General features: G+C 32.2%; 3 protein-coding genes across 11 annotated transcripts; 2 read left to right on the top strand and 1 right to left on the bottom strand.

Moving 5' to 3' along the window:
* Nucleotides 1-49,597: 49,597 nt before the first annotated feature.
* LOC121122017 (uncharacterized) lies at nucleotides 49,598-109,247 on the top strand. Its single transcript, XM_040717027.2, has 10 exons — nucleotides 49,598-49,737; nucleotides 82,045-82,247; nucleotides 82,300-82,553; nucleotides 91,103-91,278; nucleotides 97,877-98,003; nucleotides 104,306-104,332; nucleotides 107,639-107,791; nucleotides 108,104-108,225; nucleotides 108,816-109,000; nucleotides 109,062-109,247. Exons 2-10 carry the CDS (start codon nucleotides 82,174-82,176, stop codon nucleotides 109,105-109,107), a joined length of 1,164 nt encoding a protein of 387 aa, XP_040572961.1. The 5' UTR covers nucleotides 49,598-49,737; nucleotides 82,045-82,173; the 3' UTR covers nucleotides 109,108-109,247.
* A 3,016-nt stretch (nucleotides 109,248-112,263) lies between these two features.
* Nucleotides 112,264-142,710, bottom strand: LOC121121926 (uncharacterized). 9 transcript variants are annotated; one of them, XM_071889912.1, is made up of 17 exons: nucleotides 142,230-142,710; nucleotides 141,941-142,028; nucleotides 132,165-132,387; nucleotides 131,824-131,920; nucleotides 131,706-131,756; nucleotides 131,532-131,641; nucleotides 131,358-131,477; nucleotides 131,230-131,301; nucleotides 130,992-131,174; nucleotides 130,756-130,931; nucleotides 130,342-130,415; nucleotides 130,132-130,267; nucleotides 128,368-128,592; nucleotides 126,840-128,309; nucleotides 125,548-125,640; nucleotides 117,906-118,042; nucleotides 112,264-114,886 (listed from the first exon to the last, which is right to left on the bottom strand). In XM_071889912.1, exons 3-15 carry the CDS (start codon nucleotides 132,228-132,230, stop codon nucleotides 125,616-125,618), a joined length of 2,805 nt encoding a protein of 934 aa, XP_071746013.1. In that variant the 5' UTR covers nucleotides 132,231-132,387; nucleotides 141,941-142,028; nucleotides 142,230-142,710; the 3' UTR covers nucleotides 112,264-114,886; nucleotides 117,906-118,042; nucleotides 125,548-125,615. The 9 variants fall into 9 exon arrangements, with proteins under 9 accessions (XP_071746013.1, XP_071746011.1, XP_071746014.1 ...); XM_071889910.1 differs by lacking the exon at nucleotides 125,548-125,640; XM_071889913.1 differs by lacking the exons at nucleotides 141,941-142,028; nucleotides 142,230-142,710 and adding an exon at nucleotides 141,053-141,525.
* On the top strand, nucleotides 128,592-130,126 carry LOC121121928 (glycerol-3-phosphate dehydrogenase [NAD(+)], cytoplasmic). The gene is made up of 4 exons (XM_040716920.2): nucleotides 128,592-128,923; nucleotides 128,997-129,161; nucleotides 129,221-129,390; nucleotides 129,459-130,126. Exons 1-4 carry the CDS (start codon nucleotides 128,719-128,721, stop codon nucleotides 130,005-130,007), a joined length of 1,089 nt encoding a protein of 362 aa, XP_040572854.1. The 5' UTR covers nucleotides 128,592-128,718; the 3' UTR covers nucleotides 130,008-130,126.
* Nucleotides 142,711-144,179: the final 1,469 nt, after the last annotated feature.

The following is a 144,179-nucleotide window of genomic DNA, read 5'->3' as shown; positions in this document are numbered from 1 at the left end:
TTTATGAATAGCTGTAGATTTTTGAAAAAAATTCCCAAAAAGTTAATATTTGAAATGTAATTTTTTTGTGAACAGCTATGGATTTTTGAAAAATTATAATGTTCTCTTTATTCTAACGTACCAACCAGTTTGTCTCCTCATTAAGAATTCTTCTGCTTAATAGAAACAAAAATAAGTCACGTAAAAGTTGAAGAACTTTTATCCATGCATGTTAGTATGTATCATTACAAACTTTTTAAAAAAGAGATGATAGGATTTAGAGAAAAAACAGAATAAGACAAAGGATTTTTGACAATATTATAAAAGATGAGCGAACGAAGGTTCAACTTGAATATTTTTTCTGATTAAACCCTATAATCTCCTTAACAAAAAACAGAAGAGTTAATAATCAATTTTAATTTCTTAATGTTCCAGGCAACGCCTGGCAAACTTACTCTATCTCCTTATAACAAAGTATACAAAGATATATACCATGAACAACATGCAGCTAGAATAATTCTTAAAATTTTACAGTCTTTATTTTTTATTTTTCTTAGGAAGAAGAATTCTTAATGAATTTTAATTTATTAATGTCCCCTATTGCAATACCATGCAAAACCCACTCTTCTTCTTTAAAAAAAAATAAGTGTACAAAGAGAGAATAATTATTAAAACTAGACTGTCTTTTTTGTTTTGTTTTATATGAAGTGGAAGAGCTCATAATAAATTTTATTGTCTTAATGCCTCGGGCAAAGCCGGGAAAATCTACTTTTCTTTTTTCAAATTATTTGTGAAGAGTGAAAATAATTATTAAAATTAGAAGGTACTAATTTTTTGCTTTAGATGAAGTCGAAGAGTTCATAATTAATTTTCTTTTCTTAATGTTCTGGGGTAACGCCGGATAAACCTACTCTAGTATCATTTAAAAAAAGAAAACTAAAATATATGTTTGAACTTTGTCCTGATCTTGGTAAAGAAGATAAAGTATGGGACTTTTGACTACTCTTTAAGAAAGTATGAAAGTACAAGTTTTTTTTTAATAAATCAGTTCCAAAGGTGAACAAAGACTCTGTTGTTGTTGTTTTTTTTGTCGAAATATCACTTCCTCCTGAAATAAAACTCCACTTGATTTAACCCTGTGAGTAAACATCCTTTTTATAACGCGGTTAGTGAACTGGCTTTAAAGAAAGCCAAAAAAAAAAAACAAAAACATAACGTCTTGAATTACATTATAAACAGTTGAACGATTATAAAAATATGTCATTTAATTTTGCATCAATTTTTGACTCTTTCATTCATTTTGCATTCGTAAAAAAATTCAATTAAAAGCCTAAAAAAAGTTGTATGACTATAAAACATCGCGAAAAAATAAATCCTTACTTTAAAATAATCGGAACAACATCAGTTTGGGGTTTTAACAAGGTACAATTTGTTGTTTTTATGGAAAAACATAGCATTTTTAATTATTATACAAATGACTATGAAATATTCATTAATTAATGCAAATTTTGGGAATTAAATTAGTATCCATGAATTTTTAATGAGGTTGAGTTTATTATATAATAACATAATTTTATAGCCACCGTTGAACGCATCAGTCCTCCGATTTATTTAAAAAATCCAACAAATCAAAAGAAAAAACAAAAAAAAATTAAATTCTAAATTGTTGCTGATCGGTTTCCCATTAAAATAATAATTACAGTGTATTTTAAGTTTTTATTTTTATATTTTAAGATGAAATAATTATAAAAATAAAACACTAATGGAGTGCAGGTTGTTTTTTAGAATGGGTCCATTATTTTGAACAACGTAACCCAACCTGACCTCCCACCCAAAAAAAAAAAAAAAAAAAAAAAAAAAAGAGATAAGCAAGCTAATTTTTTGTGTATTATATCTGATTAAGCGCGGTATTTTCAGGGTATTTCCTGCAGTTTTAATACTCCAAGAAATCACAAGAAACCGTAATCTCGACAGCCTAAACCTAATTTGTATATTTTTCAAATAAGTTGTCATATTTTATTGTTCTAACTAAAATTTTTACACACTTACAGGGTGGGTAGAAGTATCAAGATATATTTATAATAGTTTTTTAATCTAGTGCATTTATATTGCTGGCATCTAACTTCACCTGTCCATCGACAACAACTTTTGTCTGTATACTTAATCTGTTCAGTTTCAACATGAAGGCATTGCAGAATTGTTTTAGGCCGACAACGATGCTAAGGCAACCATAAATGTCACAATATATGGCAGTATCCCCGTCTATGACGTCTCCAAGCGACTAAAGGCAGGTAAGGTACTAGCACATTCCTCATATGGTTTACACAAAGCCAAAAAGTGAGCTGACCACTTCCTCGCTTGGCTCAGAGGTCCATAAAAGTATATCTTTGTATCTCAATGGTTCCTCAAGCACATATTGCCTAACAGAAGCCTATAAGATTTCTTTTTTTTTTATATACCGTTTTTATACTACTGTATACTCCCTTCTTTAAAAAAAAATATGATACACAGGCTCGATTGATTGTTGTTTTTTAGATCAAACATGTAATTAGTAATATGCAAAGAAAAACTATGGATAGAGATTAGAAAAAGAAAAACGGTTGATGCGTGTGCTCTTTCTTCTTTTTGGTTCATTATTATATCAGTCGTGCGTGTGTTAACAACTCTCTCTAATAAAAGAATTCTTGCCTATCTTTCGAGTAAAATGATGTAAAAATGTTTACTAAAATAAATCTTTTTGAATTTAAGAATAATTATAACATATTCCCTGCACTAACGCTAATTAAATGTAAAAGATTTTCCTCTTTATAGCAGTAATTCATTTTCTCTCTCTCAAAAATCATAAAAAAGGGAGTTGATACTAACAAAGGTCTCAATTCAGGAGTACCACATGCCGGGCGCTCTTACAAAAACAGATTTTTAATAATTACTGATGTAAATTGTGTGAATTTCTTAGCTGCCTTTTTTTTTTTTTTTTTTTTTTTTTTTTTAAATTGGTAATCCGAAGAATGAATTTTCATTTCCATAACAGTTGAAAGGATTATTTAATTCCAGAATAGTACTCTTCGTTTCCTAAATAGATACAATTATAATCAAAACCAGAGTGAACATTCGGGTCTGCTCGGAGAATAACCATATTTTAATGGTGTTTAGTTAATTACTTTTCTACCTATGAAGTCATAATAAATAAATAAAAAAAAGTTGACATAGAAATCTGACCATGACAGTTTAAAAATCTGTTCATACTTTTCTTACTTAACAATTACAAAAATCTAGGTCTTTTTTGGATAATTTATTAGTATATAATCGCCAAATGCATAAAATTGTACAGTTGTTTAACATAAAAAAATAATAATAATAAAGAACGGAGTTATTTACAAACGCATGAAAGTTTTAAAAGTTATGAAAAGATAGGGAAAAGTCATTCAAATATGAAACTTAATATAGTTTGAAAGTCCATTCAGTCCATATATCTCACGATTCTTTTGTTCAGACCTGCAGGAAGGGGAGTCCTTTTTGATTTGCATGCATAAATTATCGTGAGAGTCTTTGCTATTATCGTCTCTACTTGAACCTCATTTTCTCCTCTCATTGGCAATGAGCCAATCTGACGGCCGAGACTTATACCAAATCTATCTGTAATGATACTCTCCACCACATATATTAGAGGTCTCACTTAATCACAAAAATAAAATAAATGGAACAAAGATGATACAACTATTCTGTAGTATAATTAATTATAACTAGTGATGGATATATGTTAGAGAAGAACATTGTATATATATTGGTCATTTTATTATTTCTATGAATAAATGTTGGTTATCATATACCAATACAATCGTAAAACCACGCTTTTAAAAGAATATTACTAAGGAATATTCTAATGCAGTACCGAATGTAATACCTGTAGGATTTGTATATTATGAAATTTAGGTATATAACTTATTTTGAAAATTGTGGAGAAATAAAATGACAAGAAGAGTTTAAGAGTACTTGAGAGACAAATATCACTTGGTATGATTGACTCATTTGGCTAACTACCATAGGATTTCGTGATTTTTTTTGTTTCTTTCTGTATGAAAAGTTGCGTGATGCAATAAAGGTAACGACGTGTGCCCTACAAATTTCATCTTCTCACGTCCAACTTTGACCCTCTTTCAGAATGATGTATGTATATGTCATATTTTGGCCTTCTTTGTATCGCTTGCACCAGACTTCATTGAACAACTGACGTCTTAATGTAGCTTTTAGGTGCTCCAACCCAATTTTGGCTTTAGTTATTAATGCCTATTTTTGCTAGGTAATCCTCAAATTCATTTATGTTATTTAATTAGGACCTTTGCAGCAGTCGAGATATATATTTTTCTCATTCTTTCTTCTGTTGAATATAATTTTTGCACTTTTTGACTTCATTACTTGGAGTAGGCAGATTGATAATAACAACAATTGTTGATTGAGAATATGATGGAAATATAATCTTATACAGTACTAGAAATATGTAATAATGAATGCAGTTTGAGAAAATAAAAAATCAGGTTATAGTTACAATTACAAAAAGTATATCACACTTTTTGGTCCTATTTTGTACAAAACTAATTAAACAAAGTACAATTTATTGATGTTTTTCCTCCATTCCCCCTTTTGAAACATGTTCCAAACATTTGTATTTACCTTAATTAACTATGCCTTAATTTAAGGTTTAAGGAAACATGACACGTCTTCATTAATCCCTTTGGATTCATTAAGCGTTAATAGGGTAAATATTGAACATAAGAAATAAACAAATAGAGTTTGTAAGCTCAGAAAATATCTACAGCTCAGAATTGGGTGTCATGAGGGAGTGTACCAAGTTTTTTTTTTTAGGTAGGGAGGAAGGGAGATTGAATTTTTATACAATTTTCCGACTGACACCGTATTTTTCCGACACTAATATAAGGTGACATACATAAGTTCAAAATTGAAAAAGATATTTTTAATGGAACAGCATAGCTTATTGGACGACGCGCCTCGGAGAAATTATTCACTTTAACTCAATGTACCTATATTTCGCCCAGTCGTTTCTATAGTCTGAGAACCTGCCACGGAAGATTTCACCCCATAAAGGCTTTAATCCCTGAAATTACTTATGTAACATAAAACATTGAGCTCTTTTTTGTCAGCCTGACTGCCAACCCCTTCTGGCCTTCAGACCTCTTTTAAAATAGCCTCCCGACAGCTTATTTGAACCATAAGATAAATGAACAAAACTTGCACCAATCTATAGTATTAGAGAGGAAATCATAATAAATCAAGACTGACAAAAAAATTCGCTCGGAAACTTCAGGTCGAAAAGTTAAATGGCAGTTCTATACTTCTAAGTTGTAGATCAGTACTTTAAAAGGTATGTTGCATTCATTATGTTGCAAGGTGGTGGCTTACTGCAACTAGGTCCGCCTAAGCAGAATTATCTCCCAAGAGTATGGATGGATGGAAGGATGTAAACCGATCTCCCCCCCTAAATTAAAATAATATAAAATACATAATTCCTTCCATTATAATAGTTAATTTTATCTTCAACACAGAAGTACAAATGTATAATTAACGATGTCATAAGATTTTTAAAACATTTAATAGTATATAATATAACTAGCGAATAGAAGGATAGATTTTTGATACAGTCAGGTTCATGTCAAGATTCTCAAAAGTCTTTGTGTGTTACCCAAAATGAGATTAAGAAATCATCTAACGGCCAAACTAATTGGCTTTAATTTAATTAGAAAGTAAATTATGTAAGCTTGATAATTCATTGGCGTTTGAATATTTTTACATATTATAACGAATGAATTTAATTTGCTCGTGAATTCTGTGCTTTTTTTTTAAAGTTACCATCCCGACTGGTTGAGTCAATGCTCATTATCTCATCTAAGTGATCATGCATTTTATCTCAGAGAATACTAACTTGCAGAACCTTGTTGATACGAATATTCCTCAAACACAATGATCCAATTTCTTATTACAATGAACAAAATTCATAATATATTAGGTTTAACAATCACACTCTTAATGAAATTGACTAAAAAATGTATTAAAACAGTTTATATAGGATTAACTATATTAAATAATTATACCTCGAAAAAAAAACACAATGATCAAGTTTTACTCTTATTACAATGAACAAAATTCATACAACTATGAGGTTTAAAGTTTACTTTAATTTGACTAAAAAATTAAAACTAAACTTAAATAAAGTTTATCAAAAGAAACTGTTTTCATATCTTAGTTATTATAAAAACGATTCCTTTAATCAATGGATGATTTTATTTCTTCCTCCTTCACCATCGAGATGAAGAACCTTTTCTAAATAGTTGTGAATTGTTAAACAGATAGCAGTTGAATGGAAAAGTTTCTTATTGTATAGATATATTTCTCATTCAAAAGCTCTTGCTTTAATCATTTTATTTCTTCCTCCTTATGAATAGTTTGTTATTGACTAAACACACTAAACACATTTTTAACTCAATGGCATAAAAAAATCCACCATTACCACTTTCGCCATTGGCTAAAAATATATTATTTGATTCATCAATAACCCAGACTCTGGTGATGCATCCAGATAAATAAAGTCTTTTAAGCAAATCATAGAATGAATATTCCAAAAAATAATTATCTTTTCATTCTGGACTATGAGTATCCCACATTTAGACGTCTATATATTATGACTTGATTTCATGCATGATTATTTTTAGCTCCATGGAAGACCTGAGTACTCGTTTCAGACCTTTAGTGAGTGAGAAATCTCAAAAATCAGATATTCAGGGGCGTCCTTGTAGAAAATCCGGAAAATATAAAAGCAGTTCAGCAGGGATTTCGTTGCCTGAGGATTATTCTCCACAAACGCACTCTTCTCCATTGATAAACACTAACCCCTAATTCAGGATCCTCGTCTCAAGAGGGATTTATTTCCACACTTTTTTAAATCTCTTTCTGTCTTTTGTTTATCTCTCTTTCTTAACGTATGGCATGACAATATTTGGACTTTTCCTAAGGTGATCCGTTCAAAAATGAGCTATATCCTTGAAATAATGTCGTTGACCTAATCTCAAAATTACAATGATATAGAGCATTATTGGGGAGGCTCTTATTTTTTTTAAATTAAAGCTTAGACTTTTAGTTATCAAATGAGATACTTTTAAACTTTTTAAATATATTCATCTTGAAGATATGAACCTCTGAATAAAAAGCGAGTATTTTCAACTTTAAGCAACGATAACTCGAGTTATAAGCATGATACTGACCTTTTTAAAATGGTTTTAGAAATTTGTTACATAAGAGTTTAAAATATATTTATAAAATGTCTGCCTGTGTTCAACAGCAAAAAAAAACTTTGTTACTTAAAAATAGGCAAAAATAAGAAAAAAAAATATGGCCTTTTTCTAAAGGCAACGAGGTTAAGAGAGAAAAAATACCGCCATATCTGGAATTAATGGATTAAACTCTAATAAGTGGTGCATATTCTGTTCTTGATCCACTTTCGGTGATGAACAGTGTAATTTGTAACCTTTTTGGATTCCTTTTCCTTGGTTTGAAAATAAATATGTTTTTAAAAAGTTCCCTTTTCCTGAAAATAGAGCATTTTAACTGATATCATAAATTGAATCATAATTGAATAAAAAAATATTAAAAAAAGACTCAAAACTTGCATTGAATACTACTTGATGCCAATCATCAACACTATATTTGAATAAATTCAAACTAATATGTACTGAAAATCCCAAAAATGACTCCATTTGTACAATATTTTTTTTCCTCGATCGATTAAGAACTAGAAAAGTATCTTTTTTCCATCATAATAATGGTGGATTCTTGAGAAGAGAACATCTAATAAGGCTTGTAAGCGTTACACTATTTTGGCAGTTATCTTTTTTTTTTTTAGCCTTTATTTCCGTTCCGTTCCACATTCCAATCATAAAGTAGTACCGTATACACTGTACGACAGCAAATCGCGACTTCCAGTTTGATAGTGTCACTTGGGCCTAATTCTAGAACTAGGTTTCAATTTTTTTTCAGCATAATAATCCGGAGAATATTAGCGTTCAAATGAGTTACAATTGAATAAAATCGGTAATTTCATTGTCAAGATAGAGGCCAATAGGCAAAGGATCGACTATTTGATTTGCTCCCAGCACAGAAACAAGACTAGTCGAGAAACTCCAGGAACGACCGCTACCTCATGTACTTGGTCGATGAGGTTCCACAGGTAGACCAGACTAAGTTCCTAGCCTCAGCGATGACGTTAGGAATCGTGGCATGAGAATGGGAAGAGGATACCCTTGTATTGGTTCCCGAAAGGCCTAACAATCGAGAGCCAAGGTGTACTAGGACGTCCTCAAGGATGTGTTCTTACCCTAAGTGAAGTTCAACTATCCCGAGGGAAATTATGTGTTCCAGCAAGACTCCGGCCGGGGTACAATGCCCGGAAAACCTAGCAATGGCTAAAGGATAATTTTTCCGATTTTTGGAAACACGATTTGTGGCCTCCCTTCTCACCCGACACAAATCCTTATGTCTCTGGATCTGGGCATGTCGGCTATGCCTGCGCTGTCCCTCATCCCAGCGTCTTCGCACCAAAGACCTCCACGGAAGGACTGTAGGTGGTCATATCCGAGGGCTACGTAGTCAAGGTATCCCCCTCCAGCCCCCCTGAGCCACTGCTACAAAATAAGTTTCCCAAGCATTCGTCTTTTATTTTCAGCCCCTTTAAATCATATTTAAAAAGTAAAAAAAATATAAACTTTGATTTGATTAATTTTTTGTAACTACTATTAGAATGAAAAAATCTCATTTTTAGCGTTCAAAAAGCAATTATGTTCTGTTCATTGAACGCACGTTCCATGGAACGCCTTTCAATTTTACTTTCCGTTCATAAGTATAAAGTAATAACTCATTCGTGTGTTCATGAAAGACGCAGAGTGATATTGAGGGTTTGCTCCTCAGGAGTAATAAGTCTAACTTTGTGTTGTGCACGGACTATAATTGTTTGTTTATTAGGACTAAGTCATCCCCCCCCCCTCTCAATTTTTTTATTATTATAAGCCGTTGGTGATATTTATAATCTAAATAGTGTATTTTTATGTTTGTTAACTATAGCTATACTGTTAGGCGAGTCACAACCAGGTAGTATGATCATGTCAGTAAATTGTTTTACATATTCAAAGTCTCCTTCACGCTTTTCTCTCCCTGTTTGATTGAATTTCTAAAAATTAATGATGTGGCCCTCCGCCTTGTCACGTCACAACAGAATTGAAGATTGACATATGTAGTGACGAAAATCCGGTGTATTCTTTATCTGGCCCGTTAATTTGTAATTGGTAGTATAAAGAAGGAATTTTATTTTTCTTAGTACTTGTCATTATTACTTAATGCCTGAGTAGTCAACTTCCTCTCCTAAATAGATTCAATTATATTCAAAACCTGTTTGAATGTTCGTGTGTGTTCATAAAAGACTTAAGACTGAGGATTTGTTGCAGAAATATAATTGTAAGTCCTTGTTGGACTCAGAGTAGAATTCGAGATCGGCATCGGGGTTATTTTAGAAAATGTCCTTGTTTATATCCTTTTCTCCTTCCTCCCTTGTCAAAGATGATTATAGCAGATCTAATTAAATGTCATGAGCATTATTCTTTCTCTCCTACAAAACATTGGAGGACAGTGTCAAATTGTCGAGGTTATTATGTTGATTTTTGTTTTTGTTTTTTTAACAAGCCCATTCTACACTGGATTTTCATAACTGTACATCAACGTAATTCCAGCTTGGGGATTTGTGTGTATGCCCTTCCTCTCACGACTCGGCATTATGTTCTATTACATCCCAGACATTCTTCAAATGGTCATATTTACTGCGTTCATTTTCGGTTTATTTTATTTTTGCATACCGAAAGGATAGGTTTTATGCATCACTGGTGTCAATTCTCCTCCAAATGACAATCTTAATATTTTTCTGTTAAAGAAGTAGTACGTTTTAATGATTTAAAAAAAATCTATTCGTAATTTTCCTAAAGTCAACTCATTTTAATATAAAATGAAGTTCTAATGATTTTACTATGATAACAAAACATAATATCTTTTTGATACCACAAAATAACGTTGTTAAGGTTAACTTAAAAAATAAAATGCATTTTTCTCTTTGCCTTAACCTCATAAAAGTAATTTCATCATTTTAATTTATATTTAGTAGATAAATGTGGGTTTAATAGTTAGGAAAATGTTACATAGTGACTCGTAAATATTGAAATGATGAGTATATTTTTTTGACTATGCACCATCTAATAAGATTTGTAATTTTTGTTTTATTGGCATAACATTTTACTCGAGTTCCCTAACTGGTTTTTTAAAAGCAAAATGTTCATTAATTAGGGGTTCAATCATATACATCCGTTTTGATCCTTCGGATCAAAAATCCATGACTGGTATATAATAAAAAAAAAAATTATATTGGCTGAATTTAAAACAGCACCGGTAACGATCTCACTACTTCCCGCAGTACCTCGAAATACTGCAAAGTCTGTGCAAGAGTGGTGCCAAACCACTTTAGAGCACTTTTGGGCAAGGCTATGTGCCCCCTTCTTCCCTAGATCTCAAGGTAATCAAATCCATATAGTAAATTCTGGAGAGGAAGGTTAGTCTGACTTCTTACCTCAACGTCGACAACTTGAAGACCAGCATGGGACAAGATGACCATCCGTACTGCGTGTAAAGCAGTTTCAAAGCGTCTGAAAGCTGTAGTTGTCGCAAATGGTGGCCATTTGGAATGAACCATTTTTAAGGAAATTTTACGCTGATGGCAATGGTGTAAAAAGATGTTCCAAGAAATCAATATTAGTGTGCTTTTTTGGCTGTTGAAGTTGTTCTAAGACTTTTGGGACACTCTGTAGATCCGGACTAAGTGATTTGCCAAACAATTTTTGTTGATATATTTTTCCAATTAAATTAATTTAATATTGAGTTTTTTAACGAAAAAGTGTTGTTTTTGCTGAATGGAAAAATTTGCTTCTGCATCTTATTTGTAGTAGATATTATAGTCATTTGGAGAAAAGGCTTGAATAAACCATCAAATTATGTTTTTGGGGTTAATGGTTTTTAATTATAAACTACATACAAAATATATTTAAATCAACCAATACAAAAAATGAATCGAAAATGTCACATCATTTTGTATCCATTTATATTTCAAACTATTGACACAGTACGAAATTAATCATGTCGACAAACAGACAAAACTTGCTTTAATAATCTAGAAGATCTTACAAATCCTTAATGTTGCTCTCTGTTTTCTTGAGCGTACTCCAACAATGTTACTCCATACTAAGATGTTCTCTCCTCTACAATGAAAGAATTATGATAACAGGTTGAGAAAATATAAAACATCGTTCAAGTTGCCAACAACCATAACAAAAGACCAGTCCCATTAGTCTTTGAGACCCGTCCTTTGGACCGTTAATAAATTATTATTGGGATATAGAACTGTGAATGACGTCATACGTGTTTCAAAATTGTAAGTATCAGTACAATAAGTGTTGTGTCGGTCCTTCTTTAATTCATTAAAGTTCATTCCAGTCTTAGGTCTTATGAGGCTTTTAACCCAATTATTCTGAATGTCAGTACAAGAACTGACAATAAGAAGAAATAAAGTTGAATGACGTCTTAAAAGATTTAAGTTTTAGGACCAAACAGGACCGAATTGAGACTGAAGGGGAAGGGTTTTCATTCTTAAAAAAGAAACAAACACACAACACTGTACAATAACGTCATGTGAAGTTGAATGTGTTCAAAATCAGGAATGAGGAGAAAATCGAATAAATTGGCCCATAATTTCAAAACGATTAAATTTCGTTCTACCGGCTCAGATCACTGTGTGGGGAAAAATATATGTTCAATTATGTCCAGAAAAAATCCCTTAAGACTAAACGGAAATAAATAATTTGGTATTTGAACAAGTCTTGACACTAGTGATGGATAATATTACAATTTATCTTTTAATCAAGATATATTATATTTTAATACATTTACATAACAACACAAATAGCTAATATTAGAAATATCTGTCATACATAGTTACCTTGTTGCTTTAAATGGTTAACTAACATTCATTTTTTTTTTAAATCAAGGAATATGCATCATTAAGTTCGTATTAAGTATATTTTGCTATAAAAAAAAAACAATTTATATACAAGGTACATAATCCTTCGTTACAAAATGTCTGAGAGTCTTTTTTCTACTTTTGTGAGTCGTAATGGGTCCAACTATTCCTGTATATTAAGTTGAAGGGGTCTTTTTTTTCATTTACTATCTCCGCCAACGAAGTTGAAGGGTGGTTATGTTTCTGCTTCAGTCTGTTTGACTGTTAGTCACCAGGATTACCTTAAAAGTTAGTGATCGACTTTGATCAAACTTGGAACAAAGATCATAACTAGCCACAATAAGCAGCCATTATAAAAAATACATGATCGACTATAACTTATGAACATATTGAGATACATAACTCAATTTGATTTTAGGTGGAGGTTTTGCGCCCAATCTAGTGATAGTTGGATTGTTTTGTGAATGATGGCTGAACTGAAAGCAAAACGAAGAATAATCTTAGACCTTCTTTGCCGTCTGATGAGTATTGACAATTGTCAACAAGTTTGTAACAAATAACAATGTAGTCGTATAAATGAAATATTGCAGGCATGTGCATATAGCATCGAGCGTGTATACAGGATGCATTGTATATAGTGCTCCCTGATGTAAATCATACAAATATTTTTGATATAAGAAATAACAATGTATTCATATAAATGAAATATTGCCGGTGTGTGCATGTATAACAAGAGACCTAATTCTCTTTGTTTTGTTATTGGATTCTTATGCAATATTGGCCCATTTATTGGAAAAGTATTGGAAAATTGGGTTCAGTGATTAGAATTCTGTAAACGTGTTCGTGGTGGTCACACTAGAGAAATCGGTTTTCTTACATAAATGTAAATGCTTATAATTTGTATTGAAAAATAAATTTGGAAAAATCTTTAACCGTGTGTGTTTTATTTATCCAAAAAGTTAAAGTGCTCTTAATGAAGGACCCATAACATAATTAATGTATGTACATATATGTTAAGACTTGAATTAAATATAAGCTCTGGTCTTCTAAAATGAAAACAGAGAGTATGGCTGAGTAACAGATCGGTCAATTTCTTTATGTATGGCATTCGTTGAATAGAGAAATCGGCGAGAAAAATTATGGCGATTTTCTTTTGGATTGGCAAGGAATTCCTCATCGACTATTTGGAACAGGTTAAAAATATTACAGGTGCACATTATTCATCGTTATTGGACCGTTTGAGCTGCAAAAAAAACTAAAAAACGCCCACGATTGGCTCCCAAAAAAGTCATTTTCTATCACGACAATGTACATGCTCACACCTCAGCAGTTGTGTTTGCAAAATTAATGGAAAAAGGGTTCCAACACGAGATGCCCCCAGGACTAACAATCTCACGCTCCTTAATTATTCTCTCATCCATCACCATATCATAGATATTATCCATTATTTCTGGAGTAGTAACTTCAACAGGGCGTTCAAAACGTTCAACGTCACTTGTACCAATATGGCACCTCTCGAAATTTTAGAAACAACATTTAAACTGTTCTAATCGTAGGTACACAGTCTTCATAACGTATATCGAGCTTTTTTTAAGTTTCATGAGGCATTTTGTGTTTCATAAAGTAATGTTTAATCGACAGAAGAATTTATTTTTTTCATTTTTTAAAATCACTCCACTTCCACGATTCAAACGCGCCAGTAGTGCTATCTCTGGAAGTTCGCACGGACTAATTAAAAAACCCTCGTATATTTTATTTTCACAAAAATATACAAATGTAAATGTAAGTAACAGAAAACCCCGTTATAAAAGTAATCTTTCGTTAAAAGTGAGTATTTATATTCTAAAAATAAAACTGCTAATGATTTTATCTTCAAATGATGAAATACAAATGATTTTGTTTCTTCCTATTCTTAGCCTTGGAACAAATGTTGCAACACAGCCGCCCCAATGTCACAGAAACTCCAATTTAATGCAGCAACTCTTGCGTAACGTATATACCCCAGAAGTTGAGGTATATTTCATATCAAAAATGCCATCATAACATTCTTACAAATAAAATAAAATCCCAAAGTGAACACTTATATAAAAGACTTAAAATAAACAGCACTTCCAAACCAAAAAATCAACTGAAAATAAATTAAGCATAAATATTATAATGAAAATAAGACCCTTTCTTAAAGTAAGGGTCAACAATGTTGCGCAAATGAGTTATAAACCTCGAGAAATTTCTAATTCAAAAAAATTAAAATCAAATCGATAGTTCTATTGAACTTAACCTTTAGAACCAAATACTCTTTTATAAATGAATGTTAAATTATTTATGCTTTACTTTGCTGTAAAAACAATTGAAAACATAAGTTTTTTTTCTTCAAACAAACCCCCTAAAATAAGGAGGTTTTTAACCTTTAAATTGAATTTTCTCAGAATTGAGTGATTTTAATTGAAGGGAGTTTTCAAATAACAGATAAAAGGGATCTCGACCTACCTTGTCTTAAAATTACTACAAAGATCCCCTAAGAGTCTGCGTGAATTACGACCAACCAATTCACCTGTAAAATAATTAATTGAGCTATATATGAATAAATTATTAAAGTAAAACGAAATATGGAATAAATAAAAGTAGATAATTATTAGCTGCCGATTCTTTTCCTTGTATCATGCAGGTATATCCTTAACACCGCAAGCCAGTTTAAAGCAGTCGATTTAGACAATGTCGGTTTGATGTCCACTGTCCAGACTATAGATTCTGTCCTCCTTAAATAAGACTTTCAATGTGTCCGAAGGTATAGGAGCCAAGGATGATTCAATCGTCTTATTTTTGACCAAAACATAATTTGTGTTCTTAAGAGCTTCCAACTTGGCTCTTCCTCTCGCTGGAGGATAAGAAAAAACTATTCGTGGAGCATGTTTCATCTTATTGAAGCTCTCAAACAAGCTTTTGTCGTTGGGAGCACCAGCGTGTTCGATTAACGATAACAGTAGCCTCAGAACTGAATCCAAGACAGAGTACAGAACGACGGCCAAACATCACGAATGGAAGAGCGTCCTCCCAAGATTGACCTTCCTAGTTCATTCTTGAAGTGAGATAAGTCTTCAAGTCCTATGAAATCTCTTAATAATGCCGTTGGACTGAGGGTGATACGAGGTGGTGAATAGGCAACTCGAACCGAGGAGTTGTACGAAGTGTTTCCATAGGGAACCATTAAATTGAGGTCCCCGCCCTAAGTGTATAGAATGACGGACTCCGAATCTCGATATCCATCCTGCAAAAAAATCGCTCACTATAGTTTCTGCTTTAGTGTCTTGTAATGGAACTGATTATGTCCACCTCGTAGCCCTATCAAAAACTATTAGTAGGAATGGATATTTCTTTGATAGAGGCAGTGGCCCAACTACGTCGACGTGGATGGTACTTAGCCTACCGTCATTCCGATTAAATGGCGTTGTTCCATATGGTGTTTTGTGTACTGAGTGTTTTTTTTACAGTACAAACACTCACTGTTCCAAGACATGACGTCTACCCTCAGACATGCCTATGAAAATGACTTTGCTATTTCACGGGGAGTCAACTTAAATCCAGGATGTGGGAGCCCATGTTTTGTTTCAAAAATTATTTTCCTTAGCTCTCCAGATGACACTAGAGCTCTAAAGTTTTTTTGTAAACCAAAACCCAAATGTTTTATTTCCTATATCTCTCGTCGTAAATTGCTTTTTGGTTTTGGAACTCCAAGCATCAGAAAATAACTGATTTCCTACAAATTACTCGAGGAAAGGAAATTCCTCTTCCGTTAAAGGTTTTACAGCCGCAATAATGTGTCTGCAATAATTGGACTTTCCGTACTTATGAAGGATCTTGCAGCGAAACCCTTTTATGAATATTAAGTATCTGTGTTGCCTCGAAGTCCAGGATGGACTACGAGACTCCAGAGCAGGTACCAACCGTTTTTGACCAGTAATTATTGTGAAATTAACCCCTCTGTGGACGAAAGAAGTGCAGAAACGCTTCCTTATGAACCAGGAGTTCCTTGTCGAATGCAGAACAATTATGTTGTGCTGGGGTGAGGGATTTGGACCAAAAGGATAACAGAGCCTACACACCATACAAAAAAAAAAACCTATTGTTTTTTCGATACTTAGGAGGACAAAGATCCCTTATCACTTCTACTCAATCTTTTGTAAGGGAAATTTCCCTTGCTGCCCCTCTATGTCCATGGAAACACAATTTAGGTTTCTCCCATTCACACTTCTCCCCAAAGAGATGAATTCCGGCCTTTTGTAGTTTTGACAATACTTTGAACAGTAGCTGCTGATCTTCGTCGAGTTAGTCGGAAGCAACTAGAATATGATTGAGGAGACGAAAAATCCCGGAATGCCACGGAAGAGCATAAAATCCAAAAAGTGCTAAAATCCCTGGCTGCGTTTTTCAATCCGAATGGGATTAGAGCTTACTTAAAGAGTCCGACTGGATTTACAATGTCAGTCTTGTGCGCGTCCTTAGACTCCACAGGGAATTGTTGATATGCCTTACAAAGGCACAGCTCGGAGAATACATGTGAGCCTACCAAACATTGTGAGAAATGCTTCATGTTAGGGAACGGGTATCTGTCGAGTTGAGACATTCTGTTGTGATGGCGGTAGTCTCCAAACAACCGAAATCTTCCCTTAGTTGTTTGCACTACATGAAGAATGACAAGGAGAGACAAATTAATCAAGACTTGAACAATCCAGCTATGTCCCTCTTAAGAAAGGTGGGCTTAGGCTCCTTAAGTCTTCTAACCTTATCAAAACAGGATGATATTGTGCATCACAGAGTGTTTTGGAGGCACATGTGCTGTGACTTCAGAAAACAGGGAAGAAAAATTCTTATTAAAGCCTATCCAAAAGAGAGATGAAAGGTTGGGATATTGTTAAATTTTTAAAGTTCCTATATAAAATACTATTGTTTATTTTCAAATCAATGCAAAGATCTTTTTCTCTTAAGAAATGAGCAACCAAAATAAGTTTTATCTCATCAACAACGTACAAGGTCGAAATATATCTAGTTCCCTCCAAAAATATTTCCATTGAAGAAATATCCCATTAGAACCGTTTTCCTGCCCTTCGATCGCAGCTAGAGAGGGTAAATTTTGTTTTTTGTATATATGAGGGCTAACTTAATTGGTATAGTAGACACTTGTTTCCTGAAACGATTAGAAAGTTAATTTTCTTGTGGTGGTCCTTCATAAATGTAAATCGCTGTTTGATTTGAATACCTCAGCTATAAATAGCTTAGGACTTCTAGTTTTTTTAAACCAAAGAATGAAAAGGGCAATGGGATCTGGCACATGTTCTTGCGTTGAGTCCATACTTCATATGCAGGCTACAAATTATTTTCTGTATTTAGTCATCTATTTTTCTTATTAAAAACTGTTGATACCTCTGTGGCTTCTTCCTGATTTGAGTCCAGAGATGGAGGATGCATAGTAGGGTGTGTCAAAATGCCCACGGAATTTGAAGTTGATGAATCCTTGAGACTGTTGTAATCTTTTGCCAAATCTTCCAAATCTACCTTGACCGGAGTACGGGCCCTAGGCTGGTGGGAGGTTGGAACAGATCTAACCAAACCTCCTTAACCAGAGTCCCCAACTGGTTATGAATGAATGATGGGTCCCATAGGGGATTAAATTTTGCAAGAACTTTCTTGGACAAATTTAACCGATTCATCCGTGAGAAGATCTCACTTTCTCTTTAACAGTTCTTGAGGTGAGATACCCCTTTGTTTCTTGACTTTCAATTTTAATTTGCAAACGAAGAAGTCAAATCCAAGGGGTACATCTCTTAGGCTATGTGAAGGCAGCACATATACGACAATGTTTAGCATGTCAACACTCCCTTATCTTATGGGATTTGAAAATGAAAATGATCCACCTCGTCAAACCTTGGAAGTCGTACGTCGAAGCATCGTACAGTGTGTACTTCGCTGACAGGAGGACTGCGTTTGGAAATTTGGAGGTCATCACACTCAGAGGAAAGGTTTTATGAATGGGTAGAAGGTATTTTGCAGTTTAAATGAAGGAACACTCCACATAGAATTGCTAGCATTAATTAAATGTATTTCAGCAAAGTTCTCAAATAACGGTCTTGTCTTAAAATTCCTATGTATATATATAGGACTTTTAGGAAGTACAAGATATATATATCTAATACATGCACATATTTGAAATTGGACATACAAATATGCAAATAACTAAATCCTTTTTATGAAAACTAATGATTTTTTTCTTGCTCAAAAGTTTACTCAAACCTAAACAAATGGTTATAATATTGAAAAAATTCAAATCGAAATTATTACAATTTATACATTTACTAATGATTGTCATATTTTCATATATTAAAGAATATATATTACAATTAGTTACAAAACAAAACAACTTGAGCCTTCTAGCTATGTACAAGTAGAGAAAAAGACACTTGAACGTGCTAGACAAATTTCCATTAGCACACGCAAAGCAGTTGGGCGTCTCCAGAATCACTGTCTACGCTTTCAGCAAGTCCAAAACGTTTGAGAGGAAAAAGAGTTCTATCAAAAAGGCCAAACTGGATCCGGAGGAGTTAAGCAAAACAGCCCAGGGAAATCCTCCCAAGTCAATTGGAACATTACAGTCAATAAAGACAAAGAGTTCCCTTGTCTGAGATACAAAAACTCTTTTGAGGTTATTAGCCAGTGAGGTCCTTCTCTCCCTCTGCTGAGTCAGAGATCACAGTAATATCACTGGGAATGAGGTGGCTGATATGCTAGTCAAAGATGGAGCTTTGGATCGACGTTCTACTTGAATTGTTGGTATCCCTCGGTCATCTCTTAGGGAGAAGGTCTCGAACGATCACTTAGACACTTTCATCGAACCTTGACTATTGCCATTAAAACTGTGCGATGCTCCCAAGAGTTTGACTTGGGAGGTAAGCATCTCTTGCATTTTTCGAAAGGAAAATTGAATTCCTTGGTTCAGTTTTCCACTAAGCATAGTCTCCTAAGATGATGTTATCACCTTATACGCCATGAATTTTTTTTTTTTTCAATTCTAATAACGGGCGCTGGCTGAACAAAGTATCAGCCCTAGAATACGGTCAGGACGTACTACAGTAGGATACCAAATTCGACAAACTATTGCAAGGGCACGACAAGTTATAGATATTCTATTACATGGACTGATTATATGTTTTTATATGATTTGTATCAATAAATGTTTTGATAAATACCTTTGTTTCACATTTTTCCTTTGTTCCAAAGCACTCTAAGAATAAAATTTTCTGCAATTCCAAAAGATTAATTTCTCCATAGTTTAGTATTTGGAATTGGTATCAGTCATTAAGATTTCCTTTTCCAATTTAGTTTATAATGAGAATCCGTAAGAAAGATCGAATTTGGGCAATTTCAAATAAAAATATATATTATCCATATTCAAAGCCTTTTTTTATGTAGCATTGCTTTGATTTTTCAAAAAGCTTCATAAACATACATATTTAGTTTAAAGTTCCTAGATAGCCTCCAAATCATTCCACAAGTAATTATTAATTCTTAAAAACCCACATTCATTTTTTAAAATCTATATGTTTTGAGGAAAAAATAAAATGAATACTTTCAAAACAAAATTATAACATAGAATTTTTAAACTAAGTAGGCTTTGTAATAAAAGAACAATTGAAACACAAATAAATTCAGTTCAGTTTTTTAATTATAAGTATTTTATTTAATAATCCTAGATATAATGATATATAGATCTTATCTCCTACATGAATTTGTGAATGAAAATAAAGATGACTTTTTTTTTTTTTTTTTGTCAAATGTGAAAGATAAATGAATAAAAAGATAATGGGATCGCCGTAGCTCATGGACAACACGTTAGGGAGAAGTGTTTCTCTTGAGTTCAATGTGTGTAAGTTTTCGCCCAGGTGATTCCTAGAGAAAGAAATATATAGGTGTAGCAATCACATTAAATCAAGTTCGGATACTTTTTCTCAATATTGCGACAGTATGACAAACATATCCGTTGATATGAGTACAATAATTTATATTAATTCAAAAAAGTGATTAATCCTTAGTAGCCTCGGTTTTTAAGGTTAACTGAACCTGATAACAATCGGTTATTTGGTAACACTGATCATAAAAGATACTGAGACGTCATGACGTGAAAATTATTTATAAAGAAGAGTGTATAAGTATTCACGTTGCACGTTCCACACATATATGGGTTTCAGCAAACGATTCCTAGGTTAGATGGAGCAAATATAATACTATTCACAATTTTTAATGACTTCAGAGTTTAGTATAGGAACTCTAAAAGCTCGGATTTAATAATCAATGTAAAGGGAAATCCAAAAAAGATCCAGACAAGGAGAGAAAATCTTGTTCACAAAAGACTGTGTGAAAAAACCTGATAACGTTACTTCAATGTTACAGTTAATTGATAATAGGGCTCAAGAAAGTTACATTATTGATGATAATATGTAATTTTCGTCGATAAAAACAAGCGACGAAAACTCTATTATAAACGAAGCATCAGCCTACATTTCAAATGGTCAGGATAAGGAAGAATCAGACTGTGTTGATGGGAAGGTTACATCAAATGTGGATTGCCTTAAGTCATCTACGATCCTTCAAGACCCTATTAAGCTTAAAAAAACCTTCTCTTAAGGAGCATGTGGTTTCCTTGGCTCGAACCAGATATCAATCAATAAAAAAAAAGAAAGGAAAAGACTGGACGCCAAGAGCAATTCAATTTCAAACCTCGATACTTTGAACCAAAAGAAGAAGACGGGAAGCAATTCAGCTGATTGAATGACTGATAATCAAATGAAAGATAACGAACAAAATGTGTATAGAGATTTGATCGGAAGATTTCATTATAAAACTAAAATCGCCTTTTGAAAAATTATTTCTTTTAATACGAGAGGTGGAAGAGAGAGAATAAGTAGACATGCCTTGATGGGTTGAATCATTGGAGTTGGACATGACATCATATGTCTACAGGATATACGTTCCAAAGTATTTTCAACTTGCTCAGAATCATGTTCCTTATGTCTTCCCCCGAAATTAAATTTCTTCTTTACTGGATCTAGCCGCTCGAGAGGAGTCCTTACCCTTATTTACAAATCTATTGACAATGCAGTGTGCGTTAGGGAATACTCTCATAAAAGTGATTGGCACAAGATAAAATTAGCGACTGATACCTCTCAATTTTTCATTATCAATGTCTATGGGTCAAATGAGAAATCCTCTCTGTTTTTTCAATAGTTGTAAATTTAACTCACTCCTCCTGATTTTAATAGGTCATCTGAATATGATTTAGATAAAGTTAGAAAATCTCACCCAAACTAATAAATTCTCGTAAAGCTCATCAATGAATTGGAATTGGTAGATACATGCAGATTTTTAAACAGGGATGAGGAATTATTCTCTTGGAGAACGGGACTACGGTTTTCGAGATTTGACTATGCATTGATATAGAATAGTATGCTATTGGCTATTAAAAGTTCGTCGTATCGCTTCGAGCCTTTTTCATATCTTAAACGTGTTGAGTTAGAATTATTTTCTTGTCCTTCGAAGAAAATTTTTAAAATCTAGAAAGGGTTTTTGCTTTTGGATGATTTTAAGACTTCTCTTCCAAGTAAACAGGGTAACTATATATTCCAAAACTTTCCTGTGCAAAACTCTGTAATAAACTGTTGCATATCATTCGAGATACAAGTCTTTGTTATATCAATAAAAGAAGAAGAAAAGATCCAGGCATGGAAAAGGATATTGAAGGAATAATGATGGGAGGATTTTTATTCTTATGTACATTTGCTTGTGCTTCATGTAATGCTTTTAGCATCGCCGAAATTGCCAACGAAGAAGTGTCTAGAAAAATTACCTCATAGGGTTAAAACAATTACCGCAGGTCAGAAAGTGCTTACTTACTCGGAATCGATACTGCGTTTTTTCAAGGCAATCTACAGGAAATTTGTTGGAGGGACAAGGAATGGATTTCTTAGAGCTATGAAAACAAATAATTGCTCCTTTTTTTGTGAAATAAATATCTCTGCGTATATCAGAACCTTTTTCAACGACAATAACGCATGTGGGCTTGATGGTATTAGAAATGAAATGTATGCAACTTGTTTAAAATAAATGTTCCCCTATGTAGTAAGTTTTGATTAGCATATGGAGAAGAGTGGTCAATTTCCTGCATCTCACATGCGTGGTAAGATTTCTCTCTTATTCCAAAGAAAGGGAATGGAACTTTGCCTAGCTATTAGCGTCCTATAACTATCCTCACCGAATCTTACAGAATACTGGCTAGAGTTCTAGCAAAGCAAGTGGAGCCTTTCCTCAACAAAAGACTGGGAGTTCAAAAAAAAACCTGTTACCTAAACGTTTTTTTTAAGTTACATCCGAGCTCTATTATATAACGGATCATTGACATTAGAGAATTATGGACATAGGATCAATTTCATAACTCTTAGCAAGAGTTGTAGCAGGATGCCTTATATCTCTGTTATTATTTTTTGCACCTATGGAGATCGATCATAATTTTTTTTCTACTTAGATAATATAAAGGATTTGTTGTAAACTTTGGAAATGAAAAAAATTTATTTATACGCAGATGACCTTACAATAATGCTGGAAGGAATCTCTGAAAGTCAACTTATAAAAATAATCGAATGTACTTTAAATGTCTATAAAAAAATTAATAGTATATGATGCATAATTATGAACAATGAAAAGACAACCATACTCCCTATGGGCATGTGGAAACCGAGGATTTTAACCGTGGAGGGATGTTGTCAATATTTTAGAAATTAAATCGACAAATAAAGGTCCTCATTACTCAAATTTCTAAAACTCTCTTGCCAAGATTTGGTGTTGTGAATGGCGAAAATTCAATCTTCAAAAGAGGGTAGATCTTAATAATACAGAATTAGTGTCAAAAATTATGTATACTGCTACAGCTATTCGATCTGTGGTAGAAAGGGGGTTGAAGGAAGAAGACACTTGGCTGGTGCATCTTTTACAGCATAGTTACGTTCCAGCTCTAAAGAGACCACGTTTGCAATTTGGGGGTGGCTTAACTCTACTGGCTAACATTTTACCGAAAATATATGTGAAGATATTTATTGATGTCAGTATAATACCTAATTTGGAGTGGAGATTTCATTAAACTAATTCTACAATTAAGATTTTAATTTTGGGATCAAATCTATCTAATTGTACCATTGGGGATATCTCAAGCGAATGGGTGGCAGTTCAGCGAGTCATGTGGAATAAATCACATAGCTACGACTCAAACAGTACTGTAGATATTATTAGACAAACAAAAAAATAAAACAACTCCCCTCTACAAAAACCTTAGAACGAATTGCATTGAGGGATGAAGTCATGAAGCTACGTGACATGAGTCCACATAATATTTTTTTTCCAGGAAAATTTATTTTTCCTCTGCAAAAAAAGGCAGCCTTACATCCGCCCCTCGTTCCTTGGCAATTAAAATTTAATTTTAAGGTACTACGATCTGTTGATGGTACAACAAGTTGCGACTATTATACCTATCTTCCACTAGGTGTCCACAAAAATGGAAAAGAAGGATGTTAAGCTCATTACGTGGTCTCTATGATGGAAGAAAGTTTGCCTCACAATTCCGGATTTCAACGAACACAATCAAATTTTGTCATCCCTCTAGAGATTGCGGTATATTGTTAAAAGATGAGGTGCATGCTTTTGTAGAATGTCCTGCATTGGAAATTTTGAGGGAACTGATAAGGTTAAATATAAACATTATTGATAAAGGTCACGGCTTTGTTTGGTTTTTCCGTTCAGTCGTAACTGTTACTCCAATGGGGAGGAGGCTTCATAAGCGGCGTCCTGTAATTGCAAGCCTCTCATAGCCACAAACTAGCTGAGGGATCGAACATTTGAGGAAGATTATTTTATATGCTGCATCACGTTACACTACATTCTCATTGAAAATTCTGCGACTGCAGGACTCTGGGTGGGAATATACCGGTGATCTAATTAAATATTTGCCTTATACATCAAAAAGTCACTATAAAATCGTGGAATTTATTATACAAAAACATTGTAGCAAGTTATCACTTTTCTCGGGGTATTGTGGTAACTTTTTGGAATTACTGCATTAAGACTTGTAAATGGAAATGTTGTCAACATTCTTGACTCTTATGTTATTTATATATGTTTACTTTTAAATCATTTTTTACGATACTTTTGTTTAGTGCTCCTGTTTTGTTTTTGTATCTATATAATTATATGTACTCTATGTCTTCGATGTTAGTTCTTGTCTCAACTATATACTAACTTTTAACCGGATAATATTTCATTAGCTGGATTTTTGTCGTAATCAATGGGGGTTTTGATGTGTTCTTTTTTCCTATCAAGTCATATCGCTGATGAGCTGTTTGTATTAGAGGTCTGAAAAAGGGAAATTAACTTCTAAAGTATAATGCTTGCTTATATTGTATATCAATGCAAATTTCTTTTTTGTTTTATTTATTTATTTGTAGTATATTTACTTATTTTTGTGTGTATGTATACGTGTAATGGGGATAAATAAAGGCCTAGAAAAAAAAAGAAGATAAATATAAATTTTAACCAATCTCTTTTACTTTCAATCAAATGATGTTCATGAGGGATAAAAATAATGCAATTAGAAGCTGAATAATGTAAATTTAGCATTTCAGCTATTTAAGTAAATGAAGCAAATACTTTTCAAAAAACCAAACTGTCTTTAAGACACTTCAAGAGTTTAGTACGTTTAATTATAGGTAACTTCAGATATTCAAAGCTAACTAAAAATTAGCGTTTTTTTAGTAACAATAACCCACTTTGATAAGTTTTTATCCATTCAATTTTCTATAGAAAATAAAAAAAACACTGTTCTGGTTTCCAACAACAAAATCAAAATTCATGATTATTTATATTCCAAAAATAAAACGACGAATGAGTAAAGAATCACTGTCTAGGTATGTTAAGAACGTTAAGGGCGCCAACTACAAAAAATTTCACAATTAGATTACATAAATAGTTCTACCATGTGATTATTTTTCTAACTAGTTATTCAGGGATTTTTTTTATTATTTAAAACACAAATAATTGATTTGAATACCATTAGTTTATTCAATTTTCCTAAAGTTGCGATATATTCAGAGTTAAAGTATAATATATTTAACGTATTCTTAAAGATACTAATTACATCACTCTCCTACAAATTAATACACTTTATAACTACACTATTTTGTCAATTAATATTCTGTTTTCAAATTCTTGTCGTGTATATATTTGATATTTTTCGACTTCCAAGTCTCTCTGGTTGATTTGAGGAATATTTGAATATATTTGAGGTAAACTATAGTCTTTCATCTCTTAAATAGCCAAACTTTAAAATGCATTACTGAGTTGCAATAGTTATTATTTCAAGTGCAAGATAAATTATTTAGTATTTATGAATATGTGTTGTTATGAGGATGTTTTCAAATTTGATGCGCCATCAAATGTTAAAAAAAAATAAACGAACTAATACTTATGAAAAGTGTGACAATTACGTGTGATAAAATTTTTTAATTTTTTGCCGTGAAAAATTAAAAAATTATTTCGTCTATATCCAACCAAGGATGTTAGGTGATTTCAACCCAGTAAATTAATTCCCAGCCTTTTCATTCCTAGTAATTTCATTCGCTGGACATTTCATTCCCACGTTTAAGATAATTATTATGTGACGTCATACGGTTTTACTCCAGAGAGGAAATTAAAGTGGGTTAGTGTTAGTGATCCTGGAAAAAGGTGTGAAGGGTCGGAGATCTGAACTGCGAGAAGAGAAATAAGGGCGATGAAATTTATAAGAGAGAATGTTAGTAATGATTAACATTTGCAGGGAATATTAATGACGTCATTTACTTCTACTTCCTTAGGTCTGAACAATATCCACGGATTGGGATTCCATTCTTACTCACTATTAAAGACTTATGATGACATCATTTCTAATCCATAAATCCTTAAGATCCGTGTCCCATCAATCACAAGGCATCAGTCACCTCTAGTGCCGACTGCCTGCTCCTCCTTACATACATAAAAACTACTAGCTGGTTTGACAGTATGACGTTATTAAATGTTAATGTGGGAATGAAATGTCTGGGGCTGAATTTTACAGGGAATTAAATTACTAGGAATGAAAAGACATGGATTGAATTTGGTGGGAATGAAACTACCGGTCATGCCAACCATGTACGGTTGTTTTTCAAACTTTGGATTTTTCAGTTAAAATTATATATAAGTTAATATATAAAAATTGATGATTTTTTGTTACCTAAACTGTTTAGTTTTATGAATTTGATTAATGATTATCTTTTTTTTTAAATCACTTCAGTAATAACATAAAACAAGGATTGTCTATTGTATTACAGTAACAGGATTCATGTGTTTAAACTTTGATGTACTTCTTATTTTATTTTTTGACGTTTTGTCTTCCATGTAAGAGGGAAAGCCATCAAAATAGGGTTTATTCTTTAGGAGTGAATAAAAGAAACGAGTGAATGACTCATCAGAAATATGCTTTAAAAGCATCGGATATTACAATCTACATATTGTATGGTTATATAATCTTTTCTTTAGAATGTGGATTTAATAGGAATAAAGGATCGTTTTGTTAGAAACTCCATTTATCATGGTTAGCACATATGTGAAAGTGCATTATATATGGGGCTAGTAAACACAAATCATTAATACTATAATGTTGGTGAATTACTTAGAGTCAAATATATTTCATTAGAGATCTACAACTATAGTCACAATATGTATTTTTCACTCTGTTTTTACATCATGTCGCCATAAAATACTAGATCCGTTCGATACTATCAAAGAAATTGTCTCTTCACAGAGAGTAGTCCCTACTCTTTTCTTCCCTCCATTTATGTACTGTTTGCAAAGTAAAATTGTCAACTTGTAAATAGTAAACAAATAGTCTAAACTTTTACAAGAATGAAAAAGAGTTCAAGATTGAGGGTTTATCACAGACTTCTTTATTGGAATGCCCTTATATTTTTCATCTTGATTCCTTTGTCTAATACAATGGCCTTCAACCTGAGCCTAAAGACGCTGCAGGACTACAAGAAGAAGCTATAGAACAAGACCGCCCACTGCTGCTCGACGGAAGCATTGCCGGTATCCTAATTTGGTCAGGGTTAGCACAGGCTCTCTTCTCGATTAGGCACTGAATGACATAGTTGAAGGGAGAACAGTCTCTTAATAACCTCTGCCACACAGTATCCAGAAGATTTGGCAGGCCAGGGCGATCTCTTGGGTTCAAGCTTTACTATAATAGGGGAAGGTGAGGTAATTAACTACACCACTGAAAATTAAAATATCTATCAAATTTGCATATTTGATCTTCACCGGTTGGAATTGTTCATTAAACATTAGTGAATGATTTGAAAAATTAAGTTCGAGTATATTTTTTTCTTTTACTGATTTGCCGTCCATCTCTTCGGAAAATTCTTGTAGCTCAATACAAAATGGCAAATCCTCAACAATAAGTAAAGTTTCTTCTAAAGTGTTATGCCCACTACCTATAGCCCAACAAAGTGGAGGCAATCACATCTCATTAATTTAAGCGCTACGACTTTTTGTTGTATCTACCATAAACCATTACTGTATAATTAGAAGATGAACGTTATACCAGATGGTACATTGAAAAGTGAACACTTACTAATTCAATCATTAATGAAGGTTATGTAATTGAAATTAATTTATATTTCAATGTATTAAAGCATAAATAATTAATTAGTTACAAAACAAAACAAACTTCAGGTCTCTAGCTTACGTACAAGCCCATATGCGTACTCCAAGGAGTTGGGCGTCTCCAAGGCTACCGTCTAAGTCGTCAATAAGTCCAAAACGTTGGAAAGGAAGAAAAGGCTATACTGGATCTGGAGGAGTTAAAAAAACAGCCCAAGCCAATCCCCTCAATTCCTTGAGGGCCCATGCAAGAGATCTCAGGATTCCACACCAACCTGTCCAAAGGGGTGGAAAGAACCCTGTTAGGGTAGAACGGAACCCTTTTGACATCAACAATGGAAAAACCCCTTCTCTACCGTTGCAAGAGTCTTTCTCTTTTTTGACACTTTTGGCCCCTTAACATCCCTGAGGCCAACAACCTCAACACCACTGTCCCAAGACACTGGGACGCCACGACAGAGGGCTTCATTAATGATTAAGAATGCTCAGACGCATATCTATTTATAGTATTCATTTTTTTGAAATTCTATTGTTAATTAATAAATTATATCTTTTTGAAGTTTGAAAATTCAAACTGTTCAGATTTTAATGGAGCACTGGGTACTAGCGGAAGTACCTGTCAATGCCTGGAGTTATCAGGGGTCGACGAACAAGTAAACTTTGCTTCGCATAATAGTATAGAAGATAACTCCCCATGAATTCCTCATTATTACTCTCCGTTTTCGATGAGTACACTCATGTTTTCTCCTCAATCAATCAAAATTGATCGGATAAGTTTCCACGTAGGATTAGATAATTATTGGAGTTTATACTGCTTATTTCTACCTATGTATGGTCAATCATAGTAGTTTTCTGTTACAGAATTAATGGATTTGATGACAAAAGTTACTTTCTATGATACCTACCTATATTATAAAATCAATTAACTTTATTTTACAATCTTTGAATAGATATTTTCTAATCAGTTGTAATCTCTTGTGGCTTAATAATAATTTTTGTCTTCATAAGACAAGATTTCTACTTTATTTATTTGATTGAAAACTACCCGGAATATTTTTTACTTTAAACTCAAAAAAAAAAAAAAAAAAATGATAACCCTATAACTTAGAAGTTTTTTCTTATACTACATACTTGACTTATCACTTGTGTTGCAAATAATTATTATTGTTTTAAACTATGAAGCTTGCAATTTATAAAGGCGCCGTCATTAACAGTTGAATAATTAATTAAACTAAAATGTCAAACTTTTGCAAAATGTTTTACAAAAATAAATATGCCATTTGAGATGTTTCTTTTTTCTGCAAATGAATGTGAAATAATCTTTCAAAGGTTAAAAATAAGCGAAATTAGTAATGTTTTGAGCAGTTTAGAATTCATGTTTTCATCCTTTTAATATGTTCATAGGCTGTTTAATTTATATATTATTCAGCGCTGTATGATGGTGTTGCCATGTATCTTTGAACCCCTTTTTATAATGTGATAGAGTAGGTTTGGGCGGCGTTGCCGTTTTTCGTTTGTAAGTAAGTTTTTAAGAAAAATGCTATTTTAAGGCCACCCTTGTCTTAAAAGCCAAAAAAGTTCTTAGCTGAGCTATTTATTTGCCCTTAAAAGCATACATGAAAAATTTCAGAAAAATAGGGCGTTAATCCCGTACAAGTACACACAGACTAAAATATAGATTTAACTTCTTCAAATGCAACTTCAAGAGAATATTTTTGTTGATTCATAATTTTTTAAGAGAGTGGGGATCCAAAGCTTGTATTAGGATGATTAAATTACAAAAAACTAGAGTTAGATTCGAGTTAAAATTGTCGACTTGCAGATAGGGATGATTCAAATCGAGACAAGTTCGAGTAAAGGGGTGATATTCATATGTTCCATTGTGTTTCTAAAATCGGATTCGAGTTTGATATCAAGAAATAAGTCAAAGGACCACCAAATACTTATTATGTTCTTTAATAAACCTAACGTTTATAACGTAAAAATAATCCGGGGGATTTGGCCTGCGCAGTTAATAATGTTAGGTATAAACTGTGAGAGTGTAGCGGGCCTCAGAACTAGTTACTTATAATTAAAGAAGGGATTTTTGTAATGAAAAAACTAATTATAGCGATTAGAAAAGAAAAAAGACCGGTTGTGTTTCTTCTTGTGCTCTTTCTTGTCTTTCGTTTTTTTAGTTTTTTTCTTTTTTTTATCAATAAGGTGTGGGGTGTTAAGAACTCCCTCTAAAATAATAATTATCACCTATCTTGTCGTATATTGATGTACCAATGCATAATAAAATATAATTATAAAATTTTCCACGTACCAATCCTATTTAAAATGAAGAAAGTTCTCCTTTTTATTCCATTAATTCATTTTCCCTCTCAAAATCATAAAATAAGTAGCTGATATTAACGAAAGCCCTAATTCAGGAGTACCATATCTCTCGCTCCCACTTTCTCCTCGCAGTCTGACAAAAACCCATCTACTTATAACTTGTATAATTGATATAAATTATAATTTGTAGGTTATTGTCTAATTCCTATCCTTTGTTATAAATAGTTACATAAAAAATATTTATAAATTTGACGCCATTTGTATCTTTTTTTTAATAAATAGTTTATATAAACTTGTATTTCTTAGGAATAATTAGATATTCCTTGATATCAAAGATAAATAAAGAGATACTTGATATCACTAGATTCATATAAATATTTTGAGTTTCTATGGTTTGATTACAAACTATGTCGATTTTTTCAGAAAATTGTTTGTTGAGTATTTGTTGAGTTCGAGTGGTACTCACATCTAACTCTACAAAAACCTGATTTTTATGGAATCAAGAAAAAACAACCATGACTAATTTGTGATATGTTTCAGTACCATCATTTAGCTATATTTTATATTCAATATGTCCTAAAATAACAGCCTCGACACCCAAGCCAACAGATTGGCAGCTTTTGACGATGAATACCGTCCCCATGGCGTACTATGCTGTCATCATGACAGCTTGAATCAAATCCAAATTTGAATGAAAGGCACGGTAGGCATTCTTCTACTAGACAACCTAATTTGCAAAGTATAAGGGGTTGAGGTCAGGAATGAAAGCAGGCCACATGGAGGCTGCCAAGAAGTCAGTTGGTTACAAAAATGTAGCATAATTAGGTTCAGAATATAAATTGTATCACCATTCCCATCCTTGGTGAACTTTTTGATGTTGTAAGGAGTCATTCAGGAGATGCAACCTTCTCTGCACTGACACCAACGTGGAAGAGATCCCATATGCGCTGTCTTTTTTTAAATTTTACTCTAATACATATGGACTTAAAAAAACTTGCTTATTTTTGTTTCAGCTGTCGTTTGGTTGCAAAATGAAATGTATGAATTACAAATAACGGGGATAGAATTGTAATTATACGATACCACAAGTTTTGAATCCCACTTTTTAGTATTGAACATTTTCACAGGCTTCATCAATTGCATCATAATTTAAGATTTTTTTTAGCAGGTCATCTTAGACTACTGTCATAACTTAAATTTCAAGGGTGTCTATCCTTATTATAAATAGACGTACCTCATACTACACAGCTCTAAAAGTTCCATTTTGTCAATATTGACTTCATTCAAAGTATATTGAATATCTTTGTATCCCAATTTCCGACACATCGTTACCTTTATTGGGACACGCAACCTCTCTGTATGTTATGAGAACATGCTAAAATTCAATTCGGTTTTTTATATGTCAATGAAAGCTTTTTATAATATTTAAGGAAGATCACAACTCAAGGAAATTATGAATGCAGAAACATCCTTTCCTCAGCTGTTTGAATATACACTTATTATATGTTGAGAATTAAGGAATTGCTGTGCTCCTCATCCTCCAAAGAGCAATTTGTGGTTTAAATCTATTTGATATTCCTCAGCAACTATGTATATAGAAATGATAGCAGCATAGGAAAAGAGTATTCACTGCTTAGGTACCCAACTCTAAAAAATTGGTGAGCTAAAATTTTCAACCTATAAGCATCACTGCTTATAAATGTAAGTCCCTGTTGCCCTCAGAGTTGAATTGAGGATCAACAACGGAGTAATTCTTAGTGATCAAAATCGGATACCTTTTTGTTGCTCGGCCGTTTTTTTAAAGTGACAAACTGAAGAAGGAATTTTCTTTATGTACGATGTAGTCTTGATTATTTAACTTCTGAGGAGTGAGGTTCCTTGTGTACTACATACAATTATATGCAAAACCGGATTGAACATTTTTGTGTGCTCATAAAATACGAAGAGTAACATTGAAGGTTTGTTAGCGAGTTATAATTATAAATCCTTGTTGAACTCATAGTATAATTGAGGATTGACATCGGAGTAGTTCTTGCCAATATCCTTGTTTATTTCCTACTCTCCATCCTCCACTGGCATAGCTGATTGCAGCAGCTAATCTAATGAAAGGGCATAACAGCTAAGCCACTCTCCTTCCAAAAATTCTTTAAAATGTCAAGCTTACCATGTTGATTTTCAGTTTCTTTTTTATAACATGCCCAAATGCTCTTGATAAGCTTTACTCGAAATTCCTGTCTCTGGTGTTGCTGGCGTTCGCTTATTCCCTTTATCTTACAGCTGATAACAGCTAATTGAATTAAATGTCATGACAGCTAAGCTGCTGTCCTCTTAAATATTCTTTAAGTTGTGAGAATTACCAGGTGAATTTTTAATTTGGTTTCCTTAAATAATTCAACCAAAGTGTGTCTGTCAGTTTGTCGTCACCTAATAACTCCAAGTAACAGCAATACATACAATAATTAGTTACTTAAAGTTTTTCTGTTTGTTTTTTTTCCTTCATAGAAAAGATATTTCAAGAGCTTTTGACGTTTATTTTGAGGTAAAAGTATATACTATGTACAACAGGGTGGAGCTATTTTTTAAATATTTAAAATATTAAATTCTTATCTTCTTAAAATGTTCCTTTTAGTCGATATATATCATTGGCTAACTTTAAATCATTTTGAAAAATATTAAGAGGTAGCTCAAATTTTACACTTTTTTATACAAAAAAATGGTTTTTTTTGTTTTTATATGATCGTTAAGGTATATATTACAGCTTTTGCTAAAAAATAAGAAATTCAGATAAACACAATATATATCAAAAATATTTAATAAATTTTTATAAAAATTCGGTATCTACGTTTGCAAAGGAACGAGAAGTGTAGGTACATGTAGCTTTTCGGCCATCAGTCTGTTCTTCGGGGGTATCACAGCCAAGCAATTGAATTGATACATACCAAAATTTGCAGGTACTCATATTGTTTGGTTAATAAACAAAAAATTGCAAATTCGAATGACCTTGACCTGTGTGACCTTTTTATGACCTTTGTCTTAGAAAAAAACCCTATATAACTAAATTTTATAAAATAAGTCAAGAATAATTTAGTAGGAGTAACTTTTATATAAATATGACTTCTGCGGTCAGTTGAGGCCGAGGGCAAATAAGCTCCACCCTAATGTACATAGTATGTTTTTTTATATTGTAAAATAAGGAAAATGTTTTAGTTCGTTCCGCCCTTCCACTCTCATTTCCTTCTACATACAATAATACGAAAGAAGGTAAAATATCTTATACAATAAGGAATAATAGAGAAACTTATGTATACATATATATATATATATATTTTTAATATACATAACATATACTCATATTTTAGAAAAACAACAACATTGTTCATTGTTTTTACTTGAGTAAAAATAATTTATGTAAGATATGTCTTTAATAATTTTTACAAGAACTCACTCAGGGGTATGTATTTTCTAGATATAATTAATTTCCACATTTTAGGACTATTTACTGGTAATTTTTCCTCATACATTTTCGCTTCTGGTAATTTTGTCTCTAGGAGATTTTGCCACCACACCCTATTTATGCTTGTACCGGATGGTACATTAAAATCTGAACAATAATTCATGAAGGTTTAGTGATTGAAATTAATTCATAATTAGGTATATTAAAGCATAAGTAATTAGTTACTACACAAAATAAACTTGAGCTCTCTAACTTACGTACAAGTAGAGTAAATGACGCTTGGGTTTTCCGCAATAAATCCGATTCCAAATGCCTTATTTGGATAAATTAAACAAATTTAAAATTGTAGCATGACACTACATACATCTGTTAAAATTAAGTTACCTCTCCAGAACTGTTAATATTATCAATGGAGTTATTTGCACCCTTGTGTGTGCGCCTGGTACACACAATAATGGCCGTACGGTGTTCGTATATGGATAACATCTTAAGAATATTTTTTTATATAATACAATTTTGTCGGTTAAATCTAATGAGCAGACTTTCATCAACATAGATCTTAGGATTACCAAGATATTGAGGTCTTAACTTGTTCCAGATATAAAATGCCCTCCCTCTATCTTATTTAAACAAAATTTGTCTTCTAACCGATGCCTGATTACTTCAGGCAATGCAGTGTACTACTCATAGATCATATATAATTAATTTTTACTGAATTAGCTACATTTTTACTATTCTTAAAATGACAATATTGCATTATAATTGTATTCTAAGAATTCGACAATAATACATTTTAATTAATTCAATTATAAATTTTAAAATATATTTCTAAGATAAATATGAAGTTGTTTTCAAATTGCTTTCAAAAGTACATGAAATTATATTTTTTTGAGTAGATATCTAACAAAGAAACAATAATTTTCTTCAAGATTACACTATGAACAGAAAAATAGAATACAACATGACATAAGAAGGTCGTTTGAAAATTCCGTCTAATGTCCGAGATATGATTCTATTGGCGCATATCGAGATAATGTTAGTTAGTAGCATCACTTGGAAGAACACACACCAATTTTCAACCAGATGGATCTATTTGTTTGTGTTTGGCATTCGTTTGAATCGAGGAAGTGGAGTGATTTTCAAAAAATGGACAAAAAATAATTTCGTGTGTTGATTAGACATTACTTTGGTAAATGCAAAATACCTCAAGAGAATAAAAAGAAGCTTCATAAGCATTATGTGACTCTGCACCTTCGATTAGAACAGATTATAAGTGGTTTAAAATTTTTGAGAGTGTCCATATAGGCACAAGTGACACTGAACGTACTTGACAGGGCGTCCAGAACGTCAGGTTACTACTCCCAAAATCATTGATAATATTTATGATCCGGTGATGGATGACGGAAGAGTGACCGTGAATGAGATTACTAGTGCTATGGACATCTCGAGTTCGAACCCTATTTCCATTAATTTTGCAACTACAGCTGCTAAGGTGCGTTCTGTTTCATTGTTATGATAGAGTATGACTTTTTTTATGAGTCAATCGTGGACTGTTTAGTCCAATAACAATGAATTATATGGACTTGTAATAGTTTTACCCTTTTCCAGATAGTAGATGAGGATTATTCCTTACGAATCCAAAAGACAGTCGCCATAATCTTTACAATCAATTCTTCGATTCAAACGAGTGCCAAACAGAAAGAAATTTACTGACCCGACTGAAAGTTGGTGTGCGTTCTTCCAAGAGATGTTAATAACAAAAAATAACTTCGATTCCCGCTAGTAGTGCCATCTCTCAGACTTTGCACATACTTTTCAAACGACCCTCGAATGTTATTTTAACCTGGCTAAAAAATGTGTACATGTTCAAATATGATTACATCTTCTATATTAATAAAACAAAGTTTGTCTGTTTGTTTGATTGTCTGAAGAGCAAGGAATTCCGGCACCTAGTTTTAATTTCAACCTACTTCCGTTTTGGCAAGGGATTTTACCAGCTGATTACCAGCTAAACTCGGATTGACTAAGTGCAGGAATTCGTTCAGGCATACTGCTTCAATTAGCCGTCGGCAAACAAAAAGTAGAAAAGATTAAAAAAAAAAAAGTATGAAAATGGAAAAAATCAATGGAAAAATTAATGGCAAAATATTATTAAATTAATCAAAATATCACCATCATCATTCCTACTTACGAGTAGATCACCAGATAGTGAAAAAGAAAGCCATATTTTTGAATAGTGCTTCCGACGCCTACTATTTTTTAATATTAGGTGAACTAAAAAGTATCTTCGTTTTTTCGCTTTATTTTGGCAATAAATGAACAGAGTTAGGATTCTCAAATTTAGATGGTTCCAAACGGTTTTTGTCTAATCTTCAGTTCCTGAGCGATGGAATAAGTGCTGTCATACCGGACCAACTCGACAATTTCCATTATTTCATCGATAGTTTCGATGATTGGCCTACCAGAGTGTACCTCACCTTCGACGTCCATATTACCCAGAACGGAGTCATTGGAACCACCATTTTGCTGTTGCGTTTGATACAATATTAGATTCATAAACAGCACAATTTTTTTTTTTGCCCACTTTCTTATGTTTATCGTAGTGATACTAAAGTATGTTTCGAATTTTGCCCTTTTTTCCTTCCATTTTGGTATGCTGTAACACACGACTAGCTTCACCAAGGACAAAACTGTAAATGAACTTTTTTAAGTATACTCTTAACTACGTGTAGATGCAAAATACTGTTTGATGGCGGCGACCACCAGACTTGCCTTAGTTGTTTGGAGATGTATATTAGTTTGTAAAATGGGAAAATGTATATGTTCCCTCCAATTATTTTATGCCACATGTAGAGGTTAAATTTATTAAAGAAGGAAGAGGCCTGATCAATCCATTTTACGATCTCATTTTTGTTGTATAGGCATCGAAACTTTCTTTTGTGATTCGGAAGTTTGGCCATTCTTTTTCTATTTTATCCCCAAATGGGCTGAGTGTTTCTGTTTTTTCAGGGATCATCCTCAGACCAGATCTAGTAGAAAAATTACGAAGAAGGCTCATGCTCCTCCTAATTGATTTAATAATGACGTCAGGTCCCCCACAAAAGACCAATTTTAAGTCCTTAGTTTAACAGAGTCTTTTCGAGTTACTTTGAATAGTTTCCGTACTTGGAATTATATCATCCTTCTGAGTGTCGTGAAGAATTGTATTTATCCCAAGGTTAAATAAAAATTTTAATATAAGATCTCCTTGTTTGACTCCTATCTTTCGAAAGACGTCTCTTGATCCCCATACCTCGCAATCGTTCAGGATCTTGCTAAAATAATTCCAACCATTCTTATCATAACATCGCCAAATCCTTTCTGGTATAGCCTACGGATGATATATTCATGGGAAAGTGTTTCGAATGCTTTGGAAAAGTCTATGGCCATTACGGACGTGTTTATCTCTGATTCGAGTAAATTTTGCTCTGAAAAGGGTACGTTGTTCATAAGCTTATTCTTTAAGAATCCATATTGGGAAGGGTAAAGATATGGAGTCACACTGCCAGATTCAACTATTATGGAATTCAACTCATTTGCGATGTGTAGTGTTTTTCCTGATATTGGCGTGAAATGATCTCTATATATAGATTCGGTTACTGAAATAAAAGTAATAAGGTTTCTTTTTTGGTAATTTGGGAAGAACATTTTGTTCTATCCTTGCGTATATCACATTTGATAGAGATAAATAATTTTTTTCTTTGTGTTTGTGAAGTAACTGAAAACATTGTTTTTCTACTTGATAAAATACTTTTGTTTTGGAGAGTAAATTTTCTGAACAACAAAGTTTAAGATCTTTCAATACGGCATTGTCATACGCAGTTGTAGCTATGACGGACAAACCATATCTCAGGAGTACTGGAGTTGATTCTGTTAGATCTGCATGTTATTTTTAGTGAATTATGTTTCTCCTCATAAGAAGAATCATCACCAATTACCAATTCTATCGATGGTTTAATCATCAGAATTATCAAAGTTCTGATATTTTGAACGACCTCTCTTTTCTTTTTCCAAAAAGTAAATATTTAAAAAATTTATAGAATACAATTTGTTGAAATCAGAAAAAAGTAACAAAGTAGTTTAATTCTTGAAAAAATATAATAATATAAATTGCTGAATAAATGTAAAATCCATAATTATTTATTTATATTTGTATGCTGTCAATAGTTACTTCATGTGATTTAACTTACAAAACTGGATATATATTAAAGTAAAAACAAATTACTAACAAATTCAAAAAAAATATTTTTTCTTTACATATGCCATAATTATAATAAGATTTTTTTGATACAACAAATAATAAATTATTAAAATGTGCACAAGGTGAAGATTTAACTTTTACAAGTATTCCATGTCATCATTAAAACTTTGAAATTTAGCTTTAACAAGAAAGTAATCCTCTTAATACATATAATTAAGAGAAAAGACACAAAAAAGTAATTGTTACAAATCACTCAAGATCAAAATTGAATAAACACTTTCAAAAGTCTGATTTCATGAACAAATTAACAGAGTATTCAAAGATTTAAAAACTAAGTCTGTTCATACACATTTGTATCTTGTTCTTGCAAAAATTTATAATATATTTATAAATATAAATTGCTGAATAAATAGAATATGCATAATTATTAATTTTTATTTGTATGCCGTCAATAGTTACTTCATGTGATTTAACTTACAAAACCTGCTACATAATAAAGTCAAAAAAATTACCAACAAATTCAAAAAAATTATTAGATATTTTTTTCTTTTCTATGCCATAATTTTAATAACATTTTTTTACTTTGACTTCATTTTGAAGTCCTTCCGGTGCACTGGAGCTTTGACCGGATGGAGGATAACAGTTTTTGATGGCAAAGAAAAATAAATTTAGGAGGTCATTATCAACACCTAAACAATTCTCGTGAATCATGATAATTTTGAGTTTATTCAACTTTACAAAATAGCCAACATTCTAATAAAGGCTTATTCAGCATGATTGGACAGTCTATCATAAAAGTAGAAACTATTGAAAAAAAAGTTGTTGGCGGAAGTGCCACTCAAAAACATGGCTTTCGTTTTCACTTTCAAGATGGAAGTGTTCTAAGTAGTAGAGAGGATAGTGATAGTTTTGGGTAGTTTACTCAATTCTTCCCTTCAATTTTGTTGTATTTTTCATATTTTTAAAATCTTTTCTTCTTTTTGTTTGCGAGCAAAAAAACCCGCAAAGTTAGGATGCATACACATGACGACCAATTGAAGGAGTGTTTGGCACAAATTCTAGCATGGCAACGTGACGATTTCCTGCACATAGGTACTGGGTTCCGTCCGTAAATGCTGCAAGCGGAAGCTAAGTTGAAATTTAAAAGTGGGTGCCAGAATTCCTTGGTCATGCCATTATTTGTTGTCTGCAGAACGATGATTGTAAACGTTGTGGACCATAAAATAATCCCATTTTATCTTCCTCGGGAAACTATGTAAATTGTAATTGTATTCAGTAGGTGCTACCATCCTAAGTTTGTTTACATTTTTATTGGAATCGGGTTATCTCATATTTTCCCAGCAGTGTTTTCTATACGTTCATTTATTAGTGACAGCCCACAACATAATACCAAATCTTCATGTCTTCTCCACCACAGAAGCACAACCCAGTACTTTTTTTTTGGAATTCCAGCTGATTTATTCAAATAAAAGATAGGCTTCTACATCCAGTTTCCTGTGAGTATACGAGGAGTCTTCAGAAGTTAAGGTGACTTTTCAAATTTTGCAGACATTTGGTATGCTCAATTTTAATTTTTTTAGTTAGTACACTCCCTTCCAATATATATACACTGTTTCAGCTACATAATATGTTTAGTTTGTTTGTGAGAGTTATAACCGATAGAAGTATTTTACGTGTTCGGCGATTTTTTGCTATTGAGTAATATGGATCAAAGTAATTTGCATAAAGTTATGTATAAAAAATGAAATTAAGTCTCCAAAACACTTTAAATATTTACAGTGGTATACGGTGAAACTTTTCTGAGAAAAAAAAGAAGTTTACAAGTGGTACATACTCTTCCAAGATGGTCGGAAGATCCAATGTCGAGCCTTGTTCTGGACGTCCAAGCAGGTCAACAACAGATAAAAATCGTCGTAACTACTATATCAAAGAAGTTGCTGAAGATATTGACATATTGGTTGGCTCATGGCATAAAACTTTTTCAAACATTTGAGGCATGAGACGTGTATCAATGAAGTTTGTTCAAAAATTGCTTAATTTTGAACAAAATAATTATGGCATTTTTTGAACAAAAACAATACCACGATCATGCCCCATCCACCATATTTACCGGATTTGCTCCGTGTGACTTTTTCTTGTTCCCAAAAATCAAGAGATCCATAAAAGGCGGAGATTTGCAATGAATGACTAGATAAAAGCTGCATCTCTGGAATAGGTCAAGGCTATACTGAAAAGTGATTTGAGGATTGTAAAAAGCGATGGCACAAGTGTATTTTATCTGAAGGGAATTACTTTGAAGGTGACAACATAAATATTGATGAATGAATAAATATTTACCCTTAAAAATACGAAATCACCGTACTTTTTGAATACACCTCGTAGGAACACTAACAGAGGAATTTACTACAATACAAATTGCCCCAATTGGATTCGGCCGACCTTGTCCCATAAAATGCAAGTAAGCCAGTAACCTCACTCAGTGACAATTTCCCGGTAAATAAGAAACCATTGTAGCCACTGAATTCAAATTGTCTATTGATCATCACTAAATGTATATCCCTTCTACATGATAATATAGATCAATCTATTTTTATTAGACGACAAAAAATATTTTATTATGAATAATAAGGCTTTTTTCTACCTCATCTCATCTGTTCATCTTTTATTTACAGTCTTACCTCGGATTGTGAGTATTTTGAGAACACAAGTGTTCGTGTTATATGAATTGGGTAACCCATGATTTGAAATCTCGCTCTCTAATAAAAAAGAACAACCCTTTTCACCTCAGAGGATATTAATTCAAGAAACCAACCTGGTGGTTTTAGAGAGATAAAGGAATCATTTTCTCCGAACATCTCTTCATTAGGGGCTCTAACTAAATAGATATTGAAATAAGATATTATTTGATGAAGTATGTATTTTATGTGGCCCGTCAACACAAAAGCAAGATACAATGATTTTCCTAAAAATTGAATGTGGATTACATTTGTTGATAGGAATTATCGTCAGTTTCTATCAATAGTGTATATTTATTAAACCTTTTAGCATGTTGAAAATTTTACTATGTAAAGTAACCAAAATTGGTCACCAATATTTGGATGTACCATATGTTAGTTGAATTTAAAAAGTAAATGGAGATTTTTCTCTTTTCTTGATTTTTGTCCTATATTGTTTTTATGTTGACGTACAACATTTATAATAAATACTGTCTAAGAAATGAATTTAAATGTTTTCAAAAAATAAAATTTAAAGAAAGAAAAGTCCTAAATCATTGATCGTTCCATTAGGCCCGCTCACACGTAAATGGACCCTGCAAGAACCATTGATTTAAGAAGGAAGAAGCTCTTAGGTAATTTTGATCAACAAACAACTTTTCCGGAAATTTATTACTCGTAATCCAAGGCAATACTTTATATCCCCATGAGCTTTACCATGGAGATTCTTCAACCCCCCTCCCTCCTCTCCTAAGAAAATATAATTCATAATTAGATAAGGAACTTTTCAATACTCAATTATTCCTTTCTTATACATAAGTATTGATAATAACAACAGTATATTTTTATTGAAACTAATTTTTTGGCTTAACGCTGAGATTCATCATAATTCAAACTTAAGAACTCATCATATATGTAGTACCGGGTGTTCCATGAAATCTGAACACTTACTAATTCAATAATTAATGAAGGTTGAGTGATTGAAATTAATTCATATTCCGATTTATAAGAGCATAAACAATTAGTTAGAAAATAGAACAAGCTTGAGTTCTCTAGCTTACGTACATGTAGAGAAAATACCACTTTAACTTTATTCATGTTACAGAGATCCCGGAGTATCTTCTTTCTGTTAAACATTACATTCAAAACATTACAACATATTATCATGAGGCAAAAACAACAAAGGCAAAAGATTGTAACTTTGCTTGTCGCCGGAGTGTCCCCATAATCAGTTATTGGGGTGAAATATTGCTCAAAAGCAACCATCTACCGCGTCAAGTAGTACCTGGATATGATTAAGGATCTCGGAAAAGTGGTTGGAAGGTATTTAGCTCATTCTGGAAGTGTTGTTGGGCCCAGGAAATAAGACCTTCCTCCAGGATGGTGCTGATATACTCCTTGGTATTGATCATCACCCTGGCTGGCATAAATACCAAGAGGGACTTCCATATTAATAGGAGTAACCGGTATACCTCGGAGTTATTAAATGTCAACAACAGAAAGACTTTTATTACAATACCTTATGTATATTTCGGATGGTAGGAAATTTAACACACAATCTCAGATCTCTACCAATTGTATCAAATTTTATAAGCCATGCAAAGATTGTGGGAATTTAAAAAAAATATACTACATGCCTTTGTGGATTGCAGGGGCACCCGCTAAGATTAAACACCAAATCTTTTTTATGTACAAAGCAATTAAGTTGATAAATATACATAAACAAACATTATAGTTTAAAGGTATTACTTCATATAAGAACTTTCAAAAAATTATATTAATGAGGCCAGTTGAAAAATAAAACACAAAATAGCCTATTTCATGCAAACAGTGTATTCTACTTGGGGAAGTTAAGTGCCATTGATTTAAAATTTAAAAAAATGAAGCACATCAATAATAATAATATTAAAATATCATCATTAATAAAACACATCCATAGTTGTTACTGTATAAAAATAATAAAAACCAAACTAAACAATAGCAATCAAATGTCAGGATTAGAAATTCTAAAACTTCTGAGGATTGACATTAGTAGCTTCTTATTTTGGAGTGATACCGATGGATAGAGTTTCACTTCTTTTGCCGGAGGGACCCAGGACGTGTCATCAGTACCATAAAAACTGCTCTAAGTTTGTAAGGGTATATTGGCTCAAAGGATGTAAGCATTCCTCCAATTAATGCTTCAGAGTTTAATAAAGCAAAATCAATGGCTTTAGAATTCTGTAGAGACTGCTTCTTCCTTTGAGATAATCCGAAGCGTATAGAAACTTTGATTAAATTCAAAAGTCCTATTCCAAGACCCTTGATGTTGATACCAACGAATCTTTGCAGAGTTTTGACAGCCCTATAATCCAAAAGGCATGCAATATATTGCTAAACATTTTCCCACAATCTTTGCATGGTTTTTTAAAATTTGATACAATTGGCATAGATCTGAGATTGTGTGGTAAATTTCCTACCATACGAAATATACATAAGGTATTGTTATAAAAATCAACTTTTTATTTGAAGATTATTTTCCAAAAAGAACTTTTTTATTGACGGAGGTCCAAATTTTGTTCCAGTTATCCTCATGAATACTACTACTATTCATTTTATACCCAAGATTTCCACCATTCTTCTAACTTACCAATTTCCGACTTTAAAATCATCTTCAGACTTCCAGGAGCCTAATGGTAAAATAGAGGTCTTATTTTTATTCGCTGCCAATCCTGATTTATCTTGAAACTTCCGAAAATAATTCAGTAGGACTTTTATTCTTACAATTAGCTGAGACTCAGAATTCGCATCTACGGCTAAAGTTATACCATCTGCATACAAATCAATAATATGCTAAGATCCCTCATACACTTAAAACGAGTTCTTCGGTTGCAGCTATGAAAAGAAGTGGAGCGGGGGGAAGGGGGTATCCCTGACGACGAATTATCTTCAATTTTGTCTTCTATCAATGGACCTCCATATTCTCTTCAACTTTTACTTTTGATGGAAGACGTTCGTGCATGGTCTTTTTGACTGCCCTTTTATATTCAAATGGTTTAATTCGTTTTTCCATGCAATACTGTGTCATGTGTTAAAAATTAAATCATCTTTGACATAGAAGTTTCACTCCAGAAAACTTCAGCTTAATTAAACTTCCTTGAACTGGTAAAATTTGAGGTATACACGAAGGATCAGCTCCTATTTCCACAAAGTAGTCGCTGTTCCGCCAAAATTTAACTCTTATAAAAAATTCAAAGTTCTAAAGCTATTCACAAAATATAAACATTTTGTGGAATTTTTTTTTTTTTGGAAATTTGGAGATGGGAAGGAGGGGCTAAAGCCCCTTCAGACCACCCCGGTGGACGCCCCAGCAGACAGACGAACGTTGATCTATTTATAACATTTTTTATCTGTTGCATAATTTTGTAAAAAAATGATCATTTTTTTGGATCACCCAATGAAGAAATCCTTAAAAAAAATTTTTATCTTATTTTCTCGTAAAGATTTTTCATCTTAACGAAGCAAAATTCTGGTAGAATAACAAAAATTCTTTGATTTTTTTTATTGGGAAGCATGGGGCTCTAATCATCGGGAGTAACTCCAGCATTATATTTTGTATGTTTTAAATATTATTTAAAATATAAAATAATCGGCATCAGCATCGGGGTTTTTACTCGAATCGCATCGGAATGGCATTGGGTATTTTTTTTTTTTTTTTTTAATCGTCCCATCACTAATTCAACCGTCCTAAGGAATCCATTAGTTAGTCTTTCAGTCCAAGCTATCGTTATATTTTCTTCACTCTTAGCAAGGATTGAAGAAAATAATAAATGAGAGCTAGACCATATAATAATAAGTTATTGCTTTAACATTTAGGTATCTTGTATATTTGAAGGAAATTATATGAAACATCAAGAACAGAAATGATGTAGTTAATAACTACATCAAAGTAACTATATGTGTATTCTTTATAATATCCTAGATAAAGTAATACGTATTTATTTCTCTATGATAATATCTGCTTATAATAATTAAGAGTTATTAATAATAAAAGTGCAGAAGGTTTTTTTTTTACAAATTATTTATTTCCCCTATCAAGAGGATAGATAGAACAACACTTGGGAATACTGTTAGGGGGAAATGAGGGCGACAGTTGAAGGTAGAATCGCTCTTGCTTTCCCCCAATATTTTACTTTTTATTATTGTTTACATAGATGAATATGATATGATAATAAAAAAGGGAGGAACTTTTCTTAGTTAATATTAGAATATGTGTTTTTTTATTTATTTTCTAAAGGTGCTATCATTATTCTTGAGAGGAAAGAACATATTAGTATAAAGTATTTACAAGTATAGGAACGACGAAAATACTGATGCATTGTAGGGGAGTTATACAAGGTTCGTTTCAAAAGTCGCGCAAAGTCCAACAGATAGAACTACTGAGGCGTCTCGAGGTTATGTTTAATTAGAAGCATTTCTTGGAAGAACAAACGCCGACTTTCAGCCATATCAGTCTATTTCTTTCTGTTTGGCATTCAATTGAATCGAAGAATTGATCAGAAATATTTTAACGACTGTCTTTTGGATTTGAAGTAATAATCCTCATCGACTATCTGCAAAAGAGTAAAACTACTAGAGGAGCAGTTATTTATCGTTATTGGACAGTTTGAAAACCGAGTTGAAAGAAAATCGACTTCTTCGACTGGATAATAAAAAAGTCCTTTTCCGTCTGATCAATGCACCAGCTCACACCTCAGCAGTTGTGGTCGCAAAATTAATTGAAATAAAGTTCCAACTCGTGATGCACACAGCACTATCAATCTCAGACACCTTCACTATACTTTCATCCATCCCCGTATCATAGATTTTATAAATAATTTCTGGAGTAGTAGCCTTAACCTCCGAATCATTATTAAACCACTTATAAACTATTCTTATTGAAGGTGCAGAGTCCCCATAATGTTTATCAAGCTTCTTTGGTGTCTCTTGAGAAATTTTGCATTTACCAAAGTTATGTTAAATCAACATATAAAATTCTTTTTTTCTATTTTTTGAAAATCACTCCACTTCCTCGATTCAAACGAATGCCAAACAGAAAGAAAAGAAATAGACCGATCTCTCTGAAAGTTGCTGTGTGTTATTCCAAGAGATCCTAATAAATAAACAGAACCTCGATACGCCCCAGTAGAGACATTTCCTTGACTTTGCACGTACTTTTCAAACTACCTTTGTATCTATAAGTATATGTTAAACTTGGAGTAGAATTGTGGATCAAAATTGAATTAATTCCTGGCTAAATCATCACGGATACTATAGGCCTTCACCTCGACATGCATCAAAAAAGTGTAGTCGAGAGGATCGTTGTAAGGACTGCAGGGGGGCCAAAAGTGTGAAGAAAGAGTTCGCAATAACTCAAAAGACTCATTTAAAAGAGTCTTGTAACGGACGAGATGAGTTTCTTTCATTGCTGTTGTCAAAAGGGCCTCCCAACCCTCATGAGGCTCTTTCCCCCTACTTTTTTTATAGCTCTCTGGACAGTCTCGTGCGAAGCCTCGAGATCTCTTGCAAAGGCCCTCATGGACTTGAGAAAATTGGCCTGTACTGTTTTCTTTAGCTTTGTCGGGTCCAGTTTGGCCTATTTGAAAAAGCCCATCTTCTTCTCTAAAGTTTTAGACTTGCTGACAACGTCCAGAGTGGTCTGGGAGACGCCCTACTTCTTGGAGTGCGGGAATGGAAATTTGTCGATCCCGTTCAAGAGTCATTTTGTCGACTTGCACAGAGAGTAAGCTACAGAGCTAAGATTTTTTAAGGTTTGTAGCTAATTGTTTATGCTATAATATATATCGAATATGAATAAATTTCAATCACTCAAGCTTAATTAATTATTGAATTAGGAAGTGTTCATATTTCAATGGATCTCCTGGTACCATGTTTTTAATAAACAATCACTGCATAGTATCCTTCCATTTGGTAATTAGATTAAACTATTCTGTTTTGTCTTTCAAAACGAAAAAATACTTTCTTAATATAATTATCATAAAACATGTTATCCTCAACAAATCTGTAATATTTGAAATTTTTGATAGCGAAAAACTTTTTAAGTACTGGATAAGCTTTGTCTAAATTGTTGTTCCTTCCATTCTATTTTAGTATATATTTTTAACTATTTTAATAAAAGTATAAGCGAAATGTAATTTATGTTCAGTAAGGTCTATTTTTTTTATTCATCATTATCGATGAAATCATTTGAACTAGATATTGGTATTTGTTCTCACAATTTTTTTTCTCCTTAGTGTCATATATCATGTCAAATTTCCTAATATATCTTATTGCTTTGATAAATAGATTTCTCTTGCATATTGGATGAATAGGAATATTTATTTTGGCTTTAAAATAGTCAAAACCATATGATTTTTTTCTTTGTATGATTTCTAATAATGTAACATCCCGCTACTTTTTTTCAACTATCCAATTTCAATATTTGCTAGCATTAGTTTATCTAGATTTTAAATTTTGCAATACTTTGATGACCTTCGAGTAGCTTGAAATAAGAACATGATTACTCTAGCTATTGCAAAAATACAATTATTCACACAAAAACAGGCCTCCTTAAATGCATTTTTGCAACGTTGGCGATTAACTTTTTCCATGTGATTTTCATGATGAGATTATTTGATTAAATATTTTGAAACTAAAAAGTAATCTCTATTTAATCTTTGTAGATCTATTCTATAAAAAGACTAATCTATTATATAAAAAGTTTTTAGTTATCAAAATTGGGTACCCCGTACAAGTTTGCTTACACGTCATACTTTCTCTTTCTTTCTCGAAATTAGAGACAACGAAACTTTCTAATTTAATTATCCCAACCTTCAATAAATAAGAAATACCTTTGGTACCTCAAGTGAATAGACGCAAAGTGAAGTGAAATATATATTTTAGAAAAGAAGACTTTCTACTTTTTCGAGTTATTCGGTTAGGGCAGAGGCAGTATTGGTCAGACGATCTTCAATTTGCAACCTGGTTCAACCAGGTTTGTTCGTCATGTGGGTTGGATCCAGCCTACTTGTATGTTTGGTACCGCTTGGAAAATAAATCTGTATTATTAAAATAAATAACTTAATGAATTAAACTGTCTTATTCCTCTATTTTCTTCTGGGGATGGAGTACTCGTAGACAACATTAAAGCATCAATGGGGCAGAAATAACACAGGTAGGTGGTAGCTTTGATTCAGTGTAGCATCTACATATTGACGGCCATTGCGTTATTAATTTTTCTAATTAGCCACACACCCTAAACAGTAGTTTGTCTTTGTCAAACTAGATAAAATTCGACACAGAGGGTACAATTTTCAGGTAAAAAAGACAATTTTCTAATACATTCACAGAGATGAGTAGAAAATCCGTAGGCTTGATATGTCATGTGTAAGTTTTGATAATTCTACCATAAACAATCGGTGTCATTATTAAACTCAACATAATGAAAAATATAACATCTTGAAGGGATAATTGAGGGGAAAAAATTGATGTAGAAGGCATTCATTTGTTCAAAGTACTTTCCAGATGTTGAAAAAAAAAAAAAAAAAAACACAATATTTTAAAGCTGTGGGCAGATGTTTTGTAACATATTTACTACCAATGTAATCAGTTATACATGACAGACTTAAATAAATGTTTAACTGAGTAAAAGTGTTGTTAAAATTGTAGTTACATTTTTGAGTTTTTATGTTGTTCATAACGTCTTGAATAAAGAAGAACATTCTTATTAAATATATTCACAAATTATTTATTCTTCTTTGCAAAAAAGAGATACAGGATCTTTGAAATAAGAACATGATTACTGTAGCTATTGCAAAAATACAATTGTTCACACAAAAACAGGCCTCCCTAAATGCATTTTTGCAACGTTGGTGATTAACTTTTTTCATGTGATTTGATTTTAAGAAGCAGCAAATATGAAAAACCATATAGGTATAGTCTAGGAGAGGTTACGTTTGCACATGAGCCATCCTCCCTATATGAAAGTTGCCACCACTAAAAGAAATAGTTAGAATTATACTATTTTTAAATAATGTGATGTTATTCCTTGAGAATGGCCCCATTGTCAGGTTAAGTCCATTGGTCCATTGTTATATTTTCCTCAATTTGAAAGATACAAAAATCAGGCTATACTACTTCCTACGACCATGAGGCCATACGTTCATTTATTACTTATTTTATTAATTTACATAAGATTTTAATCAACTTCATCAAGAGCAACTTGTCATAGTATCTGGAGTATTTTTTTTCTTATTTCTCGAAATATCATCCTTCAGCCTCCAGTGTGGGGCAGAAGGCCTGGCACACCTTGATGACGTAGTCATTTAACATATCATCCCACTCCCTCCTAGCAGATAGCTTCAGGGAATCAACATTGCGGTGGGAGACATTGCAGGCCTTGCTCTGTACGAAGCCCCATATTCCATAGTCCAGTAGGGAGCAGACTGTTGAAGATAGGGTTGCAAGTTTGGAGAACAGAAAAAATCAACGAGGTTATCTTTCCTCCAAACTTGAATTGATGTTGTGGTCCCCCCAAGTCTACACAACTTTTTTCATCACCTCCTGGTACTCATTTGGTTCAATTTCAATGGCCACACCGGTCAAGAATTCTGCATTAATAACCTTTCTGGAGAGGCTCTTGCCGCTGTTAAGGAAAATATAGTTTCTGTTTAATAACCCAACATCGATTGCAAGTAATAAGGGATCTCAGAGCTCTTACTGGCGTAATACTTACACTGTATGCTTTCCAAAAACGATGAGAAGTTTATTTTGAGAGGAATATATGCGTATTAAGAGAATTTGAAATAAATTTGGAGAACACTTTCATCAAATGAATGTATTTCCAAAATTTTAAGCTCTCCAATTCGTTCTCTTGAATTTAAATTATGTCAAATGTTGGATAATATCCTATCGCTGATAGAGAGCTTCTCTTCAACGACGGAGGGAACTGTTTTTTTCTCCCTCACACATATTATATATTCTTCGATGATCAAAATATAGTTCTTATTTGAATGCCTTTCTAAAAGTAGAGACTTTTATTCTGTACCCTTCGTTCTCTTGCTCTTCCTATTTGGTAACTATTCCTTGAGGGAGACACAATTAATATTTTTGGATTCCTTCATTCTTATTAATTAAGGTAAGCCCCTTAATTAATTACTTATGAAATGAAAAAAATTTCACGTCTAATTAGAAGGTAAAATACTGCACAGGTAAATCATTATTCTAGTATAGGTATAAATGCTATTATTGGTAGAGTAATCAGTGTTAATCAAAGGTAAACTTATTATAAGAATTAATCATTCGTACATTATTTTATCATAAATTACAATAATCGCTGTAATTATATTTCAATTGATAGAATTAATAGGGATTTAATTTAGTATTGGGATTCCGTTTGTAAATTCTAGAGCGATTTTTTTACTGATCTAATTTAACCTTAGGATCCATCTGGATTCGTCCTATTAAGACCCTCAAGAAGACGGATATTTTAATGTACATATGACGTCAATCCAATTTCAAATGAGCCAACATCACTTTGATCATTCCATATTAAGTTTATAGGTGGCTTATTTCCATGAGAGCTGAGTAATTCAATTTTCAGGGCTCCACATTCTTAAACCAATTAAATAACAATTTGACAAATAAATTTTCAGTCCACGGTTAGATTGTTAAAGACCAAAATATTGCTATAAATCGGTCTAAATGGAATCACTCTACACTGACTCGGAAAAACAATAGTTTTTGAACCGTCTAACAAACATAATTTTACGATATATCTGCTATATATGTATAAGCATATTTTAAACCATATAGATGTGAAAATTACTTGAACCCCGTAGAATGTAAATACCACGCCTGAGCTCCAATAAAAAAACATGTCAGCTGACAAAGTTAAGTAAAGTGATCCTACTATACCTAAAACTAGAGGTGGAAATATTGTCAAAATTGAGTTGAGTTAAATAACAACGCATGTGAGAATGTCATAAAAAATAGTAACTCTCAGACAACATGTATTGATGACATAAATCACTCTTAATTAATGTTGTCCTTGCTCTCTGATAAGTTTGAATTTTCAAAATAGGGAGAAATAATTAATCAAAAGATTAATATTTTGTACTTACTAATATATAACTTTTTTTAATCTATAGTCAATCCCTATTTATCACATTTGAATATTCTATTTTCATACATGTTCATACAGCACGAATATTTAGCAGATTATTATCAACAAAGACTTTTTCCAACATATTCTCACCGGAATTCCAGAAATTTTTACATCTCTAAATTAATGCGTAATAGGTCTATAGATACTTTTCAACGTCCTCATTGTCTACATCTCAAATGAAAGGGGCCCCACGTAAGATGTTTATGTTGGAAATATGTATTAATTGAATAAGTTGACACATTTTCATAAAATCTCGATGAAAACCTTATCAAATGAGTTTAAAAATGGGGAACATTTATTTTGTAGAAATGAATTTAAGCCAAAAAAGGAAATTATCTTTGAGCGCGAAATCCAAAATTAATCTCCGTTTTTTTCTCAGTCATCTAAAGTTTGAAATGGATTATAGTAATTCGGGATTATTATTGTTCAGAGTCTTATTTTATCCTTATAACAATCCCCAAATTTCTAGTAGAATAGAAGAACCTATGTAATAGTGATGTTATTGATTCTGTATGTCGTTCTGAACTCGATATATTTCCAATTTTAGGCTGAAAAAATACACTCTTCTTTAGACCCTCATAACTTATTCATACCACATACGTAGTGATGAGGAATATCATAGCTCATACTATAGAAAAATATTGAATGTATAATTTTTGAAAAAATATTAAATAAATGCATTTAGAAGGATTTTTGTTCCCTTTTGTATTTTTGAAAGGAGTCCACTCTCCTCCCTTATGAGGTCTGGTTGTTTTACTCGTATAAATTCTCCTACCGTAGTCCCTCGTGGAATTTTGAATCCGAATTTGAACATCTCTTGAGATGGATGATCAATTAAGAAGAATCTTCCTTCGATTGCTTCAATCTTTCTTTTACGGGGATGACGGCATGAAATTGGCATTGAAATGGAAAAAATATGATGATGTTGTTGAGTATTTACTAGTACACCCCCCATAAAAATTGGGATCACTTAAATATCAAAAAGGGAGAAAAATCCTCGGAGGTGGATATTTTTTAAATATATCTTTTTTTGAAATTACACAGAGTCATAAACATAATCTCCATTCAACTTGGTAGTGGAGGTAAAAAAGGCTAAATATTTGTGTTGAACACTAAATTATCCTAAAGACAAGGAGGGATATTCGTATGAATTCAAATTAATCGATACCCAAAATCCATTTAGAATTGATTATTTCTACAACTAATTTCGTTTGTGATCGATTAGGGCGAGAAAAGTAGAGTAATTAGAGACAAATGTATTTTTCTTGCAAATGTTGTAATAATTAATTTATTATTGCACACTATGTATGTGCATAAACTAACCCACAAGATAGCCGACATTGAAAATGCTGACGTTACCTATAAAAACACTCTACGTAGACCTACTATAATGCAAGGCAAGGTTGTTCACAGGGGAATTATGAAGAGTTGAATCATTATTATTTAATGTCATAAAAATAACCCATGAGAATCCTGCTTCATTGGGATACTCGTATATCCATGGGAGAAAGCCTTTATATGTATAATATTTAGTATGTAAAAAAGCATAAAATAAAATTTAATATTTAGTATGTATAAAAGCATAAAATTTAATATTTATTAATTTTTTATCTCTTGTCATCAAAGGTAAATATGTAAAATGCCTCCAAAAAATATCGTAATTCGTTAATAAAAAATTCTTTGTTTTTTGGAGAAAATATCATGCATTAATTAATTATGAAGTTATTGATTATTGAAACCAAGAGCTAATGTTGCATATTGTACAAGCTTTTAATCACCTCCTATTAGTACAGTGTACACACTAGTACCTCTAATTTATCGGGGAAGAATTATTTAAATTGTGGGATCCGAGGAAATAAGGGAATACCATTAGTAAATAATACTATGCAATAAAAAAATTCAGGTCTTGGAAGCCCTGCAGGCTAAAACGTACTTTTTTAATTCTTATTTAAGCTATGGAAAACGAAAATACCATTGAAATTTTTGATCCCAAGAATATTTAAGAGGCAAAAAAAATACAGGAGCTTATCTTTATTAATAGAACAAATTTTGTGTGTTTGTATGCATATATGAAAGCAAGTCACTGGGTGCACCGTATATATTACTCCATGATGTAGTTTATAATTTTATTGTCAGCCTAGAAATAAATGTGCTGTCGTATTAATGAAATTTACAGACGATTGCAATGTGCATATAGCATCGAGCATGTATACAGGATACACTGTATATAGTGCTCCCTGATATATATCATATAAATATTTTGGTACAAGAAATAATAATGTAAGCGTAATAATGAAATATTGTGGGCCCGTAGATGTATAACAAGAGCACTGTGTCTGTATGTTTTTGTGATTGGTCCCTTATATATATCATAATTTATGTGCATTTTCAGTATAGTCTAAAATTTGAGTAAAACTTTAATGCTGGTATATTAAAATAAATTTTGTTTGTTTCTAAAAGTGAGTACTCTCTTTTTTTCTTCTTTTTTTTGAAAGTATAGAATAAAAATATTATGGTTGACAAGGGTTGAACACTAATTATCTTAATAATAAGTATTGTAATTATCATAATGATCATCGTAATTATTAGTTGTAATAGTAGTAGAAGTAGTAATCGTAGTTGTCCGTCAACATTTAATCATTGTTATCGTTATTGGGAATAGAGTCCACGTCCGGCTTTGCTGCTTTGAGTTTTGTATTTAAGCAGAGTTATACTGAGGCATTACATGATAAAGCATGCCAAAGAGCTGCTTTTCGTAATCCCTTACCTCCACCTTTCCATGGATCGTCGTTACAATCGAAAGCACTCTGGTTCCCATTTATAATTTAAACATTATAGTATAACAATAACTCCAACTAACCTAGGAAGTTTATGGTGAAATCCATATACATAAAGTATATTTATTTCTCTAGGAATCACTGGGGCGTCCACACATCAAGTTCAAGAGAATAACTCCCAAGCGTGCTGTCTATGAACTATGTGCATTTTGAATTTCACCATGAACTGAGCTCATGCTATAACTGTCACATTTCTGTTTTTTGGCTCTTTGTCTACATTGTCCGTGCCGTTATTGTTGTCGTTGACAGAAGAAGGCTTGGAGCTAATCGGATCATCTTCAATGAGGATGGGAGTCACACTTTTGGTTCTGTTGTAGGAGATCGTTTCGTCCCCTTTCTCCAAAATATTTTGTTTGCAACTTATATATTTTGATATTTGAGATGTTCAATGCTCGTAGAGGAGATTCCTCTGCCCTGACAGTCTAACTTCTTCACCACTTTCTCGTCCTCCAGATCCAAACTGTCTAAATTTGAAACTCGATTCTTGACATATCAAAGCTGAAACTTGAGATTTTTCAGTTTGATCCAACATTGTTCCAATGTTTTGTTAGCGCTCTCCGAGCAGAGCCGTTTCGCCATTTAGAAAAAGAAACTTGCTTATTCCGTTGCGCCAGGAGATTTTTCATCGTGTCATCCTCTTGCAGGATCTCCAGGAAGCGAAAAATTTCATGATCAGTCCAATTGGGACTGCAGCAAAACTTGTCAGACATGGTCAAGACTTCAGAGCCCAGGAATTAGGCAGCTAGTAAGTTGATCATACTCCAGTTAATTGCGGGAGGTGAAATCAATCCAGAGTCAGGAATCTCACTCCAAGTCCATGAGGAACCTATTCCAACGTTCCAATGTGTAATTACCAACTATAATCACAATAGTAGTGTCTTCGACTCAAAACCATTGTTTTTTTCTCTTTCCCCCCGACCAGGCGATGTGTTTCAACCTCCAGGATTAGAAAAGGATTAAATCGCATTTTCACGTGAGCGCTCTCAAAACTAAACTACTCATCAGTGATTACAACATATTTTAAAAAAATTATCAATGTCTTACTATAAGTCTTTCATTCTTGAGGAAAAAACACGTTAAAAGAAATAAAATGTAGGCCCATGAAAAATGAAGAGTAACAAAAAAGATTTCTTGAAAATTTCATGAAAATTATTGGGCAAAAGATTCAAAAAACAACCTCTAAGTACGCAATTTTGAAAACAAGAGTACAGTGCGAAGAATTCAAATATAGAGATCACTTATTTTATCTACATTAACACATATTTTGAAACTGACACCTTTTCGGATATTTTATACAAGAAGATTCACATAATATCTAATAATTTTTTATTGCCAGAAGGAAGAAGTAGAAGGATATCGGGACTCTAATTAATTTCCCCAAAAAGTTAGGCGGGCTAGGGTTATAATAATGGTTACTGCATTAGAGGGAGAGAAATGCAAGATACCATACAAAATTATACGGATAACTAATGATATAAGCCTCTTCTGGGGGGAAAAAAGAAGGAACTAGTTTTAGAGAATAGCAGATTCCCATATATATCAAATATGTCAATCAGAAGGTAGATATCTTGGCAGAGGTTTTTAATAAAAGTGGTGTATTTACGGCCAATGAAATTTTGGAAAGAGAAATAATTTTAAAGAGGGGGGTTTTTAAGAGAAGAAAAAGTGGCCCTAGGGATAGTCTTTTTAATTGGATGAAAATGATAGGAAACAATAGACTGTTAATGTTTTTAGTGGGCAAATCAAAACAAAATCAATTTTTAGATCAAATAAAAAAGAAAAAGATAGGGTTGTCTATATGATAAGAGGCCTTCATAGGATGACGGATTTTTCATTATTTTGCATGAAGATAGAGTAGTTACTAAGTTACTAACCTTGGGTAGTTTATATGTTAAAACATCGGAAGAGAGAACATATTTCTTTTGTCGTCAACAATCACTGGAGACATACAAACATTTTTTATTCGAGTGTACGCATATAATTAATATAATGTACAAAGTGATTGAGTGGGTTTTTTTTCAATTTTAAGTTTGCATCTTGTGCATAAAGATTTTTCTTACTTTTATACCGGCCTATATTAAGCGTAAATTAATTACATAACTGCAAAACTACAAGTTTTGTTATATCAATTTAGATGCACAAGAACACTATTGCCTAAGGATTTTACTGAAATATTGAAGAATATTGTATTTAATATCTTATAAATTAAAACTAATGTTTTTATAACATGATAAGTGAAAATATAGTTGTATCAAGGTATATATATATATAACAAAAAGATTTCTTCTATATTAGAAAAAAAAAAAAAAATAGACGAAACCTAATTTTTCCGAGCAATCCTGTGTAGTACTGCTATTCTGTAATAAATAATAGTCAAATACATTGGATATGAAACATATTTTAATGTGAGTTAACTTCTTGTTCTTAAAATATTAATTACTTATTAAAATTAGTCAAATAATTGACTTAATTATTTTTAAATTCGAATAAAAATTCCGCAGCCTTACATTGCGTATTTATTTAATATTCTATAAGATTAAACTGAAAAAAAAAACCATCAAGATCGAACTTTTTTTAGAGCAAATCTTTTGAAGTAGTAAAACAGGGACTATTCTTTAGTTTTAGCTATAGATTATATTTATAGCAATTACTAATGATAAATAATATATCTTTTTGCGATTCTCAGGAATGAATAATATCGATAATGCTTAAAAAATTATCGGGAAAATTATCGACACAAATAAAATGTATAATTCAGTTTTTTCTTTTTTCTATTTCAATCCTGGCAATTTCAAAAAGTGTTTTTTTTTACCTCCAGGAAACTCCTTATTATTATCACATATAAATTCCAATGAGTGTTTGGATCTAAAAGAAGGTTGATCTCCGTTCCATTACTCTCAAAAATATTTTTTTTTTTTTTTTAATTTTCCTCATTTTTTGATGTGCTCTTGTGGAAAAAGTTTGTACATTTGTATAACTTTATTCAAAATGGCCTTAACATCCGTTGAAATTCAGGAATCTTTTTGCTTTTAATTAGTTTTCTGTCTCAATACTCAACTGTTTACTGCCATACTCTTGTTCATTCTCTTGTTCATTCTATTCTTATTTTCATCATCCTTGGAAAAAATCATCCTCTCTTTCAGAATTTGATAGAAAAAGTTTGTATTTTTTTTTTCTTTGTTAAAAGACAAATGAGGTACATGATAAATACATTTTATACTAATGGGTTTAATTAGGTGTCTAAATTTATGCACAACACCGGCTCAATCCTTCGTTGCAACAATGATCCAAATCAATTCAAAACTTCATTTGATGCTCAGTCACACCAACAACTGCTTTAGCAGGGCGTCCGCAGGGGGTGGGCCAGAAGAGAAGTAGCCCCCCCCCCCTTAAGGAACTTTTAGTTTTTACTAGAAATTTTAATATTTCACTTTTTTTTCCAAAAAAATTAATATTTGAAATTTTATTTCATTTTTCAAAATGTTCAATTTTTGAATTTTTTTTTGAATACTTGTGGATTTTTGAATTTTTTGTTGAAAAAATTTATAATTTTAATTTTTTTTTCCAAAAAAAAAATTCAAAAACGAAGCCCAGTTTAGTAACTAGTGTGGAACAATAAACGTGCATAATTCCAAGATGAAAGTTTTTTCCTTCTTCCTTGTGAAGATTTGTATTCATGTAACGTCTGTAGGAGAAAAAAAAAATTATGGTTTCCATTTTTCTTAGCTTCATAAAACTGAATATCTAAGCCAATCAAAAATTAAACACATTCCATCTAACAAGACATTTTAAAATTAATCCAATTGAAGAAGAAGTGTTCAATACCCTTGGACGAATACACAATACACAAGTAATTGTTTAGTTACAACATTGAATTAAAATTAAAATCCCAATTTTGCATTAATTTTAGTTCAAAGTAGTGATTAACGGATTCCAGATACTTGTATATAACCAACTTTTTTGAGCCCAAATTGCAAAGTTTAACTAGAAGCAATATAGTCAAATGATCATAAGTACACATCCTAGCAATTTTTTCATAAAAATATTTTTTTTAGCGTTTGTTATTTGGTTGAAATACATTTCAAAAAATTTTCTTTTGTTCAGAGATGTTTCGTCTTCATCTTATTGATTTCGTGCTTTCTTTTTACATGTTCACGAAGTCCAGTTTTATTTGAGCCTTTAGCCATTAAAATTTTACACAATTATTGCATTTGCCATAATGTGTTCTTCTATTTTGATTGAAATGAACCAAAACTTTGCTACATTGAGTATTTTGTACATCCACAAAGTTCGACTTTTGTTTAGGACTGAGCGCCAATGTGATGAAAAATAATAAAAGCAAGATCAAATTGGTTGAGCTTGCATCTTACGACTTTGTGCATTACATTATAATCAACTTGTAGAAACTTATAAGTTATTTCAGATTCAGAATAACTAGAATACTAGAGATAAATACTACTGTCGATAAATTTACCTGGAATTGTCAAAAAAATATCGAAAATCGATAGAAGAAGTTTCACAAAATTCTCTCACTAATAGTTATTGAAAAAAATGTTAGTTTCCATCTATGATTCTTCATTTTACAGGATTTTTTTTGATAATTAGATAGATTTTGTAGAAACTGTATTCAAGATAATTTAATAAATAATACAGGGGAACAATTCGGGTGGAATTTTGTAGAAATGAATTGAAGACAATGGCAGAATTTGTCTATGAGTGCAGAATTCAAAGTTAATCTCTATTTTTCTCTCAGTCATCTGAAATATCTGGGAGTATAGTAAGTCGGGACTATTACGGTTCAGAGTCCTTTTTTTACCCTTAAAACAATCACCTAATTAAAAGTAATATATATAAAACTTATTTAAAAATGTTTTTATTATTAAAAAGTGTGTTTATTGATTCTGTATCTTGTTCTGAACTCGATATATTTCCAATTTTAGGCTGAAAAATGATAAATAATGACACTCTTCTTAAGGCTTTTATAACTTAATCATAATATGTAGTGATAAGGAATGCCATAGCTTATATTATAGAGTAATATACAATGTATAATTTAAAAAAAGATATATTAAAAAAATATGCATCTCCAGGGATTTTTGTTCAACTTTCTTTTCATACCATTTTTTATAGTAGTGTTCTAGCAAATAGTCAATATTATTATCATATTTTTTTTGTGGGGCAATTTGAATGCCAATTTCATGACGTCATACCCCGTAAAAGAAAGATAGAAGCAATCGAAGAAAGATTCTTCTAATTTGATCATCCATCCCAAGAGATGTTCGAATTTGGATTCTGAATTCCATGAGGAACGACTGTAGGCGAATTCATCCGTGTAAAACTACCATACCTCATAAGGGAGAAGAGTGGACTCCTTCATTGGAAATGATATACAAGGATCGTAACAATAAAGTGATCCATTCACGATGAGTAGATAATTTCAATATTGGATCACTTAAAAAATATAAAATTGAACAAAATCTTTGGAGATGCACATTTTTTAAATATTTGTTTTTAAATTATACATTGAATGTTTTTCTATAATATAAGCTATGTTATTCTTCATCAGTATGTGAGATCTTATTAATTCCAATTTTCTTACATCATTTAGTATCATGACGGATATGCAATCCATATTAAATATATTAGGTGGGGGGGAAAAAGTAATTTCGTATTGTCCGCTTTATTTCAATGCTTAATAAGAAGTGTTATAATCATCCAATTAAAGCCAAATATGCCCCTTTCTGCGTAATAACTTGTTGCCAACGAGAATCTAACATCCTAATGCCATTTTCGTAGAAGTCTTTGTTCCTATTCGCAAAAAAGCTTGGACAACCAATTTTCGCAGACCTCTATTAAGGCGAAATTTGTACCCCCTAGCGCGTTGGCCATAGACAGGAACATGTGGTAGTCATTTAGTAACTTCCCATACGAGCTGCCAAAGATGTGTGCGGCCTGACGTTGTTTTGAGGATGTCTTGCTGTCTCCTACTCACCAATTTTGACTGAATCTGTTTGATAGCCAGCTTCAAATGGACAAGTTGTTCACAATAGAGGGCAAAATTGAGCGGAGGAAAAATTCCTTATACCACTGTTGTGCAACAGGAACCGAATGAGTATCGGCCCCCTTTACAATGCATTTTTTTTTTTTTTTTTAAATATAGAGAAAAATACAAAACTACTTTTTCCCGACATGTTATATTTCTAAGAGATTTCCATAATAAAATCTTCAAACCTCAACAATTATCCCTGTCAAAATGAAGATGTTTTGTTATATAAAATGTGTCTTGTTTGTAAGAGTCAAAATTCCATGAGGAATTACATTTGTGGAGCACGAAATTGACTAACGTGTGCTTATTCTCTCCTCCAAACAAGAAACAGTTTTAATCACTGAATATCTATTTTTTGGCGGGGAGCTTTGTTGAGGCTTAAAGATTCCAATATACAAAGCTCTTAGAATAAATTGCATCTACACGCATGATAAATGTCGAAACCCACATTCAATTATCATTTTCTTTTATCATTATTGCGTTAGGTTGCGAATTAGTTATCTTTTAGAAAGCAACAGTGGTGTACGAACCGTAGGGACCGTTGGCCCTCCCCCACTTTTGAGGATTTAAAAAAAATTATTGCATTGTTTAGTTTTGTTGTTTTTTTTCTAAAAAATTTTAGTCTTTTGATTTTTTCAAAATTTTAAAAGTATTTTGTCAAATTTGGCATACATAAAAATTCTATTAAAATGGTTTAATAAATCCAAGCACTCCTCCTTCAAATAAATATGCTCATTAACCATCCCCTCCCCCCAAAAAAAAAAAAAATATATATATATATTTCGAACGCCCCTGACGACGTCGTATAATTTGCTCCTCGCTTACAAACACTTTCCGGTAGCATGCAGATGCCGTATTTGTAACTCTATAATCCTATCTGATCAGAAATAGAAACTGAAATAGCAAGTGATGAAACAGCTAATGAGCGTATGCATGAGTAAGCAGAATTGGAACTCAATAGAGGACAAAACCTCTTCCTCAATCAAATTAAGTTATGAATCTCAATTTAGTCGATTATTTATATTTTTACGTTCTATCTTACCTTGAACTCTGACCTTGACCTCTCAAAATTTAATGGCCTCTTACTTTGATCATGTATGGTATTTGTACTAAGTTTGATCAAAATCGATCTGTAACTTTTGCCGTAATCCTGGTGACTAAGAAACAAGCTAACTTACAAACACACAAACAAAGTCAGAAAGTTAACTTCTGTTCAATTTTGTTGAGGGAGTAATTGTAATAATTAAACACAGGATTTCCAGGATACAACAAGATCCTGAGAGTTAGAGAAAGCTTATACATTTATAGCTATCTACAGGGGCGTCCTCAGGATTATATATTGAATATTATATTTTAAAATTTTTTTTAGTATAAATTCAAAAGTTACAATTTTATAGGAAAAAATTGAAAACTTAAATTTTTTCGGAAAAATTTCAAAAATTATTTTTTATGAAAAAAAGGTTCAAAATATTAAATTAAAAAAAAAAAATGAATGATCCACATCTATTCACAAAAAATAAAATTTGTTGTAAAAAAATATCAAAAATCCTTAGATAATCATAAAATACAAATTTATAAATTTTTCCTTTTTTTCATTCAAATTTCAAAAATTAAATTTCAATTATAATGTTAAATTTTTTGGAGAAAAATTTAAAAATCCTTGGCTCATCACAGAAAATTACATTTTTTGGAAAAAAGTGAAAACTTAAATTTTTTAGTGAAAAATTTCAAAAATTAAATTTTTTGAAAAAAAGGTTCAAAAAATTTAATATCCACAGCTATTCACAAAAAATCAAATTTGTTGGAAGAAGATTTCAAAAATCCAAAGCTAATCATAAAAATTTTTTTTTTGGATACAAATTTCTAAAACTATTATTTTTGGATACAAATATCTAAAGTTATTTTTTTTGGATACAAATTTCTGAAATTATTTTTTTTTTGATACAAATTTCTAATTTTTTTTTTTCATACAAATTTCAAAAACTAAATTTCAATTATAATATTAAATTTTTTGAAGAAAAATATTTAAAAATCCTGAGCTCTTTACGGAAAGTCACATTTTCGGGAAAAAAAATTAGAAATTAAATTTTAAAAAAAAATCAAATAATATATTTTATAGTAAAAAATAAAAATTCCTTAATTTGGAGTGGCTACAGCATCTCCAGCCTACCCTCTGTGGATGCCCTGTACTTTGAAATCCTTTGAGAAGATAATTTGCATACTTTGATATTTTTTTTTTTTTTTTTTTTTTTTTTTTAACTTATCCAATCGTATATTATATACTATTCTAATACAAAGTTTATTTTCATTAATTGTTAAACTAAAACTTTTCTCTAAAATATAAGTAAATGAGTATATAATAATCAACTCGCAAGTAGATTCCCTTAAGTAAAATGAACAATACTCTTAGAGTTCAAAAAATATTTTTATCTACTAAAACTCATAAAAGAAAATAACCCAGTTGTTAGCTTGAGGAAATTTCTTGGCTACAAAAAAAAACTTTTTTCCCCTTGACGGTACAATTTGTTCTTCCTTTAGCAGAATTAAAACTGTTAATATTCCATTTTAAGGGTGAATTTATGGAGATTGAACCCAATTTTTTTCTTTTCGCAATCACATTCAATAAAAACATACAAGCGAGTCGTGTATTCATAGTACTTTGAGTTGACAATATAGTATACATATATGGTGCAACCATTATTTAATTTATTTTTTCCTAAACCATTCATCCAATTTTAATAAAAGGCAATGCCAAATAAATATTGTTCAAGATAACTGCCTTTTGACGTCAATAACGGCCTCGAAAACTGGAGCAGGTTTTGATGACAGTCTCCTTTGGCATATTTCGGAATCTTGCACATCATCTCGAATTTTGTGTTGCTGAAGGATTTGTTGGTGTGTTGGTCAACTGCAATCCACATAAAGAAGTCCATGGTTTTAAGTCTGATAAGTTTGAATCCCAAATACTGGATCCAACAAAGTAAAAAAAAATCTGACAAAAATCAAAGTTTGTCTCTTCTGTCAAAAGTTGAACTTTTTACATCTTATTTCATTTGTATCGCAAATCATCTCCTACACACTTCCTCATCAGCCTTTCAGAACAATTGATATCCCTGGCAATTGTGTTCATCGATTTGGATAGCTCATCATCACTTATACTTTTGCAAATTTGTAATGAAATCCTGATCCCTCTGGATGTACGATCTCATCTTGTGAACAATACGCTTTGCTGTTGATTCATAATAACACCTAGACTCTCTCAGATCCTTCCTCACATTAAAAGAAAAAAAAAGTATCTGTCCAGGTTTAAGAAGATTGCAACCTTTACATTGTTTTGTCCACCGCGGATTGCAACAAGGACACTCTGCCTTTTCCACGATTGAGGAATAAATACTTATTTGGTCAATGCCATTTATTTTAAACTGACACTTTCAGTTTGCTCCCAAAACAACAAACAATGTCCTACCCTAACATGCGCTCTAAATTTGTTGTAAAACAGCGGCTGCGTGCTTGTTTGGACAAAAATTTATTACCTGGTTATCGTTTCATCACTTGACTTATACATAGCTTTTGATAAATCCAATTTTTGTACACTCTTATCCGATTAAAAGTTAATATTACTCGGTTTATATACTTATTGAAGCATAGGCACTTGAAATATTCTAATTTATTTAAAGGTGGGGGGGTAATAGAATAACTTGATTTATGAGATTGCATTCCTATTTTTTTTAAATGAGGTCTATAGGTATAAACATTGTGCATTTACATTATAAAGGGTGCCACATGTTTATTGTCTCTTTTTTAAAGTTTTTAAATAAACGCATATTTTAGAAATTTTCTAAAGCTTTTGGCATCACTGAATATACGACAAGTGAGCAAAGATGTCAGTACAAACACATCCAAGAGAACGAATAGTTGATTTGATCATAGCGCAATGATCAAATTGGAAGATTGCTGACATCGTAAATGTATATATCTCGACCGTCGACCTGATCAAAAAGCCCATATATATCGGGAAAAGAGGGGCGTCATTAGGGGGTGGGATGGAGGGACTGTAACCCCTCTCCAAATTAAGGAATTTGTCGGCTAAATTAATGATTAAGAGGGGTTAGAACACACATCTATTTATATTATTAATTTTGTGTTAATTTTAATATTAATTAATAAATTATATCTTGTTGAAGTTTAAAATTCAAAGTGTTCAGATTTTAATGGACCACTGAGTATGTCTAATTATGTTTTCTAATTATTTTATTTTTGCATATAGGTAGGTCCTATTTTATGCAAATCTAGTGACCGTTCTGGTGGGTACATTTAGAAAAAAAAGTATTATTCAGTACAAAAATGGATAATTTAAGTTAAATTTTGCAGTTTCTGTCGAATAAAATTTTTGTAATATTTGTAATTCAGCTAGAGAAAGGAGAAACACACATAATTTTGGGGGCAGATACTCCGCCCCCCCCCCCTCATGCCTCTGTAGTTACCGTGCTCATTAATAGACATATGGTTTTATTTTTTTGACATTGTGTATATAATTTCTAAGTTGTAAATAAAGATTAGTATTAATTTGATAAGTATTGGGATTCAATACCCTAAGGAAACTCTATTAATAAACTAATATATTAATGGTGAAAGTTAGTCGTTCATATGTATTCAATATATGGCACATTACATAATTCAAAGGTACACACACCACTGTTCTTTCAGTTATAAATAATTAATTTCAATAACTAAGCATGAAAGGATAGCAGTTAAAATGCTTTATAAAGCATACAAATTGAAACTAGTAGGAGGTAGAAAATTCTAATTTAAACCCTATATGTAGTGTGTCAACAAAAAACAATTTTAAACAAAAATCAAGAATAGTTATATACTACAGAGTATACAAGCAAATATTTCAAGGTTTTATTTGAGTCAATTATAGGGTTATCAATCGTTTTTTTATCTTTTGTTACGTATCTTGTTTGTTTACAGCTCAATTTCCTTCAGCAGCACCTTTGAAGGATCTCATACTAGTCAATAACTTGATCAGTTATGAGAAGATCGATAAAACTTTTACAGATGCAGCAATCAATGCATTCTCGGGACAATTGTAGTACTCAAATGAAAAACTCATTAGAATTAGGATTATTTTTTGATCAAGTTAGAAATGACATAAAAATAAAAGATGGTTTCAAAATTACTGACTTTAGATATGAAAAACCGACGTTTCCACAAATTCCAAAAGATATTGTAGATGATCTGGATTTATCATAGTTTTTGTTTTGTTTTAGTTTTTTTTACATCATGAGGATATACAAAAACTTCTTACAGAGACCAAACGAAAAATGGACATCAGATCCATCCTGGCTTTGGGATATTCATAGAGAAAATCGATAACGTGTGAAGGTTAACGATTGAGCAGAAAGAAGGGTGAAGATAATGCAAGATTTTTGGGCCAAGATAGACAAAAGGAAAAGTTACAGAACTTTTATAAGTGTAAAGTAGTTATTAATTTAATTGTAATAATAAATTTATATCATTCTGCAAGTATGAAGATGATAATTGATAAAAAAAAAAAAACTAAACTATTGTTTATTTTTCTTCTTTTCTCAACTAAAGTTGAATAATGATTAATGTCTTCTTTATTTAACAAACGGCCTGGGGACGATTATTTATTGCTTGATACATTCCAGGAAAGTAGTATTATAAAAAAAAAGTGTAAAAGTGAATTAAAACACAAGAGAGTTATGAAAGAATAAAGAATTATGTTACTTTTATTCATATTGTTAAAACAACACATAAATTTTTTTTTGCTTCATACACGTTTAGAAATTATGTAATTTGTTCTACTTACCTAGTTGCAGTACCAAGGTTAGGGTCCTCTGATTTTGATAATGTTTGTCAACTACATCACCTTAATGTGCAAGCATGGAATAATCCATAATAATTAGGGGTGGTATAATTATCGGTATCAGAATCGGCATTTTTTGTCGACAAGGTGAAGAAGATGGTTGAAGATGACCTTACCAGGTCCATGAAGGCCATGGTGAGGGATTTGGGCTGCCAGACAGGCCCTGGGTGTAGCAACAGGACTCAGCACCCTGTCATGTGTCCAAAATCTCCATGCAGTGGTTAAACAAGAACTGTTATGACGTCGTAACCAAGGATTTGTGGCCTCCTAACTCTCCCGACCTTAATTCTTTGGGCTATTTTGTCTGGGGCTATGTCGAGAGACATACCAACAGACATCCCCATAGGACCAAGGCCAGCCTGATGGACTCCATCAAGGAGGTATTCGGCAACATGGACAATGAGATGGTCAGAAGAGCTTGCGGCCGGTTCAGAGGCCGTATTGAGGCCGTTATTGATGCCAACGATGATTATATCGAATGAGTGTCTACTCTATACCTATATGCTCGTCATAGTTTTGATTTTCAATAAAAAAGCTAAAAAATGTATAATTTGTGTTGTTTTTTGTAGAAAAATATTTTGGCGACAATTTGATCCCCGCTCCCTGTACTATACAATTTGCAGATTACTTGAATGTACCAATTTAGAAATAACCACATTTTAGTGCCTCATAAATTTGAATTATATCATGAGTCGATCAAAAATTATATAACGGTAGGAGTTGGGTTGAGCAGTTTACACTGAAACCATTAAGTAACTATTTTACTAAATATTTCTTTTTGTATGTTTGTTCATTAATATTGTTTATAACAATATTAATGAAGTCGTGTCCATATTTTCTGAGTCAAGTTGGAGTCATTGTTATCCTTCCCAGGTCCGTTAAAAAAGATACGACCCTAGACTGGAGCACTCGGCTGTACATATTTCAATTTCTAGGACAAGCAAAAAAAAACCACAGTTAGGAACTGGAGATCATTCAAGACTGTTTCATCTTATGTGGGCCAAACCAGTAAAATAATAGAAAAAAGCCTATTGTCAGTGTTGCAAGATTTTTTTAAATTAGTGAGGCAGTTGAAATTAGATCGAAGGCCGAGGGGCGGGGAGGTTTACTTTAAATATCTAACAAATTATTTAATATGAGCCAACATAAATTAATTGTCTCCTGGGAGAGTAATTAATAGACTTAGGATTTTGGAGCAATTTTTTTGGTCAAAATGAGCACTAAAAATTTGAAAAATGAGCACCCAAAATACCAAATTGAGCTTTTACAATTTTTACAAGAATAATTTAAAGTAATCGGTGTTTTATAATTTATTTGCAATATTATAACGACAAGTTAAGATTTTTGAAAGATTTCCTTCCGTAAATTTTTATCTTTGATCCATATTTTTAGTTTTGAAATACGAATAGGCCGTTCAACGTCCACATTATTAATTGGAGCAAGTTTGAACTTGGCAATATCTTCAAGATTCATGTTAGACGGAGGTATCTCATTATCACGACCACTAATTATTTGTTATAAATTGAAGATCAGGATTTCTGTGAATGACAGGGGTTATTTTTCTTCTAAGTTGAAGGCTGTTTTTGTTCCCTTAGGTGAACAAATGTCTTTGTAGGTTGTATTTTTTGTAAGCTTTGATTCTTTTTCTACAAGAAACACACCAAAGATCTTTTGAGTCCGGAGTGAGAACAAAAGGAATGTCTATATTTTCATTAAAATCACAAATACATTTCATTCGTAGAGATTTGGACATTTTGAAATTAGAAGTTTATGTAATTTGGATATTTATATCATTTTTTCAGGATTCAAATTAGAGAATATTTAGCGTAAAAAGTATTTTTCCTTCGTTACAAGATTCAAGACGGAGTACTCAATAATCACATTTTCCCTTCTTCTCATTGGCTGTAATCGGAATCTTGCTTCCTCAAATATTCATTAATGTATTCATAATCCTGATTGCTTCATATACATACAAAAAGATAGATAATTTTCAAGGTTAATAGAAATACTTTTCTATTAACCTTGGAGTGTTTTTCTATTGTTTTCCCTCCTAATGAAAGGACAGTTTTGCTCGTCCATTTTCTCTCCAAAAATACCATCAAAGCTGTTGTGTAATCTAACTAGAATACCATTTTTCTCTTTATATTTCATACCAATCTAGAAAAATAAGCAATTTTCAAACAAAAACCGCAAAATGAGCAAATTTTTGAGCAATTGAGCGATTGCTCACAAATCCAAAGTCTAGTAATTAACTTTATTAAATTTAGATTTATTAAAAAATCATTAGGATTGATAAATTTATGTTGTTTTTTTTTATCTGTAATTAATAAAAAAATTGAACATTAAAAAAAGTAAACAATTTCGTTATTTGCTTATGAAATTCTATATACATAGTAAGGAATCGAAATTGTCCATAAAGTTGGTATCGGAACTGAAATTGGCAGAAAATGTTCTATCAGTGCATCTCTAATAATAACTTCTTTTTGATCTAGTATGTAATTCGTAGTTTGATTGGTACAAACAATATCCCAAAAGATGGGGATTAAGACAGACCATATATTCATAAAGTAATAACTAGCTCATTAAGGAATAGAGAGTTTAAATGAGAGGTAGGTACGTGTTGATTGATTATGGAATATTAATGAGTAGTATTCATAAATATATAATGGTTTGAAGGTACAACATAAACTACTTCTTACTCACTTGGGGGAAAGTTTACATAAAGGTCCCTTCCTAACAGAATTTATTTATTTTTGACTTCACTTCTACAAAAACAAAGGCAACTTTAACTCCTGGACATGTTTTAAGCGGTGCTCCGTAATTTTCCCTCAGGGTATTTGATCTTAAACCAATTCGCCAAGGACACGTTGCCAGAAGGACATTTTGCCTTAATAAGAAGGGAAGTAAAAAGTAGTGAGTGTTTTCTTGCTTTATTTTGGAGAGCCTTTTAAACACATGAATGACCTCCACAACAATTTGTTTTCTCAGTTCTCCTTAGAAGCTGTTATTTTTTCAGAACGTTGACCCCAAAAATTCTTAGGGTGTACAAGGTGACCTATAAATCTTAGGACAGCAATTTCAACTTAATATTTCTCCTAGATGGAAGTCTATTTTTTAATCCTGCTTAACGCATATGATTTATGCAACCTCCATCTTTGTTTGTTGTGAAACATACTTTTAAAAAAAAAAACACGTTTTCTTGTCCCTCTAACGACAATGTCAAAGCGTGTCATCATTTCGCTTCATTTAGAAAAGAATAGCAAGTGGTATTTACCAAGTCATTGAAAGATCTAAATATGTCCAAGTCATAGGTCCAACACAGGATCAAGCAGTACAAGCAGACCGTGTGTGTTGAAGGCAGGTAAAGGGTTAGTCGCATCAAGACGCCCAGGTTGATCTAGGCAACGAGGTCGAAGATCAACCGGAAAAAAAGCGCTACCGGAGAAAGATGACTCATGAGGCTGGTGTGTCTCAGCGAGGCCATAATGACAAAGAGGATAAACTCGGGCGAAGGTGATTCTGAAATTCCTCCATTCTTGTACACAGGTTTCAATCATTTTGACTGACGAGAAGATCTTCACTGCGGTGCTACCACAACAACTGGGTACTGGTTTGGAGCATCTAAGACATTTCCCTGAACGAGCACAGCAAAAGCCATCCTCGGTGATGGTCTATCCGGGTGTCCCCTCATGCAGGATGAAGACACCCTTGATCTTCCTTCCCAAGTATGAGAAGATCAATCAACGTGTCTATCTGGGCATGTTACATTCCCATGTATTTCTCTGGATCCAGGAACAGCACTAGAAAGGGTCTTACTGCTTCCAACAGGACGGAGCACCTTCACATACTGCAAATTATGCCAGAGTGGTGCCAAACCCCTTTCGAACACTCTTGGATCAAGGACATATGGTCCCTTATTCTCCAGATCTCAACGATATAAACTTCTCCATATTGTCCATTCAGGAGAGGGAGGTAAGTGTGACTTCTTACCACAGCGTCGACGACTTGAAGGTCTTCATAGTGTATGCATGAGACAACTTATCGGGGAGATGATCGGTGCAATGTGTAAAGCACTTCCGAAGCGTCTGAGATCTTTAGTTGCACCAAATGGTGGCCATGTGGAATGAATTAGGACTCATTTTAAAGGAAATTTCATGTTGATTGAAATGTTGCAAAATATATATATCTCGAGAAATAAATGTTTTGTACTTTCTTGGCTGTTGAAGTTGTCCTTAGACTTATACGTCAGCCAGTACAACCCTAAATATGTATGACCAATAATTGTATTTTATTCTTTCCCAATAACTCATCATACTAATTGTATACCCTAACATACATTAATATTGTTTATTCAAATCATTTATTATCTTTCCATAATTATAGTGTATCTCTCTTTTAAGTTATACAAAAGATAATCATAATGCAAAACAAATATTCATGTATATTATTATCGACAATTCTACATCTTTCTATCAATAGGGCATGAGCAAACTAAAAAATACATATATTATCCTCAAGGTGGTGTGACAGTCTGTACATAGTTGTTTAAATAATGGTGCAGTCTCAGAAGAATTTTGATAGCATCCTCTACTGGGTGGAAACCTGAAACTGACACACTCTGAAAGAAAAAAGAAAATTATTTGAATATACGTTTAACAATAACTTTTATTAATTTTTATGTGATACATAGGCAATGTCAAATTGATTTATTCTATTCGGGCACCATTAGCCTTACAGAGGGCGACACGCCTCTTGTGAATAGAGTTGCAAGTAATGTGAATGATGTTTGGGTCCAAGGCAGCCGTCTCCTCGTCGACGGAGGCCTTTATGGCTTCAACGTTCGGGGGACAGATGCAACATGAAAAGTGGAAGGGATTGACATACGCACTGTATGGTGGTCACAATCTTTTGTGCCAAAAAGCGATATTGTTAGCCAAAAAGGTCTGAGTAATTTTTGCAATGTCAAGTGCCCTAACTTACTGGAAGACGACTTTGCTGTCGGAGAACTTTACCTGCACCCAGAGAACCTGGTTGGCCTGGAAAACATACGTGCATGACCATGGGGGCCCTGAGCCTGTATAACCATTGGGAACCAGATAAGGGGCGTCGTTGAGGGCATCTTCATTATTGATGGTTGTTTTGTGGAGCCCTCCTTCCTCTTTATAGTCTTGTTGTGTTCTAGCCTTTTTTAACATTGGAGATGGTCTTAAGAGCCATTCCTGTCAGCCTGACCATTTATGTTGGAGTGTAACCCAGACCAAAAAGCCTTGAATATCCCTGCGATGACATTTCTAGTCCAATTTAAACAAATCAAAAAGCAGCAGGTGCTTGAGATACATGGCTACATATACAATTAGAGACAATTCTAATTTCTTCTCACAGAACTTCTCAAATCAATATAATACAAGTGTGTAGGCTTCAAATTTCCCCCCAGTATAAAACTACTAATTATTTTTGCTTGTATACGTTTGTAAGGTCTTTTAACTCTATTCAAAAAGCAGTGACTCTATTGATGAGAAAGCCTTCTACTTTTACTGAATTAATATTCAGACTATACGTTCTACATTGTAGCTGTCATGAGGTCTCATCAAATTAGATGCTAACAGATGTGTTATGAGGAAAATAAACACAGATCCCATTTTGTATATAGCAAAGACATAGTGTTGTAATAAACTCTGATCTTCAATTTAACTCCAAGTACATAAAGGTCTTACACTTATAAATAGTGATGAAAATCGTGTTTATTTTGGGCATATTTTAAAAAAAGAAACCGAAAATCAAGACGGTGAGCTTTAAAATTTGAAGTGTGATTTGTAAGAGAGTAGTTTAGCTGTCATGAAGTTTCATTAGATTAGCTACAATCAACTGTGGCGAGGGAGGAAGGGGAGAAATATGCATATTAGCATGCACATAGGTAGGAATAACTCCGATATTGATCCTCTATTCTACTCTGTAAAAATTGTCCGAGGTTACTTTCCGTCATTTATCAGCACACACGACTGTGCAATAAGGTTTCGAATATATGTAATTGAAAATAGTATAAAAGGAAGTTTACTATTCAGGAGTTAAATAATAAGGACAATAGCTGAAGAAAAGAAAATGCATTCTTCATTTACTAATTCCAAAAAAACATACTTTTTTTTATTTATTCTATATACGTTAGTATATAATAATCTGGATAGTTTAAATGCTAAATGTTTGTAAAGTACTTAGTACATTTGGTAGCAATGGCAGCATTCTACCAAAAAAATATATTTTGCGCAGAAAAAGAGGAGCATATAGTCATTATTAAAGGTTCTCTAACATGAAATTGTTTTAATTTTTATTCGTATAAAATATAAAGGGGTGGGGAATTGTAACTTTCATGGTTTGAAACTAAAAATTTAAATGAACAAGAATAAACTTTCTTATTCTTTTTTGAAAATTAAAATTATATAAACAAATTAATGTTGGTCTTCCCCCCATTTAAGAAGCCCAACATGAATACATTGACCATATTTCACAAAGAAGTTGGAAAACGAAGGATCAAGCTAGAGAAATACTATCGGTTCAAGAAGATCATGAAAGCTTAGAATCCATAGTTGCTATCATATGTGATGGCTGCAACACAAATGTAGAAATGGGGTCTGGCACTGTAAGGAGACTTGAACTTTCCCTCCAAAGACCCCTTCAATGGCTGATGTGTCAACTTCACATGAACGAATTGACATTTAAGGAGGCATTCAAGAAAATTGATGGTGGTCAGGAAGGATCTAGTAATTATAGGGGCTCAATTGGAAAATCAATAAATAAAGATTTACAAAAAATGTCAGTCGTCAATTTCTGGAGTGTTGTAGGAAAAGTTAAATAAATTAATGAAGATATTTTGGCAGATTTAAGTAATGACCAGCGCTACCCTTACGACATTGTTTCGGCAATTCAGTCTGTTAAATTCCTCCTGGTTCCCACTTACCTCTTAAATCACCAGGAACCTTATACGAGGCTAGATGGCTTACCAAAGCTAATCGCATTTTGCGATATTATGTATCGAATAAAAAGGCTAGCAAAAACTTCTTAAAATTGGTAGCATTTATATTAAACTATTACCCTCCAATGTAGTTTGCAATTAAATGTCAACCGAATTGCAATGATGGTTCGAATCATTTTCAGCTTCCAATTTCACTATCAAGAGATGCTGATCAAGATCTGGCCCCTATTGTACAAAAAAATGTATCACGAAATTCTTTCTTTGCTCATCATGAAAATATATTGTTAGTAGCATTGGTAGATGAAGATTCAAAAGTTTGTAAATTTGCATTGAGCAAAGTCTTGAATGGAAAAAGTTTCATATGGCTCCCATAGCCAATTAGTAATTTTATATTTTTTGTCCATTATTGCATTAAATCCTGGGGCGTGCAACGTTTATTTCCCTGTAGCAGTAAGGGATTTAACTTTAGCAAATGTTACATATCGTGCAATATCATTTTTCAAAGTACATAAAGCTTTTTATAAATAAGATAAAAAAAGTTTTCTTTCATAATTTTTTTTTTATTTCATACGGAAACCTTTCTGTACACAAAAAGGGGGGGGATTTTTTTATAGTAAAACGGATTTATATTTAGTCAGAATGCATGATATCTCAATTTTGGGCTCCCGTGATACCCCCTACTTTACACACCTGATAAATAATTTTTTTGTCTTCTTAACTAAAGGCCTTGCAATGTATTTTCTATTTTTTTGAAAGGGGTGGGTCAAATTAGGTTCGTTGGTTCACATAAGGCATTACTTTATATTTAGATGTTCTCTCATAAAGAATTAAAAATAAAGATAACAGCTCAAGAAAATAAAACAATATCACATGCTTAATAGTCCCGGACTTAATAAAGAAAATACACTCTTTTACCTATTTTTGTTTTATTTACTTTATGGAACGGAGTCCCCATAACACTTTTCAAGCCATTGCTTAGTTTTAACTCTGTTTTTTTCCATCAAGAAGCAGTGAAAAATTAAAACGAGATTTTTTTTTTGATCCATCGTTTAAAAAAAAAAAAGTTGCGTCACACTTAGCACAATAACTCAGAAACTGAAGCACATAATGAAATTAAATTTTGACAGCTGTCAATTGAAGGTAAGTACAGACTGAAAAAGATATGAAGTTTTAAAAAAACACCATCTATATCTGAAGTCCAGGACTTTTCAGCAATTAAGTTACAAATGGGATATAATAACTAGACCAAGTAAATTGAACAATTATAATTCATTTTCTTTTCCCAAAATCATATAACTCGTAGCTGATATAAAAAATCCATCCCTAGTTATTAGTAATTTTCCTTAAAAACGTCAAGGATCTAATAGATTCAGTCAAAAGAGTTCAAATCAATATATTACGTATGGACTAATTGAAAATAATAACATTCTGTCATGTCGGTTTCCTCTGAATAACAAATCATCGATAAAAATCATTGATTGTGTCTATTAATTATGCATACATATTTTTAAAAAAAATACACACTCACAGTAATTATAATCGATAAGGAAAATATGTTCAGGCATACCTTGTGGAGTCATTTATTTAGAGGATAATTTAATTTTAATAAAATTGGGATCTATACATATGTGCAGTCCTGTTTCATAATAGGAAGATGAGTCTAATAAATAAAAAGTTGATGTCAATCTTCAGGGGGGTCCGCCCAGCGGAAGCTGGAGGGGCTATCGCCCATCCAAAGAAAATGGAGAAATTTATAAGAATTCCTTCTATGTAGAAAAAAAAAAATTAGACCTCCCCAAAAAAAAAAATCAATTTAAGGATTTCTGTTCTAAATAAAAGGTCATTAAGAAAATAAAATCTTGATTTTTTTTCTAAAAAAAAGTTAACCGAGGAAGGATTTTTTTTTCTAAAAAAAGTCCCCTAAAAAAAAAAATAATGCGGACGCCCCTGATCATTGATAATATTCTATCATGGAACCTCGATTATTTTATGACAGTCTAAGTCTCATTCAATATTGGGACTTTATGGCGATGAATCAATCAGAAAAGTTCAAAATAGAATCCTTGATAGCAAAAATACAGTCAGTCATGTACACGGCAACGACTAATAAAACGCAATATCTCAAGGGATGCACAAGATGGCGAAGAGATCAATATCAACGATTGAAAGTTTCCATGCGAATAGAATACTGATTAAATATGTATATGTAAAGAAGGGCAACTCCTCTGCCGAATGAAAAAAAGAAACAACAAAAAATGATGCAACAGTAAAGTGTTGAAATTTGTGTATTAAACGGGTTTTTTTTTTTATTTCGTTACAATTTGTTAAATACTGATCCCAAAAATATTTTCATTAGTAAAAGTGTTAATTTTGGTTTAATTATCTATGACATTATTGTTTGATGATTCAAATTAGTAATGTTTATTTTACATAAATAATTTTAGCGATATTAATTTACTAATCTGAATTCAATGACAGAGATTATGAACGTGAGAGGTAGATAATCGTATCTTTGTAAGAGAGTACAAGACCTATCTTCCAATAAAAGCACTCTTTATAAGATATACTACATTAAGGTCCTGTGAATGATGGTCATGGTGACTTTTTCTGCAACCACTCAGGTGGAAAATTGTCTAAGCCGATATTCCACTTAATGTATTTAGATCAGACATGATTAAAGCTTTACTAAGTAATCCTTCGGATCCAGAATTCAAGAGCTTATATTCAATTTGCATTTGGAAGGGGAAGATAGCTCCCTTTTGCCCATGTCAAGCCATACTTATCATCTCATTCGAGGGCAACAGCAGAGAAACAACATTAAAAGTACTAGGATAAACCTCTTATAAATTAGTGACTCAAGAGTTCGGTAAATCTGGGAGTGAGAAGGGCAAAGTTGGAGTGACCATGGAAGACTTAGCGTTGATAGGTGGATAAATACTATCTTTGAAATCAATATTGGGGACACAGACCCTTGTATATGTACATTTAGTTGGGTCGTTTTGAGGTGGGTTTGATCAACTTTTTCGTGTTTGGAAATTGGGGTTTTAGGAAAAGTAGTGTATATTATTTTTTGATTCCCCAATGAATAATATACACTTTTAAATTATCTATTTTTCATTTAATTGATTTCTTTTGTGAGAATGATTCACTTAACCCCATTCACTCCATTATACAGACAAGATTAATAAACTTATTTTTATAAAGACTTACTATATACTTTATTAGGTATTGGTGATGATTAATAGTTATTATGATAGAATAAATTGAAATATATTGTTTCCCGCTCTTGATGTATAATGATGAAAATAACTCAATATTTGATTGAAAATACAGCATTTTATTTTCCTTCAATAAATGTAAAATTGAACCGTTTGATTATATACATATATGTAGTTACCGTTATTGTATAACGCAATCTTGCAAAAAGAAACTGAAAAAAGACCAAAAATCCTCTGGTAGCTAGCCAAATAAACCAAAACCACCAACTGCTAATTATCTCTTAAGTGTTGATGATAAATTATTGATCTTTTAGTTATTCCTGGCAATGAATAATATCGATAATGCTTAAAAAATTATTGAGAATTACGGGGGAAATTTTTGATAAGCATAAGTTTTATATTTTAGTTTTAGATCCTTTAAATTAGTATTTGTGCCTAATAATAGCAAAGCATGAAGAATGTAATATCCTAGCTGATGCAAAGCATGGTCAAAGAAATTCAAAGACTTGAAAAAAACTGGATTCTGGTTTGGTAGAAGTTAGTGTAATAGTTCAAGAGTAGCTCTTTTAAATATAAAAGGACTTTAGCTCCATTCAAGTGTTCATTTTGGTCGTACAAAGACATAGCTTTTTTCACTATTTCATCAGTGCAAAATGAATTATCATTTCCTTTAGTAACAGTTTTCTTATTTAAAAATTCCTTAAGCTTTACGCAATAAGTTTGGCCTTTTGAAGTTGAGGTTTGTTCTGAAACAACTGAAGTTTTTATTAATTCTGGATTACGAGACTGGTTTAACTTTGAAAAAAAAGTTTTCTCACTAACTCGATTTCAAAATTGACAACTTTTGTTTTATTAATGATAATATCAATCATCCTTTTTTTAAGTCAAATATTCAGGATAACTACTAGACTACTGATAAATGCTAGAATCCATATATTTACGGGGAATTTCCAAAAAGTTATCGGGAATCGATGAAGAAGTTTCTCAAAATTTCCAGGAATTATCGATTTGATAATTGCATCTCTCTAGTCTTTTATCGCCTTTTTGGCTACCATTCCTTGAACTTTTGTAGAGGCTCTTCATTTGAGGCCTAGGTAATGTCTCACAATGCGACTTGCAGCTTATTGGTCAATGTTCAACTCCTTGGCAATTTGAAGGATGTTACTACGAGGAGCAGCTTCAATTCTGGCCTTAACTGCAAAGGATGTTGGCTTCTGTGGGGGCTGAACGTGGGCTCCCATTTCAAGGACAATTGGACAAGTTATTAGTGATATTGAAATTATTACTGGTGACTTTGTACACCAGGTATGGGAACACACATATTCTTGATCTTGTCACCAGTGGCAATCTGCGCAGCGTTTATCTTTCTTACCTCCCTCCATGATTGCTTAGTTGTTCTTGTTTTTCTCTACATTAAGATCTATATTTATTTATATATAACCGCGCACAAAAATATAAATATGAACATATCGAAGGAAAATTGCGTTAAAATAAATACAATAATTCCACATTATAGTAGAAAATTAGTTTCCTCAGAAAGACCTAAATAACAAATAAAACCAAACCACTAACCCAAAGCAATTAGGTGTTTAATGCATAAAAAAGGGGGTCATTACACATAAGATTGATAAAACAAAACAAAACAAAAAAAAAGCAAATAATCATACTAAAACAGCAACTACACAGTCTGGCTTAATTATCGATGATTTTTTTTAAATTGATTTCAAAACAAAAAGTTTTGAAATGTTTTGCTGAGACCGATGGATAAAATTTCACTAAATTGGCAGCAAAGTCCCAATTTGTTCCATGCATCTGTGGAACCTTGATGGAAAACATCGAATATCTTGCTGCTGCAGAGATCAATATTCCTCGAATATCCGATGGTTTAACCAGTTTGTCTTCCAATCAATCTCAGTGCCACAAAGTCTTTGACACTACTAATGGCCACATTCAAGGATTTTTCTACTTCACTGTTAGGTATTTAACTGAGTACAGCTTATGCCGAATACTGAAGAAGCTTTTAAGACATTCGACTGTTTTTCTTTCAAATTCTATTCCATCAAGTTCCTGACAATTAATAGAACCGGAGAGTCATAAAAAACGAACACATTTTACCATAGTCTTTGCATGGCTTGAAGAAATCAATGATGTCATTAGAGATCTGTAGCTGTTAAGTAAATTTCCTCCCGTCATGAATTCCCTTGAGTTAACAAAGTATTTTCTTCTCCCAAGTTACCGACAGGCTTAACAACGATATATACTTTTGACACAAGTTTTCTGGTTCGGATGACTTCACAGCCCCATAATAAAATTTCAGATTCCATGTAACCAGGGGCAGGTGAATTTTCACTGTTGTCTGAAGAGCAAAAAGGAATCTTCCACTATTAAAACAGGAACCGGATTTTAGGTCCTGAAATCTAAGGGTGTTTTCAACCAAGGCAATCCTCTCCAGCTTCTCGGACGGTTTTTGAAAGGAGCTTTAATTCTGGCCTTACCTCCAAAGGATGTTGGCTTCTGTGGGGGCTCCAATTCCAAGGACAATTGGACAAGTTATTGGGGAAATAGTTCTTGACTTTGTACGTACACTAGGCATGGGAAGACACAGAAACGCTCGGCAATGTCCTTGATCTTGTCACCAGTGTCAATCTCTGAGGGTTTTTTCTTTCTTAGCTCCTCCATGATTTCTCAATCTATTTGTTTATTAAGGTAGGAAGACACTAAGGGCTTCAAAAACAAGCTCTTACGTTCATGCAACTTATTTTTCTTTATGAAAAAGGAGCCATTTTAAACTTACATGACTTTATTGCTGCTTGAAATAATTGGGACGGATTTTAGGTACATACTGTAGCTTTTAATTAAATTCTAAGTTTTGGTGCAGCGCCCTGTAGAATAAAAATACCTAAATGAAAAAACTGCTCTACACATATATAAATCCTTTTACAACTTTTTCAAAGAAATTATGAAGATTATTTTTTATGATGCCATTAGATAGTTATTACTTCTCATATTCTCCGTAGAGTGAATAAAAAATTATGTTTTTTCGTAAAGTATATTTAAGTATGAAAATATATTCCTATATTTTTGAGTAAATTTTATTATGCTATAATAATCTTTTAAAAAAAAAAAGTTTGATATGTTTTTAATATTCATCAAAATATAAAAGACATAAATTTGTTTTAAGTCCAGCAAATGATAATGATCTTTCAGTTTTGTTTATCCCTTCAATTCGTAAATATTTTCATCAATAAACAGGCTTAGATATTATCACAGGAATTTCAAACATGTTGTGTTTTCATGAAAACTTGTGATTCTATGTTTTTTTGGGAGCTGATTCAGAATTTGTATTTAAAAAATTGATTGGTGTTGGTGGTGCTATTTTGCAGAATTCACTGTCTAGGAAAAACTCTACTTTTGAGTTTTAGTATACATGGGGAAGTTTTTTAAATTCAAATTTACCGCGCTGGTACTTCTTTGTTTTTTTACAATTGTTTTATTATTTTTTTTTACAAAGTTTATATAGTTTAAATAAGTGCATCCCAAAATCCTTACCTTTGTTTTTCCGCAAAAAACTTCTATAAACGCTTAGACTTTCAATTTTTTTCCATGTACAAAGTTAAGAGTTCAAATTTTGATGATATAAAAAAATTGCTGGAGAGACAATGGGCTCATGCTCAAAGATTCAAATAACTCCAATAACATTTCTTAAAACATGCTAAGAATTTGAAATTCCATAATTTCTATTCAATTTTCTGAATCAGCATCCCAAAAAACATATATCTTATGAATTTTATCAGTTTTCAGCTTCTTTTTCTTGAACCTGAAAATGCTCAGAAATGCATGTGTACTCCCGTGAGAATCCCTCAACATGCTACAATACTATATAGCAGAGTGTGTCTTACGAAACCAATTTTTACTAATCCAAAATCTGTTGCCACCATGAGTTGAGGTTTAGTATGGGTAAAAATGTCCTGCAATATTTAGTAGTATTAAGTAGTTATGTTCTTTGTTCTTTTAAGTACTCAGTAATTAATAATGGCACGTGTAGGACTAAACAACCCTACGGGCAATACTGTTACTTGCTTTAAAAGTAAAATTGCAATGATTTTATAGGCAATAAACATTTTACACCAATGTAATTTCGGGTGCCTAAGAAACGTAAATTCTGTTGTGTCTTGACCAATGTCAAGGTCTCAACTTGATATTTGTTAAAAAAGCCAATAGTTTCTAAATTTTCACAAATCAAACTCCCAAATACCAAACTTTGTATTATTTATATTCTTTTTTTTCGCTATATAAAAATAGTTTAATTTACTATGAAGAAGTATAAAATTTATATTACAAATCTTCAGATATGTGTATTGTACATAATTTAGTTTACTATTATTTGTTAAAAAAATTAAACGAAGGAAGAAAAATTGGGAAGTGCTTTATTTTACTCTACACTATATTTCTTTGATAAAGTTCACAAGTGTAGTAAAATACCTCGTTTTTTAATTAACAAAGCGATTTTTTCTATAAAATAAAAAATGTTTTTTACACTCGTATTACATAACAAAAAAAAATTATTGTGCATGTAACATCATTTTTGGAGAAGTTTTTGAACTAACCGGAAGTAGCCCTTTGAATTTTTGCTGCAGGAAAAAATATTGCAGGACATTTTTACCCATACTAAACCTCAACTCATGGTGGCAACAGATTTTGGATTAGTAAAAATTGGTTGCGTAAGCCACACTCTACTATATAGTGTTGAGTTTCGGTCTGCAAATCCTTGAACGGCTTAAGACCTTTATGGTTTTGAATGGAACGGTCCAATTTTTGTACTTTAACTCCTAAAGAGATTTTACAGGGTATATCTCGTTCAAAATTTTACTTTTATTTTTTTAGCGTCAGACGAGATATATCTTATTAAAGTTTAGATAGTATTAAATACTTCAACGAGCATGCACCTTTATCGGTTTAGCAGATCAAGTGTCTTCAGTTCTTGAACCGCTTGAATCAGAACCGACAAAGTTGAATCGAGACCGTATTATATTGCTTATCGGTCTCGCTTCTTGTGATTATCTTCGTTTGTTGTATTTTTTGTTATATTTATAACCTTTTAATATTCCATCTATATAATTTTATGTCGATGAAAGGTTTCGCGAATAGTTTGTTACATAATGTTCCTCCATCCCTCTACAAAATTATCTGAGTTCCAAATACCTAAACGCTTCTTATACATCTGGAAAAGTGGTTTTAGGCACCAGATAGTATAAAAAGACGAGGGAAGGGTACTAAGCTTGTCGGATCCCAATAATATGATAACTATAATATTCCTTAAGCCAGGGTTTCCCAAACTTTACTATGTATCTGTAAACAATCCTCAATTCTCAACCGTCCTCCCCTCTCATCCCTTAGGGTTTCCTCGCTGCCCCCTTTGAAAACCATTGTTTTTAGCAATTTTTGTTTTCAGGGGCACTGCTAGAACTTGGGGTATTACGTACTCTGCGGATAAGGTAGCTGCGTCACTGTTTATATTTAATATCATTCCATGGGGCCCAATTTTCTAGGGATACCCCTGGTTTTAAGTGTATGTTACCAAAACTGAGGCTGCATAAAAAAACCGACAAAGACTGTAACCGAGACTGGGACCGATGGAACAGCTGAACAGGCAGAACGATGTAACAAGTTGGAAGAATAATTATCTAAATTTGAGTTTACCCAATCTCATTTTTACATCCCGTTTTTAAACAACTCTATACCGGGTGTTCCATTGAAATCTGAACACTAATTAGTTCAATAATTAATTAAGTTTGATGATTGAAGTTAATTCCTACTTCGATATATTAAAGTATAAATAGTTAGTTACAAAACTGAGCTCTCCAGCTTAGGAACAAGTCCAGACCTTTACATTTGAACGTGATCGACAAATTTCCATTTGCGTATTTCAAGCCCGTTGGGCGTCTCTAGGACCCTGTCTACGACAGTCAGTTCACCACTTTGAAGCCATCATCGGCGCTAAGAATGGCTACATTAATGATTAAGAGAACTTAGACACACATCAATTTAGAGTATTATTTTTGTTGAAATTCCATTGTTAATTAATAAAATATATCTGGTCGAAGTTTTAAATTCAAAGTGTTCAGATTTTAATGGACACTCATGCTCGATTTAATAGTTATTTCTTAGATTAAATCTTAAGATAACTCAAATATGACCTCATAGAATCCGAATATATATATAGAAACACTTTGTTTAATTAATATAGATGAGTTGTAATGTATTGGCAAAAAGACTGCTTATGAAAATATAAATAATTAAATCTCTTTTGTTTCTAGGAATTTTTTGAATGGATCTGCGGAAATTATCAATTTTCTCTATGTAATCAACTTGAATATTCCACATCAAATACTTACAATTATTTTCAACAAACACATTTATTTGATATCAATGAACACCTGCGTAGTATGAATGATTGTGCCAAAATAGGAAAGAGCGTTCCAAATATATATCAAAAAAGCAGCTTAGAAGAAAAAATAGAGTAAGTTGTTCATTTAAATCATTTTAAGGTTGTAAGACTCCCTCATCCTTAGAACACCATTTGAAGAGAAAATAACCAAATCTAAAAACTTACTCTACAACTGGAAGCAAGCTACCTCAATGTCTAAACTAGGAAATCGGACCAAGAATCTACTCGAGAAGTGGAAGTACAGCTACTCTGTTGAATCCAATGAATCGAATACGTCATTTAATGGAAAGCCCAATAACAATAATAATAATGGAGGATTTGAAGTAAAGACGACCAAAGAGGATGAGGGCAAGGCTAATTGGACTGAACATATTTGGTGTAAGTTAATCATATATTTCATTAGAGTATGAAAGGCGAGTGGAAGGGGCATTTGCCCCTCTAATTTTGCTATTATTTTTAAAATTCAAAGTGTTTGAATATATATGACACAAACCAATAAAGTAATGGAGCAACGCAGCTCAGTAGACAACCTGCTCGTGAGAAATGAACTCACTCGATTTACTGTCACTCCTTGAGAAGGAAAAATATATTATTAAGATTTAAAATCGAAAGCATTTTTGGTATATAAACTAAAAGAAACTAAAAATAAACACTGAGAAGAATGTTTAAGAGGAAAACTGCTTAGATGGGATGACGTTTCATTAAACTAGATGCCATCAAGCATTAAGAGAGCAAATAAATCATCAAAAATCCCTATCTGTTGCTTACAAGGGAATAGACAGGAACTACTCCTTTTGTCGATCCTCAATTTTACACTGAGTCCAACAAAGGCTTACCTTTATCTTTAACTTCACAGTATTACTCAAACATATGGCTTAAAAAGTCCGGACTTTACACATAGATGGCGCTATTTTTTGTAAAATTATTATTCACTTCATTTTCAGTGTGTAGCAACCTTCAAAAAAGAGCTGTCAAAACTTCGTGACAATCTGTACATTAGTTTGTGAGTTATTGTGCTAAGTGTGATGACGGTACTTCTGTTTTTTCCAAAACAATGAATCAAAAACAATGTCGTCTTTTAATTTTACACTGCTTGTTGATGGGAAAAATACCCGTTCACGCTCAGTAATGGCTTGAAAAGTCTTATAGGGACTCTGCTCCAGAAAGTAAATAATAATAATTTTAAAAAATAACATTTTGAACGAAAAAAACGTATTTTCTTGATATATCCCATGCGTTATAACTCTCCAACAAATTCTTACAGTTAATTTATATCATTCGTGAGCAGAGACACTCGGGATTAGACTATTATAATTAGATACATATTCTCAGCTCAAGAAAAAAGCCATAACACTAAAAGGCTTTTTAAAAAAAAAAAAAAATAACCTTTAGACAAAAAATTCGTCCATTGATTCAATTTGTTTTTCCAACAAATACAAGTTTAAACAGACTATCTAACAAACAAAAATCAGCTACCTAAGGGACTGTGGTTTTCCTAGAGAGTGGACCCAATTGGGAGCATAGATAACATGTGCACCCTGTATATGGGTTATTCCACGAGAAAATCTTCACAAGGAAATGGGTTAGTCTCAAATTTGGTAAGTGGTATGACTAGCATTTTGATTAATTTTGGATTTGTGATATATTGCAAATCAAAGCAATGATACACAAGTACAATACCTCATTAAAAAGCTATCAAACAGTTTAAAAAAAAACTTGAGAAATTTATCTGAAACATGTGATCTATGATTTTTTTTTTTTTTTAATTTCAACCATCTAAAAATAGGAAACTTAAAAACCTAAATAAATAATTTCTAGAATTGATTTATTAATTTTCCACAAAAAAATTATAATATAATAATTAATTATAGATTTTTAAATTAATGTATACATATCGTAATATTTATTGTATCACGCAACCTTTGATACGAAATTAATTATAATTCAACCGATCAACATGCTGAACACGGAATAAGAGAAAACAAGCAAAAACATCGTCAGCTGACTACAAAATACTCTGTTTTTTTGTTTTTTTTTGTGTTACCGGGATTACGTCGTATTTATAGATTTAATATTTAATTCACCATTAACGAGTTAAATAGTTTGTGCAATAAATATGATGTAGGAGATTGTATAATTCTCCTACTTCCAAGAAATACTCAAAACTAAGAATGGGATTTTGTACAGAAAATACAATTTAGAGATTCAAAAATGAAACACGCTTTCTGTTTTTTTTTTTTTTTTTTTTTTGAAATTCTGAAATAGATATTTGTAGTGTTAAAATCTCTCTTGGAAGGAAAAATACCTTCTTATCTTTTGTGTGCTTTTTAAATTACATAATAAAAATATAATTTAGACATGTACATATATTTGAATATAACTATAAATTTTCCTTGTATTATTGCTATTGAAATTTAGAAGGTTTTCCCCTGCATAACAGTTATTTATTTCCTCCCCCCGCCCCCTCATGCGGCATATATCAGACAATTGGTGTTAACCACCCTCTTAATTTAGTCAAACCATGACTATTGTTGCCGCTTTCTCCTCACACTCATCAAAATCCCATCCCTAAACATAACATGAAGTGTAATACAGGAAGGCCTCACATAAACCGGTATCAAACACTGCGCAGATTTTGCATAACGCTGTGTTTGGAATTATTCTCACTCTCCGTATGGTTCGGTATATTTCCCTCATATCGCATTTTATTATACTATGATCAGTGCCGTCGATAGCCCCTTTTGGGATGAGCTTAAGCTCCCCCCTCAAAAAAAAAAAAAACTTAATCAAATCTTGTGTACAAGTTGCAATTTCTTCGTCTTAAAATGCATTATTTTAACTAAAACATTGATAATTCTAATTACCAATTATTAACTCAAAGTATTATTTAATTTTGATCCATCAAGTTTACATGATAATGACGTATTTATGAGAAGTATAACTGTAGGCATTTGTACTTTATAATGTGCTAAAGAGTACTTCTATTTTATTAAGTTATATTAAATTAATAAAAATTTCACCATTAATATATCGATCATCATTAGAATATATTCACTATTATTCTCATCACAATTCCTATATATCCTTCATTCTAAATAGTTCATCTCATTTTTTGGTTACAACTTGTACAACTTGTGCTAATACAAGTTGAAATGATTTCAAACACTGCAGATTTTGCATAACCCGGGGTTTGGCATTATTCTGTGGTCTATTCCTCACAAGTTGCATTTTTTATATATTATAATAATAAATTATAAGAAAGTTTTTTAAGGATGTTTCGCCCCAGATACGTTCGCTCTGGGAACGTTCGCCCTCATATATATATTATTACTAGGAGTAACACAAAAAGATGAAGTATACAGAGTCCGCGGAAATTTCTGTTAAATGTTTATTAAAGTAACAATGATATAACTAATTACATAATTTGCATATAATTATGGCATAGGTTGACACAAGTTTCAAAAACATACCAGATAACATTCATTGGAAATGGTGATAGTTAGCCTTGACCACAGCCTGAAATCTCTCTGGAAAGGAGTTGCATACTGCACGCACAATGTCCACGGGGATGGAGTACCAGGTAGCCATCAGCTTGGCCCTCAGGTCGTCCAAATTCCTTCTGGGGATCACAAGGCTCTGCTCTCAAGAATGGGCTACATGGAGTACTCTATTACGTTTATGCCAGGGCTGGATTGTCTTGTCCCAGAAGCCACTCAAATTGCGCTCACACCAATGCTGTGTCTCTCTGGATGTGTGTGAGGGAGCACCATCCTGTTGGAAGATCTATGGCTAATTATGAAAGTGCTGTTAGGCCCAGGGAACAAAACCATCCTGAAGGATGGTGCTGATGTACTCTATGATGTTGATCTTCACCCCGACGGCACAAACACCAAGGGGGACTTCCTTGTCTCAGTCACGGCCTCCCAAACAATCACAGACTGCGGCTTCTCCAATCTGTTGACTCTATGTTCGACCAGCCCATCCTTTTTGGCTAGAATCCCATCATTTTGGGGGTTAAAAGCCTGTTCCACAGTAAAAATCTTCTCATCCCTGAACTCAAAGTCGGAAGCCGTGCCAATCCTCAGCTTCTGATGAGTTATATTGGTTCTTCCAAGTCTTTTAGCCATGACCTTGTTTAACAGGGGGGTGGGGCCTCTTCAATTTGTAGGGATGCATCCCAAAGTCACCTCGGATAAGGTCTACCATTGTTGTTGCACCCATGTTGAAATCCTTGGCCATTTTAGTGAGGTTACTCCTGGTATTTCTTGCAATCTTTGCCTACCTTGACTCTGGGAGTCCTTTTTGATCTTGGTCTGCCTGATCTGGGCCTGTTCTTGATAGATTGAGTCTCCTCGTACGTCCCAATGGCTGTCTTGATGAGCATGGGGTTGACCTCCAAGTTCTTCAGGTTCCTCAAGATGGCTGGTCGAAATTTTCCCTTCAGGTACTCCTTGATTATAACCTCTGTCTTAGCTTCCATTGAGGTTAACAAAACTGTTTGTTTTGATCTAGTTTTGACCCACCTACTGTTTAAACCTAATATCTTGGAATTTAACATATAATTGCATTATATAAAGTTAATTTAACAGGACTTTCCGTGGACCCTATACATATTTGTCCTCCTACCGTACTTATTGTAAAAAGCTGACAATATATGATTAACCACTGTGAGAAAGTTCCATTGCAAGCCCAATTCATCTAATTAACGAGGCTGAGAATCCCACTTTCTGCTCTAAAAATTAATATACGATGCTCATAGAATTGACCACTGTCGAAAAGTAAGAAGTTCTCTCCATTTTGTAGCTATGTATATCCGAAAGGAATTATATATCAACTCCGTCCAGTAGGGAAGGAAGGTACTTAATCATTTTTTTGGCGCCACTATCGTATATTCCTCGACAAGCACGAAGTGCTCGGCAGTAAATCTAAATTTATTTTATCCAAATTCGAATTCCCTTTAATTTTTATCCATGAAAAAGTAATTATTCAGGAACTTAAGTGAAGGGAAGCCCATTTAAAAGCAAAACTTCCGCAAGGCAAATATTTCTTGGGCGAATATTCCGGTCACAAGAGAGAATACATATTGAGGTAAACAAGAATTTTTGTAGTTGTTGATGAGGCTTTAAACCCAAGTAATAGCAGTGTATAAATTTGTATTAGAAGGAATTGGGTGTGTACTGCAAGTATTTGATTTCATATCTAGACTAAAAATTATTTGTTATTACGTAATATACAAACTTGCAATTAAAAAGTGTTGTGTTTGAAGATTTTTTGAAGAGGAAGGAGCAGCTCAATGGAGAAGCTTACATCGAACTTCTGGATCAGATAGTGCTACATTGGGCTAAGGAAAAGTTCCGTAACAACTTTGTTTTCACCTCAAGACAGAGCTTCGTGTCAGTTCGCCGCTAAAACCCATGGCTTACTGAGCGACAACTTTCCGGATTTTTGGGGCCTCAAGATGTGGCCGTCCTTCTCTCCCGACACGAACCCCTTGGTTTACTCTATGTAAGCGTGTCTGGAGGAGAGGGTATGTGTCTACTACTCCCAGGAGTCTCTAAAGGCTTCCATCAAGAAAGAGTGGACCAAGGTCGAGTCTGACTACATAGTCAAGTCCTGGAAGCGTTTTAGCCTTCGTATTGAGGCAATTGTTAGAGTTGAGGGCTCATATTCCTATAGAATAAAAGTTTTGTGGAGCACTATTTCCAGATGATTTTGTTAAATAAATGTCCTCACTCAACCACTCGATTAAATTTTACTCTTGAAAAGTTGGAAGAAATAAAATGTGTAACACTAGCCTTGATTGCATGTATCAGATAAATTCGATATTTGTTTAAGTACATTTATATATATTTTATGTATACCAACATAATTATGTTCCTACCTATAAAAAGCAACATATATCTACTCAAAATTAAGATATATGGTACAAAGAAGTAAACTAATTACATGTGTTCATTAATTATTCCTATTACTCTGACACATAAAAAATAAATAAGTAAAGAACGGTTTTCAATCATCAACTAATAAATTATTAATTAACTTATCGCTACACAGAGACGATGTATTTCTAGGTATTTAATTATTATTTCCATATAATAAAATATTAATCAAAATTATATTCAAGCTTCAATTACTCGACATGTAATGTTTAGTTACAAAGTTCACTGATACAAATATACAAGGGTGGGCAGAAGTAGTCGGACAACAATTTTAAGTAAGTTTAAATAATAGTAGATAAAATTTATTACTTATGAAATTTAAATTGAAAAATTAGTTTTTGTATCATACAATATGATTACCCTCAGTATTGATCACCAACTGAAAACGGGACATACAGGGTGAGCAGGGCTTTATTACATCTTTCTTGTTCAAGCAGGACATGTTTCTCTTCACAATGAGCATCATGGATCTCAAGGAGCTATTGGGATGTTCGTTTACCTTACTTCTCAGCTGTGACCACAACTAAAAATCACACGGGTTAAGGTCAGGGCAGATGGAAGGGCACTTATTAGCTCTGATAACGACGTGGAACTGGCTGTTGAGGTAATGCCCTGACAGTTTTGGCAACATTCGAAGGCGCAGTGTCTTGAATCCACATGATTTTTTTTAAAAGACCCTCAAAAATCCATAGTTATTCCGAGAAAAAACCTGGCTTTTCCACCTCACAAGGCTCGTTCCATCCAATTTTTTTTATATCTCACTCTACAGTCTGGTGTGAAACCTCGAGATCTCTTGCATGGACCCTCACAGACTAAGGATATACTGATGCATCCGTATCAGAATAGGCAAACATGGGAATTTTTTAAAGAGTAGAAATAGGATATCGGTTCAATAATTCCGATCCCACAAATACATATGCATACTTATAAAATATAAATTTAGTATCAAGAAAAGAAAAATAGTTTACTAATTTTTAAAATTTATAATTTCAAATGGTCAACCAATATAAAAGAAGGCGATGTATGGTCCTGGAGAAAAACAAATTGTGTCTTCAACTTTTATTTTAACATATATTGTAGGAAGTGTAGTAATAATAGACCTTTATAACAAAATTCAAGTCACGACAATTTATTTGTCTAAAATAACATTTATTATTGTTATTGTAAGTAGTAAAAAACAAAAATTATATTTAAAACCTTCAACAGATCCAAGTTTGGCCTTCAGAGCCTTTTAAAAAAATCATGTTTGATTCAGAGCCATATTCAGCCGTGAAAGATCCTTATAGACAGAAATATTATCATGCCCACCTTTATCCATTGAAAGTGGAAATACTATTCAGTAATGCGAGTAATGCATAACGGATAGTTCATCGAAATCTGAACCCTTACTAATTCAATAGTTAATTAAGGTTGAGTGATTGAAATTAATTTATATTTCGATATATCAAGACAAAACACATCTGAGCTCTCTAGCTTACGTACAAGTTGAGAAAATAATACTTGAAAGTGATCCACGAATTTCCATTCGCACACTCCAAGCAGTTAAGCGTCTCTATGGCCACCGTTTACACCGTCAGCAAGTGCAAAGCATTGAAGAAGGGCTCTATGAAAAAGGCCAATCTCCTCAAGTCCATGAGGGTCTATGAAAGAGATATCGATGTTTCACATCAGACTTCCCAGACAGCTCTCAAAGCGAGGGCTGGAAAGAGCCTTGTGTGTGTGGAGACCCCACTTTTGACACCACCAATGAAAGAAACCCATTTCTTCTGTTGCAAGACTCTTTTGAACTCTTTTTTGACACTTTAAGCCCCTACAACCCTGATGCCAAACCCTACCACTACACATTTTGGGTGATTAGGCTAAGCTTTGCAGTATTCATCACCCAAAGACCGAGGCCCTCAAAGCTACAGTGAACCAGCACTGGGACGCAACCACAGATGACTATATCCACAGTAAGTGCCGTGTCTTCTGCCGCTACCGGGAAGACATCATTGCAACTAAGGGCGGCTACAGTAATCATTAAGAGAGCTCACATCCATTTAATGTATCAATTTTGTTGAAAGACTATTGTTCATTAATAAATTATATCTTGTTCAACTTTAAAATTGAATGTGTTCATATTTAAAAGGATCACTCAGTTTTAGCAAGCCAAGAATAACTTGACTCCTAAGCCCGGAGAGGAATTAACTTTTTTAAATTTCAATTCAAAATTATTTACAAATACATAATTGTAATCATTATTATGATTGATGTATTTATATATTTGTTAATGTAATTATTTTATAGATAATAAAGAATCGGAATTGTCCATAAAAATGGAGATATACTTGGGTAAAAATGTTTTATATATTTATGAATATTCTTTTGAAGGTCTATACCAATTTAAATCATCGTACAATGATTATTATATCCTCAGAAAAACGTTGTAGTGGAAGGTAGAAATAATTAAAAAAACCTATAAATCAAAATTTGTAATTTATTTACATATTTTTAAACATTTTTTTTTATTTAAAAGTGTACCTTATCTTAATTAGTCATATGGTGTTGTATTCATTTTTTTTTTTTAATTAGACTCTACAATTATTATAAATACATGGTTTTTTATCGGGTTAAAAGATACCCTGCTTTTTACATTTCCAATATTGTTGTCCTTCATATACAAAGAATTCCACAAGCTATGATTTATTAATAAATTAATGAAACACAGGATTTCCTGAGAATTTTCCGTGTGTGAAAAACACTGAAAAATCTCAAGATGACCTCTTTTAAATATATATTATGTGTATAAATATTTCAAAGTCCTTGAATTAAAAGTCAATTCCAATGATTTCGATAATATTAAATTCATTTTATATCAATAAAAATATTTAATATGAAAAATCATATTATCTCTGTAGTCTTATTTAATAATAATATATACCTAGGTAAAATCAAACTATGACATTTATTTTTGATTAAAGTGACCTTTTTTCTCTCTCTCTTTTTTAGCTGCATGGGTTCATCGGGGATTTAGTGATGATTTGACAGAAGTAAATACGGTTCAACCTGGAGGGGACTTGCTATCAGATTTTCAAAAGGATAAATTTGTCTACTTTTTTCAACATGTATTAGATCTGAATGAGGATCACGTCATCTCTTCCGAGGATTTTGAGAAACTGAATGATGTAATGTAATATCTAAATATTTAAAGTAAAATAATGGGTGACACTTTGAAACTTTCCCCTCAAGTCAATGTAATTAGAAGCGATGGGACGATTCAAATAAAAATCCGAGCAATTCTAAAAAAAAAAAACGATTTCAATTCTTTGATATATTAAAATATTAGTTACAAAACACCGTTTTGCAATGAATTTTGGAATTATTTTGAAAAAAAAAATCCACATTTATTTGAATTAACGTACATTTGGTAATTATAACCAGTAAATATTACTACGAATGTACATGACTAAAATAAGGGGTGTTTAAATAAAAAGGTTTAATATGATTAATTAATTGTAAAACCATGCAAATATAATGTATAATATTTTATTCGATACTGTACTGTAATATTGCTTAGTAATACTCTATTAGAAAGCGTAGCTATAAATTTGTATTTTTATATGTTAGCCAAAATTTCTTCATAATAAATGGCCAACGTATATATTATATATAACAAGAGAGATCTACAAGAAATTATATTCCTGTCCTTTTGGAAACGGAGCATAGGTATTCATAACTTATTACTTAGTTTATTTATCAAAAGAGTACATTATGAAATAGCCATGACGTATCAAGCAAGAAGATTGTGAATTGACAACACAATACATAGGGTATTTTTGTGTTAGCGAGGTAACACGGTGCCCCACTCAAAAAATTCAAATTTCAACAGTTGATATCCTGTCTTTCAAGAATCAGGGCCTCCATATTTATTTTACATTATTTCAGAGTGTCGTTATTTAACAACAAATAAATTTTATTTTTCTATAATTTGTTTCCCTCTCAAATTGACATGCATTTGAAAAATGAATCAACCCATTAAGAGGTTTAAATTGGTTCTTAAAATGATTCATGAAAATATGAAATATCAGAAGGACATAGTAAAGAAAATGATTCTACTAGTAAAAAATGTTGAAAAAATATAAGGTTTGAGCCATATTGATCCATTTTTAGAAGTTATGCAGAGCCTTTAGAGTTATAAATTCTGAAATCTTATCAAAAAGATTTAATTCTTCGTAAAAAGTAGTCAATAAAATTCAAAATAGAGCTTTTTATAATAAATAACTATTTTAGATAAATTAGTTTGTTATACAATTATCCTCTAAAATGATTATTTTTATACAAACCGGACATAAAAAGTTGTGTTGTGCCACATACCGAGTTGTCCATTAAAATCTGAACACTTTGAATTTTCAGCTTCATCAGGATATAATTTATTAATTAACAATACAATTTATACAATATTAATTGTATAAATAGATGTATGTCTGAGCTCTCTAAATCATTAATGTGCCACCCCTCGCGACAATGATGTCTTTCAGAGTAAAGAGTAAGTGTTTATATTTCAATGGACAACCAGGTACAAAGCCAACTATTTTTGTCCTTAATGAACATAATTTCTTTTTTCATAAGGTAATAGAACATGTTTTATTTTCGTTTCATAATGTACACATTTAAAGTTTGACTTGACGCAGGTTTGAAAATAATATCGGGTGGTTGACGTCCCCTATTGGCAATACAATGAACTATGATATTTGAATACCGATGACTTTTTTTTTTCCTTTTGTTGTTTCTCTTTGAATAAATTTTCATTAAGACGTTTTTAGAGGAATAATTAATCTATAAAAAAAGGACAATTCATTAAACAACATATATTTATTTATAATTATAGACGATCAATTCATTAAATAATTCGTTATTGGCCATTCCGTTAAGATGTTAAAAATGTTGAAATTTCCGGAAATAACCCAGATTCAATTACCCAATTTGAAAAGAAGAGACCACAAATTTAAAATTATTCCCTAAAACCAAATCTCATCAACCCAATTTTATCTCTATAGCATCAATTTCTATGGAATTATTTGCGTTTAAAGCTTCTTGAAAATTTCATGTTATGATTTAATTAATAGAAAAAAAAATGGTTTTTTTTGTATATTATGTAGAAAATGGGAGATTAACTGACTCTTCGTACATTGCATCAACAAAAACTTTGAAGCTAAATTGCAATTAGTTTAATGCTATAAAATATTATGACAACCCATTTTTTGGGAATATTTAAACACACGTGTCTCACACTCCATCCCATGATAGCAACTAACTATATTTCCAACAAAAAAAAACACTTTAAAATCTTGTCTCTAGAATGAAACTACCCCCAGAGCCTTACTACTTCTATACTTTGATTGCTATCTATTATAAAAAAGGAAGTTATGTAATCAACCCCTGTATAACAAATCGAAATTTAACGTCATTCACCGAGGGTGTCTAAATTATATTATTCGGTGCTCTGTAATTTGGCCTTAAAATATTTTACCTTAGGACATTTTGCCTTAAGAATATTTCGCCTTAATATATAAATAGAGGAAGTTTATACGTCGTTATTGTATTTTTTTGGTTCAAATTAAGATATAAGATATTTACTACTGTTTGTTTTCTGTTGAAATAATGTTGTTCATAAATCATAATATAAGAAATGTATACTATTTGTATCTGTTTTTCTTATTATGCCTACACATTTTATCATCTAAATATTTCTGGTTCGAGTTCATTACCTAGTGAGATTTTGCTGGTGTATGCATTGAAATTATGGGGCAGGATTCGATCATTTTTCTAACAGAAAACTACCATTTCATTTATTTATATATTAAGGCTAAATACCTTGAGCCAAAATGTATTAAGGCAATATAGTTTAAGGCAAAATTACCTATGATTGTATTCTTCATCATGTAGGAGTACCGTCAAAAAAATATTAAGTGTTTTTAAACCTCAAACCTTTAATCGTTTCCTGTTTTGGCGTCATGAATAATTAAAATATGTTTTTCTCGGATTATGACAAGAATAAATGCTCCATTCACTTTTCTAAAAATATATCATTCGTAGAAAATATGAATTTTTTCTCTTTGAAAAACGCTTTCATGTTTAAGATCAAAGGTAAAAAAAAGTGTATTATCAGCAAATATGAATGTTTAAAACATACTATGTTTCCAATATTTTAAAACTGTGTATTCGAAGGACACAGCCAATTATTCTTCTAAGAATAGGGTTGTTTTTATTAATTGAAGCCAATGATTGAATTTATTTTTGAATTCTAAAATATCTGGGATTAGAGTAATATCGTTTATTTTTATTCCATTTTATATTTTGTAAGTGATCCCATTTTTATGGGGGTCTACGAGGAAATAGTCAACATTATCATCATATTTTTTCCGATTTCAATGCTATTTTTATGACGTCATATCCAGTAAAAGGAGGATCATGGTCATGGAAGTTCATCCGATGAATACAATATATATATATATATTATAAACTATGACATTCCTCATAACTATGTATTATGAATAAGTGATAAGGGGCAAAAGGAGAGTGTCGTTTTCATCATTTTCCTACCTAAAAATGAAAAAATATCGAGTTCAGAACAAGATACGGAATTAATAAAAACATTTTTTAATCATAATAACACTTTTACATAAGTTTTATTTATCCTGCTTTTAATTTGGGGATTGTTTTAAGGGTAAAAAATGACTCTACACGAGAATAGCCCGGAAGGGTCCATAAATTTCAAATGACTGAGAAAAAAAATTGAGATCCCTTTTGGATTCTGCGCTCAAAATTAAATTTCTATCTTGGCTTGAATTTATTGGTACAAAATGAATTCTCCTCTGTGTTATTATGGAAAATGAAGTTATACATCAAACATACTGTTCTTTTTTAAAAGGTCAAATTTATTATACATATATATTAGATAAGGATATGTGCTTGCTGATTAAGTGCATGCTAATACTTTAAATGATTTGAGTACATTATAATATAATTTAATACGTGAAAAAAGGAATTTATGGGGAAGGGCTATTATCTTGTAAGGTATATATTAATATAAATTATTTCACGTTGTTTTTTTAGAAATACATTCAATGGTCATATTAATAGTCTTCCTATATTTCCTAGTAATTATCTCACATATTATCTTCATTGATAAGCCTTCCCTTCAAAAATATATAGAAAAATACTCGAAATCAGTTGTCAGTAAGGCACCTGGGTATTTTTGCACAACCGTTTTGAACTATTTTGACTGAATTCGAATTTACTTTGTATTAACTGTGTTTTTCTCTCTTTCATTTTGGATGAAAAGTTGCAAGATACAATAAAGGTAAAGAAGTTGGAATATATTTGCTGTTTAATTATCCTAATATTAATTCGACCAATGAACGTTCAGAATATTAATAAGAGACAAAAGCAGTAAACAGTTGAAAGGTGACTAAAATCTCATTGTATTTGTTAATGTTGTGGAGGCAAAATGAAAATAATTTTTAACTACTCGTGTGTCTTATTAGTGTTCTAAAGGTTGATTGGTTGAACTCGAGTTATTTTCTACTAAAGAACATTTTCAAAGACGTCAAAAATTGCATCATAATTGAAGGAGATTCCACTTTGATATTTTTACTACAAAAATTGAACAAATTTCCAATACTTATTTTTGAAACTTCAGCAAATGGCTTAATGAATAAAAATAAACTTAACATCTGCATTGAATACTACTTGTTATGAATAACACTGATTCTTGAATATAATATAAGTAATATGTAGCAAAAATCCCTAAAAATGGCTAGACTTGCATCTTCTTCTGTTTTATCAATTAGGGACGTGAAAAGTTGGATAATTACAGGGTTGATCTTATCTAGTGGTGGTACACATTTTATTTTTTTCAAGAGTAAAGTTTAATAAAGAGATTTTGTGTGGACATTTATTTAACAAAATTATCTGAAAATAATGATTGACTCAACTTTTGTTCTATATGTGAGCGCTCAGCTCTAATAATTGTCTCAATAAGAGGCCTAAATCCTTTGCAGAGCTTGACTATGTAGTCAGACTCGAGCTTGATACACTCTTTCTTGATAAAAGTCTCTTCTAGAGACTGGACAATCCTTTGAGGAGTAGCACACATCCTCTCCTCCAGACAGTCCTAGATAGAGTAGTTCAAGTTGTCTCTCAGGACAGCCTGTGTTTTAACGGTGTGATGAAACGAAGGTCCATCTTGAGTGAAAACAAAGTTGTCTCCAAACTTTTTTTTGGGCCAAGATAGCATTTTTTTGCCAGAAGTGCGACGATAGCTTCTACATTGAGCTGCTCCTTCCTCTCCACAGTGCCCAATACCATGGTTCCGGCTGGATTTTTTGATCTGAAGACATTTCTTACTGAAGCTGCCTGTTATATGATTTTGGAAAGAGAAAATGTATTACTACTATAAAGTGGAGAACCTTTACATTTAAAATAGCCTTTGTGCAGGAAAAATATAATTATATCTAAAGTCAAATAATTTATTTTATTACACATTTTTAAATCAATTTACACCAAAGATTGGAGAGGATTCTTACTTTAAACGGAGATGTTAACACGCCCACGAATTATTAGATAATGAATAAAGAAGAAGAAAGAAATGCATTAACCGTTTTTCCTTTTCTAATCGTAAACTTAGTTTCTTTACAGAGATCCCTTCTCTACTTATAGTCATTGTATACATTTTGTTATGCTACTAAGCAATTTATCATCTTAGAAACTCATGCCCTTTTTAGTACAACCAACTAAATCCACTAGTAGAAGGCAATTAAAAAAATCTCTGGAAAAAAAAGGTAAAAATAATAAATTCATAACTTCTTCACATGAGTGGTACGATTAGCTTGAATGCAATATGGCTCAAGGATGATTACATTTACTGTCACATATCAAAACAAAGTAACTTTAGAAAGAATAGTAAATTGTATACGAGGGTGTCTCATATAACTCAGCGGCCCATATTATCCCAGTAACCCCAACTACAAGGATTGAATATGCAATACACCATTTTTTTAATTATTTTTTTTCTTAACAATGATTTTATATTTACCTACTACCAACGGATTACCTGGGGTTGCTCAGGCGAAGGAGGGAGCGGAAAATAATATTGACAATGGTCAATATTGTTTCTTCTAAGAGTCCATGGGGCAATGAGGCACAGTTCTACTTTGTCAATTACTCCATCAAAAATACCAACAAATAATCATCTAAAAAAAAAGAAGTCCATTTCTTACTTGCGTCAAAAAATTTACAAATCTAAATTTGTGAAGAAATTTGCAAAGAAAATTTCAAACAATAGTAATAAATAGCATTTATTGGCATTATAAATAGAAATACAACCCTCCCAATATTTTTGCAAAAACAAAAAGTTATGGAGAATAATGTCGTCGAAAAAATAAAGCTCGATAACTGGTTATATTTAAATTTTGAGTTTAAAAAAATTTCACTGGAAATTCATTTTTTTTATTGCACTTAAAAAAAACGAAATTGCATTTTTCATCGATTTTTTTTTTTTTTTGCCCATCAGTTTTTTGACTTTGAATAAATTTAGAAAACACCTTTATTAGTAATAATAGTTTTTTGAGAAGCTACTCACTAGCTATTAGAATTACATAGAACTTAAACCACTATTTAGTCTCTTTGAGTTTCAACAATGGTTTTTACAACCAAACATTTTTTTAACTCATTTTTAAGTTCATATTGTGTACTTTGGAATAATTTTGTCATTTTTTCTAGCGAATTCGACATTATATGGATTGGTCTATCAATACAGTCCAGTACTTGGTTCTCAAGGAAATACATGCAACGTTCCTTGAAAATTTTCTCAATATTGCTTCAAACTTCTCAAAAAAACCGGATGATGGTAATTTTAATTTTTTTTTTCTGGGCCCAGAAATTATATGTACATATGTGGCATGTCAACACGAAAATAGTCTTAAAAAAAAGAAGAACATTATGCAGGCTAATATTTCATATCCACAAATTTTAGCTATAGTTTAGAACCTTTATTTGATGAATGATTCTTTGGTGCATTTTCAAATTAAATCTGTCAATTTTTCATTTTTTTATTAGGACGATCAATTTTGAATACTTAAAGTGCAATTTGGGGCATACTCAAAGGGTTAATAAGAATAGTCGTTTAATTGACGAATTATCATATGAGGCAAAAACCGTCAAAAAATTTAAATACGGCAATACTGAGTGGTCCATTAAATTTGAACACATTGAATTTTAAACTTCAACAAGATATAATTTATTAGTTAACAATATAATTTCAACAAAATTAGTACTATAAAAATATACGTAAGCTAGAAAGCTCAAGCTTATTTGTTTCTGTAACTAATTGTTTATGATTTAATACCTATATCGAAATATGAATTAATTTCAATCACTCAACTTTAATTAATTATTGAATGAGTAAGTGTTTAAATATTAACGGACCACCCGGTATTTCTACAATCTTTGTATCTTCAAACATTTCCTTTTTAGGCATAGGAGGAACAATACCATGATAAATTTGTAAATACGGCAAGGATTTTTTTTATAATACATTTTGAGAACACAACTTTTACGTGCATTATCTCACTTGTATAAAAGAAACAATTTAAGTAACAGAACCTCATCATTTGGTAAGGAAATTTCTCGGTATTTGAAGATATGCTGCTTCTTGAAATAAACTCCTAACTCGTTCATGTTTGTGACTAGTCCCCTATCACCCTTGACTAACAGTTTGTTGCCAAATTTTTGAAAAGAAAACTTTTTTTTGGCAATTAAATTATTTTTTTGTCACAATTTTGAATTTCCTAGAGAGTGGGGCACAAAACTTGCAGTAACATGAATAAATTACGAAAAACATGATTTTGATTAACTCAAAGAAGGAAATATGGTGAATAAAATAAGGCTATGTTTAGAAAAGATTCAGGAGATAAAGTAGCCTGTTGAACTTGTCTCAATCCAAACTGATATGATAATAATTAGAACCACCGCAACTTTTGGACTGCTATCAGGATTAAAGTCACCCTGTCAATCACTGTGGCTCTAGTAGTGTAGGCCACTCTAATTTTATATTTGGATATTTTTGCAAATATGATGGAAAGAACTTGAAAACGTAAATGAGTTTAAAATACTGGGTTCAATTCGAGCCATGGACAACAAATATTTGGAACGAATTGAAGGAAATATTTTGAATAAAATTATATTATATTCAGGCTTGTTGATCAGAGTTTTTTTCTGATCGGTGAACAATTGCGATATGGTGATATTATATTGTTGATGGCAATATCACAATCGGTCCTTATCTTTATATCGCTATATCACAACATAATTAGCAAAAAAATTGCAATCCGATTAATTTGTAAAAAATTATATATTATGATATAGTGCCGTGATTCTGTAGAACGGGTTTTGTTTTGAGACTGCTCTAGATACTGCTTTTTATGATTTTGGTCTCGTCTCAGTCTCAAAACCTCAAAGTCTCGGTATTGGGTTTAATTCACTCGATTTTTGTCTCGGTCTAGATTTTCGTCTCTAACTGTATAATCTTGGCCTTGACTTGGTCTCGATCCTTATAGATGTCAAGGAACTGATTTCGGGTGATATTTATAAATATCAGTGCCAGCAGCGAGCGTTTGTTCTTCATGGCCAAATAGATCATGAGGAAGACTAGACAAAGGCTGAGAGACGACAACTTTGAGAACCAGCTTCTGTTAATGTCAAATAAAGAGCTATACGAGAAATGATATATGTAGATATTTTATTATTCGCCGGCAGACTATTTCTTAGTTATTTCTACATATATTTTATTATTCGTTGGTAGACTATATTTTAGCTTATTACTACATATATATTTATTTTTTTATTATAGTAAAATATTTATCAAAAAATACATTTGAAAAAGGTATATAAATCGTTTATTCAAGTTAATAAGGTATATATATACATATGTTACGGGCAATGCAGAAAATAGAAAGTTTTCTCAAATACCTGGGCAATGTGCAAAATGCCGTTAGAGCGGTCAATGTGCAGAATGCCCTAGCAATCTATAAAATTTCAAATCGAGTGGTCAATGGTCACTTTAACTTCATTTACATTTTCAGGTGAAATGATGTTGGGTAATTTGATTATTAAAAAAATGCATTCCAAGCAATTTGATCCTTAAAGATCAGATTAAGTTAAAATTTTATTAAAAGCAATTAGATAATATAGTGCAGAGATGTCCAACCTGTAAATCGCGAGCCCAATTGCGGCCCACTTAGTGTTAAGGTGTGGCCCACCACTCATGCTCACTTCTAGTATTATTTTTTAGCAAAATTGTTCCAATATCATAAAAACTCGTAGAAATACATAGAAACATTAAAAAATATTTGACGGTATCTCTTATTTTCTGAGACTCTAACAGGGTTACCATATTAGCTTCTTTTATGCAGTTTGGCATTGAAAAATTAGATTGGGCCTTTTGTTATACTTGGTCTAAAATTGAAATATATTTGTATATAACATTCTTGTTTAATATAGGCATTTTTCAAGAAATTTAACAAAATATCTTCTGCGGCCTTTTAAAATATGTATAGTGGTAATGTGGCCCATTATATTAAAAGGTTAGAGATCCCTGATCTAGTGCATTTTCATTGATATTGATATTGTATTCAGACAATCAAACTAAAGTATCATAAGAAATTGTAACAAAAGACTCCATATTATTTTGCAAAATATCTCTCGGCCAACAGGTTGAACAGGTGGACTATCTCCACCACTATCTTGAGTATCAAGGATCCCTCAAATATATTATAATATACCCCGGCCTACAGGTTACACTAATGAACCGCTTGTCTAAAAAGGGGATCAAAATCTATCGCCATCACTATCCTAAGTATCAAGTACCCCTTCTAATATCCTATGATATATCCCAGACCACAGGTTGTGCAAGTGAACCACTGGTCAAGAAGGTGGATTATTACCCATCACCACAGCTTCCCTAAGCAACAAAGACCCATTTTAATACCCCACGGATTGTACAAAAGAACTGCAGGTTCAAGAGAGGTGAGTTATTACCTACCAGTACAGCTCCCCTGAGCATCAATGGCACCTTTTAATATCCTATAATATACGTTTTATAATACTATGGGTTATGCAAGTGAACAGCTGGTCGAAAAAGTGAGTCATTAGTCACAGCCACCGCTTCATTGAGCATTAAGAGCCTTTCTAATCGTCCTTAATAGACCTCGTCCCATGCGTTGAACAAGTGAAGTTGTCCATGGAAATCCTCATCACTCACAATCTCAGGAATCATATGAGAGAGCAAATTGAGACATTCAAGACATTCTTAAGATGTTGTAACTTGACAACAAGACAAATAAGTTGGCTGATGGACAGTGGTTGGTTCAGTATGCCAAGAATTACCGCTTTTAATCTGGTATTGGGCGAACTTCATACTGAGTAACGTATGGCCAAGTCATGAGGCCTTACATTTATCCAAAGAGTGTGATATAACCATGGAGTAGCATCTATTAGAGATGTTTGGAAATATAGACCAGGAAAGACCCAAAGTGGAGGGCATAGAGAGTACACCAGTTGATGAGAAAAAATGGGTATTCTGTCAACAATCTGTATCCTGAGAATAAAATTGCTCAATCTGTAGCCTTAAATTTCACATTTCAGAACCTTCCAGCGTTATCATAGGCAAAATGAAGATGATTGGAAATATCTTAAGTGCTCACATTGACAATCTGCACAGGCAAGAGCAAGAAGAAATGAGCTAATCAGAAGTAAGAGGAATATTTAAGGAGTTTAAGGTAGGATACTGCGTCAAAGTCAAAGTTCCAAGTATCGACCGTGGAAAAACTGAGCTAATCACCAGTAAGAAGAACATTTAAGGAGTCTAAGGTAGGATACTGCGTCAAAGTCAAAGTTCCAAGTATCGACCGTGGAAAAACTGATCCCTACTAAATCTTGGCTGTTGTGATCCATGTTGAAGAGAACGGAAATTATAGATTAAGGACAAAAATGGATGTCTTAAAACAATTCAATATAAGAAAGCAGTTTGGGCCTTGCAAGGATTTATTCATCAGTGTTGATGAAGTTTCTAGAAGTTACATTGCGACTTTTGTCCACCTGCACAGCCTGTTGGCCGAGGAATATTTAGTAAAATAGAATTGCATTTATCGTGACGATTTCTTATCATACAATAGTTTGATTGTGTGAATACTATATAAATGACAATGAAAATAAATTAGAGTATCAAATTGCTTGCAATGAAATTGTATATCAATCAAATCCTTAATGATCAAATTGCTTGCGATAAATTTTTTAATAATCAAATTACCCACTATCACTTCACCTGACAATATAAATGAAGTTAAAATGACCATTGACCACTCTATTTGAAATTTTAAAAATGACCGGCATTTTGTACATTGCCTGCTCTAAGAGGCATTTTTCCAAATGCCCTATTTTCCACATTGGCCGTAACACATATATAGGTTTAAAGAAATTGTATATTTGAATATGATAGCGATTAAATTTATCGGATCGCTGATTACAAATGGCCCTGATCGTTATATCGCAGTGAATATCTGTTCACACTTTTTTCCTGATATCTCACAAGCTCCTGATCTTCTGCTGTATTTTAATGATTATCATATCATTATACTCTGCGATGATATGGTCGTCTAGTCGTTTTGGAATAATACATTTTAGCAAGGAAACCTACAATCAATAACTTAGTTATCAAAATTAATATTACTGTATACCAAAATTTGGCCTAACAATAACTTGCCAAGAGGAATCCACCTATTCGTCTCCTTGCTTAAGTCTTCTTATTTCTTTGGAAAGAGTTCCTAGATGAGTTTTGGACTGGTTCTCATCCTCAACTTACTCAAACAACTGTGCGTCCAAAATGACTGAAAGCTTTGGTGAGTAACTGTCAACAGATGCTAGATTGATGTAACTAACTTTTATTCACAAGTGCTGCCATTTTCACGTTGAGATTGGAAACTTTACAAACCACCCTCGTAACTCCCCAACAAATCATTTATGTTACTCTTTTTCCTTCATGAGCACACACACTCGTGGTTACAATTTATACTTAGATGTACTCTCCACTAGATATAAAAAACTGCGACTTTTGAGCCATTAAATTTTAAATGAGGAGTATCAACGCCTTATTTTGTAAAGCCCAGAACAACATATACAGTTTTCCTGATATAAGAGTGCTTATAATCGTTTGTATTTTTTAGCTGGAATTGATATTCTGCAGAGTGAATTTTCTTTTTCTATGCTTTTGTCATCTCATAACCAATACGTGATATTTTAAATACAATATTTTGTATTCAATATGTCCCCCTTCACAAGCAAAAACAGCCTTGACGCGCCAGCAAATCGATTGACAGTGTACATGGTGTACCACACTATCATGATGCCAGCTCCGTGCGAATCCAAATTTGGATGAGAGGTGTGGCTGATCTTTTTCTTCAAGACACCCTAAACTGTGAAGTTCAAGGAGTTGAGGTCAGGGATCGAAGAGGGCAACATAAAGGCGGGCCAGAAGTCAGCCATATTGTTGCTGGATAAGCTTTGGATCTTCTTTGCTGTAATGGGTTTCAAAATGTTGTAAGTGGTACGAATGGAGATGCCAACAGTCTCTCCAACCTTCTTAATACAGACACCGGCGCCAAGGAAATCACACACGTGTTGCCTCTTTTGATGTTTCTCCGACATTTTTACACTTAGAGACATGGTATAAAACAAAACTTTTTATTTGAGCTGTCGTTTGGTTAATTTATAAGACCTTGTAAATAAAGATAAATGTGATAAATTCGTAATTAAATGCTACAGCAAGTTTTTGGTCCACAGTCTGTATATTCAAAATTGAGTCTTTCTTTAAAAAATAATCTTCTCAAATTATTCGGTAAAATCTTGTCACTTTAAAAGAAAATTTAACCTTGTATTTTTCAAAAAAAAGGTTTTGTCTTGTTTGTCAATTTTCTAAAAATCCTAGCAACTGTCCGGATTTGGTTCATTGCAAAATTAATATGTTCAGACGTGTGAGCCCCGTTTTATGTGAAAGTTCATCCTAAGAAATATTCATGTTTTAAACTACAAATGTATTCATGTATTTAAATGCAATTTATGTTAATATTAAATAATGAATTCCATGTTTTCTTATAGGTTTTGACTACTGGGATCCATTTAAAAGTAAGTTGTAGCTGAAGAACACCAATAAAACAATCCATCTTTATCTCTTTAAAAAACTAAGAGAGATAAATTACTTTTTAAGAAAACTGCATCGTTCATGATTCGTATTGGGTGATCATCTTCCTCTTTCTCAATAAATGTTTATCTGTATATTTAATTTTGACTACTTACATTCATAAGTACATAATGTACATTAGGCTGGGTCATGTTGAGGGGAATTAATCATCTTTTTTTATTTGGAAATCGGAGTTTGGGGAAAAGTTGTGGTTTAATATATAAACAATTGAGGTAAACTCCAGAGAAGGTATTTGAGAGGCTCCCCAAAAAAAATCCCGTTGTTCAAAAAGTCTTGGAATGTTATTAAAATGAATATTTAAGAGATTTTGTAGCCATTTTTATGTAAACAACCTTTTTTCGCAATAAAAAAAATCCGGAATCTATTTCAATCTGGAAATCTAAGGATCATCTAATTATCAACAGACAACATGATAGGTATAAAACCCGTGATAAATCTCGGGAATGCAGGATCAAAATAGAGAAATCTGTTTTCTAACCCTCTAGACCGTTTGGTTGCTGACTGAGAGCCTTCTAGTATGGCCGACACGGATTAGAACGGTAAACTCCTTTCTTTTGTTTTCCATTTCCCGCTTAAGAGTATTTAATCTGACCTAAGTAGCTGGGGTCACATCTAAAACTATTTCGCCAAAAAGTTCGAACCGGATGTATATAAGAAAAAACTACGTTATCTCTTAAATTTTTCTTTTGATATCATTCCAAGACTATTCGAGCACCCAGTAATGTACACTTTTAAATTGTTTATATGTCATATAATTTATTTATTTTGTGAGGAGATCTTTAAGACAAGATTACTCTACATACTTATTTATATGAAGATTGACTATTTATTAAGTATTGGTAATGATTAATAATTATGATAAACAAAATTGTAACATGATTGTTTCCCACCCTTGATGCATTAAGATGAAAATATCACAATGTTTGACTAAAAATACAAAATCTAATTTGTTGGACTGATTTTTTTATTTATTAATCAGAACAAATATTGAACTTTTTGATTATTATTATAGGTTAAAAATACGAATTCGTTTCATGTACAGGAATTAAATTTCTACCTATAATTCCTATTGAGATAAAAATATTAAGAAAATAAATATATATAAATAAAGTTTTCACTGAATTGAGGAACCTTCAAAGTACGTTCAATCGTTTTGAAATGTCACATGGAATAGTCTTTCAATGTATGTATTACAAATTTCCCAATATCCATCATTATTAATTTCTCAAATTCTGATTTTAGACCCACCCTATTAAATGAAGGAAAAATAATCCCAATGTGCATGCTTATGTATGTATGTAATGATAAATTAAATTACGTTTCCTCATTATTAATGAAGTCCTTTGAGATCTTTCTAAATAGATCATAATTGAGAACGTAGAAAGTATTTACTTATTCGTCAATGTTTTATCATAAATGTTTTTTAGATTACATGGAGCAAAGTACCTACATATATCTAGAAGTAACGGCTCTATCACTTGGTCTTTGAAGTGAACGGTGAGAACCGGCTCCCCAACAATCAGGAGCCATCTCAGAACACTCCCAGATTTAAAAAAAAAAAAAAAAAAAAAATTTTGAGTTTTATTATTTAAAAAAATTCATCAGAATGACAAAATTTGAAACCAAAATAGGATGAATTTTTTTTAAGGAATTCTATTCTGAAACAAAGGTCATTCGGGCAAACTATAAGGAAGAGGATTTCAATTATCGATTCGGCTCCCTCCCTTTATTTACAAAATACGAGTAATCCATCAGCTTCAGGCATACATACATTAAATTGCCAGGTGCTCTGTAATTATCAGAATTACAATGATTAATTGTTCATTTATTATTTATAATAGTCTCTGACATTATCATTCTCAAAAAGGGTTTGCCAATGGACAATAAAATTACAAGCCATAAGGATTACATGTCCCTGGAAAAAACAATACAAAAATTATACAATTAAAATGTTGATCATTCTTGGAATATTACATTATTGCATTGTCTCATCCCAAGTACTGTAAATCCTTCATTTTGGTTACAACTTGTACAAAACATATATATATATAAATTAATAACTATTCTCTTAATAATAATTGGCAGTTGGTACCAATAAAATTGCTGAAGACTAGCTACTGTATGGTTTTTCAAATTTATTTTTTTTCCTTTTGACAATAGAGCCTCAGAGTGGATAAAAAAGCTAGTTGAGAGTAAAAGCAATCAGAAACACACCATGTCAATCCAAGAACTTTTTTTTTACTATTGTTATATTTAAATTTATATATTACCTTTTCACAAAAGATCCTTCCGGAAAAATGGGGTTTGTCCTACAGCTGACCCAGACATTGACCTTCTAGATGAAAATTTACCTACTCTAAATGAACACACGCTTCATTCATTTTTAATTACGAGAATTAATGTAGATTTTGAGGAACATTGTAGTTTTTTTTTCTTGGTCTGGAACAACGGAACAAGTATAAAATATTTACATATCTAAAATTAGTTTATCATTTAAAACTTCCATTCAGAGCTTTTGGTTTCTTGTCAATCGAGACAAGTCTATAAATGTTAGACACAAATTTCAGTGTACTAATATTAGCTATCGTTCATTCCCACGACAAATAAATATTGTTTAATTCTTATTCTTCCATTCTGTGAATAAGAACATTTCATGAATAAATTAATATCATTCTCTTCTTTCTCCTCACACAGTATACAAATACTTGTACCGTTCTTTTTCACCCATTTATTTGTAGGCAGTAAATTTGTAGTCAGCCTATAATTTACCCACTATATGTAATGAGAAACCAGAGAATTTTGCATGCAGTTTAAAATCCCCATGACACTTCTATTATCCCCCGTATCTTCCTGAATTTTTCTACAAGTCTTAAACCAGATGAGGTAGGTGGAGTTACACGTGGTTCTTGATCCTTTCATTCGATATACTTTTTATTGAGTGGAAATATACACTTGCATGTATTTCAGGACACCCCAAGACACATTCTTTTAAATACGTATATATATATATATCAAAATGAAACCCATTTTGTAACTCCTCCAATCTTATACTGTGCTCCCCAAGGATCCTTAATTATCTTGGTTTTCGAACCAGAAGTTCATTTCATACTCAATAAAATGTTTACAATTCCAGTAGTTTTTTTGGGAGTAAAAAGATAAAATATATATTGCAGAATCGTTCCACCATTAATCTAGTAGGTAATGTCCTTGTACTTTTTTTATGACATTAGAAATTGAGGAGCCCGAGACAAAGACCTGTGTGTCTATTGATGAATGGATAGATGTTTGGGGTATTTTGGTGGGAAAGGCGAAAAACCTGGCAGACTTTCCAATGTGGCTTCAATGCTATCCCAAAGTTCTTTTTGAAATTATAAACCGATCAGGTAAGTACTTTGATATATATCTATATCAGGGGTGTCTGCAGGGGGAAGGGGTCCCCTCCCCCCCAAAAAAAAAAAGATTTTTAATAGAAAATTTAATATTTCAATTTTTTTTTTCAAGAAATTAAAATTTTCAATTTTTCTTTCCAAAAAATTTAACTTCAAGTGAATAGCAATTGATTTTTGAAATTTTTCTCCAAAAAATTTTAATTTTTCAATTAAAAAAATATATAAAAAACCAAAGCCCTCCCAAAATATAATCCTGTGGACGCCCCTATATATAGGTTGATTATCCATAGCATGTTCTGCTCTTAGGGACTGGAACTATTTCCAAGAGTGAGCTACAGTATTTCTACACAGCGTTCATGGATGTGGGAAAGTTGGGAGAGGAACATTTGGATGAAATTACGAATAATGCTTTTACTGCTTTGACCTCTGTAAGTAAAGTTATTTAAGACTTGTATCCACTTGTTGTAAGATTCGGGCTCTAAGGTAAGAAGAGATAATAACAGAGTTGAAATAATAATAAAACAATAGACAAAAAAAAATATGTATGTCAATTAATTTATCTCCTTCACACACTCTCGATCACAAAATGAATAGGATTGCACAAGGAGCCCTAGGGAATAAAACTCTGTAATTTATCTCTACATAAATCTCATTTCTCACAATAACTGAGTCAAAAGAGGAACATTGTGCACACAGTCAACGTTAAGCCTGTAAGAATTCAAGGTGATCTTTTTACCCTCATTAATGTGTTTATCGCCTTCTTCCTTTGAGTCTATTTATCCCAAACTATCTGTAAGACATAATTTTAAGGACTCATTTTTGATCTAGAAAATTAGACATTCCAGCATTTGAACTTGGGACAAGATCATAATATGCATTTAAGTAGAGTCTCGCCTAAATTATGTCCCTAGGGGGAATTCAAAATTATGACATTCATAACGTCACACTATAAAACAGCAGTATTAAGGATTTCACTAAACTTTTTTTCTTTTTTTTTTTCAAATGTTTTCACAATTAGAATGGGGAACAAGCTCTTACGTTTCACGTCTATAAACTCTCCTTCCTTAATTTCCTACTCGGGAAACAACCTAATGGTCCAGGACAGTACGTTTTTGGAACCGTTGTTCCCCAAAAGCCAGTTGTTAACTTCCCAATCGACTATTCTGCTATGAATTCCACAGAAGAAGACATGGAAAATTTTGGGTAACGGGTTTAATTATATATAAACATCTTTAACTATGGATTTTTTTTTCTTTCATTCAAGGCATGAAAAACTTCAAAAGGGAACTCGTCGTTCCATCATTGTCTGAGGATCCAAAGAGATTATTTAAAATCGAAGGAAACCCCCACAATTATTTTTAAACCATCTACCAATCCATTCCTACTTTGTAATTTATTAAATAAAAGTTTTAGTCTATTGATTTTTTCTAATAAAAAACAGAATACTCAATCAATAGTGTAAGCCAATAAATTTGATCTTCATTTAATAGGGAGGGATTAATCCATTCAACTTATTCATAGACAGTTGTCTAAGACTAGGAAATTGTAGAAAGCGGGAACGGTTTTTTTATAGTTGACAATATCAATATTAATAAAATACAAGGTTGACTGATGTTTGATTTCCACCACACTTTTAATGTTGACGTCATAGTAGATGAGTGGTTGCGTGTTTTGTCTGTTTTTCTTCCCCAGCAATCGATACTATATATCAAATTGAAAATTCTAGTAATAGTGACGTCATAGACTATGAGTGGGCACGTGTTTTGTCAAAATCAGCTTATCCTGCTCAGCAGTCTGTACAATACATGAGATTGAAAATAATAGCAAGCCCGATTACATGATGGCAATAACCTTGTATTTCTATTAACCTTGGACAATCTGAACAGGATTTTTTTTTAATGAGTGAAAAGATAGTATTCAGCTAGAATTAAATCTGAGGATTCGATGAAGGACTTGGACATGACTTGATATTTTACTTGGACTTGCAGCCTAAGGACTTTGTCCCAACTCTGATTAATGGTGTGGCGTAAGCTGCAGAAGTGGAAACGACATTCAGAAATCTTTGGAAGCTATGGGTTAAAGATATATGTAGAACTGATTAGACACCTACTAGAATTCAAGTGTGAGCTCATAAAATTTTTGAATAGGGACTTTTCAAAAAAAACTATTCTAAAAGAACTCATATCGTTTTACTTTTCATGAACTAATGAAAAGACCCAAAGATAAATGTAGTTCAAAAAATACTTGTACCCGAAATACACTCCTTAAACTTGCTAAAGGTGAAATATGAATTGGGTATCTTCAGAAGCAAGACACAGGAAATCATTGGAATTATTCAATGAACAAATAGACGCGTTTCATTCATTCAAACATCTCAATAATTTATCAGATATCCAATTAAGATTGTTTTTAGAGCAAGAGCTACTTTTTATCCATATCTAAATCATAAGAAGGCTCCAGTTTCAACGCTTATGTATGTATATTGTGAGGTTAAATAATGTTCAGATTGTTGATGGATTTCATAACGTCATAGCATAAATGAAAGGTAAAAAGACTATGTGGAACCAAAAAAAGAGGGTTACCAAAATTGAGGAATTGATTTCTTCTAATATCTAGTATACCAATAAGTTAAAATTTTCAAATTTTAGTCTTCACCATGAATAAGGGAGGAGACAATGGACCTTGTTTTTAGGTGCTATAGGCGTAGTAAAACTATTTGATGATTTTTAAATTGATTGAATTAATAGTTTAGAAAACGTCTAACTTCATAATTAAAAAGTCCCTCTGTTAATGTGTAAGAAAATCGAAAACGCAAGAGACATAGTGATCCTCGAGCAAATATAAGAGTGAAAAACTGTCAAATGTATCTTGATTAAATTGTATGTGTTTAAATCCAAAAACTATTGTTTTTAATATTATAATTGTATCTATAATATTGTAGCAAGTAAATGTGCATTTTATTTTTCAAATTATTGAATTAATTATTTAAACTGATGAATTTGTCCTTCAAAAATAAAGTATCAACTTCAGTTTGGGTTTGTACAAGATCATTATGTAGTAAGTTTCATTCAAATAACTAATTAATAAGAAATATTATTCTTCGATTGATCTTTCAATACTAATATGATTAATTCATAAAGTCAGTGTATATGCACAATTAGTCAAATGGATTTAAAGTTGCATAATTTAAATTTAGGGATTATAAACCAAGATCACAAAATATTATTACAAACTATACATTAAGAATAATTTATAATAAGATGTGTGTATTTTTAATAAACTTGTTTAAATTGATTTATTATTTTAATTAATATTCAAAATTAAAGAGAATTAAATTTTTATTTGTAGCTAAAAGGTTACACCTTTTAGCTACAAATAAAACTCTAGGTAGAAGGATTTTCAACATATTCTTATTAGTCAATCATACCGATGAAGAAGGTAAATTACATCTATGTGATGTTAACAATAATAGCAAAATTTGAATATCCTAGCTTTAATATTGGCAAAGATATCGTTCCTTCAAATATTGTTAGTTATATATACCAGTTCTAGTTTTTGTCCAGATGGTGTGGTCAACGATATATTACATGGATTTAAAGGAAATATGTTGTCCACTTCAAAGTAATCTCACTCAGACACAATATGCTTTTTCCAATCCTCGAAGCACTTTACGAAATAGCCTTGAACTCTTTCAGCGATGTAGTCTTTATTTCCTCAATCGTTGCAACTATCAGTCCTTTGGAGAAGAAGAACAATTTACCTGGGGCCAAATCTGGTGGCTAGGACATGATTGTGGTGAAGTTTTACGCCAAAAAATTGGACAATTTGTTTTGAAATCTCATATTCTAAACGTTCGAAAAAAATTATGGCATGAGCAAACGGATATGTCAATATCCTCAGCAAATTCTCTGATAGTTATTCGACGGTTTTGAATAACAGTTTTCTTCACTGCTTAAACGTTTTCATCTGTTGTTGACGTGCTTAGGCGTCCAGAGCGAGACTTGCCATTGGCATCTTCCAGGACATCTTGGAAGAGTTTGTAGCACTTAATTAATTTTTTTATACAAAATTTGATGCCATATCTTTATTCAGTTTCTTTCAATAGCACAAAATACTTCTATTATCCCTCTCACTAACAAAATAAACATATTATATAGCTTAAACAGTAAATATATGTTCGTGGCGAGTGTGCAAACATAAAAAAAATTGAGCATACCAAATGTACCTTGCCCGCGAAATATGATAAGTCATCTTACTTTTTAAACAGACCTAATAAAAGTTAACCCGGTAGATCTTCTTTTTGATGATCTACAAGAGAATAAAGGTTAAAAATATAATCAATTCTTTAACAATTCACTTAAACACAACAATAATACTTACTCTCACCCTATGCTCTCAATAATGAGCCTATAAAATGGTCTCGCCTTCAACGAAAACGCTCAATTAATAAATACACAAACAAATCGTTAATGGTGGAATTTTTTTTTAATTTAAAAAAGCATTTAAATATGAATACATTTAATTCGTTTAAATATATTTTTTATTATATACAACATACATTAATTTTTTTTTTTTTTTTTTGGGAGAAGGGAATTTTTAAGATGCAAATTCGACAAAATGACTTGACCAAAATTATTTAAAATTTCTTCGTATAGAAGCATTTGTTTTCTTACAAAAAGATGACGGCAGAATATTAATAATAAAAATTAATCATGTTGAAAGAACATACAGAAATCTTTAGTCATATACTTAAAAAGAGTTAATCAAAGAAAACTGACGCTATACTACAGTGAAACACAGCTGAACACAACATTTAAAGATAAATATTTGCACAAAATTGTGTTCTATTTTGTTTTTTGTTACTAAATTGACTATGGGCGTTATTATTGATAAAGAATATTGCCTTAATTGCTAATATTTAATATTGTCCTTACAAACTAAACATTTATGTAATTTTAAATCATGCTATACATTAAAACATCTTATACACGCTTCGGAAAAACCATTCTGAAATGCTAAAGGATCAACACATTGGGGACATATTTAATTTTAGCATTCCATGAATTGAAATAAACTTGTCCTTAATGACTAATATAATATTAATAGTATATAAATGACACTGGACATGCAAAAAGATTAAATTTATAAAAGTCTATGAATTCAGAAGAGATGGATCTACTAAATCCAATTGCTTTTGTTTAATGTTTTAGTAGATAATCCGTCTTGAAAGTTAATGATCACTTTTTTCTATTTTTTCTTCTGATGATGGTAAAATTATGGCAGTACAATTAAAATGAATGTATTCAATTAATTATTGAGAGAGAGAGGTAACAATAATTGAATTTATATATATGTATGTAAAAAGTATATCATTCATTTTTCCAATTCAGTCTTTTTTTCCACTTTTAAATACGTGTGCTAAATATATATCGGAACCAAATCACTACTGAAAGCGAAATAGACTAAGTAAGACATGTTGATGGTAAAGTTTATGATTGGGATATTGTATCATACAGAAATCCCCCAAAAAATATACATTTCAAGGTCTTTAAGTACGGACATTACTTAAAACATTTCCGAGTTCAGTCCCTTTCATTGGAGTAGTTTTTTTTTACCCAATATAATTGCACAAGTAAATAATTTTGACGGGAAAAAAAGATTGAATTCATAAATGAAAAATAAAAATTAGTTAATGAATCCTCAATTAACGTATAATTATAGTATTTGATACAGTATGATCATTCCATATGAATAACAAGGCCCATATAAATTATTTGCATTTACAATATGTATTAAAAATAAGTGTTCACAAAGTACGTGAGCCGTCTCGTTTGAGAGTGTCTCTTTTTATAGATGATAAATCTTTCATAAAATGGCGTTCAACAAAAAAAAAAAGGTTTTTTAAAGATTTTTTTGTATGTATAGAGAATAAAAAAAGAGGGGTTGGTTAATCTATTTGGTTGTGCCCAGGAGCTTGTTGAATAAAATATATTTGTAATAGAGATAGTAAGTATATCATCATAAAATAATTATTAAAGTAAATTTTGAAGAAAAAATATCGAATTGCATTTTTTTTTTGCAAAAGGAAAAAAAATACATTTCTGCAGTTTTTTTAAAAAGAAGTAGAAAATGCTCAGAACATGTTTTGTAAGTGTATAATATATATATATATATTGGTTTTTTAATAACTTTTTGTGATTTTTTTTTTTACTTTGTCAATATTTAAGAGTAGAGTAATTAATGTATTTGTGTTAATAATACAAAAAAAAAGTAAGTAAGGGAAATGGAAACTGTGTTATTGTTCTTGTAGTTTTGTAATTTTTTTTTTTTTTTTTTTGTAATTTTGGACCACAAACATAAGGAAAAGGAGTTATATTTTGTGCTTCTACATTGTGCCATATGTACGTACCTTCGGAAAGGAACTAAAAATGAAGAATGACTATAAGAGGGACGATGACGATTTTTAATATATTTTTAAAAAAATACCGAATAGGTTTTGCCAAAAAAATAACTTTTTAAAATTCTACACATAATTTTCTTTTATGAAGAGATGGGGGAGGAGATAGAAAGATATAAGGAGAGGAGGTTTCTTCGTTTCTAAAAAACGTACAATGAAAAAAAAAAGACAAAATAATTTGATCGTTATAGTATAATAACAATAACATTTAAAGTAATAATAGTAATAATTAATAGTAATTATAATCATAATAATCATTTTATCATATATTTAAAACACACACACAAAAAAATAACGATTTCTTTTTTTTATGTAATAGATATCTGTTAAATTCCACCGAAAATTGGTTGTTGTTCCAGCTAACAAATTCCTTGTTATTCCTTCTAAGTAAAATTTGTTTCTTTGTTCGTTTGAGTAAGTATCTATGATTGATAGTAGTAGTAGAATACATATTATCTATAAATAGGAGTAGACTCAAATTCGGCGGCGAATAATTGAAAGTTAGAGACGTTAAAACACTGTATAGTAGTCTATTATTTCCTTTGAATAATTAAAGAAAATTATCTTCAGCTGTTTCTCCATGTACACGCCGCTTCCACAAGGACTGGCTTACTTCTTCTTTTCTTCTAGATCTGAAAGATGAAGCGTGTAAATAGGTTTTTATGGTATTATATATAACTAATTAATGGCATTTCGTGAAAGAGTATTAAAATTAAAGAGGGATTGCGATCCTAATTACAATTTAAAGTATACTAAAATAAAGTCTTGTAATATTAGGTTTGGGGAAAAGTTATTTCGTATTGTTCGCTTTTTTTCAATGCTTTATAATAGTGGTCGGTCGGGGAACAGGGGGGATTTAGAAAATTTTAGGGTAATGGGAGTACTTCTTCCTATAGTTGCATGAAATAAACAAATAAACATCATGCTACTACTTTGAGATAAATTGATTTTACTTTAAGTTCTTTTGTGGTAACGCTACAAAAAGTTACGCAACCACTGCTTTATAGGGAAATGTTATAATCATCCGACTTAAGCCGAGAGTGTCCGTCCTGTTGGATAACTTGTTGTCAACGAGAATTCAACTTCATAATGCCCTTCTCATTGAAGCCCTTGCCCCTATTGGCAAATAAATCAGGACAACCATTTTTCAGAAAAATTTCCAAATTTGTACCCCCAAGCCGCTGGCCATATACTGTAGAGTGCATAAAAACTTCCCATTCGAGCAATCGGAGCTTCTAGCGCGTTATCAAATTTGTGTGCGGCCTAGCATTATCCTGATGAAACCCGATTCCTCTCCTATTCAATTTTTTTCTTGTATCCAGCCATTTAGTTAATAAGTTTTATGTTCGATGTTCAGCTCCTGGATGATCCTACGACTGCTAACATGATCTCCATATTGTTCATGATTTGATCAACATTTTCGACGACAGGGCTGCCAGTGCGTAGCGCATTATTCAAATCCACTACATAAATCGCTTGAATCACTGTTGTGTAATACGGATCAAAAGGGCTTAGGTCTCCTTATAATTTGCAAATTTTCGTGGTCGCTTTCGACGCGTTTTTACCTCCCATGTAGTAAAAATATAAAATATGGTGAATTTCTTCCTTTGAGACCTACATACTCGACACACAATAATTTACGACTGAACCGCCCAAGCGCAATACAATCCAAAAAGCGTTTGTAGTTTATACTCACACCTTTACAACGTCTTATCTAATGATCCGATGTGAACAATAATGAATAAAAAAAGGGCTGGAAATACGAAATTACTTTTTCCCCCCAACATATTTTATGTAAGTATGCAGAGATGTCTACTCGAGTCGTAACTCATTTATTCATACACGTCAATAAACTCGAGTGTATAATAGAGCGTTTTCACTGATGTCATAAATTGTATCATAACTAGTTTTGAGTCGGTCCTAGGTCTAGTGTTGTGTCGGTTCTTATTTATTCGGTACAGTCCAGTCTTAGGACCGGTCCTTGGAATTTTTCAACAAAATATCGATGATTTATTAAGCCTAATAAGATATATGAGATATATATTAAGAATATTGGACATATCTTGCAAAAAAATTCATTTTTTCATTATAGTGTAATATAAAATGAAGATATTATATTACATATTTATATAATTTGTTCAATTATATAACAGGATACTAAGGAGGGAAATGACGTCACTAGAGATCGATTTTACCTTCTTAAGGCCCCGACGAGTGGAATTGGACTGGATCTGACCGCAGTCCTGAATAACGACCAACACAACACTATCTAGGACTGATTTCTTAATCAGTCAACCCCCCACTCTTTTATTTATCGATCCTATCTTTCCCCCTAAAAATATCGATGATTTATTAAGCCAAATAAAATATATATTAAGAACATTGCACATATCTCGCAAAAAATATCGCTTTTTTTCATTATAACACGAACATACATTATTTTTTCTTAGATATATGATAAATTATATTATATAATGTAATAATTTAAAAAGGAAACCCCCTAATTTTGAACCCAATCCCCTTCCACTTCCAGCAATTTTTTTATCGGTCCGACCTTGTTTACTACTCAACGGTCCTTAGAACCGATTAATCGATTTTTTAGACCTACAGTCCCAGCTATCTTTTTATTTTCTTCACTCCTAGCTTGGATTGAAGAAAATAATGAATAATAGATAAAACCATGATAATATTTGAGTATTTTACGTTCTAGCCACTCACCTCTTACTTTAAACATCAGTTATCTTGTCTTTTTCAAAGAGGTTATGCTAAACAGCTGAAATGACGCAGTAAGGAACTATGTCGTTTAATCTGTTAGAGTAACCATAAAAGACCGATAAGGACCCGTCCTAGTACTGACAAAATTTTAATAAAAGCCAGACTGATACCTGGGACTGCAGTCTTTCTTGTTGTTTTTTTAGGACGATCCAACACTAATCAACTGAAGGAGACACCATCGGAGGGGATCATAGTTGATATTTTTATCACATAAAATTTCCAATAAATATATAATAAACTTCATTAAATTACTTTTTTTTTAAATACTTATTATGTATTGAAAATCCCTAAGAAATTGCTAGATCTCTACTATTGATTTTTGTAGTATATAATAAAACTAGGCCATAGAGGATACAACTTTTAAGTCCTTTTATTTATTGATCTCATTTTGACACTCATTAGTTCACTACTTTCTAATGAGTATAATGAGTTTTTATTATTATAAAGCTTGGTTGTTCTGGCCCCATAATGCCCGACATCAATAATGCTGACGTCACATGAAAACGCTCTATAAAGCAAGTACCATTTTCTTGTCTCTTTTATTATGTATGTGACTCTAAGAGGACTGAAGTCACATTTTTAACTTGCAAGTCTGATTCGAGTACATATCCCTGTATGAAGTTATACATGCAAATTAAATAAAGACTCTAATTTATTAGAGGGGTCGTCTATATATAATTATATATCTTAATGTAAAAATGAAATTAAAAAAACCAAAATAGGATAGAATAATTGATTAAAATTAATTAATTATATATATGTAGTATGTACAAGAAGAAGAAGAAGAATCAGCACCCTCTCCTCCCTGGAAAGATGGTTGCTATGAAATATGACATTATTGTTAACAACTAACTAATATTAATTTTAAGTAGGTACCTCAAGCACGATTAATGGTGGTCATCAAAATACACATTAAAATTCGATTAACTTGTGTTCTTTCTTTATTTTCTCAAAGATATCCTAGAGTCGCGTATGTTTTAACAAAGGGAGCGTGGCTATCTTTGCAATTTTTCCTATAAAAGAAAAAACAGAAAGTTAATTCGAATCAATATATGTATGTAATGATGTTTTTATAGGATCAGGTTGCAGTTCATTGCAAATTTACTAATAGAGAGGGGAGTGGGCGAATATAATCTATGTGTATAATTATGTAAAGGGGCGTGTACTACATTAGGAATAAACTTTGACCTACTACAATTGGAACAAACTTTGACCTCATCTAGATCCAGTATCAGGGGGGAGGGTTGAATTTTAGAACTATGAAGAAAAAAAAATTGAACAATATTTCTTTTCTGTAAAAGAAAATTTAAAAATAAAATTCTTTGGAAAAATTTCTTAAAATAAATTTCAAATATTTGAAATTTAAATTTTTGGAAAAAACTTACAGCTGTCCGCAGAAAATTAAAAAAGATTTTAAATATTAAATTTTTAAGAAAAAAAATCAAAAAATCCTCCGCTACTCACAAAAAATTTTAAATATTATATTTAGTAATAAAAGAAAAATCAAATATAAAATTTCTATTAAAAAAATCCTTAACTTGTAGTGTGGCTGCAGCCCTGCCCCCTGCCTACAAACGCCCCTGCGTATGAGTGCATCACGACCGAGTCCCCCCTGCTCATACAAGTGATTTATAAAATTAATTTCAATTTGTTTTCATTTTTAGTCGGTTGACGAGATGGAGAAACAATATAACTCATTAAGTAGAGTTAAGCTATTTTGAAATTTCTTTGAAGCCATTAAATCCAGAATTAACTATGCTAGAGCGCTATAAATTTTATCATCTGGTCCCCCCAGTCATTCAAAAATTCAAAATAGGTACGGTTGGTCCAGATCGGATAATTGGAAGCAACTACGGGGCCGTTTATGGAATATAATTTTTTTTTTATATTGTAAAATGGTAACGATCGTTTTTTACTTCATAAATTCATATAAATGCAAATATTGACATGTTAGAGTTCAAATAGCATGAAATGTCAGTAATACTAAGGGTTTCAAATGTTACCACACGTCATAAAAGATTTTTAATTTACTTGGAATAAGCCCCTATTCTTTGAGAAGGTGCTACACAGAGAAAAATGGAAAGCTAGGCCAGACAAAGCAAACTTTTTTATATACAAAAGATCAACTAATCCTGAAACCATAATTTAGCTGTAAAAACGATATTATCAACTCTGGCACCGTTTATCAAAGATTAATATTTTTCTTCATGAAGTAAAATGATTAGTCAGTGGGAGAATTGAGGCCCAAGGGGGTCATATTGAAAATTAAAATGTAATTAAATAAAAAAAAATAAAAAATTGTCACTATACACTTTTTCAGGATCTAGATGAGTTCAAAGTTTGTTCCCATTGCAGTGCACGAGGCTGTACATATATATATATATATATATAATTATTATTAGATATAATAAATTACGAAGGCTGGGTGAAAGCTTTAAAATTAAGTAGCAAAATGCGCCTGTTAGGAGATACATGATCGCAGGGATATCTTTTTCTCCGCGGAAGTTGTCGCTTTTAAGATACCATTATCATTTTCTCTCATGCAACTTTTTCAGGGGTGTCCACAAAAAAAAAACCAAATACCAAAATTTTCGAAAAAAAGTTAAAAATATAAAAAAATTTCGAAAAAAATTTCAAAATCCATAGTTATTCACAAAAAGTTAAATTTTTTTTGGAAACAAAATTCTTAAATAAATTATAAATATTAAATTTTTTGAAAAAAAAAAAATCAATAATCCTTATATTCACAGAAAGTGATTTTTTTTAGAAAAAATTGTAAGAAATATTTTTTTTTTTTAAATTTGTACATTTGGAGGGTGCTACAACCCTTACAGCCCACCCCCTGTGGACGAGCCTGTTTTTCTTCCCTTCGCTGAAAGTGTGAACTCACGGAGGTTGCAGTGTTCTTTATGGAGTAATATTCAATGCTCTTAGCAATAGACCAAAAAACATTGTCGCTACGACAACTACCTTGTCCAAATATTGATTACGTGGTCGTCGTTTCGTCACTTGCTTTATAGCTTTGGGTTGGGTGGGAAGAGAAGAGTGTCAAACATGCTTATAATTAGCTTCTAATAGAGTTCTATCGAGTCCTATTAATCTGATTAATTTTGTCCTTTGATAATTATTTTATAAGGTGAAAATTAGAAAGAAAGAGAGAGAAAGGTATCTTTTGTTACTGGAATATGGTAGTGATTGATGATATAATATGTGCTACTACAACATACAACTGACCTCGGGAGATGAAAATGGAGATGTATAAAACATGGGAAAAAATTATCTACATATTATACAGGGTGGTCCAGATACTTAGGGAAACCTTTTTAAGACTTATAATGAACGAACTAGATGGGGTAAAACCATAATTTTTGTATTATTATTTGAAAGCTACATTTAATGAGATTCAAATATTCATAATGAAATCCGTCTTTCCTGATAATCTCAGGTACTGGAAGATTTGGCAGGCCCAGCTGACCTTGTGCGGATCTAACTTTGCCATTTATTCCTTGGGCCTCTAGAGATAGAAATCCATCCATCTAAGGAATGTGAATTAAATGTACAAAACCAGTACAACGGCAAAGTTGGATCCTCACGAGGCCCCCTGGACCTGCCAAACCTTCCAGCGCGTTGTGGCCGAAGTTATCAAAAGAGAGGCGGATCTCATTATGAATAATGAAAAAGGCAACCAAAAATTATACCATTGATCCCTCAAGCAAATACTTGTCTGCTATGTACATTTAGTGTTGAGTCGGTCCACTTCATTCCAGTCTTAGGACCGGCCCTTAGGACTACCAGTACTAGAACTGATTAAACAACGAATAAATAAAGTGGAGTGACGTCATCAAGGACTAAACTTAATAAGTTTTTACGACTGATATGCGGGACTTAACTCTACCCAGACTCTAGTCTTCAGTCCTAAATAAGGACGGACACAACACTATGTCCATTAAATAAATGAACACCTTCAAATTTTAACACAAATTCGCAGGAATAAAATGAATTAAACATAGTGAAAATTAACTCCAATTAATGATTATAAAGAAGACATATATAGGTTCAGGACCACCGATGCTAGGAGGTGGTGGTTTATTATTATTTATTTATTTTTTCAAATTTTCCGACTGAAATCTTATTTTTACAGCCCTAATATGAAGACTTTTTCTTGGAAATTTGGGTCTAAAAATTCCAATCATTCAACTAATATTCAAAATTTTATGACTGACATCGCATTTTTTCTTACTCTAATCAAGCATGAGTGGTGTCATATACACCCTGTATAGCATCGTAAATAGACCCTTGTTTTCTAGTATTTTAAGTCAGTGTGCCGATTATACATATATATCAAAATAAGTCTTGTGTACTTATTTGTCCATATGTCAGTTTTCAGTGATCAATAATATAAATATATATTAAAAAAAAATTTTTTTTTTTTTTTTTTTGGGGGGCTGTTTGGAGTGGCTGGGGAGGACTCGCCATTAATATGTCAATATTTAACAAATGGGCTGAAACGTCCCGGGCTTTACAAAGAAAACACGGTTTATTTTCTCGTTCAAAATTGTTTTTTTTTAATTATTATTTTTATTCGTTTGATGGATTGGAGTCCCCATAATACTTATCAATCCTTTATTTAGCTTGAACAATATTTTTTCCTATCGAGAAGTATTGTAAAATTAAAAAACGAAATTGTTATTGATCTATTGTTTTGGAAATATCAAAAGTAGGGTATCATTTAGCACAACAGAATGTCAGGAAATTTTTACAACTGTCTTTTGAGGGTTAGTCTACACTCAAAATCATGGGAATTAAAAAGAGCCCCATAAAAGTGTAAAGCCCGATACTTTTAAAACAAAGAGTTACTACAGCTGGAAAAAAAGTCCCCCTTTTGAATACGGGCCTGCTTTTATGTTGTAGTATCACAAACCTATTAACTATTATATACACATATCATTGAGTGGCTGATCAAAAATAGTAAAAAATCTTTAAATAAAGAAGAGTCATGGTAAATATGATGCAATGGATATTTAAAGAGAGTTACTACGTTAAGGAAAAAGACGACAAAACAATTCAAAAAATAATGAAACCAACAATATTTGAACATTCAATGTAAATTATGCTCACTCTTTCACGCACCCTCGATCTAAAAATGACTATGGATTAGTGTTAGATCGGTTCTAGGACTGATTTCCCCTCGCCCCTTTCGGTCTTTTTTTTTATCAGTCCGATCTTTTATACAATAAAGCTGGGTCGTAGTATTGTATCGGTCATTATTTAGAGCTACGGCCCAGTTCCACTTGTCGGTCCTTATAAAAGGTAAAATCTATATCTGTTGACGTCATTGAGGATGGTGTTTTTCCTTCTGGATTTTTAATTATTTTGGTGTATAAAAGAATAAATTATATAAATAAGTAAAAATATAATAACTTTGTTTTTTATTGCATTATAAAGAAAACAGGAATATTTTTTTCAAGATATATGCAATGTTCGTAATATATCTCTCATATATCTTATTTGGCTTAATAATCCATGAATATTTGTATTGAAAGTTACAAGGACCGGTCTCAATGATCAACAGTCCAAAGGACAAATACAAGAGATATTAAGACAGAACTGGATCGAATAAATAAGGACCACCGACACAACACTAATGGGTCGTTACGCTTTTTTGACAATAAGACAAAAAAGTTATGTTTTTATTAATAAATACCAAATTTGATAAATATATATATTTTAAACAGGGAAAAAACTTTTAAATTTTAGAACTTAAATATTTCAGAAGACACTTAATTGAAACAAAGAACATTTTTTGTCAAAAAAAGGGAAATTTATTTAAAAATTAAATAGGATTTTTTTATTGTGATAACTAAAAAAATTCTGCAAAAGGGGAAGGGGGCAATGTCCTCTATGGTTCCGGCACCATTGGTGTAAGAAGTACATATCCGGGCAAATATGTACGGTTAGTCATAAAAAATATAGCAGGAAAAAAATATTATTTTAAATTAGTTATTGTCCCCTCCATTTTCAAAAACGGTGACGCGAGTCAAGAGATGAACATAATGCACATAAACCCATCAGAATAGGAACTGCTTAATATCCGACACGACTTGTCTGCATATGCACGGAAAAACTCAATAGAATATTAAAGGATCATTATGAATGAAAACAGTATGTAATGTAAAAAATTCAAGCTTAGAGCAAAGTTTATATAACAAGAAATTGATGACACGGAGTCATTCGAATTTTTCTACAGAAATTCGACTTCCTCTTAGTGACGAGTTATAATTGGATAGAGGCCGTCTTATTAGGTATTATTACACATCAAAGTGTCGCCTATATGTTTGACTGTTTGATGTACGAGATGAAGTCGAATTTATATCGAAAAAATCAAGTTACTCCAATGTATCATTTTTTTGTGATATATACACTATATATATATATGTACTTAGCTTTGAGCTTAGATTTTTTATATTTCATAATGTCGTGTTGGACATTCAACAGTCTCTCTTTAAGAGGATGATTTGTTTTTCCTATTGATATGCTTGCTTGTCGCCTCTTTTTAGAGTCTCTTGAGATATATCTATGTTGTAAATGGTGATCAATATATTATGAAGAATGTTATAGATTTAATGTTGTGAATTTAGTTTTCTTTATTTAAATATTTTGTGGAAACGTTAAAAAAGAGAAAATGATAGTTATTCATAAATGAATAGTAACTTATGTAAATATCTAACTAAATTGTGAATCCTCAACTACAATTAAGTATATTACAAATGTTTTAAGTATCTAATTTCTTCGTCAAAATGTCTTGGACTAATCTGGGATATAATACAGAGGATTAAGGATATTGATGCGCGCACAAGATCCCCCCTACTGGATAGAAGAATTATATTTAATTTATACTATGTAGCTTTAAAAACCATTCAGGTATGAATACTTTCTGTTATAATTATTATATACAATACGTAAATAATGTACTAATTTACAAGAAGGGATAAATAGGAATTAATGAGACAACAACTATCAAACTAAGATGATACTAATTTAATTCATCGCATATTTTAAATGCTTAATTTCATTATTTAAGCGACATAAATTGATGTGAGGCTCTCAGTAAGTATTTCATGTTCTGTAATTAGGGATGTGAAAATTCTCAAAATCTACGTGAGCATACATTCTATAAAAAAGTATTTCTTACTAATCTGAAAAATATTAATGCTCTTATTAATTATTTCTCCATATTTTAAGAATTCAAACGTATTCATAAACAAGGTGTGTATTTTAGTATTTATATATGTCGTCTATCAAACTTGCCAACATGTACTTATCTTTTTGATTTACATTGCCAAGGATGTAGACAATTTTCACACCCCTACTTTAATATCAGATGTGCAATATCTTTTAGATAATAATGACACACTCTTGCTGCCATTCATTCTTGTTCAAGAAATCCTCAAATTCTTGCTCTCTCAGCAATTTGATATAATGAAAAATATCTGGTATTTTTGACGGTTTTTCAAGCTTTTTCTGCAAATAAATATAATATATGTTGCCCATCGACACAAAAGTAAGGTAGAATGATTCTTCCCCCATAAATTGAGTGTGGATTACATTCTTATTCTTCAATAACGAATTATCGTCAACTTATATCAACAAATTATTCTTATTAACCTTTGGTTGTGTTGCAATTTTTTTTTAAATATTTAAAGTAGCCAAAATTGATCGTTACAATAAAAGAATGAGAAATTAATAGATTTAATGGTTAAAAGGTGTCATATTGGGGCTAATATAAGTGTCTTTAATATATAAAAAAGGTTCTACACTATAACTAAAATTAATGGACACATCAACCCATCCCTCAAATTTGTAATAATATATATAAGGTAAAAAAGTGGATTTGGAGATTTCTCCATTTCTTGATTTTTGTTCAAGATTGTCTTTACGTTGGGGTATGTCTGATTTATGTAGTTATTTAATATTAATTTCTATCCAACAAAAAGCACACATTTTTATAATATGTATATTCCTCTTCATTATATCCCAGGACTAATATTAAGTAAATTCATATTACGAGCGAAAAATAAGTAAAATTAATAGAGATGAGATAGGAAACTATGTATAAATGATTTAATATTTATGTAAGTATGATTTGGTAGCAGCAATTGTGAATGTGTGTAATAATGAGAAAAAATGAGGCAGTCCCCTTAGAAAAAACGAAGACATACATAGTACAGAATACAACTCCACGTGTTTTCTCGAAGGAATGTCCCAGGACTAGCTCTATTAATTAATTTAGTTAGTGAGTAAGTGAGTATACCACTTACATACAAAGAATAATAACTAGGGTACCCCTGTATGTAAGTATGTAAAAGGCTCTTTATACAGGTCTTGATGATCTATGTAATGATGACAAAAAAAATATAAAATAAAAATATGTAAGGAAGTAGTAAATTAAGAATAATGATGTATGTAAAGGAGATATTTAAAAAAAAATTCAAAGTCTCTTTGTATGTAATTATCCTACCTTAATTTAACTAAAAAAAGTTGCAATTGTAAGTATGTTAACAACTATGAGATTATCCCACTATATTTTTAAAGCCACGTCGGAATAAGCGTACTGTTTGGGGTAAAAACGGATAAATAAAAGAGGATCATTCCTTTAGACATAGAGAAATCTTTTGTAAATATGTATGACATGCAATTACTAAGACAGATCCGTGACTACGGAGTGGGATATTTTTTGAAAAATATATGGTATAGGGGAGGGGGAACGCTACAGCCTTAACCCACCCTTGACTAAAATTGTGTTGTCAAAATGGTCGAAAAGACAGCAAAAATCAAAGGTTCTTGTCAAAATTTCTTCTCATTTTCTTTATCACAATTAAAATTTAACAATATTCCTTGTCTTTGTTTTTTATTTTATTTATGTCTTTCCTACAAAAAATAGGACATAAAAACATTGTGTCAAAATTCAAGCCCATGACTACGGGAATATGCTACAACCCCCTGACTAAAATTTATAGTCAAATTTGTCGAAAAGACAAGACTTTTTGACACACTTTGAAATTACCAATATTCATTATAGTCCATTTTTTATTATTCAAAAAATGTCTAATACATCCTGTCAAACTTCAATCCCATGACTACAGGATGATGCTACCCACTCCACCTTCTCCGACTAAACTTTTCTGTCAACTTTGTCTAAAAGATAACGTTTTTTGTTACAATTTTGAAACATACGAACTTTATCTTTTAAAAAAAATATGTCAAAAGCGTCAAAGTTTCATCGATAAGCCCAGCACCCCACTCCGAAAAATCCCAGATAAGGCCCTGTAGAGTGTACAAATAAGGATTACAATGTCAATACATATTATAATAACTATGCTGTATATTAATTATTATTAACATCCTGGCATGGTTGAAAATTAATATGAGTTGTTACAAAACAAAAGACTCAATCAATCAATGAAGAAGAAGGATGTATGATGATATGATCAGAGTAGTACTAGTACACATTCATAAGTTAATGAAAGAGGGGTGGCGGCAGCAGCAGGGGTGGAATGAATATATAGTGTGTTATAGAGTATGTATATATATGATCCCATGTTAGTATTAAGAATCTTGATTTCATATATAGACAATATACCTATAAAGATAATAACATCTATATGTATCACTCATTTGTTGAATAGGCATATTCGAATAAGTATGTATGTATAATAAATTAGGAGATAGAGAAAGGAAACATCATATGAAAGTAAGTATGTTAATGTATGTGTATCAATGGTACATGTATCCAAGGAGAGAATAACTTACTCATCCTCCCATGGACAGACTTCCGTTGAACTCGTCGTCCATGCTTCAATCTCTCCTGCTCCAACACCCGTTGAATTCTTGTTTTGAGAAGCACCTTCTTCATTGGATGGATTACTTTCTGCAGAGGCTGCATTACCTTCCAAAAGAATCCTCTTGGATGATGTTAAAGAGGGGCGTGAAGGGAGTTGTTCAGTCGTTGTTAATGCTACTGCAGTTGTTATTATCTTTGCAGAAATACACTCCTCATCTTTAGAGATTCCCTCGGACTTGGGATGATTCTCAGAGGTGGAGGTTGCTGTTGGCTCAAAAAGAGGAGGACATTGCTCCTGTGGGGAAGGCGAAATAGGACCTGAGTAAAGGAGAGTTTCAATACATGGATTACTTGTAGTAGTTGTCTTGTTGTTCGTGCTGTTTTCATCTTCGTTCTCTCCGTTGCTCTTATTGTTGTCATCCTCCTCGTTGTTGACCACCCTCAGCACTTCCCCCATTCGATCCTCATTTAGGATTCGAGGAGAGGAAGGTGGAGTGACTGGAGGTCGAGATGGGGTTGCGGATGCGGATGTTGGGAAAATATAATCTGCATCTTCACTCTTAGTTTGTGTGCACTTGGATGAAGTCTCCACAAGAAGATTCTGAGGAGTTGCATGATCTAGAGAAGAATTGGTAGTGAAGGCAGTGGGAGAAGATGATGGAGAAGGAAGAAGAAGAGAGGTATCTTCTTTGGATTCAAGAACCATGTCACTCAGCATGTCTGAAGTGACATCCCCTTGCATATTGTAGGGGGGTCCCTTCGTGTTGGAGGCTCTCGAAGATTTTTTTCTTTTGTTACTTCGACTTTTAGCTCTTTTGGATGTGAGGGACGTGTTGGATGAGGATGGGGAAGGGTTATTGTTGTGATGATGGTGGTGGTGATGGTGATGGGAGTGGTGGTGGGAATGGTGAGGATGGGAATGGGGGTGGGAATGGGAGTGAGGGCTGCTATGGCTATGAGAGGAGGGGGAAGAAGCATGAGCGTGAGCGTGAGGAGGTCCATCGATCAACAAAAGAGTTCCTTCCTCTCCGGCTATGACTGTGGTCCGAGAATCTCTTCGACTCCGATGTGGAGGAGGAGGCTCCGCAGAAACGGACTCTTCTTCTATTGCTGGATCTCCCCAATTAGCTGATGATTCTTTATTTGAAACGTTGGATATGGAGGAGGTCGATGTATTGGTGTTGGTGTTGGTATTCGTATTAGGCAGGGTGGATGAAACATGTGGCGTGGCGCTCGGTAAAGAGCTGGAACTTTTCCTGGGCTCCTCATTCCCTTCCGGAGAATCACTAATCTCTCCTGTTGCACCATGGATGTTGAAATCTTCCAGAGTTATTTTGGTAGCAGAGTCTCTACCTGTTGAGCAGGACCCCACTCCAGTTCCAGTCCCTGGGGGCGCCACAGAAGATATTTTTTTCCTTACTGGTCCGAAGTTAAAAAACCTTGAAAGTAAAGAGAAACGTAGAAGCAAGCTAGTTGAACACGCACGAGTTCTCTTACCTTTTCTTCTGATTCCCGGGATTTACAGCGTTAGCGAGTAGAGTCTTGTAGCTTTCGGATCTAATGAATCGTGGATAGCAGTCTTTCTTGATGAGAAAAGTGTAAACGTGCCCCGCCGTCGTTTCAAACGTAAATCGTGAAGGATTCTTCATTGCCTCTCGTGTAGCTTCCATTGTCTTGCCATCAATATTTATCTCTGCCTTGGCTCCTGGTGATAAGAACTCTCTGAAACAAAAATTAGAGAATCATTACAACTACTAAAGTCTCAAAACTTTTTCCACTTGTCTATCAAAACCAAATATTTATTTCTAGTATAATTGCAAATTTATTTTGATTACATTTAGCTGCAATATGATTCAAAGTGACAAAAGTATATCCATCATCGGATCCGGTAATTGGGGATCGACCATAGCTAGAATCATAGGTTCAACTGTACTTCAGCATAATACTATTTTCAAACCTACTGTCAACATGTGGGTCAAGGATGAGTTGATTGATGGAAAAAGTCTAGTGGACATAATCAATCAAACGCATGAAAACGTTAAGTATCTTCCTGGTAAGTGGATATCAATCTGTATATGTATACATATGTGACTATTACCACGTATTTGTTACCTCCATTAATATAGGAAAGAAACTACCATATAATGTTATCGCCGTCTCGGATATAGTTAAAGCAACTGCAACGGCAGACTTTATAGTATTTGTTTTGCCTCATCAATTCATTAAATCAACTTGCTCTTTACTTAAAGGAAAATTGAAATCCAATGTCAAAGGGATCTCTCTAATAAAGGGTATTTGGTCTCTTTTATCTTCAATCTACATAATATTGAGTTAACATTAATCAAATTAGGATTTGAGAAGCACCCAGAAGGAGGACTCAAATTAATCTCTCAAACACTAAAGGAAACGCTCGATATTCCAATTTCTGTTCTTATGGGAGCAAATATTGCTCATGAGGTGGCAGATGAAATGTTTTGTGAGACCACAATAGGATGTTCTGAAGGAGAAGAAACAGAAAACGTAGGATATACTTCAAATAAATAGATATTCATATGTTCATTTCCCTTCACTTTCTACTTTAATTTCAGATTTATAAGCTCCTCTTTTCAACATCCAACTTTCGAGTTGTTGTCGTCAAGGATGAAACAACAGTAGAGATATGTGGAGCTTTAAAAAATATAGTTGCCGTAGGTGCAGGATTCATTGACGGACTGAAAATGGGGGATAATACAAAGGCTGCTGTCATAAGACTTGGTCTTATGGAGATGATACGTTTCACAGAATTATTCTTTTCAACTCCCGCCTCATCCATGTCCACGTTTTTTGAGAGTTGTGGAGTTGCGGATCTAGTCACAACATGCTATGGGGGTCGTAATAGACGTGTTGCAGAAGCTTTTGTACAATCAAACAAAAGTATAGCAGAGTTAGAGTTGGAAATGTTGGGAGGTCAAAAGCTTCAGGGCCCTGAAACGGCGGCTGAGGTTCATCATATGTTAAAAAAAAGAAATATGGAAGATCAGTTCCCCTTGTTTACATCCGTTTACCGAATATGTGAAGGGAAAATTAAAGTACATAAATTAATTGATAGTTTACGATCACATCCGGAGCATATTGTCAAAGCAGACGCTCATCTTTAAGTTGAAATTTTAAAACAGTTATTCATATGTTGTTTTATATGCTTGTTAGTATTGAATTTTACGTTCATTTTATGGAATTTTAAGAATATGCAGTGAATTACACATTTTATTTTAAGTTACTTACTCCCAGATTTCCTTTACTTTTTTCTTGATACTGGATTCAGAACCTGGTCCCATTCTTAACTCTTGTACAGCCATCCAAAAACGAAGATTTTCGTGACTATATTCTTTTTTCATGTAATTTAGGAGTTCTTGTAAACCTAAGAAATCAATCAGACAAGTACACATCAATTAGTAAATTTAGTAGTTATTTTGTTTCATATGTTAATATTACCGAGTGTATCACTCACGAGATAATCTAAGCCAATGGCCCACTTCTTTACTCTTTTCTCCGTGGGGCACTCCACACTGAAATTAGTTAAATGTTAAACAATATTACTAAGTATGGAAGTAACTGCTGAATATCTTTTATAATGATGATTTGACAAAACTAAGTGTTTCTGTTATATTTTCATATAAATATGATGAAGCAAGAAAATACATTCTTTTTGTTGAAAACTCAGCGTTAGTTAAGTATTTAGATTTATCTATAAATACATATTATGTATAATAGAATACAATGGAAACTTTCAAAGTTTTTTCTCCCTCCTTGCAAAAAGATATTTTTACTTTTTGATGACTTTTTAATTAAATTTATCAAATAGATAAATCAATATTAGTACACCCTTCCTTCTATAAGAATACTTACATAGGTTGATTGAGACACCAGTATGTTTGATCATCAGTAACCCAGGGATTGGAGGGCCCAACCGGACTTAAAAGGGCATCAAATTCAGTAAAAATTTCTGTATATTCTAATAAACCTTCGGCAACGACTGAAACCTTAGCACGACTCATAGCTAAATAGTTTTTCATAAATTCAGCCTTTAATGAAAAAAGAAATGAAAATTATTTTTTAACTATAATTACGTGAGATTGTCAAACCTCTTCTCTAAGATGTTCTCTTGTTCGGCTACGGGCTTTGATTCTTTGTTCACGTGTCGGTACGGGTGATGATTCGACGACTGTTGTATAACCTGGAGGGGGTCGATATACACGCCAATATGCTTTTTCTTGTGAATCTGTTATTATTTTATCTCCTTTTTTACGGTCTTTGGCTATTTTTAACTGAAAATGATTGATTTAACAAATAAAATCTAAGTCGTATTTCACATAAATATACCTGCTCTTCTGCTTGCATCGTAACAAACTCCCATCGACTTGATAGAATTTTCTTAAGGTTATTATAGGCTTCCTGAAGGTGACGAAAGTGTATTAGATATTATGTAGATTATAAAGCATAATACTCACGACTTCATAGTCTTCTAAAGAATGTTTTTGCCTATTACGATGTTGAGATCTCTTGGCTAAGTAGATGGCATACTCAATGTTGTCTGGTGTGTGATTTTGAGATGGCCAATAGTAAGGTGTCTGAAAAAAGAAATTGCATGGCCGCTGCCCAAAAGAGATAACAAATTTTTTTACTTGAAATCTATAAAGAGAGCTATCATCTTTTACAAGAAGATTTTTAAGTTCATTGATGGGAAAATAATAACCAAATTGGCAAAGAAGGTTAGCAAGATGAACTGCTTCCACTAAAAAAAGAAAAAGAGAACATTAAACAGTTTGTTTCAGATATTGTAAATGTGATTTTATTACAAGAATCTTCAATGCTTAGCCGATCCATAAGCCATTCGATCAGATCGTAGCCTAAAGAAATAAAAATGGAAAAATACCCATACAAAATATTGAACAATACAAGATATGAGAACCTTACCCATGAATGCGGCGGGGATTGAGGTTAGAAATAGCTTTTGACTCCGAACAGGCACGCCATGTTCACTATCCTGCATATCACAAACCAAATTCTCGAGCTGGATACATGAATATAATCAATTTATATAAATGAATATTTACGGATTTTGCTAAAAATTGTTATGTTCCCTAGTACTAACACCTAAGCATTTAAATGGATTGTTGCAGCAAAAAAATATAAAAAAATTAAAGTACTCCACCCAAGATAACGGAAATAAAAAGTAATAACTAACTGCTCTTTAGCATGCAATCAGTCGTCAATTACTTCAAATGAAGTATGTACACAATAAATTATAATCTTACCTTGTCGAAGACAGCTGGTCTCTGAACAATTTTGGTGTGTGAATCATGCTTGGTACGACTGTCCATACTGCGAGCAAGGGACAAGTCGAAAAGGGGTTAGCCGCCAGGATAGTTGCGGGTGGCAGGGGGTACCATGGCGGTGCAACGTCTTGTTTGGCTAAGCTCTGAGCACCAGATATGGCCGGAACGAGTGAAGATTAAATTCAATCAACATTTGGCCAATCTAAAAATAAACAGAATGAGTGTTTTTTAAAACCATGAAAATATATGTATTAAATTATAATTATTATTATTCAACTTTTATAATACTCTAATCGTGTTCAATGTCACGTAGATGGGTAAACTATTAAATAAAATATATATATATTTGCACACACGACATTACCATGAGAGGGAGTGTCAATGGGCAATCTGTCATACTCATGTACAATGCAAATTATAGTTGTCAAAAATGGGTATTTGAGAAATTCATTTCAGGACGATGGAGCGTATTTTGGATCAATTCAGTTGAATTTTTATTGTCAATACTAGAACTGATTAAAAGAAGAAAAATTAAGTTGAGTTTAAGGACTGATATAGAAGGACTAAACTGGATTTGGCCAAGACTCAACTGAACGGGAATGCATTCTTCAGTCCTAAATAAGGACTGGCACAAAACAACCAGAAATCATATTTTGTATTTTCATGTTGATGTATCAAGAGGGGGAACACTAGGATGCTAATTTTGTCCATAATAATAATTGAATACATAGTTTTATGTTGACCCTCCTCAACGAGGATATACATGGTTTTATCTCTATCCCCTCGGAGATAATTATTCATCATAAACAATACCTAATAAATCGCCACTCTTCATAAAAATAAGTAGAGTAATCTTGTCTTTACGATAAAAGTGAATGGAGCTAAGTGAATCATTCTCAAAAAAGAAATCAATTACATATATAAAAAAATAGACATTTTAAAAGTGTTTTATATGTGTAGGGACTTATAAGACAAGACAGGTTTAGATCCCTTTTTTATATTATTGTAAGAACATTGAAATACATTTAGTTTATCTATACAAGTCTACTGGGGGAGTACCTTCAATGGTAACCCCGATTTTAACTGCAAAATGCATTCTACCTGAGTTCATTTTCAAATCTCATAGGGTATATGAGTATTCTGACAAGCTGTTTCTGTGCTGCCATCCCATATGCTAAGAGACGTATCTTCCGAAGATTTGACTTCTTCGTATGAAAATTTAAAATGTAAAGTCCTGAAACAATGGGGCATTGCAACTCAAGAAAGGGTAAGAATGGCCATTCTCTCGGACAAATTGAAGCTCTGAACCCCAAGTTCTTCGTCCTTATTTGACACAAATTATATTTATGTCAATAGACAATTTTTCCCGAACCCACCCCAATTTCCAAATTAAAAAAGACGATGATAAAACCCTCTCAAAACGAACTACCCTAATATACATAAAAATACACATATTATGTGTCCATTCAACTTTTCATCATTACACTTCAAATTATACTGGTTTTTTTTTTGTTTATAAACATGTACGTATATTCAAATATAGACATACAATGTAGTAAGTATTAACGGTTCTACATAAATTAAGTATGGCTGCTAAATAAATGCAAACTCACATCACTTTTTTCAGTAATGTTTATTACCAACTTTTATGTCATAAAAAAACACTTATTTAATGAATATTCTATACTACTCTACATTTATCAAATTAAAATATATTTTTTTATGGAATAAGATGAATCCATAAACTCTATTAACTTATTCAATGTACATAAGAGTTTATATGTGTAGGGCGGACATAACACTTATTGTTTGATAAGTGATAAAGATAACAACTAGTGTTGCAGGGGCGTCCACAGGGGTGGGCTGGAGCCCCCTAAATTAAGGAATTCTTGCCTTTTACTAGAAAGTTTAATATTTGAATTTTTTTTTCAAAAATTTAATTTTTTGTAAATATCTATGGATTTTTGAACTTTTATTCAAAAAAAATTTTATATTTGAAATTTAACTTTTTAATTTTTGAGAATAGCTATGGACTTTTGAATTTATTTTTTTTCCCCAAAAAGTTTAATTATTTGTAAACAGCTGTGGATTTATGATTATTTTTTTTGAAAAATTTATTTAAAAATAATCCAAAACATAAGCCCTCCCAAAAATATAATCCTGTGGACGCCCTTGCATTGGATCCACAGATTCAACCAATATGAATCCCCGGTAGTAAAAGACAGTGATGGGTAAGCTAACTTATCTTTTTAACTGGTTAAGTTAAAGTTAATTATTATTTAATTTTTAATAACTAGTTGAGTTAAAGTTTATTTCGATTTCTATAAAAATTAAGTTGTTAAGTTAAAGTCAATTTCGAGTTTAATTTTATTAACTAGTTAAGGTTAAGTGAATTAACTTTAGAGTAATTTAATTTAAATTAACTTACCTAACCTAGGTTAAGATAATGTTAATTTCGATACCAAAATATAACTATTTAAGTTAAAGGGAATTGAGAAATTTACCAAAACTACATAATAAAAATTATTCTCTCGGTCTGTCTGAGATTTTCTCAACTTCCAATTGAACGATCAAGAAAAAAATACATATTAAAAACTCCCAACAACAAGCGAAAAAGCCAGAGGAGACTAATGTGGAATGAAGCACGTTCAACGACGTCTCTGCAGATTTTCACTTAAGCTTTAACTTAATTAAGTAAGGTTAAAGTTAAGAGAATGCAGTTTAAAAAATTTACCACCTAAGTTAAAAGTTAAGTTTAATAAATAAAAAATTAAGTTGTTAAGTTATAGTTAAAATAACCCTGTTTAAATAATTAACTAGTTAAGCTAAAAGTTAATTAAATTATCAAAGTTAAGTTAAGTGGCATTAACTTTCTTAACTCTGGTAAAAGAAACGAAAATGAACGCGTTCAACCTGACAGTTTGAAGAATGTTTAGGAGGAGAGCAGCTTAGCTGTCACAGCGTTTCATTGCTGCGAGAACCTATGAGATGAAAGAAATAAACAAAAGCCCCACTCCTATCTAACCCTATAATACTAGAAACAATTAAGCGAAGGCTCAATCACACCCGCTACAAATGGGGTGGGTAGAAGAACTGAGAAATTACTAAAGTGACATAAGAAAAGTTTATAATTCCATTTGTCATATTTTTATGTAAAAAAAATATTTATTTAATTTAAATAGTAAAAAATATAACTTTATTAAAAGACTCAGCCCTGAGAAACTTATAAATCACATTTTTTAAGAAATCATTTAATTCCAATATCAAGCCTATCACATGCCTCTTTGTACATATATAAGTATATATTTGACCATTTGAATCTAATAAATGTGTGTTTTTTTCACTAAAATATGACAAATGGCTTTATAAATCTATGTTATGTAATTTCTCAGTTTTTTCCCCCATTTGTAGGGGGCGCGCTTAAGCCTTCGCTTACAAGTTTCTAGTATTATATGATCACGAAATCATACAGGAATGAATTACAGCGATGTCGATCCTTTATTCTACTCCATGTCCAATTAGAACTTCCAATTATAATTCCCCAACAAATCCTCATAGTTAATCTTCATCTTTCACACACTAGTGATTATTTTATACTGTTTGTTCTCTCTTCAAGAATGAAAGAATAATAATGACAGGTTTGGAAAAATTATAATTTAATATATTATAAAAATATATAATTATATGTTCTACCTCCAACGATAAACTTCAGTTATCTTTTCTCTCGAAAGAGTTTATGTTGAACAACTCAAAGGACTTATTTACTAATTACGTCATTTCAGCTATTGTAGTTACCATAAAAGACTGATAAGGATCGGTCCTCGGACTGATAAATTTTTTTAGGAACGGACTTATAGGCTTGCATTCTTTTTAGACCCACCCAACTCTACCCAATATATAGCAGCAAACAAGATCTTTTTCAAATGACAATTATTGGTCCATAGAGGGGGGTTGAAGGAGAGGTAGCTCCTCTCTCCCCACCCCCAATTAAGGGATTTTTGATTTATACCAGGATTTTTTTTTTTCAATAAGTCTTTTTTTTTGTCAATAGCTATAGATTTTTAATTTTTTTTCCAAAAATATATCTTTATTTTATAAACTTTTTTCCAAAAAAAATAATTTTTCTGAATAGCTATAGATTTTTTAATTTTTCAATGTTTTTTCAAAAAAAAATTAAAAAACCAAGCAAAAAATATAAATATAAATTTATATATAGTCCTGCAGACGCATACAAATACAAAAATTGCATATATCTAGGTGTATACGAATAAAAACACGGGTTCGACAATAAAGAACAGGTAGCAGCAATATTGTATTTATAATACATTACTCATTGGGAAGCCTTAATTATTAAGTACTATGATAAAGAAAAAAATGATTGCTAGTATGTAAATAACATAATGAAATAATTTATAATCTATTTTTTGCTCCTTATCAATGTACAGTTATTAATATACATACATGTACACTGAATGGGTAGAGCTGTAAATTGTAAGTATTGTCCGCATGTAAAAATAAAAGAAACCTAAAAATGTCATGGTAATCCTCACAATTTACGGGGAGGTTGGAGAAAAACAGCTAAGCTGTCATGACGTTCTATTAGATAAGCTACACGCAGCTATGACAGGAATGAAATAAACATAGGTCCCACTCAGTATGTAGCAATGAAATAGGCAGGAATTACTCTAATGTTAATCCTCAATTATACTCCGAGTGCAACAGAGATACTCCCCAATCAATCTTCAGTGTTACTCTTCATCGTCTCTGAGCACAAGCACTCTTGGTGACACCGATTGTAAATCCGAAGCATTTTTTAGCGTGTAAGATTTTTCTCTAGTTTGTAACTTGAACAGTATTTTTTACCTATAGAAAGTTGTTTTTACTATTCCTTCATTTTTGGGGAGAAAACAAATAATTGTAAGTATACAGTGTAACCAGAAGTCAAAGTTAATAGAAATACAAGATTATGCCATAATGTATGTAATTGGGCTGGCAAGAATTTTCAATGTGATGCACCGTACCTACTGCTGGATACGACAGAAAGATAGTACATCTACATCATTTACATGGTATAACCATGTATGTATTTCTATTGACCTGGACCACGAGTACGTGTGCTCATGATGGAGTTATAAGTGTAAATCCCAGTCGGACTTAATCTTCTAAATAAATAAAGCAAAGTTTGCTTGTATGAATGTCTGAATATAAGACAACAGGTCAGCGAGTGCATTTGATATAGTGCTCCATGATGTATATAATAAACATGTTTTGATCTAAGAAATAACAATGGAGTCGTATTGATGAAATATTATAGGTTTGTACATATAGCATCGAACGTATATACAGGGTGCACTGTATAATATGCTCCCTTATGTAAAGAATATAAATATGTTTGATATAAAAGATAATAATGGAGTCGCATTAATCAAATATTGCACGGCGTGTGTGTATAACAAGAGCACTGTTTCTGATTGTTTTTGTGATTTGTCTCTTATGTATATGAATCATAATTCAAGTGCGTATATGTTGAGATATGAATAAAATATAAACTCGGGTATATTAAAATGATTTTTTTATATTAATGATAGATTTTGAGACTTAATTACACAAGAGTCATCCCAACAGATTATTTTTTCCAACTGAAACTGCAGTTTAATAGAAATACTAGGTTATGTCAATAATTCAAAACGAAGAGTAGCCTTAAGGATTTCTTGGGGAATTATCTTCTAGACTATTAGAGAAAAATGTATCTTTTAGCCAACGTCTAGTGATGCAGGCTACTACCGTTAGTTTATAATAAGTAAAATTTAAAATCGCATGCCGGCATATTATTTAAGTACATACATATAGTGTTGTGGTATCCCCTATTTATTCGGTCCATTCTAGTCTTAGGAGCAAATTTTGTAAGTTTTAGGACTGAACCGGACGGAACTACAGTTTTCAGTCCGAAATAAGGACCGAGACAACATTATATACATACACTTATTAATAGAGGGTTTCATATAACTCTTTATTACATAGCCTTATTCTTCACATTTAATTAATTAAGTTTCAATGTAATATTTATTATCCTATTAGATGACACAGTTGAATAATAGTAACGACAAAAAAAATAACGATAAACTAGGGTTGTATAATCTATCGGTTACAAAATTATAAACTCCCTCCTAAATTTTCAGTACGACTCCGAACCGAACGCAAAATCCGTTCCAATTAATAATCTTTGCTAAATTACGTCATCGTAGATCAATCTTCTATCATTTTAATACCTTATTTAGACTTTAATTAGGCCCAAATTAAGAATAATGGCAAAATATTTACGAGTTATATAGATTCTTAAAGTTTTACTGAACTAATTCAAATGGTGAACTGAGATCATTAACAATAATATTAGTGAAAATTATGCCTTGTAGAGGGCACTTAAAAGTATGGTACGTTTTTCAAGGACCGATAGTAAGTCAAATATTAAGGACTAATACTAACCTACAATATAATAAATAATATATCATACGACTTGAACAGTAATATAATGTACATAAGTAACCAAAGAATGAATATGAATAATCCATAATGTTTTAAATAAAATATATCAATTTATCAGTTTTTTTATTACGACGATCAATTGAGGCTAATTTAAGTGCAATTTGTGACACACCCAAAGGAATAATACGAATAATTTGTTGATAGAAATTGACGTTAATACGTCATTGAAGAATACAAATATAATCCACTCTCAATTTTGATAAAAATCTTTATAGCCTGTTTTTGTATTGACGGGGCACAAATTAATTTAAGGATCATGAAGGTGCCCCCATTAAATATGGTATACATATATATATTACAGACAATGTCAGGGGATCCTCATCTATTATAGATAACACAAGGAGGTTGTATTCAATCTAAATGACATGTTAAGAGATAATATATTTATATATTTAGGGAGAAATCGACTTCATAAATATATTTTGCTCAATTATTCAAATAATCTGATCTGCCAATATGCTAAAAACTCTAACAATTTGAAGAATTTTTGAGAGAAGATCCGCTTTGCTGTCATGACGTTTGATTGAATTATCTGCAAGAAGCTATGAAATGAAAGAAATCGAAACAAACCTCATTCTGTATCTATTGATAATGTAGCCAGGGATTATAACGATGCCAATCCTGAATTCTACACTTATAACCACGCAAAAAAATCCTCAAAATTATGTTTGTCATTCACGCACTAGTGATTACTTCACTATTCTATTTATGTTATCTCTTCAAGAATAATGATAACAGCTTTGGAAAATAAAAAAAAATCACCTTTTTAGGTTCCAACTATAAAATTTGCTCCCTCATCCATTACCATGCATAAATACAATTGATATAAAGATGAATCATATTAACTTGCTCTTGTGGCAATGGCCTTCATTTGTAGGTGTATGATTCATTGTTAAAAACAAGAAAATTGTCTAAAAGCTCGTGAACATACATTTAAAAAATAAAAGTATATGTTGGTAACTATCAAAGTATTAGTGGATTTGTTAATAATTTCTCTCCATTTGGAAAATTCAAAAGTATTAGGGAGCAAAGAGTACTATAGTTAGTGATGTAAATCCTGGGAATTTTTTACCTGCCCATTTTTTTAGGAATTGTTAATCTGACGAACGAATTTTCTTTTCCTTAGGTCTTGTCATAATTATTTAATTCCTGAGTAGAACATTTGTGGGTGCTCATAAAAGACGGAGCGTAACCCTGAGGATTTGTTGCTGAGCTATAATTGTAAGTCGCTGTTGGACTCAGAATAAAATTTGAGATTGACATCTAAGTAATTCTTGCCAATGTTCTTATTTATTTATGTGCTTATAGTGATCCCTGTCAGCAGATATCGTCTATCAAAGTTGCCAGGATATATCTTTCTTTTTGATTTACAATCGAAAGGATTTAGACATTTTTCACATCCGTATACATAGTATGTCCACACCACTTAACATATGTCAGGGCCGTTATCAGTGATGATATAACGGTATTGATAATTTTTGGAATAAGCCCCCCCCCCCTAAATTATGAGAGCTAGCAACGCCCCTGGCCGTTATTAAGATTTTTAAATTGACAAAATGTTTTTTACACTAACTTTAATTTTATAGGAGCCGGATTTGCCATATATATATATTTTTTTATTTGCCAAATGATCTTTATTGAAAGATCATTATAGTTTTTTTAGAAAACAAAGTTTGGCGGTTTTGAAAGAAACCATATCTTTTTATCACAAATGTAAAATTTGAATATTAATTATAGCAAAATTTCACAAATAACCTTTTTTTATAATTTTGTTTTACAAAATGAAAATTATTCATTTCAAAATATTAACAAAGGATATGTTTTTTTCAAAATTTAAGAACAATATTTTAGTCAGGGGAGTGTACCATCATGCCGGGAGTTACCGGCCTGTATGGAATATACGGACTTGTCCACAATATATTAAAAGATTAAAGAATGATATGGTACTTACAAAACGACTGTCATTTCATGATAATTTAATTAACACGTTGCGTGTTAGGGTCACTAGGGACGTATCTCCTGCGTTTCGGGAGTTTACAGGTTCCCCAATGTCAGTACTCGTAAATTATTGGAGGTAGTACCCTAATCATGGAATTTTGAAATATACTGATGATTTTCATTCACATGTATACTCACTATATTTTAAAAAAACGGTGAATAAATTAAAATTCTCCCGTTTATACAATGTCGTTTGAAGTTAATTTAATTTTTGAAATGACCCACCGGTGGGACACCCGCACTCTATTTGAGGAGACAATGGCCTACCGGTGGGTCACTGCGCACGCAACGTGTTAAATTAAGAAATTCAATACATAAAATTTTACCTTATTGAGTTGGTACAGAGCCCTGCCAAGGCGCATATTTTCAAAGATTTAGCGAATCAATAACATGACTAGGGGATCATTTTTGTAATTTTTTTTTTTAATATAAAAAAGTCTTTGATTAGGAACACTCCAGACAAACTACAAAAGTATCACTCTACATTGTGCACAAAAATGAATTTAACTATATAAATTTCCTCAATGAACACACTAAACAAGTCTAGTGATGAATCCTCCTTCAACTGAGACTAGACAAACAGAACTGCTTCACGCAAAAGCCTCAGCAGCTGTAGTTACATAGAGAAGTTATAGTAAAGAATCTTTCAACAAAAAAATTATGGGATTGTCATACTTATTAGGGCGAATATTATTACTTGTACTTAAACCGTTGTTATATGATGTCTAGGCGTGCGCATTGGGATATTTTCCCAATACAAAAAGCAGAATAATGAATGCCTTAACGCCACAATTTAAACAAAAAACAAAAAAACGAGAGAATAGAAGGAGAGAATGGAGAGCAGGAGGCCATATTGATTTCTTCTTCCTTTTCTTTCCTTTCTTTCTCCCTATTATATTACGTACATACTCTCCCTCCCTCGTCCCGATGAAGAAAAAACCACCTCAATCCCTCTCGAAAAGTGGATAGACACGATTCCATTTCATATCAAATGACCTTTTATGTAAACAAACCTATCCTAAAGAGGAGATTGTACAGACTCCAGAAATCATGGAAGCGTCAGTGAAAATCTCAAAGGATAAATAATAATTCATACAAAAAGTTGTCAAGTGGCTTTCTTGTTAGATATGAAATTAATATTAAATAAATGAAAGGAGGAAACATTGAATCGAGTAAGTTGAAATTAAGGTGGAGATAAGCATGAGTTCACTTACATGTAACCCGAGGCTTCGCCCCTTAGATCGTTGAGGATCAAAGTCAAGGAGAAACCCTTTGAATGAGAACGAATCCGTGAGGGGTTTTCTGAAAAATAAAATATAAATTTGGGAGATCACGAAGGAAATGTAATTTTTAAATGTAATACACTCTCAATAATGAATCTATCAATTAATCACAGCAATGCACAGACTCTTAAAAAGAATACACTGGATATTATATTTAAACTGATCACAATATTTTTCTCATTTTGAACAACAGCAAAAAAAAAAAATAACTTGGGAGTACTTTGAAAGGGATTCACTCGATGGAGGGGAATCCGGAGAACAAATAGAGATGCTCTCCAATCCTGAAGAATCGTATAGGTATCTTTGTGGCTTCGTAGCAATTTATTTATTTATGTAAATTCATATTTTTTTCTTCTTAACGTTGATACTTTGGATTTTCATCGCCATTCGGAAATTAGAATAGCAAAGTTGGCTGGTAGTTATTTCAATAATAATAAAAAGGGCATAAACTTTCTACATGGCCGGGGAATCAAAGAACAGATTTATTTGCGCATGCGTGACTTAGATATAGACAACAAACACACAAAGAGAAGAAAAAGAAACCTTCTCTGACTATCAGTACAGTTACTCTCTCTCTCTCTCTTTTGTTCTTTTCTCTTCTCCCTCAGCTCACTCACTCACTTGTTAGTTGGCTCTTCTTTTCTTCCTTCCTCCTGGTGGTGGAAGTACCAGAGAGGCAGACTCAATGCAATTTCTCTTTCAGAGAAATATTCATTAATTAAAAGCTCTTTAAACCCCTACATAAATCCACATCTGGAGAAAACACTCATATGCATTCAGTTTGAATAACAGTACATTTATACTGGGTGGATGAGGTTGAGTGGGATTAAATGGTAAGAGAGATATTATATTAAGAAATAGGGGAGTAAGATGATGAATTTTCTAATTTGTAATACTAATATCTAAAGAGTTGGGTAAAAGAGAGAACTTGCACGATGAGTAATGACTAATGGTGTTGAAGAGGAAGAAGAGAAAGCCTATATATGTATATATAATAAAATTTCTTAAAACTATGAATTAAAAGTAAATCAATATCTTCCCATATTACACAAAATCATTACAAATGTAGATATTATTATATCGTTAATACGTGCTCTTTATAGGAGCTACTAGGGTGGACTTACCCAGGCTTGGATCCCTTTGAACACTATTTCCGTTTATCTGTTCATTTTTGTTACATTTCTGAACTTAAAGGTTCAATCGTTACTTTCTTTCCATTCATCGTTTTTTTTTAATTGAAAAGACGACCTAACTATCATATTTTGAAATAATTCAGTTGGCTACGAAAAAACGAGATGCCCGTTTTGACGTACAAAAGATAAATGTCAATTAATCATTTGACATACTTATTCCTTCACGATACCCTCAGTACCCCTTAGGAGGCAAATTTTGTTTTCTTATAGACGACAAATATTACACATAGGCCTCGTTTTGCCATTTGGTTTTAGGTTTGGTCTTTGGATAAAATATGTCCTTGGAGAAAAATAAAAAAGGATGAAAAAAATGAACGGCTAAATTAACACTGTTCAAATATTTTTCCATGTTTAGGCACTCAGGCGTTAAAAAATGAAAGGCACTTATTTTCCACTCAATATCTAAGCCAGGATTTATAATCAAACATAATATATGTAGAGATCGTATGAAAAATGATCTGAACATAATTATAGTGCCCAATTTATATTAAGTTTTGACATATGTATTCCGTTCATTTTTGAACACATGAGCGCCTGAACGGGAAAGGTATTTGAAGAGTGTTAATTTAGCAGTTCATTTTTTCGCTTTGTTTTAATATTTCACAATTTTATAATTTTACCGGACGGTGTAAATAAAGGAGGGAAGGGGCGGGGTAGATTAGGGATCCAGGTCCGCTACTAAACTTGTTGGTACCCAATAATATGATAACTATAATATTTCTTAAGCAAGGGTTTCCCAAACTTTACTATGCTATGGCCACCCTACAATAATAAATTTTTAGCTGAGGTCTCCTTTAAATAAAATATGTGTACTATTTATTTGTAGACTGAAAGCAATTCTCAATTATCAATATTCCTGCCCCCCTAGCCTCCCCTCATGACCCACTTTGAAAATCATTGCCTTAAGTAAAATTAGTTTTCGTGACGTTACCCTGTTGGAACTTGGGATACTACGGACTCTCCGTATAAGAAAGCTG

Source organism: Lepeophtheirus salmonis, chromosome 7 (genome assembly GCF_016086655.4).
Source record: "Lepeophtheirus salmonis chromosome 7, UVic_Lsal_1.4, whole genome shotgun sequence".
NCBI classification, from domain to species: domain Eukaryota; kingdom Metazoa; phylum Arthropoda; class Copepoda; order Siphonostomatoida; family Caligidae; genus Lepeophtheirus; species Lepeophtheirus salmonis.
This window is presented reverse-complemented; position numbering and strand designations above follow the sequence as displayed.

Coding starts and splice junctions, on each gene's coding strand:
- LOC121122017 (XM_040717027.2), top strand. CDS start 82,174: ATGAATGATTGTGCCAAAATAGGAAAGAGCGTTCCAAATATATATCAA. Junction 82,248..82,299: donor AGCTTAGAAGAAAAAATAGA/GTAAGTTGTTCA, acceptor CCTCATCCTTAG/AACACCATTTGAAGAGAAAA. Junction 109,001..109,061: donor GAAGACATGGAAAATTTTGG/GTAACGGGTTTA, acceptor CTTTCATTCAAG/GCATGAAAAACTTCAAAAGG.
- LOC121121926 (XM_040716919.2), bottom strand. CDS start 132,230: ATGGACAGTCGTACCAAGCATGATTCACACACCAAAATTGTTCAGAGA. Junction 131,757..131,823: donor AATCCCCGCCGCATTCATGG/GTAAGGTTCTCA, acceptor TTATTTCTTTAG/GCTACGATCTGATCGAATGG. Junction 130,416..130,755: donor TGGTGTCTCAATCAACCTAT/GTAAGTATTCTT, acceptor AACTAATTTCAG/TGTGGAGTGCCCCACGGAGA.
- LOC121121928 (XM_040716920.2), top strand. CDS start 128,719: ATGATTCAAAGTGACAAAAGTATATCCATCATCGGATCCGGTAATTGG. Junction 129,162..129,220: donor AGGGATCTCTCTAATAAAGG/GTATTTGGTCTC, acceptor TAATCAAATTAG/GATTTGAGAAGCACCCAGAA. Junction 129,391..129,458: donor AAGGAGAAGAAACAGAAAAC/GTAGGATATACT, acceptor CTTTAATTTCAG/ATTTATAAGCTCCTCTTTTC.